At 42.9% G+C, this 144,179-nt stretch overlaps 1 protein-coding gene across 4 annotated transcripts; it reads left to right on the top strand.

The window, feature by feature from the left end:
* The first annotated feature begins 30,303 nt into the window (after window positions 1-30,303).
* Window positions 30,304-141,729, top strand: POC1A (POC1 centriolar protein A). 4 transcript variants are annotated; one of them, XM_048858093.2, is made up of 12 exons: window positions 30,689-30,990; window positions 31,347-31,431; window positions 32,402-32,519; window positions 34,176-34,347; window positions 38,902-39,081; window positions 47,643-47,750; window positions 49,235-49,350; window positions 61,514-61,647; window positions 83,791-83,859; window positions 86,712-86,810; window positions 118,577-118,717; window positions 139,164-141,729. In XM_048858093.2, exons 4-12 carry the CDS (start codon window positions 34,187-34,189, stop codon window positions 139,260-139,262), a joined length of 1,107 nt encoding a protein of 368 aa, XP_048714050.1. In that variant the 5' UTR covers window positions 30,689-30,990; window positions 31,347-31,431; window positions 32,402-32,519; window positions 34,176-34,186; the 3' UTR covers window positions 139,263-141,729. The 4 variants fall into 4 exon arrangements, with proteins under 4 accessions (XP_048714046.1, XP_048714045.1, XP_048714050.1 ...); XM_048858089.2 differs by lacking the exons at window positions 30,689-30,990; window positions 32,402-32,519; window positions 139,164-141,729 and adding exons at window positions 30,304-30,482; window positions 125,662-126,238; XM_048858088.2 differs by lacking the exons at window positions 30,689-30,990; window positions 32,402-32,519 and adding an exon at window positions 30,306-30,482.
* Window positions 141,730-144,179: the final 2,450 nt, after the last annotated feature.

Below are 144,179 nucleotides of genomic sequence, written 5' to 3'. Positions count from 1 at the left end.
TGCATTAGATTTCCTTTTGTTTAATGGCTGGTAAAATGAGCTGTGCTGCATGGAATGTATATTCCTGTTTTTGTGTCTTTTTGTAACTTAAGGTTTTGCCTAGAGGGATTCTCTATGTTTTGAATCTGATTACCCTGTAAGGTATTTACCATCCTGATTTTACAGAGGTGATTCTTTTACTTTTTCTTTAATTAAAATTCTTCTTTTAAGATCCTGATTGCTTTTTCATTGTTCTTAGGATCCAAGGGTTTGGGTCTGTGTTCACCTGTACAAATTGGTGAGGATTCTTATCAAGCCTTTCTCAGGAAAGGGGGTGTAGGGCTTGGGGGGGATATTTTTTGGGGAAGATGTCTCCAAGTGAGCTCTTTCCCTGTTCTTTGTTTAAAACGGTTGGTGGTGGCAGCATACAGTTCAAGGACAAGGCAAAGTTTGTACCTTGGGGAAGTTTTTAACCTAAGCTGGTAAGAATAAGCTTAGGAGGTCTTTCATGCAGGTCCCCACATCTGTACTGGAGAGTTCAGAATGGGGAAGGAACCTTGACAGTAACCACTGGACCCAGAACCCCTCAGCTGCTGCCTTACTGAAGTCAAGGGGCCTGATTCTTATCTCATTTACCTCTGTGTAAATCTGGAGTAATTCCCGTAAAGCCAGTGGAATTACTCCATCATCAAACCAGTGTGAGTGGTGAATCAGGATCAGATGCTCCATTCCTGTAGTCTAGAACTAGGGACAGAGCAATTTTCCAAGCCTCTGTAAGGGGTTTGTTTCCCATTGTTCCCATGGCCTTAATGATTTGGTTGCTCCCCCACAAAGCATCACTTGGCCCAGCTGCCCTGGAGCACACCCCAATGAAGTAGCCCCATTGGGGATCCCCAGAGAACTGGCTGAAAAGCAGAGGAGAAGGGACATAATTTGTGAAAATGCATCAAAATCAGAAATGTTGAAATTTGAAAAATGTCAACCAGCTCTAAAATTGGTTGGAAAATGGTGCAAAAATTTCATCCAAAAAGTGTCCCCCCCCCTTTTTTTATCAAGACTTGAAATTTGAAAAGAAAAAAAAAGTACCAGTTCTCCCACTTCTACCCATCAGGCTTTGTAACTCACAGGCTAGCCTGTAAGCTCCCTCTGGTAATGGAATCAGAAGGGAACAGATTCTCTCCCCCCTCACCCCACTATTGGACCCACAGGACAGAAAAATCCCTTTTTTAGATCTGCCCAGGCAGCTTGGGGTCCTTTGAATCGTACAGACAGCTTTGTCTATGGTCCAGTGCGTCGCTCACTGATGCCCCAGTCCAGAAATGCGCATCCTAGGACCTGGCAACTGTATTGGGGTGGGAGCCAACATCATTAAGTGAATCAGGAACAAATGGGGAGATGGATTAGAAAGGAGGTGGCTTCCCTTCAAAGGCATTGTGACAGGGTCAGGCCGGATGGCTATAGGAGAGTAAGTTTTTTTTTTTTTTATTTTTATAACACACTTACAAAACAACAGCATATGCAATGTGTAACACAGCAACCAATCATGATTGTTTTTTCATTAGCTTCAGGGGACGGAAGTGTTCAAGCTTGCCTGGGCCCAGAGAGGGAGGCTTCCTTGACTCTCGTAGTCTTCCACCTTTCCCAGTTACTTGGTGGTCCAGAGCGAGGGGGCTTCATCAACTCTCAAGGTCTGCCACCCCCTCGAGTTACCTGGCGCCATGCCCGAGTGTCGCCAACAATTCCCTCCTCTGAAAGCACCCAACAAAAGGGGCAGGCTGTGGGGTGGACAACCCGGGGGGGGGGGCACGTGCACCCACATGTGAAAGGACCCCTCTAAGGTGGTGGTGTCCGCAGCAGCAATGGCTGGGGCTGGGGTCCCTTACTCTCTCCCCCAATCGAAGGGTCAAAACAAAGGGAGCCGGACGGGGACACCGAGCAGAGAGACTCGGATAGTGCCCACCACTCCTCAAAGCATCCAGGGAGTCGGTGGACGCCGCCCAGAGGAACTCCGCCCGGATACGTGAACGGACTGAGGATCGGAAAATGGCCCCAAGGTCACAGGAAACTCTGTCGGCCAACCTCCTCTCTCTGGTTTTATAGATGGCCATTTTAGCCAGGGCCAGGATGAGGTTAACTAGGAGATCCCGCAACTTTGTGAGGCCATGGATGGGGAGTGCATAAATAAAAAGATGAGGGGAAAAATGCAACCAAAAACATAATAAAAGATTTGTGAGGAGCCGGAACAGGGGCTGCAGCCTGGCGCACTCCAAATATATATGTGTGCCAGGGTTTCCCTCACACCGCAAAAAGGACAAGTATCTGGGATGGGGTTGAACCGTGCCAAGTACGTGCCCGTGCTCACATCTCCGAGAAGGAGCCGCCAACTGATGTTCCCAACGGGCCTCGGAACCAAGGTGGAATATAGGCTGGCCAACTGGGGCTGCTCACCCTCCAAAGGTGGCAGAAGGTCTCGCCACTTTGTGTCGGGGCGGGACACTAGGGTGAGGGTGTGAAGGGTGTGGAGCATGAGCGTGTATAGATGTTTCCTTGGCGCAGTTTGGAAGCATACTGGCTGCAGTTCATGCAGCCGGCTCACCATAAAGGGGTGAGGGGGTTGATTGGGTCTACGGGGCAGGGGTCCAATTAAAAGGTCTGGTGGGCTTGAGATACAGGGTAGGCGGGGTGTGCCCTCAAGCAGGACCCGATCGAGGTAAGCTCTAGCAGCGGGCGGCAAAGCGGCCTTCACCTCCTGAAGTACGCACCGGGGGGTACGAGGTCTGGAGAGCCCCATGCGCCGAGCAAGCGTCAGGGGATCCAGCCAGTCTCCCCGGTCATAGTCCAGGAGGTCTCCGACTCTCAGGACTTCTGCCAGGATGAAGCTCTGGTGCACCGAGCGAGACTCCGCCACCTGCACACAGAGCTGGGGGTTGTGTAGCAGGGGCTCCGCAAGGAGATCTGCCCCCTCGGTGGCCGCCACGGACCTGGTCGTTAAAAACCGTTTCCAAGTCCGGAGGAGGTCCTGGTAGAAGACTGGCAGCCCAGAGAGGTCTCGCGGAAGACCTCCCGGACAGAGATAAAAGAGCTGCTGGTCATATCGGAGCCCTCGGATGCGGCGCAGGATGGCGTGTGCCAGTGTGCTCCCTGCCGAACTGCCTGCACTATAAAGGAGCCTCTGTAGGGCCTGGAGGCGGAAGACGCAGACCTGAGTGTGCAGACACTTCAGGCCCTGTCCTCCTTCCTTCAGGGGGTAGATGAAGAACCCCTACAGGGGCCCAGTGCATTCCTGACCAAAAGAACCCCAGAATCGATGTCCGGAGGTTGGTCAGGAAACCCGGGGCCGGGACCAGGGTGTTGAGCCGGTACCAGAGCGTGGACAGGACTAGTTGGTTAAGCACCAGCGCTCTCCCTCGAAGGGAGAGACATCGGAGTAGTCCCGTCCATTTCTGGAGCCGCTCTATCACCCCGCCCTCTAAATTTTCCCAGTTCTCCAGCGGAGAGGGATGCTTGGCAGAAAGGTAAACGCCGAGGTAGAGCAGTGGACCCGCGCTCCACCGGATGGTCTGAAGTGCGGGTGGGAGGGTGCTCGCCTTCTGCCAGTCTCCTACCGCCAAGCTAGAGCTCTTGACCCAGTTGACTCAGGCGGAGGAGGCTGCCGAATAGATGGCCTGACAAGCCTCCACCTGCGCCAAGTCGCCCGAGTCCTGCACCACAAGAAGCACGCCATCAGTGTACACCGACAGGACCAGCCGCAGCTCCGGCTCCTGCAGCACCAACCCTATCAACCTCCTGCGGAGGAGGCAGAGGAAGGGCTCGATCACCAGAGCGTACAGCTGGCCCGAGAGGGGGCACCCCTGCCGTACTCCTCGCCCGAAGCTGACCGATTCGGTCAGGGTCCAGTTGAGCTTAACCAGACACTCTGCGGAGGCATATAGCACCCGGAGAAAACCCACAAACTGGGGTCCGAAGCCAAATGCTCGCAGAGTGTTCAGGAGGTACCCGTGGTCCACCCTATCGAATGCCTTCTCCTGATCTAGGGACAGGAGGGCGAACGACAGACTGTCTCTACGCCCGAGTTCCAAAAGGTCCCGAACTAGAAATAGGTTATCAAAGATACTGCGGTCCGGGACAGGTAGGTCTGGTCTAGGTGGATCACGTCCGCCAGCACAGACCCTAGCTGCAGAGAGATTGCTTTTGCTATGATTTTGTAGTCCGTGCTGAGGAGTGAGACGGGACGCCAATTTCGTAAATCGCGGAGGTCCCCCTTCTTCGGCAGTAAGGCGAGCACAGCTCACCTGCACGAAAGAGGGAGGACTCCGCTCTGCAGAGACTCGGCCCAGACGGTGACTAAGTCTGGGCCGAGGATGTCCCAAAACATGTGTTAGAACTCCACTGTCAGCCCGTCCATGCCTGGAGACTTATTAGTGGGCATACAATGGAGGGCTTCCGAGAACTCGGCCAGAGTGAGAGGCAACTCTAGCCGGTCTCGGTTGCTCACGCTGACCATAGGGAGCTCCTCCCAGAGCACTCTGCAAGCGCCAGGGTTGGTCGGATCCGGGGAGAAAAGACTTGCGTAGAAGGCAAGCAGCTGGATGGTGGCACCTCCCGATCAGGCTCAAGGGTTAAGGAGGTGGGGAGGGAGCTCTCAGTGACACTGGGCGCGCGCTCTGTGGTGGATTTAGCGGCCACAGCATCAGGAGGTGGATTATCTTCTGTAGGGCCCCCGCCCGGGAAGGAAGTCGATTGCTCCACACCAACTGGGGGCGCCCCTGGCGACTCATGCCCCGGCCACGTGGCGCCAGCTGTCACCTGAGCAAGCTCGGTGGTCGTCAGCGGGGTGCCATCAGCGGCTGGGTCGTTGGAGGAGTCCAGGGGCTCCTCGGAGGCGGGAGCGGAAGCAGCAGTTAAGGGGAGGGAGCATGGGGAAAAGAGGGGTGGAGTGAGATCGCCCAGATTGAGATCTGCTGGCAAAAGGTTGTCCTCCCCCTGGGCGACCGGGGTCAGATCTAAGGCCTCAATCTCCTCGAACATGGAGGAGAGAACACTTTCCACCGCCCCGGGGTTCTCCCTGCCGGCACCTGCCATGACGGTTGCCTCGGGGTTCACAGGGGCTTCGGGTAGTGTCAGGACAGAAGGGGCTTCCTCGACGGTCTCAGAGGGGAGGGTCTCCCGTGGAGGGGAGACACTACCCTCCGGTGCTGCCACGTCTTTCCGGCTGACACCGATGGATGGCACGCACTCGTGGGCAAAGCAGAAGGTTCAGCATCGGTGTCCCCCTTCCTGGTCTTCCGGGGGGCCTCCGCCTTGGGTAGATGAGGCGGAGCTCGAGTCTTCCGCTTGCCTCGCTTCCCCTGGACTAGGGCCCAGCCCTCCATGGCATCATCTGGGGGCTGATTAGCAGGGGTCGTGTCAGGGGGTAAAGGCGAGGGCTCAGGGACTTGGCAGGGGAATGGTGGGGCAGCATAAGGGAGGGAGGATTCTCCCTGGGGCAGGCTCTCTCCCATGCCTGGTGGTATCTCTGCCACACCCTCCCCCATAGGCCCCGCTAGATTGTCAGCAGCGAGGGCGGGGCTCTCCTGCTCATCTGGGCATTGTAGGGGAGGTGCCCCTTGGGCCTGAGCAGGAGTAGTGGTAGTCCGAAGGGGGGGGGGGTTTGGATACCAGGCAGCCAGGGGCATCGGCAATGACAGGGCCGATGTCCTGCCAGGTCTCGGGGATCCCAGGTGCCCCTCCTTGCCGGGCTAAGGGGCAGTCCCTCCAGACATGCCCTGACACCCAGCAGAGGTAGCACCGGGCTTCCCCCGTGGAAAAGTACACCCTGTAACAGGCCCACTGGTGGGGGACTAGGAAGGACCCTTCGAGAGCCACTCTGTCACGCACCGCCGATGGCAGTAAAAGTTGCACTTGCTGGCGGAAGGAAAAAATGTGACGGAGGGTGGGGTCCTTGCAGCCCAATGGGAGAGGGCTGATAACAGAAACGGGTTTCCCCAGGGTGGAAAGGGTGGGTAGCAGAGCAGCACTGGGGAGAAAAGGAGGGACAGAGCTCAGGACCAGGTGGACGCCCAAGTCCTCTAGCGGCTCTAGGGGGACAAACACCCCCCCCCAACGCCAGGCCCCTCTCCACCGCTTCCTGGGCAGCAGCCTCCGATGCTAAGAAGAAAACAGCCTTCCCGTACATTTTGGAGGCCACCTCAATGGCCGAGGGCCTCACCACCCTCGCCAACGCCCGCATGCAGGTCTCCATGTGAGGCGAGGTGGGCACCAGGAGGCATCGGACACCGTGCTTCCTTGTCATGGTGGGAAAGGGGCCCTGGCCGCTATTGATGGTGGCGGGGGCAGTGGACAGGAGAGATGACGAGGCAGCAGGCGGGGGGGCTGCTGCCGCCCGGGCATAAGTCCTGGGGGCTGAGGGAGGGACATCTGCAGAGCTGGTGGAGGGGGCAGCGGGGGAGGACACTGTGGTCGGTGCCGGGGCTGCAGCAGTGGGGGGTGGCCCCTACCATGAAGAGCCCGGTGGTTTTAGCGGGGCCCTTCCCCTTCTTCTTGCCCTGGCCTTTCCCGCCGGCTGGGGGGGCTTCCCTAGAGTCTGGGGAGGCGATGGGCATGGCAGCGGTGGAGGTCACCCTCCATTGTTGATGCCCCAGTGGGGGCAGTGGCAGGTGATTAACAGGAGTTGGGGTCAGGTAGAAAGGGACAAGCTGTGGGGTGGACAATTCGGGGGGGGCACATGAACCACCGTACGCTTGTCCAGAGAGTCCTGTTTGGTTGGCTGGTGCTTCTGGCCCATGTGGTGGAATCAGGGTGAGCAGCTGAGTCCAGAGGCAGATGTTGGACAGCCAGCAAAGATGGTGGAGTGTGGGGGGGTGAAGATCGCAGTGTGGGGGTTGGGAGGACACAGGTGGATCGGGGGGCAGCTCCGTGCCACACCCCCTGTGTCCCTACAAACACAGTTAAGACACAGTCAAGGCTTCCCCCGACACGAGAGCACAGTTCGAAAGTTACTCAGTCTTAGGCCCCCTCCACGGCGATTTGTAGAGTCCCCGGGCAGTGTTCCTCCGGTGGACAGCTTGTTCTCTGTCTGTTCCGGGTTTTCTTTTTTGCATTCCAGAAATGCCGGAGCAAGTGATAAGAGTCCTCTCGACCAGAGACGGGTCCGCAGACAAACAGCAAGTGGCTGGGTCTGGGGGCTGGGTCCTTCCACTCCCCCCCTCCAGGGAAGCGGGCTGGCAGGCCCCCCCTCTCTGGGGGAGGGGTTTCAGCTGGAGCGGCAGCAGCATTCGAGGGTGGGCGCGGGGGGGCCTAACAGCCGGCCAGCACTCTAGCAATAGCAGAGAAAGGAAAAAAAAAACAGCAAAAAGAAAAGAAAGGGGGGAAAGCATCTGGCCTGGTTGGGGGGGAAGCCAAAAGGAGGGGCAAAAAGCAAGGAAAGCCCAGGCCAGAGGGCAACAGCAGGAGAGCAGGCTAAGTAGGTCCCTTTTCCCCGGGTAAGGTAACAGGGAAGGTGTTTTTTTTTTTTTTTGAAACAGAAAAGAAGTTTATTGGTAACACTTACAAGAATTACCAAAGGAAACAAAACAACTATGCAACAAAACAACGCAAACAGAAGGTATAACACAGCAGCTTTCAGGAGGGAGAAGTGTTCAGGCTAGCCTGGGCCCAGAGCGGGGGGGCTTCCTCGACACTCGGGGTCTTCCACCCCCTCAAGTTATCTAGTGCCGCGCCCAGTGTCACTGATCCTCCCTCTCCTGAGAGTGCCCGGCAAGATGGGCACGGCTGCGGGGTGGGTGGTTTAGGGGTGGGGGGGGTAGACACCCATGTATTATAGGACCCCTCCTAGATGACAGTAATGATGGTATCCACAGCGGCAACGGCTGGGGCTGGCGTCTCTCGCTCTTCCCCTCAATCAAAGGGTCAGACGGAGGGAACCGGATGGGGTCACCGAGCACAGAATCCCGGACAGAGCCCACTGCTCCTCGAAGGCGTCAAGGGAGTCGGTGGACGCCGCCCAGAGGAACTCCGCCCGGATACGTGAATGTACTGAGGATCGGAAAAAGGCCCCACAATCGCAGGACGTTTCATGGGCCAACCTCCTCTCTCTGGTTTTATAAATGGCTGTTTTAGCCAAGGCTAGGAGGAGGTTGATCAGGAGATCCCACGATTTTGTGGGGCCACGGATGGGAAGTGTATAGATAAAAAGGTGAGGGGAGAAATGAAGCCAGAAGCGCAATAGAATATTTGTGAGGAGCCGGAAAAGGGGCTGCAATCTGGCACACTCTAAATATACGTGCGCCAGGGTTTCCCTCACATTACAAAAAGGGCAAGTATCCGGGATGGGGGTAAACCATGTCAGAAATACGCCCGTGCTCACAGCTCCGTGAAGGAGCCGCCAACTGATGTCCCCGACGGGCCTCGGGACCAAGGTGCTCACCCTCCAAAGGTGGCAGGAGGTCCCGCCATTTTGTATCGGGGCGGGACACCAGGGTGTGGGCGTGAAGGGTGTGAAGCGTGAGTGTGTATAAATATTTCCATGGTGCAATTTGAAAACTGACCAGCTGCAGTTCATGCAGCCAGCTTGCAGTGAAAGGGTGAGGGGTTTTTTGGAATCTATGGGGTAGGGGCCCAATGGAAAGGTCCGGTGGGCCTGGGGTAGAGGATGGGCGGGGTGCACCCTCGCGCAAGGCTCGGTTGACATAAGCCCGAGCAGCAGGGGTCAAGGCGGCCTTCACCTCATGAAGTATGCGCCAGGGGGTACGGGGGCTGGAGAACCCCATGCGCCGAGCAAACGTCAGGGGATCCAGCCAGTGTCTCCGGTCGTATTCCAGGAGGTCTCCAACCCTCGTGACTTCTGCCAGGACCAACCTCTGGCGCACCGAGCGGGACTCCGCCACCTGCACACGGAGCTGGGGGTTATGTAGCAGGGGCTCCGTGAGGAGATCTGCTCCCACGGTGGCCGCCACAGACCTGGTCGTTAAAAACAGTTTCCAGGTCCGGGGGAGGTCCTGGTAGAAGACCGGCAGCCCAGAGAGGTCTCGCGGAAAACCTCTCGGACAAAGATAAAGAGCTGCCGGTCGTATCGGAGCCCTTGGAAGCGGCGCAGGAAGGCGTGCGCCAGTATGCTCCACGCCGAACTACTTGCACTATAAAAGAGCCTCTGCAGGGCCTGGAGGCGGAAAACGCAGACCTGAGTGTACAGACACTTCAGGCCCTGCCCTCCTTCCTTCAGGGGTAGATGAAGAACTCCAACAGGGGCCCAGTGCATTCCTGACCAGAAGAACTCTAGAATCAATCTCCGGAGGTGGGTCAGGAAACCCGGGGCTGGGGCCAGGGTGTTGAGCCGGTACCAGAGCGTGGACAGGACTAGTTGGTTAAGCACCAGCGCTCTCCCTCGGAGGGAGAGACATCGGAGTAGCCTCGTCCATTTCCGGATCCGCTCTATCACCCCGCCCTCTAAATTTTGCCAGTTCTTCAGCGGGGAACGCTGCGTGGCGGAAAGGTAAACGCCGAGATAGAGCAGTGGACCCGCACTCCACCGGATGGTCTGAAGCGCGGGTGGGAGGGAGCTTACCTGCCGCCAGTCCCCCACCGCCAAGCCAGAGCTCTTGACCCTGTTGACTCGGGCGGAGGAGGCTGCCGAGTAGATGGCCTGGCAAGCCTCCACTCGCGCCAAGTCGCCCGGGTCCTGGACCACGAGGGTACGTCATCGGTGTATGCCAACAGGACCAGCCGCAGCTCCGGCTCCCGCAGCACCAACCCTGTCATCCTCCTGCGGAGGAGACAGAGGAAAGGCTCGATCGCCAGAGCTTACAACTGGCCCGAGAGGGGGCACCCCTGCCGCACTCCACGCCCAAAGCTGACCGGTTCAGTCAGGGTCCAGTTGAGCCTAACCAAACACTCCGCGAGGCATACAGCACCCGGAGAAAACTCACAAACTGAGGTCCGAATCCAAACACCTGCAGAGTGCTCAGGAGGTACCCATGGTCTACTCTATCGAACGCCTTCTTCTGATCAAGAGACAGGAGGGCGAACGACAGACCATCTCTCCGCCCGAGTTCCAAAAGGTCTCGGACTAGAAATAGGTTGTCAGAAATGCTGCGACCCGGGACAGTATATCACGTCCGCCATCACAGACCCTAGCCGCAGCGTGATTGCTTTCGCTACGATTTTGTAATCCGTGCTAAGGAGTGAGACGGGACGCCAGTTTCGTAGATCGCGGAGGTCCTCCTTCTTCGGCAGCAAGGCAAGCACCGCTCGCCTGCATGACAGAGGGAGGACCCCGCTCTGCAAGGACTCAGCCCAGACAGTGACTAGGTCTGGGCCGAGGATGTCCCAGAACGCGCGGTAAAACTCCATGGTCAGCCCGTCCATGCCCGGAGATTTATTGGTGGGCATGCGATGGAGGGCTTCCGAGAACTCGGCCAGGGTGAGAGGCAGCTCTAGTCGGTCTCGGTCGCCCACGCTGACCGTGGGGAGTTCCTCCCAGAGCACTCCGCAAGCGCCAGGATCGGTCGGATCCGGGGAGAAAAGGCTTGTGTTGAAGTCACGGGCCCTCCCACACATCTCCTCCGGATCCGTGAGGGGGGTGCCGTCTTCCGCAAGAAGGCAGGTGACGTGTTTCTTGGCCCCCCTCGTTTTCTCCAGGGCATAGAAGAAGCGGGAGCCACGGTCCATCTACCGAAGGAGGCGGATTCGGGACCGAACGAAGGCACCTCGGGCCCGGTAGTCCTCGAGGGCCCGGAGCTCCTCCCGCTTCTCCCGGCACGCTCCGCAGAGGGACGGGTCCTCGGGGTTGGCGGCCAGGCGCCTCTCCATCTCTAAGACCTCCCGTTCCAACTGCTCTATCGCCGCATTTCTCCGTCGGCTGGTGCCCCGAGTGTAGTCACGGCAGAAGAGCTTGGCGCGCATCTTCCCGAGATCCCACCATCGCCGCACCGAGGGAAAGGCTTGCCACTGCTCTCGCCAGGCCAGCCAAAACTCCCGGAAGGACGTCACGAAGCTCTCGTCCTCCAACAGGCTGTTGTTAAAGTGCCAATAGGCCGGCCCCGGTCTCTCTGCACGGAGGGAGACCATTATGGTGACTAAATGATGGTCGGAGAATGGGGCCAGCCGAATGGCAGAGGAGTGGGCGTTTGTCCAAAGAGTCTCGTTTGGTCGGCTGTTATGTCCGGTCCGAAAGGCAGAGTTCAAAGCAAACAGCTGGATCCGAGGCAGATGGCAGGTTGCCAGCAGGGATGGACGGCGGGGGGGCCGTGACAGTTGTAATAATGTTGGGAGTGGCACCGATGGATCGGGGGGCAGCTCCATGCCACACCCCCTGTGCCACCACAAACGCATTAAGCCACAGTCAAACTCCCCCCCACGAGAGTATAATTCAAAAAATTACTCAGTCTTACGGCCCCCTCCACGATGATTTGTAGCTTCCCTGGGTGATTTCTTCTGTCTGCTATCTTCTTCTTCTCCAGCTATGTTGGCTGTGTTCCAAGGCTTTCGGCAGGCCGAGAAAAATTGCAGAAATAAGATGACAGCAAAACGGCTGGGTCTGAGGGCTTCCACTCCCCTCTCCGGATAGCGGGTCGGCAATCTTCCCCCCCTCCTCCAGGGATTTCAGCTGAGGCAAATAGCTGCGCCCGGGAGCAGGCGTGGGGGGGGGGGGGTGTGCTGGCGGCAAGTTGGCAGCTGACCAGCACTCAGCGGCAGCAAAAAAAAACGGCAGAAAGACGAAACGAAACAAAAAAGCGTCTGGCCCGGTCCGGGGGGGGACTACGGCAGGTTCAAAAAGTAAGAAAAATCCAGGCCAGGGGGCTTTAGGAAAGAATAGAAAGCAGATAGCTAAGGAGCAAGCGAGGGACGTTCCGTTTCCCAACAGGGAAGGTTCCAGAACAATCAGGAACCTTCTGGAGACAATTAAGGCAGACAGGCTGATTAGAACACCTACAGCCAATCAAGAAGCTGCTAGAATCAATTAAGGCAGGCAAATCAGGGCCCCTGGGTTTAAAAAGAAGCACACTTCAGTTTGTGGCGTGCGTGTGAGGAGCTGGGAGTAAGAGGTGCTAGGAGCTGAGAGTGAGAACGCATACAGTTGGAGGACTGAGGAGTACAATCATTATCAGACACCAGGAGGAAGGTCCTATGGTGAGGATAAAGAAGGTGTTGGGAGGAGGCCATGGGGAAGTAGCCCAGGGAGTTGTAGCTGTCGCACAGCTGTTCCAGGAGGCACTCTAGACAGCTGCAGTCCACAGGGCCCTGGGCTGGAACCTGGAGTAGAGGGCGGGCCCGGGTTCCTCCCAAACCTCCCAACTCCTGGTCAGAGACAGGAGGAGTTGACCTAGACTGTGGGTTCACGAAAATGGCCAAACTGAGGGCTGCCGTGAATCTCCAAGGTGAGCAAATCTGCCAATAAGCGCAAGATCCACCAAGGTAGAGGAGGAACTTTGTCACAGCACGTACTATGCCATGAGAAAGGACTTCAAGAGAAATTACATTGCAGTTTAACTGGGTTTGGGGGCAACAAGATATTCTTTCTGCTCTGTGTGGACTGGGAGGTTTCTGGGCACATCTGACTTGCTCATCTGCTAACATGATGCCAATTAACCATGCAAGCCATAAAATCTCTAGCACCAGAAAATGTCCCAGCACATTTGGAAAGCGCCCACAAGCAGAGGCTCATGCTGCTTAATAATTCAACCAGCACAAACAGTTGAGAAATCTCCTTGCTGGCATTACATCCAGTTAAACTAGGCTTGAATTTGGCCCCGAGGTCATTATAATGCTTAAGCTGTAATACACTTTGTGGATGTGTTGGGCAGATTCCTGTTTTCCTTGTCCTTCTTACAGGATCAGGTTCAGATCTCAATTGCGCTGGGATAAATTGATGGATTTAAACTGGTTTAACAGAGAGCAGAATCTGACCTTCAGTCTTGAAAATGTGAAGAAATTCAAAACTAATCAAGATAAAGTTAACTCTAGCTCCAGCCTCAATGGGTTAGCTACAGGGGCTTTCCTGGCAGAATTTTTTAGCCCATTCTCTACTGGTGGAGTAGCACCACTAGGGTGACCAGATGTCCTGATTTTATAGGGATAGTCACAATTTTTGGCTCTTTTTCTTATATGGGCTCCTATTACCCCCTACCCCGTCCTGATTTTTCATATTTGCTGTCAGGTCACCCTAAGCACCACACCCCTGGGTGGGTGGATAATAGCAGGGATTGATCGTGGGAATGAGATCTCTTGATCGAAAAGCATGAACTGCTGCTGCTTGAGCTCGAAGACCAGCTCTGTTAGTTAAAACTGTAGCAGTCTCATTAGCGGCCTAGTCATCACCAGAAAGGGAAAGAGCATCACATAGAGTGGGTTACACTAGCTTTCTGCTTCAGGGAGGCCTCTCTGCCTTTGCTGAGTGGGAACTAATGAGAGCCATCTGATCTGGCTGCCAAGGTGAGTCATCAGAGTAGCTCTACAGGTCCAGGCAGCCTTTGCAGTTTCTGTGCCTTAGAGTCATAGACTATCAGGGTTGGAAGGGACCTCTGGAGGTCATCTAGTCCAACCCCCTGCTCAAAGCAGGACCAATCCCCAATTTTTGCCCCCGATCTCTAAATGGCCCCCCTCAAGGATTGAACTCATAACCCTGGGTTTAGCAGGCCAATGCTCAAACCACTGAGCTATCCCACCCCCTAAGAAAATACATCTTTGCATTGGCCAGGAATCGAGCCTGGGTCAACTGCTTCGAAGGCAGCTATGCTCATCACTATACCACCAATATATGTAATTGCTCTAATCTGTGCCTTACAGAAGAGGAAGAGAGAGTGCCGTAGAGCTGAGAGATTCCCCTCACTGTGTCTGACAGCCAGGATGGCCTGTCATGATTATAAATGGTTAGAGCCTTGGCCAGAGACCTGGAGTTTCTTCTCTGTCACATACTCCCTGACTAACCTTGGGAAAGTCACTTAGCCTCTCTGTCCCTCACTTTCCCACCTGTGAAATGGGGATAATAGCACTGCCCTGCCACACAGGGCTGAGGATAAATCACAAAAGGGATTGAGGGTTCATACGTTGATAGATTGTTGTGCTGGGTTTTGAATTCTTAAACATTCCACTGTCTCTCCAAAGAGCCAACATGACCAGAGATAATGGCTGGAGTTCAGCATGCCGAGATAAAGTTGCTGCAATTGTGTGTCTTAGCCAGCTATTAACAGGCAGGTAAATGCTAAAGATAGTGGGGGAGGAATATTGCAGTGCACGTGTGAGAGCTGCTGTGATCCAAATAAGGACACATCTGAGATGCGTTAATTAGTGCTGGCATTTCTATCAGAGCTTTGCAGTGCTCTAACTGTGTGCAGCCAAGGCCCACAAAGTACAGTAAGTTTAAAACAAAAAAAAGTACATAATGTTGGTAACCAAGAAGCTGCTGAACATAGTCAGTGGAGAGTTCAGTGTGATGGTACGATGTTCATGAACTGGGGTGAACCAAGGAACCAGTCTGATTAAGTGAGCTTTCTACAAATGATAAGGATAGAGCTGGGAGGAAGGGACTGATAACCCAAGATCAGGATTCACCTCAGTGCTGTATCATGGTTAACATTTATCATCTGCCATCCATGTGCTTGGTGCTGTACAAAATCTAGAGGAAGATATTGTCTGCCTCACAGAGCTTGCAGTCTACGCACCTGAGCTTCAGTGGGATGGCTGCATGAGTAGGTGCTACTCGATAGGAGGAAGGGTTGCAGAGCTGGGCCATAAGCAAGACACTGACAAACTTCACAGACACGTAAATGGGCCAGATTCTGCCATTCTGACTCAGATTCAGAAATGGTCCTGTTGATTTCAGCTTGCATAGTACGGTACTATACAGGGTGGCCCCATGCTACGGTGTCAATACTAGTCAGCATGCTAGATAGTAATTAGAACAAGGAAGCATGCTGTTAGGTAGTCAGCGTTAGGGTATCACTGAGTAGCAATGGGACTGCTCTTGGACTCGGATAACCTTACTTGTGTGGAATAGTACCAGAGCCTGGCCTTTAGAGATCAGCAGAGTATGGAGAAGTTGATGGTGTTGGGGTAAGTGAAGTGGGAGCCATTTCCTGCCATTGAGACCCATGTTGAGTAGCACCTAGGACTACTCGCAGAGTAAGGTGCTCCTCATCGTGAGTAAGAGTGGCAGACTCAGCCCTAAATAGATCAGGTGCGTTCCTGTGAACTCCAGTGGCTTTTACCTGGCACTGATCTCTTTGTTCATTGTCGTTGTGTCAGCATACTCGTGAGTGCACTCCCATGACCTTGTGAACTCCCATGGCCTTTTCGTGCCAAGCCCTACAAGGCAGAGGAAAAAGGTCAGAAATTCCATGTAGAGTGCTTGTGTGCCCCAGCCCAGCAAGGCCAGGGTCTTGGACGGCAGACTCTATGTTTACTTAGCAGGCATGAACATTTATTCAAAGATTAAACACATTCAGAGCTAAGGGGTCGGGGGCTGGGCTGCCTTGTGGGGGAACGATGCACAGAATGAGAGGTATAATCAGCCCTGGAATAGTGTACAAGCACATACACCCTCCCCCCACCCTTTGTTAACGTTCATTGCAATCTATAAAAGAAGTGGTTCCATATTTTTAGGTCCTGTCTACAGTGGGGAAATATTTCTACTTGGTTTTAGAGTTGGTTCAGCGGAGACAGCTTTAAAACCACTTAGAGCAGATTTAAGGAGTTTAAGGTGGCCCGATTGATCCATTTTCACTTAACTCTGTGGTTCTCAACCAGGGGTATGCATACCCCTGGAGATACATAGATGACTTCCAAGGAGTACATCAACTCATCTAGATATTTGCCTAGTTTTACAACAGGCTACGTAAAAAGCACTAGCAAAGTCAGTACAAAAGAAAATTTCATTCAGACAATGATTTGTTTATACTGCTTCATATGCCATACACTGAAATGTAAGTACAATATTTATATTCCAATTGATTAATTTTATAATTATAAGGTAAAAATGAGACAATCAGCAATTTTTCAGGAGTAGTGTACTGTGACAATTTTGTATTTTTATGTCTGATTTTGTAAGCAAGTAGGTTTTAAGGGAAGTGAAACTTGGGGGTACACAAAACAAATCAGACTCCTGAAAGGGGTACAGTAGCTTGAGAGCCACTGATTTCAAGACCTCAGGTTACCTTAAGACACCTAAAACTGGGTTAGCATTATGGTTCTAATCAGTATTAAAACTGGACAATTTCCCTGGTGTTGATGGGACACTGGAGTCTCAGAGTAAAATTCTGGTCCCCACTGAAGTCAATGACAAAACTCCTGCGTCTTTCCTACTGTGGACAGCTTCTTAAAACAGGGAACCTCTTGCGGAGATCTCTCCTCCCCATCCCAATTTTACTTTTTCCTTGCAGCAGCACTGTGCATGTTTGCATGAAAAAGTGAGGGAGACGGGGTTTCCTGTATTAACTAGATTTTCCCCTAATGCCTGGTCTCTCACACAGTTTGTACCGATGTAACTATTTTGACTAGGGGGGGTCTGATTTTTTTTTAACTGATATAGTGATACTGGTACACCCCCTAACATAGACACAGTTGTATTGGTATAAAAGTAAAGGAGGACTTGTGGCACCTTAGAGACTAACCAATTTATTTGAGCATAAGCTTTCGTGAGCTACAGCTCACTTCATCGGATGCATACTGTGGACTTTCCACTCTCCTTAAAGTCCTTAAAGAGACCAGGGCTGGGCTAGAAGAAGTAGGAAACTCCAAGGCTTACATCTTTCCAGATGCTTGGTCCCTGTGACAGAGGCATTCCACTCACCGCCTGGTGCTGCTCCACACCCCACACTTGGAAAACCCTTGGTTTAGAAACATTAAAAGCACTGCTGGTGATGCTCAATGAGACAGAGAGTGGGAGGGAGCTGGTAGCTCTGCCAGGCAGCAAGTCTTTCCTGGACATTTTCAGGTTAATATTGTTATAAAGCTGAATGCTGTACCATCCCTCTCTCTGGTTTACACATTCGTCATCACAGAGCCCAGGGAATGGATTCTAGTGACCTTCAGCAGAGTTCATCCCCCTTTTCTCTAAACTCTGATGACTTTTGTGCATAGTGATTAGACAGCAATAAGGATTTCTGATATAAACACAGGTCACATTTCTTTTTTCTCCATTAACACAGGGTCAAATTCTGAGGTCCTTACTCAATATTTACTCTGGCAAACTCCCATTAAAGTCAATGGGGGTTTTGCCCAAGTAGGAGTTGGATAAAGATCTTAGGATCTGGCCCTGGACATTTTCTGAATTCTAAGAAATGAAAATGACCACAGGAAAAACAAACAAACGAATAATTCACTCTTAGCTGCTGGCAGGACAAAGTAGGCCATGTACACAAAGAGAAAAGAAGTGACAGGGATACAAGAAGCCACACCGCAGCTGCTGTACATCAGCATAGCTCCATGGACGCTAATGGCGCGACATCAGTTTACATCAGCGGGGGATTTGACCCTAGGGGGTGATATATAACCCTACTGAGCCTATGGGCCAGCTTCTCCGGTGGACTGTGGCTGCTTTGCACTATATGGTTGGTGTCATTTGGTCCTAAAGCTGGTTTAACCAGGCCTAGAAGGATCACTACCGTATAAAGGGAATACTACCTAGGTGAAGGGGCTCCTACGACACTAGGTCTCCTTGTTGCTGGTGTAGCAGGATCCTTTTTGCTACACCAATCATCAACTGCAGATTTGGCCCCTTGGAGTTGCTGATAACTTGCCTAAGCTGCTTATGTTCACAAGATAGCGTCCCAATGGTGGTGGTGTTATCGCCGAGGTGGCTGTTCCATCCCAAGACCTGGTTTGAGTTGCTTTAACATTCTAAAAGCCACTGGGCCAGATTCTGCTCTCAGCCAGTAATAACTTCCCTGAAATCATTGGGCCGGATTCTCTGGACTGCTGAGAAGCACTGGGGCCGGAAAGAAATGATGGCAGCTTTTAAGTTACTCCTCTGATCCTGGGGGACCTGTCCCCAGGACAAATCAGAGGAGCACTTGAAGTGCTGCAGCTTGTGTTTGCTGCGAATGCCTGCTGGAATCCTTGCCTGGCCAGATGTGCTCAGAGGAAGTCAGCTTTCTGGCATGGGAACAGGGCCAGTGAAATCAGACCCCTTACCTTGCTCAGGCTGAACTTTCTCCTGGGAGGAATTACCCAGAGTAGAGAGATGCAGTGGGGTGACTTGGCCTTACTGGACCTCTCAGATTGGAGAAACTGCAGCCCCTGCCTCAGCTTCCATTTTAAACTGTGCCAGCACATAATGAAAAGAGATCGCCAGCTCTGTGCTTAACAGCAGCCTGTTAAAACAAACAAAAGGAAGTATTTTTTCACACAACTCACAGTCAACCTGTGGAACTCCTTGCCAGCGGATGTTGTGAAGGCCAAGACTATAACAGTGTTCAAAAAAGAACTAGATAAGTTCATGGAGGATAGGTTCATCAATGACTATTAGACAGGATGGACAAGAATGGTGTTTCTAGCCTCTGTTTTCCAGAAGCTGGGAATGGGCGACGGGATGGATCACTTGATGATTACCTGTTCTGTTCTTTCCATCTGAAGCACCTGGAATTGGCCACTGTCGGAAGACAGGATACTGAGCTAGATGGACCTTTGATCTGACCCAGTATGGCCGTTCTTATGTTATGTTCACCCATGTCGGACAATTATATCGTTCTGCTGCGACCTTCCCTGGTCCTCAGGGCCTTACAGTGGGGTACTTTGCTCTCTGAACTGTTTGTCAGTGGTAGGTTAAACTTGGCCAGTTCTTATTTAATTATAAACTCCAGGATAAAAGTACTAAGTTGAAGAAATTAATTCTTGAGGATCACCCTCGGCTGGAAAATAGGAACACAAAATTAATTAGCAAGGCAGGACAGCCTGGTGGTTAAAGCATGGCCTGGGGCCCAGGAGATCCAGCTTCAATCCCCATCTCTGCTGGGCATTTTGTGTGTGACTTTCAGCAAGTCACTTTATCTCTCTGCACCTCAGTGCCCCATCTGTGAAATGGGGATAGCAATGCTCCATTTCTCCTACCACTTGGTCTCTGGTTTATTTAGACCATAAACTCTTCAGAGCAGGGCCTGTCCTTTACTGTGGGTCTGTACAGCACCTAGCCCAGAGCTGGCCTGACCCCATTTGCACCCGTCAGGTGCTACCACAATATAAAAGGTAAGAAATAGAAATATATAATATAGTTTTTGGGCTACTTTCAGCCTCTCTAATATTAGTGAAACCTAGCACAATTTCAAAATGTAATGCAAAAATAAGTGGCCAATCTAGTGAGTAATAAGTTAAATCCAATAGGCTGAGTGACAAGTCTAGTGATAAAATTAATACCCAATTGCTCTCTGAATCAGGCTTCTTCTTTGAAGTCAAAGTCTTGCTGTACCTTCATGTAACAACTGTCTGACCTGAATTCTGTGGAATGATTGCATGCTTAACAATACTGGTGCTGCACAAAGTGGGCTGCTGTTTTATCCGTGACTCTTTATTCATGAAATGCAGGAGTTATGGAACTAGTGCGTGTCTCTATGGTTACACAGAATAACAGAGAGGCTTTCAATGTGTATCCTTGGCAGGGGCTGGAAATGCTCGGAGAAGGTCTTTTCCATTATAAATCAGGTGGCAGATAGGAAGACCTCCATGTGACAGCTGGATTGCTTCTATATCACAGTTATATAAATAGCCTATGTTGAAAGATTCACTAGAAATTAGCTTTTAATATTTTCGACCATAGGCAGGGCAGTGAATGCAAGGCTGGAAAGTGGACTTCAAAATGGTTGGGGGCTCAGTTCTGCAACCCACAGTCAGACAAGTCACATGCATAAAGTGCTCATTTCAGGAATGGCCTCTGGGTTCTGGCCCTTGATGCTGGCACATAATTGGACTGAGAAGAGTCAAAGTGAGATTTGCTGACTGTAAATATCCGTGACTGGGAGAATCTCAAAAGGATCGGCGATCTGATCTGGAAGAGAATTAAAAGTCTGCAAGTTTCTCTGAACTAATAATACTTAGCATTTTCAGATGTGTCACTGCAATCAACCCAGTGAGGGAAAATTCAAATCCACTTGCATCTGCCATCTCATATTCCAGCTCCTTTCCATACACCCAGCACTGTAGAACTCACTCCAACTCCCATTGAAATGAATGGAAAAATTCCCATAGAGTTCAAAGGATGTTGGATCAGGACCTACAAGTGGCCCCAGTATTGAAAAAATAACCCTAAAGTCACGTTAGGTGTCTAATGGAACAAACATATCTTGTACTTACGAAAGCTCAGGAGAAGTGGGGTATAGTTCACCATAGAATCTGGTTGGTTTTACTGCTAATTAGAGTTGGTTGAAATGTGGAATTTTTATTGCATGGGAAATTCCGACACTTTGAAACTTCCTTTTACCCCAAATTGGAATGAGAAGTCGAAGATTCGAAATTTCCCATAAAACAAAATTTCAGAAAAAATGTGTTTTGGAAATATTGAAATGACCTTTACGGAAGTGCTTTGGTTCAGAAAGGTGGAAAAGCTTTGTTTCAACTTTATCATTCTATTATATTATCTATTGTGTATTCTATATTACATTGGACTTCACCATTTCCAATATAATCAAAGCACTTTGACCTTCCAAAACAAAACCTTTCGATAATTTTTCATTGAAAATGATGAAATTGATACATTCTCCTGACACATTTTGATTTAGTCCAATCAGCATTTTCTGACAGAAAACTTTCCTCTTGGAAAACTGTATGCAGTGAAGTTGTAGCCATATCAGTCCCAGAATATAAGTTAATGAGCCTTTTATTGTAGACATTATTGCTTTGCAGCAGTAATCACGTGGTTATGGTTAAAGAGGCACTTTCGTTATAAGCCTTTGCTGAAAAAGGCACCTTTCGGGTGCTGTAATTGTGCAGGCTTGTTTTATAGCCTAAAGGTGGGTTTTGGGGGGAAGCCTGATAAAATTCTGCAATTTCTGAGATATCTGAGTACGGGCAAAAGTTTTAGGTGCTTTACAGATCATCTGAAAGATGTGGTCTCTGCCTGAAAGACCTTCCAAGGGAAATATAACATGCTCGTCTGAGTAGATATGGGGCAAAGGGGCTTGGGTAGGGAGGAGGAGGATTACAACACCAAGAAAGTGGCATTCCTTTGAGAAGCACACAGATAACTTGATGGGTTTACAGGTAGTTTTAAAGCTGGTTTTGTAATGTCAGTTTATATGTAGGTTTCAGAGGAAACTTTAGATAAGCTATTACCAGCAGGACAGTGGGGTGGGAGGAGGTATTGTTTCATATTCTCTGTGTGTATATAAAGTCTGCTGCAGTTTCCACGGTAAACATCTGATGAAGTGAGCTGTAGCTCACGAAAGCTCATGCTCAAATAAATTGGTTAGTCTCTAAGGTGCCACAAGTACTCCTTTCAGTTTATATGTAGTCTAGACTCCAATTTAGATGATAGTCTGTCAAGATTTAGGGCACCTTCTCAATCTGTCTCAATCAAGCAATCCATGGCTTCGTCTCAACTTCCTTCATCTAAATGTCTCCAAGGCAGAAGTGCTTCTCTCAGCCAAGAAGAACATCCTTACACACAACTCTGCCTTCGTCTCTCTCCTCCTCATCTCTCATTTACCCATATCTCTTTGGTCTGCACATCTGCCTGTCATCTCTGGATCACTCACATCCTCTGGGCCCTGCATGGTTACACCCTCCCTCTGGAGATTACACTGAGAGCATACTGTGAGGCTTCCTCCTCTGTGCCAAAAGCCCTCTCTCTCAAGGTTCTTTTCTAACTCCCCTCCTGAGGGATGGGCCAGGAGCCACCAGCTAAAAGGTGACTAGAGACATCTAGTGGTGGGTAGTCCTTGCAAGAGGGATTAGTAATATGCCCAGTGTAAGACTAAGGTCTTGTCTACTATAGGGATGTTTGCATTGAAAACATCCCCAATGCAGATGACCCTTAAGTGAGAAGTGAAGGCTCACTGTCTGTTCTGCCACTTTACCCCGACAACCACCTACAGGCTAACGATCAAGCTGTGTACATGAGCGGGTTAGGAATTTTGAGGGCTTAGGTGAAAAATACAGATTTGCTGAACCCCACATGTTTTAACGGAGGCACATCAGGTTTGATGAACTTCTGACAAATCACAGGCAAGGTTCCGGCAGAACCTAGCCTGACAGGCAGGCTTCCCTCTGAAAGCTGCCTGCCTTACTACCAGTTCGCCTGGTGCACGGCTGGAGAGCCCAAGCTACCAGGGTCCGCAGCTCCACGGAAGCCCTGCCATGCGGACTCCCCCAGAGTTGAGGGCCCCAGGGCAGCCAGCCTCCCTGCCCCACAGCTGGCTCGATCAGCTATCCACACTCCCTCATGTGCAATGGGATCACATTACCCACCTCCTCAGAGCTAGGCTGGCTCCCCGACTCCTGACACTCCAGCTCAAAACTGTCCTTGTTTACAAAACCCTCCCTGGATTTGCTTTCATTTAGCTCAGGGAAATTCTCTCTCTCTTCCACTCACTCCTATTCCTGTTTTGTTCTGGCTTCCTCCCTGGCCCTCGCAGTCTCACCACTGATCTGAGAGCCTTCTCCTGCGCAGCCTCTGCTGTCTGGTGTCTTCTCTATCTGCCTGTTTGACTCTCCATCTATTTTCAAAGCTCCTCTGAAAAGCTCTTTTCTCCCTTGTCTCTGCTTCTAAATTTTCCTCCCTCTGCTTTCATTTTTTGCACTTTTATGGCCTTTTTTTTTTTACTATGGAAAACATGGGGGTACAGAAGGCACTGTATAAAATAAAGTTCTGCTGTACTTTTAAAGATGTGTGACTAGGTGTTGTCCCCTGGTGGCTATGTTGTAGAACTACTCCAATTAATGCAGCAACTTAGCTGTTTGGCCTCAATTTACCCCACCCCACTAAAATACAGGGCTAAATCTACAAAAGGATGTTGCCACCATAACAAACACCTCTCAACCTGACAAGATCTGAAGGTGAGACAAAGAGGGCAAAGATGATCATGAGGTTAAGGCAGTGCACTTGGACTCAGAACACCTGAGTTAAATTCCTGGCTCTGCCACAGATTTGCTGTGTGACTATGGGCCTCAGTCTCCAATAATACTTCCTTCTATAAAGGCTTATCTGTTTAAATTGCAAGTTCTTCAGAGAAGGGACCATCTGTATCTGTATCAGACTGTGTATCTATACAGCATCTACAACAATGGAGCCTTGATCTCAGTTGGGTTTCTAGGTTCTAGTGTCCAAAATGAAAGACACTTAAGACAAATTAAAATTAGGATGAGGGAGAATTTCTTTTCCCCTTCACATAAGTTTTCCTTTATCTCAATTGGTTCAGTATTTCTGATGTAAATAATAATTATGGATCATGTAAATACACCTCATATTTCGCAAAAAGAAAAGGAATACTTGTGGCACCTTAGAGACTAACCAATTTATTTGAGCATAAGCTTTCGTGAGCTACATCCGATGAAGTGAGCTGTAGCTCATGAAAGCTTGTGCTCAAATAAATTGGTTAGCCTCTAAGGTGCCACAAGTACTCCTTTTCTTTTTGCGAATACAGACTAACACAGCTGCTACTCTGAAACCTCATATTTCATATCTTTTTTTTGCCACAAGTGGAAGGTGCAGAAGGCATGAAAGAAAATGCTCCTGTTTAATACTTTTGCTTGTTCCACATTGGTAATACACTCCTCAAACATTTTACTTTCGCTGCTTCTTTAAGATGGGCTGAGCATTATTCTGTCCAATGACTTAGACATATCTGATGCTTCTTGAATGTTCTGGTTTGTTTCCTTGGAAATTATAGAAACATATACCAGTATCCAAAGTGCACTGAATTCCATGAATGAGAGGGAGAAAGAAAGGGAAAGTGAGATTGTAAATAGTTTCAAATATCGGTAATACAATCATCACTAGATGGCATCACAGGAAAAAGAATGAATGATGGATGCTCTTTGAGGTTCAGGAGTACTTGTGGCACCTTAGAGACTAACCAATTTATTTGAGCATGAGCTTTCGTGAGCTACAGCTCACTTCATCAGATATAGCTCACGAAAGCTCATGCTCAAATAAATTGGTTAGTCTCTAAGGTGCCACAAGTACTCCTTTTCTTTTTGCGAATACAGACTAACACGGCTGTTACTCTGAAACCTTTGAGGTTCAGAATCTTTTGGATGAGTCCCACCATTCCCATTCCAGTCCATCCAAAACACAGCTGCTAAAATTACCTTCCTTCCACATCAAACTGTTCTCTGTTTGAATCTTTTCTCTAGCTCCTCATCACCAACTGGATCTATTTAAACTTCTTGTTCTTTCCTCTTAGGCTCTACACAGCTCGACTAGGGTTACCAATTTTGGTTGCACATATTCCTGGAGGTTTCATCACATAACTTAAGCTTTAATTAAAGATTAATCTTTAAATCCTGGAGACTCTAGGACAAACTTGGAGGGTTGGCATCCCTAAACTCTGGCCCAGCAAGAATCTTATTGCATGCCCTCCTGCTTCATCCACTCTATCAATGACAGGAGCCTCAGATGGTCCATTCATTTCCTTCTGTCAGTCTCACTTCCATGCCTATAACGCAGACTCTCATAATGTCTGGCCACAGCAAAGGCCTGATGCTGCAAGGTCCTGAACTCCTCACAGGTGGTGCTGAGCACCCTGAACTACTAGTGGCTTCAGTGGGAGTTGAGGGCGCTGGCACCATGCTGTATATGACAGAAAGTTGGCTGGGCAAAGGAGCTGCCAAGAGGTATCAGAAAGTGTGTGGGAGAACATCCTACTAGCAAGACTAATCTCTGCTCCATGGCCCACCATCAGGGTGTAGAAGTGGAGCCAGCCTGAAGGTATGTTTTCCAGAAGATTGTGATCCAGGATGATGCAACCTACAGAAGCCACAGTAAGAGAAAGTTTGTTACTGTTTTAGACCCAGGGTAGGCACTACAGCTGGTTGGGAATTTTCTAGCAAAATGTCTGTTTGTTGGAAAAAGCTGATTGGTCAAAACCAGAACTGTTTGAGAGCGAAAAGGTCTGTTTTGTTGATTCTCCCAATTTGAAAATGTTTTGGAGAAAGTTTTTTGAAATTGTCAAAATGGAACCTTTTGACATTTTTCTGAATGAAAAGTTTAGTTTTCTGGTTTGAAATGACTTTTTCTTTCAAAATTTAATTTATTCAGACTTAAGAATTTTTTTTAAAACAAAGGTCAGAATTGAAACAAACTGTTTTGAAATGATCAGAACAAAATGTTTTCTTTGATCCATTTTTAAAAAAAATCAGATTATTGACAAGTGAAAATTATCAAGATTTTGACTTTTTGTCTTTACTCGAGATGGGGAGATTTTTTGAAATTTCAAAAGCTCTTATGGGATGGGAAAACCATTTCCTGTCCTGCTCCGGGCCCACCTTGTGCACATAAAGCCCCCTTCCTCTGCCAGACCTGCGCAACCTTATTTAGTTAGGGACCAACCTATGTCAGGCTCTTTAACAACTGATGTTATGTATTGGTTATATATATTTATTATTTCTTTTACTAGGTTTTTATCATTCTTTGTTATTTGGATATTTTACTGGGTTGTTTGAAGGTGGATTTTCTTTCAGTTTGGAGAATTTCAAAATAAAACAAAAATATCCTCAGGTGAATTTAAAGCCATCAATGCATTCAAATAGTTATATTTGTAATAGAATGTGAAACTGTATTATACTGTTTAGTTAGTTGGCGGAGCCATGTGTAATATACTTTAATCTGACAATAACTATTCCTGGCAGTGCATTAAATGCTCTTATGGTGAACCCATCTCTGATTACTCCTGGGGGGATTCGGTGCCAAAAAAATAAGTTATGTGCACAGTATTTTCAAATTCTGCAAAATTCTGCATATTTTGTCTAAATAACACAATATAATTACACCGGTTTCAATTATTTTTGGTAATTTATTTCACAATACCAAGCATGTCTGTAACAATACAGACAACAAAGAAGATTCAGGAAATGTTTTTTGACAAATAGATTCCTTACTAGGCATATTAATACAGAACTCTGAGCAATAATTCATTTAAACTACAATACAGAACTGTATTTCCCACACCCCTCAGAAGCAGTGCCAAGGCTTGGGGGAGTCAGGAGACGGATTGCTGGGAAGGAGCCTGGGTGTGAACTTGGAGGGTTGTTGGGTATAGGTGGGAAAAGTATGGAACAGGTTTTTTGGGGGGGACATGAAGGGATTGTTAGGGAGCTTCCACCATGCAGACCCTTGCTGACCTCTAGCCTCTCCCATTCAGTCAGGAACATCTGCCCTTGTCTCTGTGTGTCCCTGCACCCCCCTGTGTCTTTGCACCCCCTGTCCTAGTGTCCCTGCACCCCCACTCAAACACCCCCTCATCCCTATGTGGCCCTGCACCCCCTCCCCCTGTCCCCATGTGTCCCTGTGTCCCCACTCAGCCACCCCTGTCCCTAAGTGGCTCTGCACCCCCCTCCCCATCTGGCCTTGCACCCCCCTGTGGCACTGTGCCTCCACTCCCATTCAGCCCCTGCCCCAGTCTGTCCTCCCCCACTAGCCCTTATGAGTCCCTGTCTGTGACCCCCCCACCAGCAGCCCCATGCTGTCTGTCTCCCCATAGCCCCTGTCTCCTGACCTGGCCTGACAGGCGCTGTGAAGAATGCAGGTTTCAGAGTAACAGCCGTGTTAGTCTGTATTCGCAAAAAGAAAAGGAGTACTTGTGGCACCTTAGAGACTAACCAATTTATTTGAGCAAAGGTGCCACAAGTACTCCTTTTCTTTTTGTGAAGAATGCAGGCTCTTTCTCTTCCGGAGCTGGCCAGGAGATCCTGCTCTGTTCTATCATCACAGCACCATCTGGTGGGCAAAAGGCAGAACTGCAGCAACTTTCTGGCAGAAGCTTTTTTCTGTGCAAAAAATTAAAAATATGCACAGCTTATTAATTATGAATGCCCACAGTGGTGCAGAATTCCCCCAGGAGTATCTGATGTATCTCTCTACAAAGGAAGCCCTGTAATCAGTGCATATCTGGTATAAGAGCCTGACCTGCAACCTATCTGTTCAAAAAGTACATGACAATAATATTATAATGGAGCACCATCAGTGTAAACAGAACATGGAGGCAGACACGCTCCTTGCTTCATAGAACAGTTTTAAACTATAATAGGGAATGGACCCTGCAAAAATGCTAACGTGTAGGTGCTGACCTCAATAAAGTTACTCGCAGTCGTAAGCACTATCTCTGCTGCTTAGTAAGTGTTTGCAGAACTGGCTTCATGAACCACATACTTTGGACCCATGAAATACTGGCTGAAGCTCCGGTCTTGAAGCAATGCAGATTTTTTTCAAAGCTAATGATCTGGGGAGTTTTTTGTGCTCAGCTACGTGGCAGCATCTAGTAATGTGTAACTGTATCTCTGCCCTCAAAATGATACAGATGGCTGTCCTAATCAGGACTGGCTGATGATTTCCAAAACACAATGACAATCTGGATGGCTCATTGGACTGGCAATGAGGTATAGAGCTTTTCATCCCTAGAGAATTGGTTTTGGCTAAAATTACTAGTGATTGAGTGTTACTGGGGGAGGCTGTCTGGTGGGATGAAGTGATGATCATCTCATTCCAGTTCCTTGTGGAAAAGAGTCAATCTCACTAAAGCCATCACCACCATTGGAGCCTTCTCTAGGCAATCTCAGCAGAGACCCCCACAGGGCTTCAGGGGCTGGAATCTGAAGACTTTTCTGACACTGGGGATTGAGCTGGCCAGAAAATGGAAATACCGTCCCATAAAAAAATTCATGTTTTTGAAAAAATGTTCATCCTGAATCAGGGCAAATGTCAAAAATGACAACATTTCCAGAAAAAATCCATTTGGGTTCTCTCAGAAAAGAATTTGTTGCCTTTGCAGCTGTTTTCCTGGAGGCTTCTTGTCAATTTCACTTTCTTCCTGCTTGCAGACAGTGAAATTTGCAAGAGCCTTCTTGGCCTGCAATTGGCCTCCATCATTTTGGTTTTTTAAGATGGAAAATCAAAAATTTTCAGGAAAATTGAAAATTTCTGACAAATTGTCAGCTAGCTTTACTTGGGGATTTCATCCAGCGGTGAGTAGCCACTGGTGTAGTCACATCACTGCAAACCTCTAGCGCTGACATGCAAAACCACTCATGATTTGCATCCATGCAGTAGCCCTGAGCGAAACCCGGGTTAACTGCACCAGTGTAAATCCTAGGTTGTAGGGCTTATCTGTCCACACTAGGGGTTTGCTTTGAGAGCTACAGCCGAAAAGTGCTATATCAGACCTAGATGTTATTATTACAGCTGCATTGGTGGCTATAAGTAGGACACATTGCTCATGTAGATGGGACGTGAATTGTCCTCCTGCTACCAGAAGTGGTCCCTTCAGGTTAGAGATGAATCATACATATGTGTGATTTCTTGCAGGCTGGGGAGGCTGAAGGCTTTTGGGTCCCCACACAGGGGCTAAGAGCTTCCTGGCTGCTGCAGAGCTAGACCAGGGAAGGGGCAGCTCATAGCATGGCATGCAGGAGAGGGAAGTGGGAGGCAGTGGCAATTGCAGGCACAGTTAGAGGAGGCATCAGCTGCAATGGCCCTGGAGTGTGTGTGCAAATGTGCATGTGCCGTTAAAAGTCTGGTCGGCAGTGTTGTGGGGCTAAGGCAGGCTAGTCCCTACCTGTCCTGGCACTGCGCTCTGCCTTGGAAGCGTCCAGTAGGTCCGGCTCCTAGGCGTGGGGGCCATGGGGCTCGGCATGCTGCCCCTGCCCCGAGCACCAGCTCCACACTCCCATTGGCCAGGAAATGCAGCCAATGGGAGCTGTGGGGGCAGTGCCTGTGGGCAAGAGCAGCCTGCAGAGCTGCCTACTGTACCTCCGTCTAGAAGCCGGACCTGCTGGCCGCTTCTGGGGCACAGCGCGGAGTCAGGACAGGCAAGAAGCCTGCCTTAGCTCCTCCACTACACCGCTGACCAGGAGCCGCTGGAAGTAACCCCCTGCCTCAGCCCTGAGCCCCCCCAACCCAGAGTCCCCTTCTGCACCCCAACCCCCTCATCCCCAGCCCCACCCCAGAGCCTGCACCCCCAGATGGAGTCCTCACCCCCTGCACCCTAACCCCCTGCCCCAACTCAGAGATCCCTCCCATATCCTGAACCCATCTGCCCCACCCCCAGCCTGGATCCCCCTGCTTCACCCCAAACCCCTCATCCCCAGCCCCACCCCAGGAACCGCACCCCTAGACAGAGCGCTCACCCCCTCCTGCCCCCTAGCCCCCTGCCCCAGCCCGGAGTCCCCTCCCACATCCTAAATCCCTCATTTCTGGTCCCACCCCAGAGCCCGCACCCCCAGTTAGAGCCCTCACCCCCTCCTAGACCCCAACTCCCCCGCCCCAGCACAGGGAAAGTGAGTGTGGGTGTGGGAGAGTGAGCCACTGAGGGAGGGGAAATGTAGTGAATGGGGGGGCAGGGCCTCAGGGAAGGGGCGGGGCTAGGGTGTTTGGTTTTGTGCAATTAGGAAGTTGGCAACCCTACCAGCTCACCCCCCCACCCCGAGCTGCCTGAACCCAGATTATTCCACACAGAATCCTCTAGGGTGACCAGATGTCTGTTCTAATTTTTAGTTCTTTGTCCCATGTCCCGACCAATGCACGGTCAGGACGCCATTTGTCCTGATAGTGCAGCTTTGGCCGCTCCAACTGCTTTTTTTTATTGCTTCCCCCATGTCTCCTGATATTTTGTCTGTTTCATCTGGTCACCCTCTCACCCCACACCTGGATCCCCCCCACACTGAGCCCTTCCACATTTGGATCCTGCCTGGTTAAGCCTGCCTGCCCCACACCTGGTGCGCCTGGCACAGATGGGCAGGGCCAGGCCTTATGCTGTGTCAGGGTCGGGTGCAGCATCACCAGTGAGTCCATGTCCCCAGGGTGGGGATGCTGCAGGGTGAGGCCCCACCTTCCTGCAGCCAGTGGCCTGTGCTCCCCACTGCCATGCAGGAGCCTCTCCATTTATTTATTGGCAAATAACACTTGCAGAATTTTAAAGGATTGTGCATAGAATTTTTAAGTTGTTGGTGCAGAATTTTTTTTTTTTGGCCCAGAATGCCCTGCGGAGGAATGTGTGAATTGCATGTGTGCACAGGTGAAGTGTGTGTGTATGACTGAGTGTACCCAGGTGAACAGTAGGTGGGTGAGAGAGCAGAAGTGTGCACAGCAGAAGGAACGGAGTGTGTAAGAACAGGTGTGCGCGCACCCAGAGGCCGGGCATAGCGGGCGCGCGCGCCCATCCCCCCCGTCCCCTGGCTCCGCCCCCGCATGACGCCGAGCGAGTCCTGGGCCTCTTTTCCTGTCGGAGGCGAAGCCCGGCCCGGCCTCCCCTTTAAGGGCCTGACGCCGTTACTAGGGCGGCCGGAGAGGCGCGGAAACTGAACCGGCGCCGCGGCCAGAGCGACAGGCCCGGCAGCTCCCGCCGCACGCCATGGCCGCCGCCTGCCTGGTAGGGGCCGGGGGCAGCGCTTGGGGAGGGTTGTTGGAGCCCTCGGCAGCCGCAGAGCCAGCCTGTCCCGCTGCTCCGCCTTTGCCCCGCTCGCTTCCCCCCCCCCCCGGCGGCGGCGGCTTTGCCGGGTGATTCGGGGCGCGACACGGGGGCCCGGCCTGGGCGGGGCCTGTGAGTTTTGCTCTGTGGCCTGTGCCTGACGCAGCCCCCAGTCGGTTTGGCCGGGGCGCTGCCCCTTGCCTGTCCGAGCGAGGGACCGACCGCTTTCGGGACGGGGAGGGAGGCCTCGCCTCGCCGTCACTGGGTCCGTGGGGATGTCCCCGCTGGCGTTTGAAAAACGACGCTCTTTAGGGGTTGCTTGCTGAAATCATCCCCGCTTGTTGAAGGGGCCTTTTGCAACTAGGTTTACTGCGTTGTAGCCCAGTGGGCTAAAACAAAAACAAAAAAAATACACTTTGGTAGTTGGCCGCCAATGTCTGGTGTCTCACAAATCTCGTGAAGCGCACAGGTGACGTGAGATGGTGATGTTTTAACCACCCTGCTGCTATTTCTGGTTTACTTCTCTTCTCTCTCTCTCTCTGTGTGTCTCTCCTCCCACTCCCCCGCCCTTCGATGTGCAACTGAATAGCTGCATACTTTGTTTGTGTAATTATATGCATAATTATACAACTAGTTGCACATATACTCTTTTTTTTTATCACCCAGTGCTGGGCTACTATTTTGGAAATCTGGCCTCGAATATTTTGGGGTGGGGAAATTGCTAAACCTTGTCATAAAAATATGTAAATTTTTTTTTTTTTTTTGGTGTGTGGAAAGGTCACTATTAACATTAGCCTACGTTCTTTCAATTTTATTGTCTTTCAGGAGGATCCGTCTCTGGAGAAACACTTTAAAGGCCATCGAGATGCCATCACTAGTGTGGATTTCAGTCTCAATAAGAAGCAATTGGGTAAATTATCTTTTTATGCTTTAAGGGCCTGACGCCGCACCTGACAAGTCTCTTCTTTTTTCAGTGTAATTAAAGGAGCAGCTGAGTTACAAAATAGGCTCAGAAATAGTCACTTGTAGATCACTGAAGAGTTATTTTCAAGGCTGAAAGGCCCACATTTTTGCTTAACTTCTAGAAATGGTATTTTTAAGTGTGTGTGCGCATGCATGTTTATCCTGACAAAGTTGCAAGGAGCATTGAGTGTTACACTGTCTCTTGCATATTTGTGTGCCTCATTTTACTCTGAAACCACCTTTTGGTAAAAACTTCACTTTTACTTGGTGTGACTTAAACCAAGGCTTGTTTTCAATCCACAGTCCATTATTATGATGCATTGGGAGGAGGGATAGCTCAGTGGTTTGAGCATTGGCCTGCTAAACCCCGGGTTGTGAGTTCAGTCCTTGAGGGGGCCATTTAGGGGATCTGGGGCAGAAATTGGGGATTGGTCCTGCTTTGAGCAGGGGCTTGGACTAGATGACCTCCTGAGGTCCCTTCCAACCCTGATATGCTATGATCCAGTTGTCTTTCCTGAGAACCAAATAGAAATTGACTGATGTCAACTGGCCTACTACGTACATTGAAGCCCACTGTGCTTTTTAGTGCAGGAGAGAATTGCTATGTCTGTTGCGGAGGTGGTGAACAAAGAAATGATATGGCAAAGGTGCCCAGTAGACACACACACACAGACAGAGCAGGGCTAAGCACCTTGAAATTCAGTAGTCCAATAGGCTGTCAGAAGGCCTATTTCAGTATCCCTTATCAGGATCCTGGTAACCCACATAGTCCCTAATTTTCAGAGCAAAGGGTTATCAAAGAGCATATTCTCTTAGATTACCAATTCCTCCTACCCTGTTTCCCTTTTGTTTCTCAGTGGCTCCTTTATTCTTGTTTTGTTTCCTGTCTCCCTTCCCTTGCTCTTTCTTCTTTTTAGGTTCAGGCCAGCAGCTGCAGATCAAGAGCAGTGCTACAATCCTACATAGCAAGTGCTGTGAGTACAGCACTTCTATGAATGAAAATGCAGGCAGGAAGACTCAAAATGTTTGAGTGAGGTATATTGAGTCAGCTACTCTATATTCAAGCAGCCTGTACGCTTTCCATTCTTTATATTCGATTCTTCATATTTTTTTAAGCTGAAGAAGTGAGCTTTCATTTGATGCCATTTTACTGGGTTGTTTACCCTACCCAATGCTGTTAATGACTTGCCAATAATAAACTGCAAAATACTGCTTATATCTCAAAGTGCTTTACAGAGATGGCTAAGTGCTATTTTCCCCATTTTATAGATATGGAAATTGTGGTACTGCAGTTACGTAACTTCATCGCACATTGAATCAGTAGCATACTTAGGAATAGAATTACTATCTCTATAGAGGCTGAGCCCTGTCCTCAGTCCACATATTTTTAGCTACCTTTTTCATTTTAATCTTAATGTTTGTAGGGAAAGGTATTGCTGGCAAAAAGCCACAGGAATGGAAATGTATGAATTTGTTCCTTTAAAGGAACATGAATAATGGAACATCCTGTCTGAAATGGGTCTGTTAATCCTGAATCTTTTCCAAGAAAGGAGAGAGGCATTCTTTTTTGTATTGAAATGACTGCGAAATAAAAAGATGTTTCCAGCAAAAGCTATTTGGTATTTTGCCACAACTGAAACAAACTAAAATCTCCTTGTGATTATGATACTGTAGCATCTAAATCTAGTATCAAAAACTAATCTGTTTTTTTCTAGGCATGTTTTACGTTCACTGGAGATATGTCCCACTTGATGCCCTGACAGGGAGATAAAGATGATGCTTTTATCTGTTGGCAGGCTAAGATTTTTATACCACATAGTTGTCTGTTTTTTTGCTTTGAAAACCCCCACCAAAAAATCAACCCCTTCCCCACAAAGTTTCTATACTTTAAATGTAGGATTAATTTGAAGAGGTATTTTAATTGTCACCATTTTAGAGGTTTGCTCTCTAATATTTTTCTCTAAGTTGCCATTGAATCTGTGCAATTATACATCACAGTAAGTGTCCACTGCACTACGGACATATAAAATGTGGCAGGCTGTAGGTGAAACTGGGTAGCTCTACTTTCATCAGGGTCAGTGGCACAGAGAAGGCTGGGAACCTTCATCTGAAGCAGTGCCTCAGAAGGATATGTAGGTAACTGTGTAACCATAGAAAAACCAGTGTCCTGGGGCACAAAGCACTGTCACAAGTGTTTTTTCTTTATGTTGCTGACTTGCTGGACTTGTCTGCTTTTGTATCTGCATTTGGATAATTAACCAAGCAAAGTCGTGACTGCTGTTTGCTCTCCAACAGAAAAAAATCTTTTGATGAAGAGAGACTGAGTCTCAAATCTTAGAGCCTCTGCACATTTGTGTATTGCCTTTTATTGGAATATCTCTTACAATGTTTGTACTTTTTTTGTTTTGTTTTTATATTGTCTACTGCAATAACAGAATTACATGAACTAACTCTCAGCTTGGGTTGCCATGCCTACTTTCAATTAATAAGTGATGATTCTGAATGGTTGGTTTGAATTGCTAATGAAATATAGAATATGTAGTGATTCCCCAGGGTTAACAAAGGTCTTAATTCAATGGAGAGAACCATTGTTTGAAAGGGCTGAAATCTGTGCTGATCCCTTCAGTGTGTGTGATTGTTCCAGTGTACTCAGAGAAGATATTAAATGAGACTTTTTCCCCTTAAATTTAGCAAGTGGCTCTATGGATTCGTGCTTGATGATCTGGAGTATGAGACCGCAAATGAGAGCCTATCGCTTTGTGGGTCACAAAGATGCAGTGATGTGTGTTCAGTTTTCACCTTCTGGCCATCTGGTGGCCTCAGGCTCCAGAGACAAAACTGTCCGTTTATGGGTTCCAAATGTGTAAGTATATCCTGCTTCCTAACTTTTATATTAAGTTGTAGTGTGTGATTTCCACTAGCAGGAGTGTTCCACTGTGAGGTTTGGGAATCTATTATTTGCTAAAGGAAAAAATATTAGGTGATGCAACCGCTATCCTGCATAGGACTCTTCTATAAAGTGAATTTAATCCTGAAGAATATGCCAGCTTGTTAGCCCTAGAGGCTGAAATCCTCTGTCTACAGAACAGGTATAGCATAGACCGTATCAGTGTAAACTTCCTGACACAGCTCTACTACTGTACTTAAATAGTTACCTACTAGTGTCCATCCCAGTTCATGTTCCATGGCTCATTAGTCCTTAGCTTTGCTCTGGCAGTAACACATACAGAGCTCAGTTTTTGTGATGTAGGCATCTGTTCTAGGAGTTGGATTTCTGACTTGCTTGTTGTAGTCCACCAAACAATGGGTGACTTTTCATGACATCTGGTTTTAAATTTTAATTGTTGACCTAAAGGTTAATAACTCCCTGTCCCATTAATAGCATAACGATGGTATATGGCTAAAGCACAGGCCTGGAAGTCGGGAGACCTGAATTTTTGATGCTGTCATGGACTTGCATGGGACCTTGCCCTTTCTGTGCCTCAGTTTTCATCATTTCTAAAATTGTGATGGTGCCCTATCTAACTGGGAGATTGGAAGACTTAGTTTGATGTTTGTAATGTGCTTTGAGATCCTTGTCTGGCAGCTGCAAACCATTATTTTTGCCATTCCCAAACCATCCAGTCTCTCTGTGCTGCTGTTTTAAAATGATTGAAGTATGTTAGTTAGCCGAGAGCAGGCCCATCTACTACGCATTCAACGGAAATACACCATAAGTGGCAAAGGCCTGCGTGCAATATGGACTCGTATCACACTTCTGTCTGCAACTTTACTTTTTCTAGAAGTAACATCTGTTGGACCTCTGTATGGAGCTGAGAGTGTCTCCTTCCTCTTGCCAGACTCTTGCACTAAACTGAGGAAGTGATCTTCCCCATCTCTCTGGGCTGGAATCCTCGTGCTGGTTACCACATGAAGGGGAAGGGTGGCTTTCTGGGAAGTACTACTTTTAAAGACCATAAAGAAATATCAGAGGGGTAGCCGTGTTAGTCTGGATCTGTAAAAGCGGCAAAGGGTTGGTGGGTTTTCACCAAGCATTCTCAAAACTACAATACCCACAGGGTGGAAATAAGGAAACAGAGCCAGACGTGTACCCAGAAGCCGCCTCCTGCAAGACAAGACCAAGAAAGAAACCAACAGAACTCCTATGGCCATCACATAAAGTCCTCAGCTAAAACCTCTCCAACGCATCATCAGTGATCTACAGCCCATCCTGGACAACGATCCCTCACTTTCACAGGCCTTGGGAGGCAGGCCAGTACTTGCCCACAGACAACCCGCCAACCTGAAGCATATTCTCACCAGCAACTACACACTGCACCATAGTAACTCTAACTCAGGAACCAATCCTGCAACAAACCTCAGTACCAACTCTGCCCACATATCTACACCAGCGACACTGTCACAGGACCTAACCAGATCAGCCACACCATCACAGGTTCGTTCACCTGCACGTCCACCAATGTGATATACGCCACCATGTGCCGGCAGTGCCCTTCTGCTATGTACATTGGCCAGACTGGACAGTCCTTACGTAAAAGGATAAATGGACACAAATCAGATATTAGGAATGGCAATATTCAAAAACCTGAAGGAGAACACTTCGACCTCCCTGGACACACAATAGCAGATTTTGCTGCAGGATGGCTACCTTTAAAACACTTCAGGACCAGACTTCAAAGAGAAACTGCTGAGCTTCAGTTCATTTGCAAATTTGACACTATCAGCTCAGGATTAAACAAAGACTGTGAATGGCTAGCCAGCTACAAAAGCAGTTTCTCCTCCCTTGGTGTTCACACCTCAACTGCTAGAAGAGGGCCTCATCCTCCCTGATTGAACTAACCTCGTTATCCCTAGCCTGATTCTTGCTTGCATATTTATACCTGCCTCTGGAAATTTCTACTACTTGCATCTGATGAAGTGGGTATTCACCCCCCGAAAGCTTATGCTCCAATATGTCTGTTAGTCTATAAGGTGCCACAGGACTCTTTGTCGCTTACAAAGAAATAGTGAGTCTGGGCCCTGAGAGGGAAGCAGACTTGCGGTGGGTCTCTCTTACTGGTGTTGGGTTTGTATTCTTTAGCAATTGAAACTAAACACAGCAGCCCAGGAGGCAGGGAAGACATTCTAAAATTAATCATTTCTGTTTTTGTTGGAATGTTTTATGGCTATGAGTAATTGTATGTATTTTTGTTTATTAACACAGTAAGCCTAAATTAGCCTGTGCCCTAGTTCTTGCTACAATCTAGAAATTAGTCAGATTTAAAAAATCCAGACTCTATTTGCTAGAGAAATAAAAACAAAAAAAGATTAGACTTGCCCCTCCTTCCCTTCTCAAGACCCATTTTTAAAAACTCTTATTCATAAGCTAATAGGCTCTCTTGTAAATTCTTTACATTTTTGTTCTGTACTCAGAGAAAGTAATACATTTAGGGAAGATACACTATTATTCGTAAATAAAAGTTTAATCTGTGATTTTTAGTGCAAATCTCAATTTGTCCTTTAATATGGAGGTGTCGTACCTTCATAATGACAGCATGACTGTACAATTGATCCAATTTCACTGTAAAATGGATCAAAGCTAAGCTACCCTTGCATTGAAGCAGTATGAAAATGTGCAGATTGCAATTTCAGTTATAGTTCACTTCTGTTTAATAGAACTTTCCTGGAAGAAATATAACACACTTGTATATAAAAACGTGTATTATTTAAAGACACTAGATAAATTATACCTGATTAAAATTTAACCTCACCGTTCATCCATCTAGACAGAAAAAAGGGAGTGACAGTTTCTTCTTCTGCGTCCAGAGCCTGGCTGCCAATATATGTAATCCTGAAAATAAATTCAACAAAAAAAGCCTCCTTTATTGGAGTTCTTGGAAGTGAATGTGTAAATTGTGTGAAAAGACTGGATCTTCTGGGAGGGCTGAAGTTGAATAAATTGTGCTAAATGATATCTCAGTGCCTTGAAGATATCCGTTCAGTGATTGAAGCTGTATGTATGGTTGCTATCTCAGAAGTAAGCTAGAATGGAAAGGGAATTATTCTACCTGTGCCTGTCTTGAGGCAGCTCATGTGGTAACTTTTTTGAGTATTGTTCATTTGTGTGTGTATGTTTAGAATTACCAGTCACTGAACTTCTATAACTATACTCAAGGAAAATATCAAGATTGTCAGATGCCTCTTTAGTGTGTTAAATTCACAGCTTGATTAAATGTAGTAAAATAAATGCACTGCAATCTCTTTACTGAGGGCAGAACTTAAAAAAGCAATAAGGGTAGTCTTGAGTAACTTAACAAAACATGAAGGTCAGTAGCATTGCTGTTAGCGTTATACTGTGTGAGAAGGTCTTGACTTCATTAAAAATGAAGGTAGATAGTTCAGAAATTTTCAGTACCAAATTAACATTTGCATGTCTTGCTCTAAAAACATGGATTTTATCCATTTTGAGATTCATTCATTCCTCCCCCTTCCTCTTCAGATCTTCCTTGATCCCACTTATCCTGTCCTCTAATCCAGGGGTTTTGAAAATAAACTAGTAAAAGAATTTAAACTCAATGACAAACTTTTTCTACCCTTATAATGAGAGTTTACAATGATGATTGTGACTGTCTGGAGACCATACCTTTTTATCAAGCAAGCATTAAATATCAGCTTTAATGAGAACCCCACTACTTCTCTCATTCAGCTCTTGGCTTGAACTTTTAGATCATTCAGCTTTGTGGTATTGCTAGCCCACCCTACCCTAGGGAGTGAGTGGTTCAGGGCTGATAGTCTCCCCATCCACCTATTGAATCTTGACATTCTCAGAATTTTGTACTGCAATCTTGTATTTGTTTGCCAGAAAAATACCTTCTGCACTACTTTGAAAATGTTGGCAAGAAGAAGAACTAATGATACTTAATATTAAATTCTGTAGCTTGTTTGTGTTTTTAAATTGATCTCACTTTGTCACACTTCTCGTATTTCTGATTAAAAGTAACTATCGTGTATTTCTTAGAAGATGCTGTATAGGAAAAGTATTTGCTGTAATGTTATTTTGTGCTCAGTATTAGACATTCCATTGCTACCAAATGGAAGTGTATCTGAAGCAGAATATTTGGTGCACGCTAATTTTAAAACATGTCCTTTTTCTTACCTCTGTATAGACAACACAAATGTAAATTGTCTCAAGTTAGGATGGGCTTCAGTAACTAAAATCAAACAGAGCAGTTTCTTTTAGTGCTATATTTTGTATAGTTCCTAAACACTTGTCTGCTCAGGATAGGTCAACAATTTCCTCCTAACATAAATGTATATGGTACCTATAGAAATAGTGGTTAGAAACACTGTTTACTGTACACAAGCTTCAGGCTGTTTAGAACATACTGTTTTAGGCTCTCGTGCAACTTAAAAATAATACACTCCTTTTTCTACCTAGCAAAGGAGAATCTACTGTGTTCAAGGCTCATACGGCAACTGTAAGAAGCGTTCAGTTCTCCAGTGATGGACAATCCTTGGTTACAGCTTCTGATGACAAAACGGTCAAAGTATGGACAGTTCACAGACAGAAATTTCTCTTTTCCTTGAGCCAGCACATAAACTGGGTTCGCTGTGCCAAGTAAGTACGACCCGCTGGCAAAAAGCGGTGGTCATGTATGTCTTAAAACAAAGAGTGCATTCAACATGCGGCTTTGGTGTAACAACATTGCCTTATGCTTCAAATCAGTCCTGAGCTGAAGTAATTTTGAACAGGTATAGACATCCATATATCCTGTTGCCCAACCCCCAGGTAAATGTAACATCTCAGTTTTTTTCTTTAGCAGTTGGATTTGTGATGACTGGGAGAACTGCATGGAGAATTGCCTGCTGGGTGCAAAGGATGCAGACCTCTTGAGATACCTAGATAGACTTGTATGCAGTGGTGGGGAGGAACAAGTGGTACATGACATAGGGGAAAGATAGGAGAGAGGTCCTGGAGGCCGAATTTAGGGCAGTAGGCAAGATATATATATTTTAAAAGTCCTCCATGATAGCATTCTCTGAAATGCTTCCAGTTCTATGTGTAGTGCCAGTTTGATAGTCAAACAGCAGGGTCTCAAGGAGACTATGGTGTCGGGAGGAGGGATTTAGGTTTATTAGAAACCGGAGAACCTTTTGGGAAAGGAGGGAGCCTGTACAGGAAGGACTGGCTCCACCTAAACTAATATGGAACGAGATTGCTGGCATGTAAAATTAAAAAGCTTGTAATGGAGTTTTTAAACTAGGGCTGGGGGAAAGCCAACAGGTATGAAGGTGCACACAGTTCGGACAGACACATCCCTGAGGGGAGGATTTATTAAAGTGGATGCTATATAGTCTAATAAAGAGGAGATGATAGAATTTGATAAAGTAGGTAGGAACTGAAGAGAAAGTCAAAGACATAACTAAATATTGACAAACTTTATAAGTGCTTGTATACAAATACAAGAGGTCTAAATAGCGAGATGGTTAAACTTGAGTGCCTGGTTTTAAATGAGGATATTGATTATTGCCATTGTTCAACCGTAGGACATGGTAAAACCACTGTACAGAAAATATAGGAATGACAAAGTAGGTCTTACTGGTGTGGGAGTGGCAGTATATGTGGGGGAATAAAAGCATAGAGTCAATTATAGTAACTATCTTAAATGAATCAAAGAGTATAAAAGAATTTCTATGGATGGAAATTCTATGCTTGAATAATAATCATAAGGAATAATAATTCCTATAGCAGTAGGAATATACTGCTGACAACCTGACCAAGATGGTAAGGGTGATTGTGAAATGCTCAGGGAGATTAGAGAGGCTACAAAAAACAGAAAACCCAGTAATAATGCGGGATTTTTCATCTATCGTCATGTTGACTGGGTATGTGTTCTCAGGATGGGATGCAGAGGTAAATGTTTCTAGATACCGTTAATGATTACTTCTTGGAGCAGCTAGTCGTGGAACCCACAAAGGGAGAGGCAATTTTTGATTTAGTCCTAAATGGTGTGTAGGATCTGGTTGTAGAGGTGAACATAGCTGAACCACTCAGTAATAGTGATCATAATGTGATTAAATTTAACATACTGGGTGGGGGGAAATGCCAGTAAAACTGACCACAGTAGCATTTAACTCAGTGGTTCTCAAACTTTTGCACTAGTGACCCCTTTCACACAGCAAGCCTCTGAGTGTGACCCCCGCCCCCTTCTAAATTTAAAAACACAATTTTTTAAATATTTAACACAATTATAAATGCTGGAGAATCAAGCAGGGTTTGGCGGTGGTGACTGACAGCTCGCGACCCCCTCCCCCCATTTAAATACCTTATGACTCCCTGTTTGAGAACCCCTGATTTAACTTGAAAAAGGGAATTACAAAAAAAATGAGGAAATTAAAAGGGACAGTCACAAGAGTGAATGCATGCCAACTGCATGGAAATGTTAAAAACACCATAATATAGGCTCAAACTATGTGTACCCTCTTACTGGGTGTGGTTGTGGTGGTTTGTGGTGGGTTTTTTTATTTTTTTTATTTTTTTGAAGACCAAAAAAATGCCACCATGGCTAAACAACCGAGTGAAAGAGGTGGTTCGAGGCAAAAAGGCATTCTTTAAAAATTGGAAGTCAAATCCCACTGAGGAAAATAGAAAGGAGCATAAACTCTGGCAAGTCAAAAAATATAATTAGGCCGGCCAAAAAAGAATTTAAAGAGCAGCTAGCAAAAACACAAAAAGTAACAGCTAAATTTAAGTACATCAGAAGTAGGACAAAGCCCACTGAACAATCAGTGGAGCAACTGGATGATGGAGGTGCTAAAGGAGAATTCTAGGAAGACAAGGCCATGGTGGAGAAGCAAAATGAATTATTTGCATCAGTCTTCACTTCAGAGGATGTGAGAGAGATTGTCACACCGGAGACATTCTTTTTAGGTGTCACGTTGGAGGAACTGTGTCTGACTAAGGTGTCAGTAGAAGAGGTTTTGGAACAACTTGATAAATTAAACAGTAATAAGTCACCAGGAACACATGATATTCACCCAAGAGTGCTGAAGGAGCTCAAATATGATATTGCAGAACTGTTAACTGTGGTATGTAGCTTATCCCTTAAATTGGCCTTGGTACAGTCGACTGGAGGATAGCTAATGTAACACCCATGTTTTAAAAAGGCTCCAGAAGCAATCCTGGCAATTACAGGCTGGTAAACCTAACTTCAGTAGCAGGAAAATTGTTTGAAATTATAGGAAAGAACAGAATCATCAGACACATAGATGAATACAAATTAGTGGGGAAGAGTCGACATGGCTTTTGTAAAGGGAAATCATGCCTCAACAGTCTATTAGAATTCTTTGAGGGAATCAACAACCATGTGGACAAGGATGATCCAGGGGCTATAGTGTACTTGGACTTTCAGAAACCCTTTGACAAGGTCTCTCACCAAAGGCTCTTAAGCAAAGTAAGCAATCATGGGATAAGAGGGAAGGTCCTCTCATGGATCAGTAACTGGTTAAAAGATAGGAAAGAGAGGGTAGGAATAAACAGCCTCTTTTCAGAATGGAGAGAGGTAAATGGCCAGGTCCCCCAAGAATCTGTACTGGGACCAGTGCTGTTCAACACATTCATAAATGATCTGGAGAAAAAGGGGTTAACAGTGAGGTGGCAATGTTTGCAGACTATACAAAATTACTCAAGATAACTAAGTCTAAAGCAGACTGTGAAGAGTTACAGAAGGATCTTAAAAAACTGTGTGATTGGGCAATAAAATAGCAGATAAAATTCACTGTTGATCAATTCAAAGTAATGCACACTGGATAACACAATCTGAACTATACATACAAAATGATGGGTGTGATGGGTTCTGTCATAGAGACCCCCTTAGGACTGTCACCTTCTATGCTGAAACTACCTCTGAGCCCGTTTTCTCTGATGGCTTGGGACTCTAGAACCCTGTCTTGTTGAGCCAGACATGCTAGCCTGCTGCACCACGGACCCAGGGTCTGAACTATGCCCCCAAAGCTGCAGGCTTACCTGAAAACGGCTCAGCAAGTACTCCTGTCTCCAGCACCCAGACATCCAGCTCCCAATAGGATCCAAACCCCAAATAAATCCGTTTTACCCTGTATAAAGCTTATAGAGGGTAAACTCATAAATTGTCCGCCCTCTATAACACTGATAGAGAGAGATGCACAGCTGTTTGCTCCCCCAGGTATTAATCATTTACTCTGAGTTTGTTGTTAAACAAAAGTGATGATTGAGTATAAAAAGTAGGATTCAAGTGGTTTCAAGTAATAACAGGCAGAACAAAGTAAGTTACTGAGCACAATGAACCAAAACACGCAAGTCTAAGCCTAATGCAGTTAAGAAACTGAATACAAGTAAATCTCACCTTCTGATGTTCCAGTAAACTGTTTTCATAGACTAGACTCTTTAGTCTGGGGCTAATCCTTTCCCCTGGTACTGTTCTTGTTAGTTCCAGTTCAGGTGGTAACTAGGGGTTTTCTCGTGACTGGCAGCCCCCTTTGTTCTGTTCCACCCCCTTTTATATCTTTGGCACAAGGTGGGAATCTTTTGTATCCCTGGGTTCCCACCCCTCCTTCTAAATGGAAAAGCACCAGGTTTCAGATGGATTCCAGTACCAGGTGACATGGTCACATGTCACTGTAAGACCTCCTTCTTCATTACCTAGTAGCTGGGAGACACTTATACAGGAAGGGTTGCAGGTAAACAAACCCATTCACAGTTCATTGATTCTGAAGCACCCTTAATGGCTTCCACTTAACATGTTTATATCAGTAATACAAGTTTATATCTTAGGTCTTGGCTATACTTGCAAGTTAGAGCACATTAAATCAGCCCCGGGCACCCTAACTCCTGAGGTGTTCACACTGGCAAGGCACTTAGAGCGCCTGGACTCTGCGGCTGGAGTGCTTCTGGTAATCCACCTCCACAAGAAGCATAGACCTTGCTGAAACGCTCGGGTGTCCGTGTGGATGATGTGTTGCAATACTGCGCTGTGATTGGCCTCCCAAAACATCCCATAATCCCCTGAAGTCAAGTGGCCACTCTTGGCATTGTTTTGGACTCGGCTGCAGGCATGGGGATATCCCCTTTCAAAGCTCCACTTCTGACAGCTGCCATGCTTATCCGCTCTGGAACAAAGCAAACCATTACTGTGGAATGTGGTGTGCGTGTGTGTGTGAGGGCGGGGGGGGGGGGGTTGAGACCAGGGTTTCCCCCTGCTGCCGTCTGAACTTACAAGACAACATGCTGACATGCTCTCTGCCCCCCAAAACACACACACTCTCCCCTCACATACACATAACATACTCTCTGTCACACTCAACCCTCCCCCACCCCCATTTGAAAAGCAAACTGTAGCCACTTGCATGCTGGGAGAGCAACCACAATGCACTGCTCTCTCTGGCTTTGCAAGAGGAGCTAATGTGGCCACGCCGCTGTGCTTATTGCTGACAGTGTAAACGCATGGCAGCGCTTTCCCTGCTGCTGTCTCTGAGGGCTGGTTTGACTCCCAGCGCTTTACATGTGCAAATGTAGCCATGGCCTTATTCTCCTAACTCCAGACATAGAAATAATACATGGAAACAAATAGGATGAAACAGTAGATCATAAGGTTTGTAATGATCCTTACAAGAGACCTTTTGCAAAAAACATATTCCAGTTACATTATGTTCACACTCATAAGCATATTTCCATAAATATATGGAGTGTAACGTCACAACGGATAAGAACATAAGAATGGCCGTACTGAGTCAGACCAAAGGTCCATCCAGCTCAGTATCCTGTCTACCAACAGTGGCCAATGCCAGGTGCCCCAGAGGGAATGAACCCCATGATCTGGAGGATGGTGTGGATTGCACTCTCAGCAAATTTGCGGATGATACTAAACTGGGAGGAGTGGTAGATACGCTGGAGGGGAGGGATAGGATACAGAAGGACCTAGACAAATTGGAGGATTGGGCCAAAAGAAATCTGATGAGGTTCAATAAGGATAAGTGCAGGGTCCTGCACTTAGGACGGAAGAACCCAATGCACAGCTACAGACTAGGGACCGAATGGCTAGGCAGCAGTTCTGCGGAAAAGGACCTAGGGGTGACAGTGGACGAGAAGCTGGATATGAGTCAGCAGTGTGCCCTTGTTGCCAAGAAGGCCAATGGCATTTTGGGATGTATAAGTAGGGGCATAGCGAGCAGATCGAGGGACGTGATCGTTCCCCTCTATTCGACATTGGTGAGGCCTCATCTGGAGTACTGTGTCCGGTTTTGGGCCCCACACTTCAAGAAGGATGTGGATAAATTGGAGAGAGTCCAGCGAAGGGCAACAAAAATGATTAGGGGTCTGGAACACATGAGTTATGAGGAGAGGCTGAGGGAGCTGGGATTGTTTAGCCTGCAGAAGAGAAGAATGAGGGGGGATTTGATAGCTGCTTTCAACTACCTGAAAGGGGGTTCCAAAGAGGATGGCTCTAGACTGTTCTCAATGGTAGCAGATGACAGAACGAGGAGTAATGGTCTCAAGTTGCAGTGGGGGAGGTTTAGATTGGATATTAGGAAAAACTTTTTCACTAAGAGGGTGGTGAAACACTGGAATGCGTTACCTAGGGAGGTGGTAGAATCTCCTTCCTTAGAGGTTTTTAAGGTCAGGCTTGACAAAGCCCTGGCTGGGATGATTTAACGGGGAATTGGTCCTGCTTCGAGCAGGGGGTTGGACTAGATGACCTTCTGGGGTCCCTTCCAACCCTGATATTCTATGATTCTAAGTAATGATCAAGTGATATCTCTCCTGCCATCCTTCTCTACCCTCTGACAAACAGAGGCTAGGGACACCATTCCTTACTGGCTAATAGCCATTAATGGACTTAATGGATTCTACACAGGGTGTTGTCACTCAAGAAATATCTTGGAGTCATTGTGGATAGTTCTCTGAAAACATCTCAATGTGCAGTGACAGTCAAAAAGGCTAACAATATCAGAGACCATTAAGAAAGGAATAGATAACAAGACAGAAAATATCATAATGTTCCTATATAAATCCATGCTACTCCCACACCTAGTGTGCAGTTCTGCTTTTCCCATCTCAAAAAAAATATATTAGAATTGGAAACGGTACAGAAAAGGGCAACAAAAATGATTATGGGTATGGAATAGTTTTCGTATGAGGAGAGATTAAAAAGAGTGGGACTTTTCAGCTTGGAAAAGAGATGACCTCAGAGAGGATATGATAAAGGTCTATAAAATTGTGACTGGTGTAGAGAAAGTGATTAAGGAAGTGTTATTTACTCCTTCACATTATGGAAGAACCAGGGGTCAATGAAATGTTTAGGCAGCAAGTTGAAAACAAACAAAAGGAAGTACTTCTTCATACAGTTGTAAGGTCAACCTGTGGAATTTGTCAGAGGAAGTTGTGAAGGCCAAAAGTATAACTGGATTCAAAAAAGAATTCGGTCTCCATCCAGGGATCGCTCAAGAAATTGCCCTGTTCTGTTCATTCCCTCTGAAGCATCTGGCACTGGTTGCTGTTGGAAGACAGGCTGTTGGGCTAGATGGACCATTGGTCTGACCCAGTATGGCCATTCTTATGGTCTTTTCTGTCCATAAGAGAAGCCAGCTGTTTAGTTATTTCAACCCTGTTTCACTTCTTCTTACCCTGTCTAGTATGGCGATTCCTTTCGACAGCAGAAAGCAGTATTAAAACGCTTATCTAAATATATCTGATCACCTTTTAGGCTGATCAGGCCTCTGATTAGAAATTATCATCTGCACTCCTGTCCCTGCCTCGTTAGGAGAAATCTTTTTTTTTTTTAAAGGGAAAGTGTACTTTAAGAATGAAGATGGTCTTGGAGAAGAACTATATATAAAACTTTGGCATTTTCATGTGCTAAACTTGCTGTTATTTTAGGTATTCAATATGGAAGCTTGTAATGGGCTGATAAACAATTATCACTTGTGGTCTTAGTCAGAAAAGCACATATGACTACAAATAATAGCAAAAGTACTGTAGAAAATGAAAGAATCAGCTTAAATGGGAAAGAATGTTGCTTTTAAAAAGCAGCTGTCATTTAGTTCTAACTGATTTTGATGCAGTATATATTAAATGAAGAACCCCTAAAATGTCCATAAAGTAAGGCTGCTGTTTCATCTGGGAGTTATAGTGACATTAATCTCTAATATTGCTGTCGTACTCTGGTGTTGGGGTGTGTGTGAGAATATACATGATGCGATATCGAAATAGTGTTATCCCCATTATGTTATACACATGACTGTAATTCTTTCATTGCAACCTAAAGCCTTAATCCTGTAAATATTTATGCATGTGAGGTGTGTTGATCTCAGTGGTGTGACTTGCATGCGTGAAGTTGTTGGAGAGGGCAGCTTAAGGTTGCACTAGTCTGGCACTGTCAAACAGCGTTTCTAATGCTACAGTTACTGTTGCCTATTTTGAACTTCTACTAATAGTCTTAACCAGAAATATAAGAATTTTGAGGACAAATAAATTACCTTTCCTACTGGTAGTGAATCTAGAAATTGTCTGAAGCAGGGCCTAGAAATGAAGCATTTGAAACAGGTTTAAATGAAAACAAGTGGGATAGATGATCTGAAATCAGTTTAACCATTTTTTCTGAATAGTCTCTTAATCTATCTTCATGTTGTTCAATCATTTCAGTCCTTTTAGGTTGCTTTTCTCATAGAAATTAGCTTTGCAGATTTAGCTCTGCATTCTGCTACCCTTGCTCCTCAAGTAGTCATACTGACATCAGTGGGACTACTCAAAGAGTATATACTTGTCTACATGAACATTTAATTTGCTGCAAGCTGGGGTGTAAACTATCACATGCTAAGTATCTGTGGACCCTGCTGCTACACACTAACCATTCCCTAGTGCACTTTGATCTACCCTGCTTTGAAATGCGAGTAGATCAAAGTGCACTAGAGAACAGCAGGATCCACAATACAAGGCAGCAGGGTACACAATGACATTTAGTGCATGGCAGGCTAGTGCGGTGTAGATTTACATCCCAGCATGCTGTGAACTAAATATTGGTGTAGAGAAACCCTAAGATGCATCCTGCCATGAGTAAGGTATCCAGATCTAGCCCATACTGTCTGTCCCCTCCAGCTCCTTATTAGTTCTGAACTTTGTTATAACTCCTATCTTTGTTTTAGATTTTCTCCTGATGGAAGACTAATAGCTTCTGCCAGCGATGATAAAACTATCAAACTATGGGATAAAACCAGCAGAGAATGTATACATTCTTTTTGTGAGCACGGTGGGTGAGTACCAGTAGAATGCGCAGGGGCAAGACACACAAGGCTGTTTTACCTGAGCCTTCCACACTGCTTTTACTGTTTGGAAGAGATTAAATCGTAACTGACTGACTGCACAGTCACATAGATCCTAGCTACACGGAAATGACCTTTAGTCACCAACAATTCCTTCCAGATATCCTATAGCTGGGCTTGAAAGTAACATGGATGTCAGTGTAAATGGAGCTAAATATATTTTAACGTCCATCTAGTGGCCTAGGTGTGAGAACAGTTCTAGAAATCATTTTAGCCACATTTATGCTGGGGACAAAACCGCATTAAATGAAACTTTTCATGTCTCTTCTCTTCAACACACAATGTTGATCTCTAGTTCTAGGGAACTTAAGGAGGTTTAGATCTCACTTCCCTTCACTAGGTTTGCCAAAACTTTATTGTGCTCTAAATTAATGAAGTTCAAGAATTAAAAGGTGTTTGTAATAATGCTTTGCACTTGTGCTGTACCTTTCATTCTAGCTCTCTAAACCATTCATAAAATTAGTCAAACCTCCTACATGTCTGTGAGGTAGGGAAGTGTTATACCTATTTTACAGCTAAAACTGAACCACCGCAAAATTAAGGGACTTCTCCAAGGTTACAGAACAAGTCAATGATAGAACTGAGACTAGAACCCGTGATTTCTAGTTTTCCATTCCATAGCATCATTTGACACACACCTCCTCAATAGACCAGTAACTGCATACTGCCTTTTTTGTTTTCCCTGTCATACAATTCTCTTGTTTCAAGATAACGTCTGAATTTGTCATTAAGGTTGTATTTAATGTCATGACCTTTGATTCTGATCTCATTAATGTCATGGTACAATATTATTATTTTTCATAAGCCTTTTTAGTACACACGGTTCCTCCACGCAACAGATTTGAGAATTTGATGAAAAGCACTATATAAGCGCCTGGTGGTATTCTTAATATGGTGCAATGTAAGGATGCTAATAGGGCAGTCAGTTTTCTTGTATCTGATGTCTTGCTTGTATCAATAGAGCAAGAGTTACAAAGCACCTTACAAAGGATCTATTTTATACTTCCTTTAAAATAACAATGTGTTCAGAGGATATCGCTGCATGTTGTATCTCATAAGCACCAATTAAAGAACTCCTATGATCTTAGTAAAAAATAATTACTTCTATTAAATATTAACTTTTGAAAATTAATGTTAAGACATTTAAATCTACAAAATTCCAGAAGATTTGCTTCTGGAACTCATGTAATTGTCCTCAAATTCTTTTTAATACAAATATATAAAATATAGTGCTATATCATATCCTGCCTTAGGGGTGTGAGAGAAGCACAAGATAAATGTTAGTTGACTTGAGCTGTGTTTAGCATCTTTAAGTCAGAGTTCCTCCTGTCCCCATATTATTACACTAACCTACTGTAGTACTCCTTCTTGGAAGGGATCCCTTCAAGTTTAAACTGTTGGGTTTTTCTTTATAGGTTTGTGAATCATGTGGATTTTCATCCCAGTGGTACGTGCATTGCTGCAGCTGGTACAGATAACACAGTGAAGGTGTGGGATGTTAGGATGAACAGACTCCTCCAGCATTATCAAGGTAAGTTACAGACCTAGGAGAGTTTTTTGTTGTTTGTTTTTTTCCACTGTGGTATTTAACCTAATAACTGGATCCCCAGGAGGGTAGGCCAAGGGGGAAAAAAATTGCTTGCAATGCATTCTTGCTCACTTTACAAGTTGAAAATAAATCTTGCCAGATCTAAATTAAACTGTTGGCACCTCTAGGCTTTATATAGCCTGTGCTATGTCCCTACCCAACAATGTTTTCAGCTTTGTGTATCTGTTTACTTAAGTCAGACTGGGAGAACTAATCATTTTTTAGCCTCCCTATATTATTAATAAATAGTGAGTGTACATATGGCTGATAGGTGTGGAAAGCGGTAGCAATGCCAAAAGAGCAGAGCTGTCCTATCACTTCTCCTCAGTAGCCAGCTCCTCCTTCACATCTACCTCCAAAAGCATATGCTTAAACTCTTGTTACAGATAAGTGTTTTGAGAGGAACACATTCAATAGTAAATCGGGACGTGTGCGAAGAGGCCACTGAGGCTATCAAAGTCCTTTGGTACCATAAGGAAGCAAGTGAACAGCAGCACTGTAAAAAAAAGGGAACTTACCTTCCCTCCTTTCTCTCTGAGGGTTTCTGAAATTCAAAGCTACATGATCTCCTGGTACTCTAAGTGTGATGAGATAGTCCCTAGGGTTAGCCTTCAGAGATTGCTGCACTCATTTGTCAAATGACCATGTCCCTGCTTAACCACATTTTAGTAAATAATCCTTCTTAGAGGCAGTGTTTTAATGAACCAGTCTGCAAACTTCAGAACTGTAAACATGCATATATAGAGCTGTTTTTACTGTTTATAGATTTTTAAGGTCTGTGATCATCTAGTGTGACTCCCTGTATAACACAGGCCATAGGACACAGGACTTCCCTGAATTAATTCCAGTTTGCACTAGAGCATATTTTGACATTCTTCTCTGGTGTTGTCTGGACTGGTGATCTGCTAGGTCACTCAAATCCTTGACTCTGGGAGCCAGCCTTACACTGCTCTGCTGTGAGAACCCCCACTCCTGGGCTGTTCACGCACAGCCTCTGGCATGTAAGCTGCTCCTTGGATTGTGCAACCAAATGATACTAGCCAATACCTCCGGGCCCAAACACAACCCTAGGAACCGCCGTCTTGCAGTGTCTAGTTATGCCTGCTAGACGCTGAAAGCTTATATGAGTTTGTCAATTTAACAAAGAAATTGATATGTACCAGGCTTGTTATCCCAAGGGGAATCTCTGACACGCTTCAAACCAAATGCACTGCTTCAGGTAGAATAAACAGATGTATTAACTATAAAGATAGATTTTAAGTGATTATAAGTCAAAGCATAACAAGTCAGATTTGGTCAAATGAAATAAAAGCAAAACGCGTTCTAAGCTGATCTTAACGCATTCTAAGCTGATCTTATAAGTGTCCTTACAAACTTAGATGCTTCTTACCACAGGCTGGCTGGTTGCTCTTCAGCCAGGCTCTCCCCTTTGATCAGCGCTTCAGTCTGTTGGTGTGGTGCCTGTAGATGTAGGTGGGAGAGAGAGAGAGTGCATGGCAAATGTCTCTCCCTTTTATCATGTCCTTTCTTCCCTCTTGGCTTTGCGCCCCCACCCCTCTTTCAGAGTCAGGTGAGCATTACCTCATTGCATTTCCAAACTGACCAAAGGAAGGGAGCTGACTCACTCCAGAGTCTGACACATTCTTTTGTTGTTGCCTAGGCCAGTGTCCTTTGTTCCTGTGAGGCTGGGCTGGGTTTGTCCCATACATGCCCTGATGAGGTGTGAACTGCCTCTCTGTTCTTGGAGGGTTTTTGCCTGGGCTTGCTTTAAGCCATGACGATACATTTTCAGCCTCATAACTATATACATGAAATTATAACCTTACTATAACATCACTATAACAACAATGTTCAGTGTATCATGAACCCTTCCGAAGACACCCAACATGACCAACTTTGCATTGGATACCACACAATCATTTTATAAAGATGAACATGGGGGTGTAATGTGTTCCCCCGAGGTACAGAGCGTCACACATATCTCTTAGGAAAACATCCAATCTTGATTTTTAAAATGTCTAGTGATGGAGAATCCACCACAACTTTTGGTAAGTTGTGCCTATGATTAATTACCCTCACTGTTAAAATATTGCACCTTATTTCTAATCTGAATTTGTCTAGCTTCAACTTCCAGCCATTTGATCACGTTATACCTTTGCTTGTTAGATTGAAGAGCCCTCTATTATTAAATTTCTGTTCCCCATGTTGATACTTATTAACTGTGATAAAGTCCCCTCTAACTTTTTCTTTAAGCTAAGCAGATAGATCTCCTTGAGTCTTTCACTATAAAGCATATTTTCCAATCCTTAATTGTTCTTGGGCTCTTCTGTGAGCCCTTTTCAATGTATCAACATTTATGTTGATAAACCTATGTTAAGAAAAACAAAGACCTTCCAGAAGAGGCTCAGTGCAGAATGCTTGTGGATGGTGGATGCATGTCACCATATTATTGGTTACACTATAGTTGTAACCAAGAATTTCAATACAAACCAAATATTAGTGTCTGAGGTAAAGGGGGTATATTCTTTCTGATGGCCAAAACTCCACTAGCAAAGTTGTCTGTGTATTGAGAGAAGTGCTTACTCCAAACTGTGTGTATTAGTGAAACTTAGAAATGGGTATAAAACCTCTGCTGTTAAAACAGGCAGAACTTTTTAAATCCTTAAACTAGGGTAAAGGGCAATCTGAAACTGCTTATCAGCTTTTATGCAGTGGCAGGATAAACAGCATGTGTTTCCAGCCACACCATTATTTGGCTCTACAGTGATCTCTTCCTGCTTATGATTTAGAGAGATTAAATTGTCTGGGTCTAGTGTGGCTTAGTTGCTATTTGACTGCCAGGTTTATTTTTGTCTCTGGATTTTTAACTGTATCTTTTTCCTGCGTGGCATTTTATTGTTACACTTTTGTTATTGAAATCTTGTAAAACCAGCTATTGCATAAATCCTAATTAGGCACCAAACTTTCAGTTTGAAATAATAAATTAAAATTAATAACTTGCAATGGTTATGAGCACAGTGAATTCATGCCAGTTGCTTTGCAGATACAAATGGGTATCTCTCTCTTTCCTGCATGAGGATTTATATACCTAACTCATTTGATTTAGATAGAAGTTATGGATATCGCACATGTGAAAATGAAATTATATTTTTAGAAGAACAGATAACCATGAAATCACTCAATTCCACTAGAGGGCATCTTTTCCTTCAATATATAATCATGTTAAAAAACTGACACGTTTCTGTATGATTTTAAGGGAATCCATTGTAAGAGTCAAATTGGATTGATTAAAGAATTGTAATTGATCTTTTGTTGTTGTCGTTGCCATGACTTTGTTCCAACTGCAACATTTGTAAATGATAGTCAAAGGTTTTACAATTTGCTTTCTGCTTTTGTATAGTGTCAATAAACTAACTTATAAATAATCTGGACATACTTAATGAGCAGACAAATGAACTGTTTATCCACTACACTGATAGGAGTACTCCTGTACAGCAGATCAACTAAAAAGAGTCTGTATAGCCATGTTATTGGTGTGAAATTCACTAATATGTTAAGACCTGTTGTCATGGGCAAATCTGATACCATATTGCAAAATAAGGAAAACTAGCATCCCAGTGATATGACTTAACCTTCAACTACTCATTATCTAGGAGGAGTAAATAGTGGACTCTTCAGAATGACTGTCTGAATTTACTCAGACATAAAATTTTATTAGTGTCAAGCCATTTTGTGTATTAGGCATGATGCACTACTCTTACAGGTAGCAGGATAAAGTTATAGTGACATCTCTTACCAGTCTAGTTACAGCAAGTGCATAAATAATTAGAGGTAGCCTAATGAAAGACATTTTCCATGTCCGCCATCTGAAGTGTTTTTGGGGGTTCTGGCTAGTAACAGAATAATTTAGGGGACTAGATTATTCTATACGAGCCACTTGGAGGCAGGGACTGACTTTTTGTTCTGTGTTTATTTGCATCTAGCACAATGGAGTCTGGTCCGTGGCTGGGGCTCCTAGGTGGTACCGCAATACAAATTAATAATAAATGTTGATAGTAATTTATTCCATTTATACTTATTACATTTGGAATAAATTACTATATCATATATTGTACATTTAGGTCACAAAAACAAGTGCAATGCAGATTTCATGGAGTTGAGTACCCTGGGCAATCATCCTGATCACATTGTGCATTGCCAAAATATTTGTTTTCCATGTTTGTTTTTTGTTAAAATTTTTGGTATGGGGGTGGAGAAGGGGAGGCATCATTTGCAGCAAGGGAGAACAGAGGTTGTATTACTAACAGTAGCTTAGAATCCTTTGGATTTCCTTCAGTTTTACCCATTAGTTCTCTTTTTTTTTTAACCTACAGCCCAGAGTCATTGATCTGTGAGTAAGCCATCAGATCAGAGGTGATCCCAGATTACAGTATTTTAGGAGTCAACTCTGCTGGCTCTGCAGTGCCCAAAGTTTGTCAGTTCACATTGTGCTTACATTAGTCTACTGGAACAGCCCTACACATTTTTTTTTTTTTTGTAACATGATGAATATTTTTTTTTATTAGAACTGTTGATAAAGAACAAAAAAAGATGAAAAATACAGAACAATAGATGTACAATGGAAACCACCTTTATTGAGGTTGTGTTATGGCCATCTTAATTTATATTCTAGTCAATGGCAGCGAAAATAGCATTAACTAATCTCTGGTACTCAATGGGCTGACCATTGTCACAGTTCATGATTTACATTTTGGTCACAATACTTAAGTTCACCCTATAGACTGCAGTGACTCAATTTTAGTGGATAAATCTGCAAAAAGAGATGTGCGTATGACCTTAGTACTAGGCTAATCATAACTGGCTGTTAATATTGGCCATATGCAGTGTAGTTGTAACCATGTTGGTCCCAGGATATTGGAGAGACACTGTTTCTCTCTAATATTGGTCATACACACTTTTAAGCCTTGAATGGCAAATGGACAAGTCAGTGGCAGCGGCTTCCTCTTTCCCCTGTTGCCTCTACCATTCATTGGTATTGTTGGTTGCAGCATGAAATAGAGTTGGATCACAGTACTTGCTGTCAAACTCAGTGTGAGTGGGTTGGAGGAGGAGGAGGAGGTGGTGGTATGAAGTATCTCTTGAGGGGAATGGGAAGCAGTTGAGCTAATGATGATCGCCTCCTAACGGCCCATGATGCCAACCTCTACTACTCGTTAACTTCTCAGACATCTGGTGTGCTTTCTCCCATGCTGCCTCATATGCTTGGGAGGTGTTCCCCATTAATATCTGCAAAGCTACTTCATCATCCACCTTTAAATCTCCTTTGCTGTGAAGCCTACAAAAAAATTGACAGTGATTATGCTGCTAGTTTGCTGTGACCACTGCCTATCATGCTGACCAGTATTGCATCATTCTTTGTACTCCTCACTCTGTCTATATCTATCTGTTGTCTCACTTTCTACTTGGTCCCTCCTCAAGAGGCTTACAATCCGTCTTTTTGTTCTGTATTTGTAAATGCCTAGAACAGTGGTGTCCCTGGTCTATGAGTTGGTCCCTAGTCACTAAGGTAGTACAGATAATAAATAGCAATAATTAATGGCAGAGGAGGACAGATGGAACTTTCTCTGAGCTTATGGCTGCCAAGAAGTACTTGGGCACAAAAGCTGTGGCTGCTTACAAAGCTTGGCCTTGACCTGTCTGGGGGGTTTGTATGGCTTCCTTCCATCCTAGAAAGTTCCCGTGCTCTTTGTTGAAGTTGAAAGTAGTTCATTTCCTGTCCTGGGCTTCAGAGGATCCACTCTTGGCCACCATCGTTCTGGTCACTTCTCTGTGCAGGCTTGGCCAAAGTATTCTGTTCTGAAATTTATTCCTTTGATAAAATACATGTATGTCCATTAACTGAATGGGTATATGGAGTGGGGGATAATAGATCTGAGTGTGGAGGTGTGGTGTTTAGATGTTGCTTGTAATTATAAGAATGGGGAGCACTGGTTGTTGGGAGTCGGAAAGGACAGGAAATAGGAAGGAGGGGGGAGGAGTTGAAGGGGCTGAGGGAGAGCTACTGAGGGTGCAATAGCAGCTTGGAAAAGAGGTTTCCATTTTAAAAAATAAAGTCCTGTTGAAGTTTGTTAGTACCTTGCCTGGCCACTACAACATTTTGGTGACAAGGATGGATCTTCTGCCTCTGAACCCACCTGCACCCTTTCTACAAAGCCCAGGTGAGCATCCAGTTGCTTTTACTGCCTTGATCCATATGTTTGAGACTTATCTGCCTGCAATCAGTGCTATAGAGATTTCTGAAGTAAGAAAGCGTGCTCTGCTAATCCACTGCCTTGGAGCAGAAGGGCAGCGTATATTTTACACTTTTCCCCTTGCAGACAATAAATATGAGACTGCACTCACTGCATTAAAGAACTTTTTTGTACCAAAAGTGAATGTAGCGAATTGCTACAGATTTCGCCAGCGTGAGCAGAAACCAAGGGAGACTATAATGCAGTATATTGCTTCCCTGGGGAGTCTGATTGTAACTTGTGACTTTGGGAATATGGCAGATGAGATGATTAGAGACCAGCTCACTGAGAAAACAACCATGCTGCTTGTAAAAGAACGTTAACTTCTAGAACTACAACTTACACTAGAAAAAGCAATAACGATTGCTACCCAGATTGAGTCAGCTACAGCTGAAGCCAAAATAATGAGCATGGTTACAGGAGGCACAGTCCAGGCTGTGACTCCTTTGCAGAAAAGTTCAATATCGCTGCAGACAAACAATTACAAGAGGAAAACTAATGAAAAACCACCAAATCAGCAAATTCAAAATACAGTAAAAGCATGCTTTTGCTGTGGATCCCCACAACACCTTGCAAGCTACACAGGATATCCGGCAAAAGTAGCTCAGTGCAATCGTTGCAAAAAGATTGGGCATTTTGCTAACGTATGTCACAGCAGCCAGTTCAATCAACAGGTGCATGCAGCTACAATACCAGATGTTACTGTGCTGAGCATGGACAAAATCACTACTGTACATATTCCAGAACAAATAAAGTGCACGGTAAATGTTTCTGCCATACCCTCAGGCAAATCACTTTATTCAGCTAATGTTGGACACTGGCTCAGCAGTATCTATACTACCTGATTCCATCTATTTGCATTACTTTAAAGATGTGCCTTTTACTGAACCCAGGCTTCACTTGGTGTGCTATTTGAAAAACCATATTCCAGTACGTGGCTGCCTGCCAGCAATAGTTACTTTTGGTGATTGCTGTGTAACTGCAGAATTCTACATTGTCCACAAAGGTACTCCTATTCTTGGCAGAGATTTATAGGCTGCTTTAGATCTCAGGGTAGTTAATGGACGAATTGATCTTCCTCAGCAAAACACTCTTGCGGTACACACACCAGTTTCAGCTGGGACTCAACACCAGGTTGAGGAGAAACTCGGCTGTGCTTATGGGTTTCCGCATAAAGTTAATATGCGGAATAATGTGATGCCTGTATGACAGAAATTATGGCACTTACCATTTTCAGTCAGGGAAGCTGTTTCAGAGGAACTTAAAAAACTTGTTCAAGAGGACATTGTTGAAGAGATTAACTCCTCGGAATGGGTTTCACCTGTAGTAGTGACGCAGAAGAAGGGTGGAGGCATTTGCCTTTGTGTGGACTTAAGGGAGCCAGATAAAGCTATTGTGATTGGCAACTATCCTCTTCCTCTCATAGAAGAAGTATTTGCAGAACTCTGTGGAGCAAAGATGTTTTCTGCTCTTGATTTGCAGAGTGCATACCGCTAGGTTATGTTGCAAGAAGATAGCAGAGACCTCACAGCATTTATTAAACGAGGGACTATTCCGTTTTAAACGTGTTCCCTATGGTCTCGCATCAGGCCCAAGTGCCTTCCAAAAAATGTCATTGATTTTGAAGAATCAACATGGAGTTCAGTGCTATTTGGATGATATTATCGTGTTTGGAAATACTTCGGAGGAGCATGACAGTAACCTGCAGTCTGTACTAAACTGCATCAGCAAAGCAGGCCTCAAGTGCAATAGGTCCAAATGCAAATTTAGACAAACTGAATTCTCCTTTCTGGGGCATACAATTTCACAGGCTGGACTAAAACCTGATCCGGCTCATATCCTGGCAATTTCAAATGTTCCTCCTCCAACAGATTTGCAAAACTTACGTTCCTTCTTGGGTCTTACCTCCTGATATGCAAAATTCATTCCCAATTATGCTTCTGTCATTGAACCGTTACGAGAATTATTACGGGGAAGTTCAACCTTAGTGTGGACAACGGATGCACAAGCTAGTTTCGAAACGGTGAAAGACTTGATTGTACATAGTCCAGTACTTGCACTATTCAGTCCTGTCTTGCCCACAATTGTAACTACTGATACTTCTGATTATGGACTTGGGGCTGTCCTCACGCAGCTTCATGAGGACAGCACAGAGAGGACTGTTGCATTTTCTTCAAGGACACTAAGTAATGCCGAGAGGAAATATTCTACAGTCGAAAAAGAAGCACTTGCTTGTGTCTGGGCTACTGAAAAATGGAGAACTTACCTGTGGGGCCGCATGTTCAAGTTGCGCACAGACCATGGCCCTTTGACGTTGCTCACCACGAAAGAACTGGGAAGAGCAGGATATCGTATTACTAGATGGTCTGCAAGACTACTCTTTCAATTATGAACTGGAATATAAACCTGGAAACCAAAATGTGGTAGCTGATTGCCTTTCTCGCCTGCCTTTGCCTTCACCAGATGATCCACCGGAGGATGAGGGTGTAGTAGTTGCACTTATTACAAGCACTCTTACTGCAGTTACAAGAGAACAATTTCAAGCTGCTTGTTCAGCGTGTCCAATTCAACAAAAACTATGGGAATTTCTGACAGACGGCCCAGTCACCCTAAAAACCTTGACCCAGTTTTGCTGCCTTATTTTAGAGTTCGGGGTGAACTTTCTTTTCTCGATGGCTGTGTGCTATGAGGTACACACCGGCTACTTGTGCCAGAAGAATTACAGTCAAAACTCATACACCTGGCACACAATACTCATCAAGGAATTGTCAGAACCAAATGACGACTATGGGATCTGTATTGGTGGCCAGGGATGGACTCTCAAACTGACGCACTCATAAAATTCTGTGTCACTTGCCAAATCCATGATAAGACAGCAGTGACATGTACCCCTCCATTACAGCCTGTTCTTCTTCCTGAATCTGCATGGGAAAAAGTGGCAATTGACATTGTAGGACCCTTTGATACTGTTCCAATTGACTGTTGTTATGCCATCACCTTAATAGAATAGTTCAGTAAATGGTCTGAGGTAGCATTTACATCGCAAATCTCTTCTGCTACAGTAATTAAGCTCTTCTCTTCAGTTTTTAGCAGGGAAGGGAACCCCAAAGAACTGGTTTCAGATAATGGTAGTCAATGTACTTCCTTGGAGTTTGAAACTTTTCTAGGAGAGAGGAACATTTTTACACAGAAGGTCATCCCTATACTACCCTCAAGCCAATGGGGAAATGGAACGGTTGAACAGAAGTTTGAAAGAGAGTTTGCAAAACTGGAAGGGAGATTGTGGATAACCTTCACTACTGATTTCTTGCAAGCATACCGGGCTACACGACATGCCACAATGCGAAGATCACCCGCAGAGTTACTGCATGGGAAACGGATGAATACTAAACTGAACATTGCTGGATTGTTAAAGGCACGACCTGATGCCCCAACCGAGGATGATATGAGAAAAATAGTTGAACAGAACCAAGCGAAGTATAAGGCTTTCACAGACAAGCAGCGGGGTGCTAAGGAACCAAAGTTTCAGTGTGGTTCCTTTGTTAGAATACAAAAACCTGGAATTTTATGCAAAGGGGAATTCATAAATTCACAGCTCCTCTTAAAATCATGGCGAAGAAGGGACCTTACACTGATCGACTTTCTGATGGGTGATATGGGATGCTTCTTATCTTGCACCTGCTTATGCACCAAGAGGAGATTATGCCAACACCCAGTCTGCATGGGATGACTTCACCATAGTATCAAACCAACAAGACATTGCACTGGAACCGGGGCTTGAGAGATGGCCTTTCAGACCCAGACGACCACCTGTCTGGACTAGAGACTATGTTACCTAGTGTCTATAGTGTTTTTAGTGTAATAATTCTGTTAACAATATAGTGCTTGGTTTCCTATTTGTTCCTGTGGTTAGAACAACGTTTATTGTAATTGGGAGAGTTTCTCAAGAGAGGAGGGAATGTGTTGTTTAGATGTTGCTTGTAATTATTAGAATTGAGAGCACTGGCTGTTGGGAGTCTGAAAGGACAGGAAACAGGAAGGAGGGGGAGGAGTTGAAGAGGCTGAGGGAGAGCTACTGATGGTGCAACAGCAGCTTGGAAAAGAGGTTTCCACTTTAAAAAATAAAGTCCTGTTGAAGTTTGTTAGTACCTTGCTTGGCCACTACAACAGGAGGCTATATACATTTCATTAGCAGTAGAAAATTATTACTTGGTGAAATTTTATCCCATTGTGATGGGTTCCTGCACTAACATTCCTATTCTTGTGACATGAGCCAAAATAAAATATATCTATAGTAAAAACCTTGTTCCATTTTTGATCTCTGGATGAATTTCTGTCTCTAGAAATATTTGCGGGTTTTTTTCCCCCCACTGCCCATCAGTTGGGAAAATATATACATGATGGAATTAAATTCATTATTTCAATTACATGTGAAGTTAAGTGTTTACCTGAGGCAGTAATCATTTCCAGGTTACCTGGGTTGGATTAAGAATCTTTTTTTTGTACAGTTGGGCCTCTTTTTTAAAAGACACTTTAAGAATTGTTGATGATGTGAGAGCTGTTAGTAATGTTTAAGGGGAAATATCTACATTCTGTGTTACAACTCAACAAGATTATTTCAGATTTCATAATCTAATGCAAGATGTTACGTGCTTTTAAAATTCTATCTGCGGTTTGTAGTAAGACTAGGTAAGTTTAATGTGCAACTTGGATTGAAATAAAAATAAGAATGTTGTCTGGCTCTTTTTATAATAAAGCATAAATTCAAGGCGCTAGAACATTTTGAAGCTAGATAATGTAACTAAGAGATAAATTTGACTTCATGTTCAAAACATGTTTAAGTGGTGTTTACTAGTATCCTGTAACATCACATATGCATAAGCATTTGTACGTTATGTGAAGTACTATATGTTCCCACAGATAGACATGCTCAATAGCATATTTATGCTATAATACATAAATATAAGGAGATCATTTTGTTGCAGAGGTTTGAAAAAGATGCTATTCAGAAGATTAATTCAGACTTTTCCTGTAAATTTTTTTTTTAAACTCTTCCAAGTACCACTCTTAAGCTCTGCCCCCATGTAGAAAGGCTTGTATCTCTGGATATGCATGTTTTCAAAATTAAAAATCCCAAAATACTACTTTACTGTTTTAACAAACTTTCATGTCCTGGTGAGTTTTGTTGAAACTATAAAGACATCTCATGCTAGACCTTCAAATAGGGCTGCTATCAAACATATGTTTTCAAGCTGGCTGGTACTTCTCTTACAAAGTATCTTAAACTAAGACTGCAGATTTTGGAGGAAGACAAAATTTTGACACAAGTGGCAAGTCAAAACAAAATCACTTTCCGTAGTTTTTCACAAAAGTGTTACTTAACATTCTCCCTGAGATTCTGGCTTTGATGTTTTGTCTTCATTTTAAGATGGCTTAGAATCTGAGAAAAGTAGAGCCTCAGTGGAAAAATGTTCCCTTTTTGTTGGTAAGAGAAGACCTTGGTGTACAGTTCAAACTTCTGGTTTAAACCTAAAATGCATAGGGCCAAACCGGGCTCTGGAGTAACTGGCAAAACTTACCCTTCTCCAGGCCTGAAGATATGACCCTCATTGTAAAATGCTTTGAAAAGAGTTCCTGCATAATGTGAAAATTATGATCAGAAAACACATTAAACACATTATAACAGAGTTTTGGAAAGTGCCTGCACCTTTTTTTTTTTGTGGGGGGGGGGGGCAGGAGGAGGGGACAACTTACTGTGTAAATTGGTTTCAGATGTTGGATGTATGTGTGTGTATGTATTTTTTTTTCTCCTCTAGTACACAGTGCTGTGGTAAATTGTCTTTCCTTTCACCCCTCTGGAAACTACCTCATTACTGCCTCCAATGATTCAACCCTTAAAATTCTGGATTTACTAGAAGGAAGGCTGCTGTATACTCTTCATGGTCATCAGGTGAGGAGAATCTTCACTATTACTTTCGTAAAGTAATGCATAAAGCACGTGGACTCAGCAGATGGACAGAGAAATGATGCTGAGTCGAGTGTTAGGCTTCAATTCTCTTGGCCTATAACTCTTAAGGTTCCTTGATCAGATTTTTAATTAAACCTGAAATTTCATCGGGGGGGGGGGTGGAGGAAATATTGAGAAAACATGACAAGAAATGTAACTTATTAATCTAATGTACTGTTTTCATAAGCAAGGAAAAAAGGGAGACAGTATACACCTCAGATCCAAATTTGGCTTTAAAATTGTTTTTAAATTGTGAGAACTTGCTTTGTAAAACAATCTTTCCTTCAGAGTCAGCTACTGAAATAAAAAGTGCTCATACATAGGGATCAATATTGGAAAATGGCTCTATACACAGACTAGTTACTTTGTCTTATAGGGTTTCTGGGAAGGAGGAGGGGTATGTTCCTGGGCGTGATTTGGGGGTGAGAGCTTTTCTGGAGTCTTCCCATTTTGGCAGCTGCCGAAGATAAATTATCTTCATTTGATTATGTAATATTCCTGATTGGCAGAATTAACTTATTTGTATTCTAGTATTTATGCTGCTGGGTGTTTTGTTGTTGGTAGGTCTAATTATATTCAGAGTGCTTGGAGCTCTTGTGTTTTTTTAAATGTTAAATCTAAATAAATAGTCTAATTTTACTGTCCAAGCTGAGTGAGGCAGCAAAGGCATGAATAATGAAAAGTAAACAAGTTCTAAAATATTATTTTGCAAGATGATGATAGTGACGATTTAAATTTTAACCCAACAGTGTCCTTATTGGCTGAGGGCTGGGACTTCCAAAGTCAAAGGGCTTTGGGCTTTTGTAGCCCCACTTGGAAGCTCAACTCTTGTAGGCCCCATTTTGAAAACCCTAGCCTGAAGCTGTATACTGGGGTGAGTTACATGAAATACAAAAACAAGCTATCCACTAAATACAGGACATGTAAAAAAATACACACAGACACACACCCCGTTTTCTTTCATACTTAACACTTAAGGGGAGCAAGGGCATTAATAATTTACTGGAAGAATCAGAGAATATCAGGGTTGGAAGGGACCTCTGGAGGTCATCTAGTCCAACCCCCTGCTCAAAGCAGGATCAATCCCCAATTTTTGCCCCAGATCCCTAAATGGCCCCCTCAAGGATTGAGCTCACAACCCTTGGTTTAGCAGGCCAATGCTCAAACCACTAAGCTATTCCTCCCCCCGCCCATTGCATTGGCTGGGAATCGAACCCAGGTGAACCGCTTCAAAGGCAGCTGTGCTCACCACTATACCACCAAAGAGGGCCTAGGTAGTGGAGAGTGAGGACTGTGTGCCTCTTATAGTGAGTCCTAGTTTGAGAGCAGGAGAAGGGGGAAGCATAGAGAGGGGGCGTGTCTTTTTAGTATGTGATGAACTTATTTATTAGGAGTCTGAGCCTGATTTCTACACACACACTTTCTCTCTCTCTTTGTTTTTTTCTTCTTTCTGCCTCCCTCTTCCCCACCGTGTGGTTGCATAAAGGAGAGAATTTGACCTTGGCCTGGAGTAGTTCCAGATCTGAAAAAGTAGTGAATAGCTGAGTATTGCATTGTGCAATACTAGAGGAGACTTCATAAGTAGATTTGTGTGGATTGATCCTATATTTTAAAAAAATGACTAGACTGTTCTTGAATCAGCTAGTCAGATATGGGACTGACCATTTTGCATTGGATACATATGGACACAGACATACAAGTCACTCAGTTTTGAGTCTGGTTTAGGTCAATCAGACCTGCCGCTCATCATCTGCTGGATTCCGGCATTCCTTGTTACGTTGTATTAGCAACAGCTGAAAACTCTTCTGCAGTGACGGACTGCTATAATCTGCTTTGCAACACGCTAGTTCCTCCAGTTAGGGAGTAATGGAAGGAGGTGGGGATGAGAGAGAGCATTTTTTCTAAAAAAATCAAACATTCTTGTGCAATCTTAGTAGTATATTAACTTAGGGCCTGGTTCAACAGACCTGTTCTGGCCCTGGGTTGACTTCTGCAACCTTATAAAATCTGCTGTGTTGATTTAGAGGCTGATTTAATGTAACTTTTTCACCCCCCAGAAAGTGTGTATGTGATATGTATTGTGTCTTTACCACTTCCTCTCTAACCTTAACACAGCTGTCTGTACTGCCCCAGTGACAGGGAGATGCAGCAAGTGTACACCTATCCAAGCTAGTTTTGATCTAATTAGCTTAAGTAACAGTAGCCGTGAAGCCATGACAGCATGAGCTTTTCAGCTCTGCCTGGGACCCTGGGTATGTACTTGGACAGCTAGTCCATGCTGCCGTCTGCTGCTGCTGTGGCTTCTTTGCTTTTGGTACCGGAACTAGCTAGCTCAAAGCTAGCTCGGTGATGTCTGCATGTGCTGCAGTCACACCTCTGATGGCATCTCCTCAGTCCGTGCCACTGTAGTTGAAAATGAAGTGTTAAAAGACAAATATATGTATATATATTTTTTTTTTAAAAAAAATGAGCGAGATTGTAGAAATATTAGTTACTCAGATGAACAGCTTGTTCTGAAGACATTCTTGACTTGTGAGTTTGTGTGGGAGAATATACCTGGTCCAGATTTGGTGGTTCTTCTGACAGCTGATTGCTGTTCTGGGACAGTTATTCGTAAGTGAAAATTTCAAGAAGAAAGATTTGAGTTCCTTCAAACGTGCTTTGACGCAACTGTTGGAGTGCAAGGAATTTGTGTTACTGGCTGATTTAGCTCTAGTTTAAATAGGGAGACTTGCCAAGTTTATATTGCTGTCTTTAATTATAATGGAGCTGGCCTCTCATACCAGAAGGATCATCAGAGAGACTGGAGTTCGTAGCTCTGAGCTGACATCTTGCAGCTGCAAAATATCATGCTGTAGCTGCACGTTTTTAAGTGCTTCAAGTTGTGAAATACTTTCACTCACTTTCATACAAATGAGACTTGGTGTGCAGGCCCACCATTGATATTTGTTCATCATACAGGAACAGAATGTTACAGGACCTTTATAAGTCATTCTTGGGTAGTCATTAGAAAAATGTAAATATGTACACTGTATGTATACTTTATCTGAAGGTTCTAATGACTACTTCCAGACAACTTCATTAACAGAGTAGACATTGTAAGCAAATGGTTACGTAAAACATTAGTATTGTTATATTTATAAATAGGAGTCCAAAAAATGCAGAGTTAAGATTCTGCAAGCAACCTTAATTTTGGCCATATAATCCTCACCTTCTACCCACCTGATTGATAAGTGGTAAAACTATAGAAACTCTCCACTTCACTGACTAAAACTGTAAGACACTTTAAACAGGTGTATCAGCATATGGATGTGCTACTCCGCTATCTGCTGTCAAAATATAGAGAGAGGACAGCATCAAATTTGCATGCAGTTCCAGGCTTTCGGTGTGTGTGGAGAAGGGTTGAGGTAGATGCATGTGTGTCTGTGTATAGTGGTCTTATAAGTAGTGAAATTTTTAGATACCACTTGAAATATAGTAAGTGGAGGCTTTTATTTTTCTATTTTTAAACTTTTTTTTTTAAATTAATTGTTGTCAAAAAGCCAGTGAAGAAGTATCTTGTAAGTATTTATGTACTTTTTTTATTGGTATACATGCTCTTTTTAGTAACTGTGACCTGAAGTCATCTAAATGTTTTTCCCATGACAAGATAATTTAGGTGTGTAATGGCTTCTTACCTCTACATTTTTAAAGAAGTAATTGTCTTTGCCAATACCACTCATCCCCTGACAGAAGGGATTAAATATCATGCCATCATGTGTTCACCCATCAGTAGGGTGAATTTCTGCCACTACATCTTCCTTATCCACTACTCAACTGGTTGTCAGTGGATAAATGGGTGGAAAATGACTTTGCTGCTGAGGCACTGTAGTATGCAGTTACCTCTGTGGAAAGGAAAATGGCATTGGCTCAAGGACTGGTGGGTCATGGTGTCTTTTAGTAGCATCACTGAAGGAGTTACAGAATTGAAGATTAGGTCTAGGATTCCCCCATCTGCTCCTTTTATGGTAGGAAGGGTGTGCATAGATGCTCTCAGTCAGGAGCAGGAACTCTACCAGGCAGCTCTGGTGGCTGACATGTTTTCCTTCCTGGATGTGGAGGAGAATGGTGCAGGAGGCCCATGAATAACTGAATGACTTTGAGGGTAAGGTTAACTTGGTGAACTGCCACCCGTGATCAGCATTCCTTTTCTATTTATCTTTAACAAAAAGAGCTAGAAGCTGTCTTGTTAACGAAAGCTTAAACACAGGAATTCATAATCTCTGTCAGGTTATGAAAAGTTTTGGAAGTTTTACAGTGAGTGACTTTCTCCAAAATTGACTTCCCAACTATTCTAAAAATATCTGCACAATAGTTCTCATTGCAGGTAACAAAACAGAACTTCAGATTTCCAGACCAAGCCATTTTTGAGCTGACATAGTAAGAGAAAAATATCAGGGGATAGCTGTGTTAGTCTGTATCCACAAAAACAACAAGGAGTTCGGTGGCACCTTAAAGACTAACAGATATATTTGAGCATAAGCTTTCGTGGGTAAAAACCTTGCTTCTTCAGATGCATGGAGTGAAAGTTACAGATGCAGACATAAATATACTGACACATGGAGAGAAGGGAGTTACCTCACAAGTGGAAAGCCAGTGTTGACAGGGCCAATTCGATCAGGGTGGATGTAGTCCACTCCCAACAATAGATGAGGAGGTGTCAATTCCAGGAGAGACAAAGCTGCTTCTGTAATGAGCCAGCCACTCCCGGTCCCTATTCAAGCCCAAATTAATGGTGTTAAATTTGCAAATGAGTTTTAGTTCTGCTGTTTCTCTCTGAAGTCTGTTTCTGAAGTTTTTTTGTTCAAGTACAGCTACTTTCAAATCTGTTACAGAATGTCCAGGAAGATTAAAGTGTTCTCCCACTGGCTTTTGTGTGTTACCATTCCTGATGTCCGATTTGTGTCCATTTATTCTTTTACATAGGGGCTGTCCGGTTTGGCCAATGTACATGGCAGAGGGGCATTGCTGGCACATGATGGCATATATAACATTAGTAGACATGCAGGTGAATGAGCCTTTGGCTGATGTGGTTGGGTCCTCTGATGGTGTCGCTAGAGTAGATATGGGGACACAGTAGGCAACGAGGTTTGCTACAGGGATTGGTTCCTGGGTTAGTGTTTCTGTGGTGTGGTGTGTGGTTGCTGGTGAGTATTTGCTTCAGGTTGCGGGGTTGTCTGTAAGCGAGGACTGGCCTGTCTCCCAAGGTCTGTGAGAGTGAGGATCATTTTCCAGGATAGGTTGTAGATCGTTGATAGTGTGCTGGAGAGGTTTTAGCTGGGGGCTGTATGTGATGGCCAGTGGTGTTCTGTTATTTTCCTTGTAGGGCCTGTCCTGTAGTAGGTGATTTCTGGGTACCCGTCTCGCTCTGTCAGTCTGTTTCCTTACTTCCCCAGGTAGGTATTGTAGTTTTAAGAATGCTTGATAAAGATCTTGTAAGTGTTTGTCTCTGTCTGATGGATTGGAGCAAATTCAGTTGTATCTTAGGGCTTGGCTGTAGACAATGGATCGTGTGATGTGTCCTGGATGGAAACTGGAGGCATGTAGGTAAGTATAGCGGTCAGTAGGTTTCCGGTATAGGGTGGTGTTTATGTGACCATCACTTATTTGCACTGTAGTGTCTAGGAAGTGGATCTCTTGTGTGGACTGGTCCAGGAGGGAGGAAATAAAAGCACAAATCCTATTAACAGATGATAGAACCTAAGTTAAATTTTGGGTCTCTGATTCATGAGAGTCCCAGGTTACGGTGGTGTCTTTTTATAAACTGAATGTTTTAAGACTTAGCAGCAGCAGCATTTGTAACGTTCAGACTCTCTGTGAGCAAAATCACTATAAAAGGGTGTGGTGGTGCTAAATGGCAACTTACAGTACCTAACGGGTATGTTTACTGTGTAACTGACCGCTACCACAAATAGTACTATTTTACCTTTTAATAGTAAAATACTTAGTGAAGATAATATGTTTAAAACAATTGCCGCCTCTAACTATGCCTTTTTTTTTAAAGCTTGTATATTACTCCTGTTGTGGAAAACATTACTGTTTGCTGAACTGCTTTCTGTCAAAGAAATGACATAATGTATTCCACCATACATTCAGTAATTAAAAAATAAATGGTATCTATGGCAGAGATTTACCTTGGTTTCCTCTGCAGTGTCACAAATTGAACCATATTATGCAAGTGTTTATATAGAAGTATTCATAGTCATGTATAACAAATAATACATAGGAATATTTTCAAAATACAGATGGGTAATTGAGAATGGCCATACTGGGTCAGATGAAAGGTCCATCTAACCCAGTATCCTGTCTTCCGACAGTGGCCAGTGCCAGGTACCCCAGAGGGAATGCAGAACAGGTAATCATCAAGAAATCCATTCCCTGACTCCTTTTAGTAATAGGAGGTGGTGAGTGCAGAACTTGTAAGGCTGACTTTTTTTCCTTAATGGCTACGGGCCTGATCGTACATGCTTTGCTCCTCATGAAGTCTCTAGGACAATGGATCCCAAAGTGGGTCGGGACTCCTTTTGAATGGAGTTGCCAGGACTGGTGCCCGGGCCCAGGGCTGAAGCCCGAGCCTCACTGCCCTGGGCTGAAGCCAAAGTCCGAGGGCTTTCACTCTGGGTGGCGGGGCTCAGGTTGCAGGCCCCCTGCTTGGGGCTGAAGCCCTTGAGCTTCAGTTTTGGCCCCCCTGCCAAATTACTTCACAACCTTTAGGAGTTGTGAAGTAATTTTTGTTGTCATAAGGGAGTCATGAAATGAAGTTTGAGAACCCCTGCTCTAGGAGTTCTGCATGTGCAAGGAATGCAAGAGGGAGGGGAGTCTGGATGAAATGATTGAGGGGAGACATAACTCTACAAATACATAAAGGGGTGGTGCAAAGAGGACAGGAAGCTGCAACCAAAAAGGAGTGAGCTTGCAAGACCTCAGGGTTAAGTAGGTTAAGTATTAAGAAAAACTCTAACTCCAATATCCACTAAACAATAGAGTCTTCTCCTACCTGGGGCTCTGGAATCTCCATTAATGAAGACTTTCAAGGTTCAGTAAGACATTATTCTATTCTGAAAGGCTTACAATAGTCTTCTTCCCACTCCCTGGGGCAATGTGTCCTAGCTGCCTCATAGTGGGACCTGCTGCACCGCTCCTACCCTGATTCAACTCACTTTCTTGCCAAGAGGGCCATGTGCTTCACTTGGTGTCCATTAAGCAGACCCCTATCTCTCACTGTTGCTGAGTGCTATGTCTTTGACCATCATCTGGTCTTTCAGCATTGCCCATAAACTCCCACTTTCATGCCCAGTCACGTGGCCTTTCTATGACACCCACCCCGTTAGCATTAGGATGGATTCATTTTAAATCAAGGCAATTTTTTAAATCAGAAATATAAATCACCAGGTGGAAAGCCTTGATTTAAAAAAAATTGATTTTAATCAACATTTCCATTTGTACTTCCTTTATTTTTTAAAAGAAAAGTGCATTCTTATTGGTTAATATAGTAGAACCTCAGAGTTATGAGCACCAGAGTTACAAACTGACTAGTCAACTGCAGACCTCATTTGGAACTGGAAGTATGCAATGAGGCAGCAGCAGAGACTGGGAAAAAAAAAGGAAATACAGTGCAGACTACAGTACTGTGTTAAACGTAAGCTGCTAAAAAAAGAGAAAATTTAATTGTTTTTGACAAAGTAAGGAAACGGTTTCTGTTCTTGTTTCATTTAAATTAAGATGATTAAAAGCAGCATTTTCCTTCTGCATAGTAAAGTTTCAAAGCTTTATTAAGTCACTGTTCAGTTGTAAACTTTTGAAAGGACAGCCCTAACATTTTGTTCATAGTTACGAACATTTCAGAGTTACAAACAACCTCCATTCCTGAGGTGTTCGTAATTCTGAGGTTCTACAGTATAACAATTAAAACATGTTGATTTACAACTAATTAGAGCCTTTACACTAGATTGGTACACCTTTTTGCAACATAGGATGGTATGCTATAACTCTATACATTTTTAAGCAATTATATAGCTTAATATTTTCAGATTCTTATTCTACATTGTTAGAATGTTAGAAAATGAATGATATATTGCTTATTTACGAAATAACTTTTTGCTTATGTTTTGTGTCAAGCTGCATTAGGATAGTAACCAGAATTTAAACAAATACACAAAACAGCATATAAAAATTTTTTTATTAAAGAAAACAACCTTAAATGTTTTGGATACATAAACTTCTTTTATCAAAACATGTTTCACATTTATAACTAAATTATAATTTTAAGCATTAACATATTTTGTATTAAATTCAGAATTAGCATTAAATAAGTTTATTTTAAAAAGACAAACTTATAATTTAAATAAATGTTTTTTATCCACTCTGATAAGCATTAATGACTTCTTGTCTGCTCTAAGCCTTCTGCCTGCCGGCCTGCCTCTCTTCCCTTTTTTCTATTGATATGGCGGTTGATTCTATCCATGCTTCACTCTCTTCCACCCTTGATTCTTTTTGCCCCCCTCTCCCGTCACAAGGTCTTCCTGCAAAACCCCAGCCCTTGCTCATACCCAATATCCTTCCTCCACTCTTCCTGTCATGCTAAAGAGAATCTGTGGTGGAAATCCAGGGACCATGCTGATTTCTCCACTATAAATTTGTTCTCTACTTCAAGCCTGCCAATGCCCTAGTTAACCAAATAGATTGAATCTCACATATGCAATGCCAGCTGCCTTTTAGCCACCTGTGACTCACTCCTTAAACCCTTCCCTCTTCCTGCTTCCACTTCTTTCTGAACAGGATCTCACTGACTTCTTCCAAGAGAAAATGGGCAAATGTGATGTGACCTTCCCTTTTCCCTCGGCTTGTCTTGTCTTCCTCTCCTACAGGTTTCTTCCCCCTTCTTCCCTGTAACTAATGTAGAAGTTTCTCATCTGCTCTCCTTGTCTAACCCCTACATTTGGCCCAGTTATCTGATCCCATTTCCTGATCTCCCATGTGCCCACTCTCACCTTCCCTTACTTGTCTCCTTAAGCTCCCGCTCTTGTGACTTTTCTCCTCAATACAAGTCTCTCCTATCTTAAAACAAACCCCAAACCCATCCGTGACCTTAATTGCCTCTCCAACTACCACCCCATCTGCCTTCTTCATCTCTAAGCTCAGAGCATGCAGTTTAAAATAGTTATCTAGAGTTCCTTTCCCTCAGTTCCATCCTAGAACCACTCTAATTCAGCTTGCACTCCTTGTACCTCACTGAAACAGCTGTCACTAAAGTTTCTTATGATCGCTTCCTAGCCAAACTCAGAACCAGCATTTCATTCTCATAATCCTTGACCTGTCTGCACTGTCAACTATGCTCTTCTTGAAATCTTTGGCTCCCTTGGTTTCCATAACTCTGTTCTCTCCTCATTTTCCTCCTACCTCTTATTGTTTTTTGGCATGTCCCCCCTCACCTCTTCCCCAACTTTCCTTGGAGTTCCACAGGGTTCTGTTTGGTCACCTTCTCTTCTCCCTCTATAATCTCTAGGTGATCTCATCTGCAAATGCAAGTTCAGCTACCCTGGCTATGCTGGCAATTCACAGATCTGCCTCTCTACTCTGGACCTGTCACCTGTTGAAACTAAAATCTCAGGATCTCTCTGTCTGTCTGACATCTGCGTGTGGGTGTCTAGCAGCTCAAGTTCAACATGGCTAAAACAGAGCTCTTAATTCCCCACCACCGCCTGCTTTCCTGTTCCTTTGTTGATCACTGTGGACAACACCACCATCTTGCCTGTCATGCAGGCCTGCAGCCTGCGTGTCATCTTTGACCCAGACCTCTGGATATGAGTCAGCAGTGTGCCCTTGTTGCCAAGAAGGCCAATGGCATTTTGGGATGTATAAGTAGGGGCATAGCGAGCAGATCGAGGGACGTGATCGTTCCCCTCTATTCGACATTGGTGAGGCCTCATCTGGAGTACTGTGTCCAGTTTTGGGCCCCACACTTCAAGAAGGATGTGGATAAATTGGAGAGAGTCCAGCGAAGGGCAACAAAAATGATTAGGGGTCTGGAACCACATGAGTTATGAGGAGAGGCTGAGGGAGCTGGGATTGTTTAGCCTGTTTAGATGACAGAACGAGGAGTAATGGTCTCAAGTTGCAGTGGGGGAGGTTTAGATTGGATATTCGAAAAAACTTTTTCACTAAGAGGGTGGCGAAACACTGGAATGCGTTACCTAGGGAGGTGGTAGAATCTCCTTCCTTAGAGATTTTTAAGGTCAGGCTTGACAAAGCCCTGGCTGGGATGATTTAACTGGGAATTGGTCCTGCTTCGAGCAGGGGGTTGGACTAGATGACCTTCTGGGGTCCCTTCCAACCCTTATATTCTATGATTCTATGATTCTCTCCAGGTCCTCACATCCAGGCTATGTCTAAGTCTTGCAGAATCTTTCTGCATCACATCTCTAAGATACGGCCTTTCTTATCCATCTGTGCCGCTGAAACTCTCGTCAAGGCTCTCCTTGTCCTGTGACTTGATTACTGCAACATTGTTCTCTCTGGTCTTGACAAATGCAGTCTTGGCCCTCCCATATTCATTCAGAATACTGCTACTGCTGCTGCAAAGATCACTTTCCTAACCCATCACTTTGGCTGTCACCCTCTTCTTTGTATTCTTTCACAGGTTTCCACCTTCTCTATTGCGCCAGACATAATCAGCTTGTTTTTTTCTTTCAATACCCTTCTGTCAAGGTTCCTTCCCCACTCTGAACTCTAGGGTACAGATGTGGGGACCTGCATGAAAAACCCTCAAGCTTATTCTTAGCAGTTTAGGTTAAAAACCTTCCTCAAGGTACAAACTTTGCTTTGTCCTTGAGCCCTGTGCTGCCACCACCAAGCATGTTAAACAAAGAACAGGGAAAGAGCCCACTTGGAGACGTCTCCCCCCAAAAAAATATCCACCCAAGCCCTACCCACTTTTCCTGGGGAAGGCTTGATAAAAATCCTCACCAGTTTGCATAGGTGAACACAGACCCAAATCCTTGGATCTTAAGAACAATGAAAAAGCAATCAGGATCTTAAAAGAAGAATTTTAATTAAAGAAAAAGTAAAAGAATCAGCTCTGTAAAATCAGGATGGTAAATACCTTACAGGGTAAACAGATTCAAAACATAGAGAATCCCTCGAGGCAAAACCTTGAGTTACAAAAAGACACAAAAACAGGAATATACATTCCATTCAGCACAGCTTATTTACCAGCCATTTAAACAAAACAGAAATTTCAGAATGCTGCTCCTGCTGCCGCAAAGATCACTTTCCTAGCCCATCACTTTGGCTGTCACCCTCTTCTTTGTATTCTTTCACAGGTTTCCACCTTCTCTATCGCGCCAGACATAATCAGCTTGTTTTTTTCTTTCAATACCCTTCACAGCCTGTTTCCACACTACCTCTCTTCTCTGTCGACATGTTGACTTCTATCTCTGATCAGCCCACGATGCTGCCTCCGTTTCCCACTTGTTAAATTTTCAAATGAGCATCTTTGTCCTTTCTCCCAATCTGCCCTTCACTCTTGGAAGGACCTCACTGTAAACATCTGCAAAACTAACTCCTTATCCACTTTTAAAACCCTCCTTAGTCTCCTTTGAACATGATACCTACAAAAACCTTGGTAATGGTTAGCCTGCTAATATAGGCAGACCACAGCTTATGATACTAACCAATATTGTCTCGTACTCTCCTAAGAGTCTCTGTGCATCCGTCATTTCTTGTCTTATATATAGACTGTAAGCTGTCTGGAGCAGGGGACGGTCTTTTGTTCTGTGTTTGTACAACACCTAGCACAGAGTGGTCCTGGTTGATGATTAGAGCTTCTTGGTGCTACAATAATACTACTAGTAATAATAACAAAAGGCATTCCTGCCAAAGTACAGAAGGATGGACAAAGTTATCTGCTAGAGATCTGTTGCAGTCCCAAAGATTTGAGTAATGGTGCAAACTAGGAAGTTTAAAGACCTGCCTGAGACTTGGACAGTGTGATGTTACTTGAACAGAGGTGGCTTGCTCTCACTTTTTCATCCTCACAGGTATACTTCAAACACTTTTTTTTTTAAGTTTCAATTTGTAGTACTAAAACAATTGAGAGAGTGTAAAAAACTTATAAAAGATTCTACTAATCCCAAAATATACACGTTGTCTGACTGCTTCTTAATCTCAGATGCCATTCTTCTTTACAGGGAGAATATTTAGGCAAAGCCTAGGCAACAGTGTTTCTTTTGTTTGTTGTTTCATGTCAACAAATTAAGCGTGTTGTATCTATTGACCTGTCTGTTCCCCTTGTTCTTTCCATTTGTACACACGTGTATTCTTTTATATCCGGTTCTATTTTTAGTCCATGTACATCCTATTGAATCTCCATTTTCCTCTGGCATATGGTAGGTGCTGTTCTTCTGGTTACATTGTGTGTTTGAAGTGATTTTGTAGCATGCTAAATTACCTGAATATACTCAAATATTTAGTGACCGATAAAATCATTTAAAGAACAATAGTTCTACAGCTTAGACTTCTGGGTTGGTCTTGATTGTGAATAGCTTGTCTGATGTAAATTTCTGTCTGTCTTTTTCCCACCTGTTACAGTCAGGCTGTTCACAATGGAACTTGCATTAGAAAGGTGTTAACTTCAGATGCAGTACGTAATACTTGGAGGATTATAATCTTACAAAATGTTGATCTTTCTTTGTAAGACTTACTTGTTTATTTTAAAAATGTCATATCCTTCAACAGTATTGCACCAGTATTTAGATTTTTTCCAAGCAGATTGTATGTTTCACACTTGCATCATTTCTGGTTGGTTTGTTCTATTTAGAATCTCTCTTCTTGAGAGCGCGTGGTAGTAATTGAGAGCTTAGCAGTTCTTAATATGGAGAAGGCAGGGGGAAAACTACACACTGGCCACGCATGTATGAATATTCTCTTTTTTGGGGGAGAGACAGCTGCAGGGATAGTTGGACTACTACAGGGGTTCTCAAACTTCATTGCACCATGACCCCCTTCTGACCCAAGGAGGGGAGACCGAAACCTGAGTCCACCCAAGCCCTTCCGTTCCAGGCGGGGGGCCAAAGTCCCATGGCTTCAGTGTGGGCAGGGTGGGGCTTGTAACCTGAGCCCTGCTGCCCAAGGCTGAAGCCCTTGGGCTTTGGGCAGGGGGGCGTGGGCTTTGGCTCTGGGCCCCAGCAAGTCTAACACTAGCCATGGTGACCCCATTAAAAAGGGATTGCAACTCACTTTGGGGTCCCGACGCATGGGAGTACTAGTACTATGTGTTAATAGTCCGTATTGCCAACACTGGTTGGCCTCTAATTGTGCTAAGTCCTGTACAAACATATAGAAATTGGAACCACCAAGTCAAATCCTGGCAAGACCTCTCCATTAAGAGGTGATTTATACTACAAGAAAGTTGTTTTAAGAACTCATTTCAAATCCTTCCATGGGGTCATTGGATTTGTCCTCTGAAGGAATTAGCAGGAGTTAGCAGGAGGTTTAGGCCCCTTAAAACCAGGGATGGACAGATGTCCTGGGATCTCAGGACATTCATAGCCTCCACTTGTGCAGGTATAATCTTGTGCCTGTGTATTTGCATGGACAAAGAAATGTGGGTGCAAGTAGCAGCAGTTGTCTGTCTGACAACAAACAGATGAGCTTAGTGGTTTACCACAGCAATTTATCTGGCCTATATTTATTTGTAAGGTTCAATGTATGTTGTTTTCTAAGCACATCAGAGGAAGAAGGGGAACTGGGTAAAGGGACATGGCTTGATTTTTGGCAAAATAAGTTCAGTGCTATTAAAGTAGCACATCCCCTTAACTTGATTAAGGATAATGAAAAGCTGCTTGTCTGCCTGTCTGGGTGTAGTGTGACCTGAAGTAACATAGCAAGATTACTCAAACTCTACTTCAGTCAAAGTATACATTTTGTGTTCTCTATGTAAGTTTTTACTTGTTAAATTAACTTTCCCAAAAGCCTTAGTCATCTGCAGTCTCTGGAAACCTGATTCACACTTAGACAGAAGCTCAGCCATATACACTTATTGAAGCATGCTGCAAAGTAATTGTTTAGTGTCTGTCATAATATTTCATTCCCGGTATTCTCCACTATTTATTCCTAATAGAACAGTTTGTCTATTGCGTCTGTACTTAGATAAGTATTTCCTAACTCTGCTTTATTGCATATAAGTGTCTGCCTAATCCTTTTGAGACTGTGTACTTCTTAAATGTTTGTGAAAATACTTTAAACCAGATGTTTAAACCTGCGTGAATAGTATTGCACTTCTATTCAACCACTACTTCAGTGGAAGACTAGTTAAGACTATTTAAAGTCTAAAAGAATTGACTCCTGGTATGTTATCCGTATCTCTCCACAATACAGAAGCATTGAGGCATGCCTGCCTGGTAGACATTTTGCTTACTCCTTGTTTTGATGCCACTATCATTCCATAAGGGTATGAGAGCATTCCAAATGCAGAGCTGGACTTGGCTATGTGATGGATAATCTCCTCAATTGTGGCATTCTGTGATAGCATACTCCCTGGGTAGCAAAAATTCTCCACAGACCTGTGTAGCCAATGATTTTAGTTTATTATTCATTTATTGTGTGATGTTATATTTAATCAGCATTTGTCATATATAATCATTGTATGTTAGAGTTAATTTGTAGGATTATAAAAATATAAGATTGATCAGTATTTAGAAGAATCATGTATTAGACATAAGTAAGACAAGCTGAAATGCAAGAACTGGTAGGCCGAGGCCTGCAAGATTTAGCTTGGCTATTTTAGGCCTTGGAGACCAGAAATGATGACATAAGACAATGACTGAAAAATAACCCGATGCCTGAAGATTAGGGGGGGTGGGGCAGGAAAGGTACCAAGTGGTGGTAGTGTGCAAAATTACCCAGAAGATTAAGATTAGATCATAAAAATACTGTAAAGGTGCATCTGTCTCCGAAATGTGTCTTAACCACAGGATACAGATTGTGCGTCAGTGCCAATGAGACTAAAGGGAATTTACACAGCCTATAGAAAATTGGGGTCTCTTAAGTTTCCAGGGAACACCAAGCAATAAGAAAAAAGAGGGTTGACCCTTTTATGGGCATGTACAGAATGTAGGTTTAGACAGAATCATCCTATAATAAGGAGATGCCCATAACGGGAAAATTGAGCTCCCTAAGGGAGACTCCAGCAGGAACCATCCCTCCTCTGTTGATCAAACTATGAGCGACCTATCAGACCCAAACACTGTTGTTAAGGATGTGAGCATAACTATATTTGTAACTTGTGTATAGGTTTGTATAGTATTTCTATATATTTGGGTAATAACTTTAATTGTAACTTTTTAATAAAAGTTATAAGACAGTCTGTACCTTGTACTTGTGAACTACCCTTGGTCTATGTGTTCCTAGAGACTCTAAATCTAAAGCAAGTAGCAGAAGTAACTTTCACTCTGTTTTTTTTTTTAAAAAAAAAAATGAGGAGTCCTTGTGGCACCTTAGAGACTAACAGATTTATTTGGGCATAAGCTTTCGTGAGCTACAGCTCACTTCATCGGATGTATGAAGTAAAAGATACAGGAGCAGGTATAAATACATGAAAGGATGTGGGTTGCTTTACCAAGTGTTAGGTCAGTCTAACGAGATAAATCAATTAACAGCAGGATACCAAGGGAGTAGAAATCTCTTTTGAAGTAGTAAGAGAGTGGCCCATTACGGACAGTTGACAAGAAGGTGTGAGTAACAGTAGGGAGAAATCAGTATTGGAGAAATTAAGTTTAGGTTTTGCAATGACCCAACCACTCCCATCTTTATTCAGGCCTAATCTGATGGTATCTAGTTTGCAAATTAATTCCAGTTCTGCAGCTTCACGTTGGAGTCTGTTTTTGAAGTTTTTTTGTTGTTGAAGAATTGCCACTTTGAGATCTGTTATTGAGTGACCAGAGAGATTGAAATGTTCTCCTACTGGTTTTTGAATGTTATGATTCCTGCTGTCAGATTTGTGTCGATTTATTCTTTTGTGTAGAGACTGTCCGGTTTGGCCAATGTACATGGCAGAGGGGCATTGCTGGCACATGATGGCATATATCACATCGGTAGATGTGCAGGTGAACGAGCCCCGGATGGTGTGGCGGATGTGGTTTGGTCCTATGATCGTGTCCCTTGAATAGATATGTGGACAGAGTTGGCACTGGGGTTTGCTACAGGGATTGGTTCCTGGGTTAGTGTTTCTGTGGTGTGGTGTGTAGTTGCTGGTGAGTATTTGTTTCAGGTTGGTGGGCTGTCTGTAAGTGAGGACTGGCCTGTCTCCCAAGATCTGAGAGTGATGGGTTGTCCTTCAGGATTGGTTGTAGATCCTTGATGATCATAGAATCATAGAATATCAGGGTTGGAAGGGACCTCAGGAGGTCATCTAGTCCAACTACCTGCTCAGAGCAGGACCAATCCCCAATTTTTGCCCCAGATCCCTAAATGGCCCCCTCAAGGATTGAACTCACAACCCTGGGTTTGGCAGGCCAGTGCTCAAACCACTGAGCTATCTCTCCCCCCTGGATGCGCTGGAGAGGTTTTAGTTAGGGGCTGTAGGTGACGGCTAGTGGCATTTTGTTACTTTCTTTGTTGGGCCTGTCTTGTAGTAGGTGACTTCTCGGTACCCTTCTGGCTCTGTTAATCTGTTTCTTCACTTCACCAGGTGGGTATTGCAGTTTTAAGAATGCTTGATAGAGATCCTGTAGGTATTTGTCTCTGTCTGAGGGATTGTTGCAAATGCGGCTGTATATTAGAGCTTGGCTGTAGAGAATGGATCATGTGATGTGTCCTGGATGGAAGCTGGAGGCATGTAGGTAAGTATAGCGGTCAGTAGGTTTCCAGTATAGGGTGGTGTTTATGTGACCATTGCTTATTAGCACTGTAGTGTCGAGGAAGTGGATCTCTTGTGTGGACTGGCCGAGGCTGAGGTTGATGGTAGGGTGGAAATCATTGAAATCTTGGTGGAATTCCTCAAGGGCCTCCTTCCTATGGGTCCAGATGATGAAGATGTTATCAATGTAGCGCAAGTAGAGTAGGGGCATAATGGGATGAGAGCTGAGGAAGCGTTGTTCTAAGTCAGCCATAAAAAAGTTGGCATATTGAGGGGCCATGCGGGTACCCATAGCAGTCCCACTGATACTTGAAGGTATAAATTGTCCCCAAATCTGAAGTAGTTGTGGATGAGGACAAAGTCACAAAGTTCAGCCACCAGGTTTGCCGTGATGGTATTGGGGATGCTATTCCTGATGTCTTGCAGTCCATCTTTGTGTGGAACGTTAGTGTAGAGGGCTTCTACATCCATAGTGGCTAGGATGGTGTTTTCTGGAAGATCATCAAGGGATTGTAGTTTCCTCAGGAAGTCAGTGGTGTCTCGGAGATAGCTGGGAGTGCTGGTATCATAGGGCCTGAGGAGAGAGTCCTGAACGTCATGAAATGCATCCATGAGCATAGCCAAACAAAGGATAGAAAAGAGTGGAAGCCAGTACGCAACCTTGTTTGGAGTTGTTGGTGTCAGGAAAGGGATTTGATGGTGACTGGCACATCAGGTGCGAGCTCATTCCAAGGCCCCGGGTCTCACTGAACACTTACAAATGCAGAGCTGGAAACCAGTCTTGCTTACCTGTGTGTTAGTGTAATCAAAATAGATAATAGACCTTAAGTTGAAAAGAGTGTGTTTAGTGTTTAGACTTTTATATGATGCTTGTAGGACACTGCATGTATTGATCTCTTATAACCTCTGTAGCCCATGGTATAAAGTTACATTGAGTGTTTGCATTGTAAACCTCTGTAATTGGGTACAAACTCGCCAAACAAAAAGCATTAATTAAGGTAAAGTGCTTGTCCTGCATACCAGATGTCCCATTGAAGGCAACTGAGGTATTGTATAGCATCAAAGGACAGAAGCCCTGTTGACTGACTGCACTGCTAACTCCATCCAGGAAGGAGAGACCTATGCATGAACTCATCTCATCAGTTTTAGCTCTGGAGTGGAGGGGATAAAAATCGCTGACAAGGAGAAACTGAATCTCTTCTATGCTGTCTGGACTATGAGGAGGAAAGATTCCTAAACATAAGCAAAGAGACCCCCGTACAGCTTGGTATGGTTTAGCCCTGAAAGATATTTTGAATTGAGATGACTACAACAGTCACCTTTTGAATTACAGACTGAAACTCATTTGCGTATATATGCTTGCTTGCTTTAACATGTAAATAACTCTCATTTCTTTTTCCTAGTTAATAAACCTTTAGTTAGCTTAGTACAGGATTGGCTATAAGCATTGTCTTTGGTGTGAGATCTAAGGTACAAATTGACCTGGGGTAAGTGACTGGTTCCTTGAGACTGGGAGTAGCCTGAATATTGTGATCTTTGGTGTAAGTGATCATTTATCACATAGTCTAGCTTTCCTGGGTGGCAAGATAGACTGGAGTGTCCAAGGGGACTGTCTGTGACTCCATTATAAGACTATTATAGTACTTTGGGATTTCACATTTGTTACCAGATAGGTGAAATCTAATTCTAGAACATACAACCAAGTTGGGGTATCTGTCCTGCTTTTTGACAGTCTGCCCTGAGCATGGCGCACTTGATTGTGAGCCACTCCAGGCAATGTGACACATATCTTACCATTTTCCACTATTCTGGCTCTCATCTCATCATGGAAGGACTAAATGACAGAAAGGAACATTAGAGGGCATCCAGAGATGAGCAAAAGACACCAGCGTCCTTCATGATTTACAGAGTCAAAAACTTTAGTGAAGTTGACGACCACCATAAAAAGATCACATCTTTGCTCCAAATGGATGGACAGTTTTTTTTTTTTAAGTTTACTTCTCAGTCATGCTTCCAACATTTCCAGGAAAGCAGTTAATCCTCTTCTACAATGCCCATTACAAGCAGAGCTTGCACTAGTCCCCTATTTTATGAGACAATAACAGCAGTCAAGCAGGGATGTCACAAGGAAAAGCACCTGCATCAGGTGACAGTCCAGCAGAGATCTGTAAGCAGGGTGACTACCATACTGCAAGACATCTAACATGGCTCTTCCACATTATCTGGGAGCAAGAATCAGTGCCACTGGACTTCAAGGATGCTGAAGTTGTCTGCCTCTATAAACGTAATGGTGATAAGGAAAACTGCGGTAATCATTATGCATTTCCCTACACTGTGTTGTGGGGGAAAATTCTTGCACAACTCATAATGGGTAGACTTAACACCGTCTGACTCTCAATGTGGATTTTGGTCTGGTCAGGGCACTGTAGACATGAGATTTGTACTTAAAGCAAAAATTTCCTCTTTCTTTAATGATTACACTTAGTTTCCAAGTTTGACACAGTGACTCTTTTCTTTGTAGCTCTTTTAGTATAATATTTACTGACTTCTGCAGAGGAAACTGATTTTAGAAATGCTCCCTTGTTGAAATGTTGCTGTGTTCCTCAGGCTTCTGTGGGTTCCTCTCACTAACCACTGTCCCAGACTACTTAGAAAATTGCTCTGATGACATCTGACACAAGCTGCTGTTGCACTTTTAAAATGAAACACAAGTTATTTCCTCGTTTTGGAATATTGACCAGAACTATGCAAATATTAGCTGAGGGAGCTGCTCAGATTTATCAGCTACTGCTGTTTCCTGACGCTGCCTGCCAGCCTGCCTCCCTTCTGTTTGCTCTGCTCAGCACAAAGCGCCTTGGGAGGCAGGCTGGGTAGTGGGGATGGGAGAAGTGGGCTCCAAAGGAGAGATGGAGCTCTGCATGAGTGGGACTCTGGCATGGTGGATTGACTGGGGCTTTAGGGTCACACAGGGTTTCTGCAGTGCAGTGTGGGGGAGGAGTACAGGGAGATCCCGGTGATTCAGCACAGAGACATTAGCACACCAAGATCATGCTGTAGTACTAGTAACTTGGTGCACTGGAGAATTGAGATTGCATCACTGAATACCCTTCACCTGCTGACATCTTGGCAGAGAAGCACTGGGCTATCCCCACCTCAGGCTGCATGCACAATCCTAATCATCCATCCTTTCTCCATCCCATCCACACTGGTCCCTTCTGCCTCCTCCCTCATGCCAGTTGCAGCTACACATTTATAGCAGGGAGTGAAGAAATGCAGTAACACAACATGAAGATTGGGTTACATTTAAGAGGGACAGATCAGTTGAGACATGTCCATTTTACATTAACAGGTTTACTTGTGGCACCTTAGAGACTAACCAATTTATTTGAGCATGAGCTTAGCTCACGAAAGCTCATGCTCAAATAAATTGGTTAGTCTCTAAGGTGCCACAAGTACTCCTTTTCTTTTTGCGAATACAGACTAACACGGCTGTTACTCTGAAACCTGTCATTAACAGGTTTCTCTGTCTTGTTTGGGGAAAAAAAAACTGATAAAAAGACAATTGGATGGATGTTCTGGTATGCTCTGTGTGCTTCACTGATCTGAGCAGATGAGGGCTACAATCCCATTATTACCAGTTCTCACAATATTTGATGTCTCTGAAAGCACCAGCTCCTGCAGATACATGATTGTGTGAATCTCAACTTGGTGGGCATTTTATTTAAAATGTCTAGTTCTTGTAGTTTGGGAGGAGAAGCTTGAAAATGTGACTTCTAAGGGCTTGGAAAGCAAATAGAGTCAAAATAGTTAGATATGCTTTTTCAAAGTCACTTTTAAAGTTAATCATTATTTCTTTTTCTGGGGTGGAGGTGCTGATTCATGATTTTTGAATGTTTGGGGTTGCATTACTGTCAGCCTTTTACCTTTTGAAAATGTAACCGTGTATATGTTCACAGTTCCCTGCTGTTGCTGACGATCTTCTCTTTTATCCTCTGCCTCTCTTCCCTCCTCCCCACCATTATTTGGAAACTGTAGAATAGACTGTAGCTTTCGTGAGCTACAGCTTATGCACAAATAAATTGGTTAGTCTTTAAGGTGCCACAAGTACTCCTTTTAAATTAAAAAGTAAATGAGAAACTTCTAGTAACCTCTAAAGTAGCACCTATCAATCTATATTGAGGAATAAGTGTTTGATTTTGACTGAGTTAAAATTATACTAATACTTTTGGTATTTGGTCACTAACTCCAAGTGCTACTTCTAGAAGTACCAGTTTCACAAAAAAAGAGGGGATTGACCATTTTAAAATGAAAGCAGACTGAAGGGTTTAAAAATAGTCCCTCCCTCAGATTTAATAAATGAAGGGGGAGAAGGAAATGGACTGAAGTTTAAAATTGAAGTTAGAAAAAGAAGTGAAGTCCATTACACTCAGGACAAGGAAAGATAACTTTCTTGGTCTCTTACTTGTATGCGACTAAAAACTAGGTGACTCCTCGGAGTCCAAACTTTCGTAAATCTGTATTTTAAAATCACTTAAACATTATTTTGAATGTATAGAGAGAGGTACAAAGGGTGGATTACTCCTTAAAAGAAGAGGGGTGGTGTTTTTGAAGTGGCCTAGAAGCCAGATTTTAGGGGCATTTAGGTGCCTGAAGATGCAGATAAGTGCCTAGTGGGATTTTCAGAAGCGGTCTCTTTGGGTACCTAAATACCATTTGAAAATCTGGCTCAAACTAATTTAAGTACTTTTGAAAATTTTACACATTGTCCTTAACCGCTTCTCACTAAAACACCTACTGTAGTTCTTTTTACACTTGGCTATTTGGTATTGAGGAGCTGGGTATCTTAAATTAAAAACAGGTTTCAGAGTAACAGCTGTGTTAGTATGTATTCGCAAAAAGAAAAGGAGTACTTGTGGCACCTTAGAGACTAACCAATTTATTTGAGCATAAGCTTTCGTGAGCTACAGCTTATGCACAAATAAATTGGTTAGTCTCTAAGGTGCCACAAGACTCCTTTTAAATTAAAAAGTAAATGAGAAACTTCTAGTAACCTCTAAAGTAGCACCTATCAATCTATATTGAGGAATAAGTGTTTGATTTTGACTGAGTTAAAATTATACTAATACTTTTTGTCTGAAGACTCTTGAACCTCAGCATTGTAGCTCTCATCTATAAATGTTTTTGTTTTACAGGGGCCAGCTACCTGTGTTGCCTTCTCAAGAACTGGGGACTTTTTTGCTTCTGGAGGGTCAGATGAACAGGTGTGTGATGTATCTGCCTAATCTGACATCTCTAAACTCTGTTTTGTAGATTCTTGATGTAACTGAGTGAACAGAAAATGTGTCTAATTATGATGCAGAAAAATCAAGTGTGTTTGGAACTATGTAGTTTGGGGAGGAGGGGATAAATTAGCATGACCCTTTAAGATAATCGCATTTGAAAATTGGCTAAAATTGAGAAAGTTGTATGTCTAAGGTTAGGGAATGAAATTATAGATGGAGTATCTCCTCTGGAGCATGTGTAAGGTGAATCAAGATATAAGAGGAAATAGAAGAAAATAATCCAATAGAATATAGTTACTACATACAGGAGAAGTTTTTGAGTGCCCAGACAATCGGCACTTTACTGTAAATCACCTTTCCACTCAAGGTAAAGAGCTCTCTATACACTAAGTATCACGCCAAGAGGTAGGTCAATATTATACCCATTCCTCATGGATAAACTGAAGCAGAGGAAGGGTTATTATTCAAACAGTTTGAGAAGGCTTGCAGGGGTGAAATTCTGGCTCTGTTAAAGTTTTGCTATTGCCTTCAGTGGGATATCACTCTCATTTTCCTCTGACCGCTCGAGAGATTGAGTAGGCAGGCATTTGTGGTGGGGCGAGGTGACAGTTGTTATGCAGGTTTTCATTCTCTGATGTTCTTTGTGTTGGTCTATATTCCTTATTAATGTTCCTTTATAATAGCTTCTGATTATTTTCCTCCCTGTTGTCTATATGAGGCTTATATCAACATTTAAGCCCCATGTATCTGAATCCCTTTGAATTGGCTTGCTTTCTTCCTTACTTGCTTTCTTCAATGTTATCCTCTTAAGGAAAAAAAAATTCTACCCTCAACTCATGACATAGTTTCTGTCCCATCCCCTCTTCTCCCCCCTCCCATTTCTCCCCCGCCCCCTGAAGCACTGCTAGGAAATGGAACATGTCTTTTTGTAAAGGTTACTTTACTACTTCAATAAGGTGTTTTTTCTTTTTAGCCTTTAAACAGCATCTTTTGAGATGCTGATCCGATTATTTGCCCCCCTTTTTCTTGCATTGTTAAATAATAAGGGGTAATTTTGTTAAGGTTTTACTTGTAGTTTTGCTTTTGAAATAATTACCTAACTCTTTGTGTTTATAAAGAGATTAATAGAAATAGCAGGATGGCTGTAGTGTGGCTTTTCTGCTAATATTGATTTTTTTTCTGAAGAAGCTGGGGTGTTATTGAAAGCTGTAGTAATGATACACTTCAAAAATAGTAACCATATGAAAATATTGTTATATAATCATTAAAAAACATTCATAACTTTTGAGATGTCTGTAAGTGACTTTTTTAACACATCTCAATTTCCAATTTAAAGTAATATGAAGAAAGTGGACAGTATTAGCTATTTTTCTCTCCATTACATAACTGGATGACTTGTGTGGTAACCTGGATATGTGGTGGTTTTTTCCCTTTAATTGTAAGTTGCAAAGGTTTCTTGGATTCCTTTATTTGGTTTTGAATTTGTATATTTTTTCATATGAGGCAATCACTGTTGTATCTGGCAGCTAGTCCTTTTTTTCTCAGAGATGACATTTCTCATGTCTAGAAATATCTCTTGCTACTGGTAAGCTGGGAAACCAAATTATAATACTTGATCTTTTCTTTTTTTCCAAAGGGTCCTACTCATCTAGCTTTTCTGGTATAACTCCCAGTTTTATACCTTTTTTGAAAAATCCTCCCTTTTGGCTGTAATTTTCTGTACTTAATATCAGCCCAGAGGTGAATTTGTGAGTGTCTGTGTGTGCATGTGCAAAACTTTAATGCAAGGAGGAAGAAATAACTCTTAAACTGTGTATATTTAAAGTCTTCTGCACACTTCTGTTATGAATGTGTTTAATAAAAATTTCCTCTAAGGTTAGAATTAAAATGCTATTTATGGAAGTTAAATACATAATGTCTATAGCCTGATCCTGCAAAGTTTTATACGCATTCTTGACTTTATGCATTGAGTTATTCTGTGTGTAAAATTAAACCTGGGTATAAGTCTTTTGGGGGTTTCAGGTTATACACAAAGGTGTCTTTCTATTTTGGCTCCTGTTTCACAATTGCATGATCAGTTTCTGTAACTATGGAAGTATAATGTGAAATACAATTAATATTTCTAAAAACATGGAAATAAAACTGTGAACAGCTTTTTACACCACAAATACTTTTGTATTCAATTAGTTGCTAAAATAAACTCCATAAACGTTAAATCCTACAAATATTTAATGTCCTTTTATTTGTTGAATAGCTTAAAATATTTTAAACACGTACCAACTTAAATAGGAATCCTAGTTCCATGGGATACTCGACCCAAGGGAGGTCAGAAAAGGCCATTATCTTTTGAGAACTCAAACGATGGGCTTGTCCACACAAACAATTTTGCAGTTTGCTGGGTGTGACTCTACTTCTCACTAGCCTGCTGTGGACTGACTGAACATGTGGCTGTTACTGATGCATGTTAACACGTGTTGATCTAATCCCGTTTCAGAGAGGAGTAGATCAAAGCACATTAACATATTGTTAATGCGCATCAGTAGGGTCCATACAGACAGGCTAGTCCATGGCACACTAGTTGTGGGATAGATTCACGCCCCAGCTTGCAGCAAATTAAATGTTTATGTAGACAAGCCCTATGCAACTTGTCTGTTGAATAACATCTTCCTGATGTTGCCAAAGCCTATTATATTGCTCTTTGCTGGCAAAGCTTTCCTCTCAGAACTCTGGGTGTGCTGACACTTTTCCAGACTGCCAGGAAAATTAATGTATATGTGTAAATTGAGGTTTTAGAAAGGATTATTTTTAGTCAGCTGGTTTTTATTCTGCAGGTGATGGTATGGAAAACTAACGTTGATGCTGCTGATTATGGAGATGTATTGAAAACTCAGAAGTATGCCACTAATGTAACAGGAACTCTTCACAATCTGGTACGTCAGACCATCTTACATTTAACATTGATGATTATTGTTGACGTTTTGACTTCCCTAGTTTACCTACCTATACAATATATTTGAGAGGAGACACTAGTTTTTCTTTGAAGCTTTGTGGGGAGAGCTATCTTCTCTCTTCCCTACCAGCTGATCTCCCTGTTTCAAGTCATTACCAGGTGAAGCTAAATTCTAATCAAGTGCCCTAACAATAACTCTTCAGAGGACACTCTTGAAATCTGTGTGAGCACCGCTCACTGATATTCTTTCTAACACTTTTTTAGCTTTTGCGTAGATTGTGAGCCAGCTATTTCCCTTTTCAATGAGAAAACTCAGAGGATATTTAATGAGCATTACCTACACCTTACAAAGTGTCTGGCTGTATTTCAGGCTGCAGAGTCGTCATCTTCTCCAGCATTAACTTAAGTTGCATAAAGTCTGTTTTATTGATGAGACTGGTATTGTTTCTGATTACCCCATAAAAAGTGCAATTAAAGAACTGGATGAGTAATATGGCCTTAGAGAAAGGGGAATATATAAGCAATACTTCAATAGAATTGCTCTTAAAGATACAGTTACCATGTGGATAATGTTTCATTTAAAAGAAAACAAAACAGCAGCAACCGAAGTCTAGTCTTAGAAAAATATGAATAAATCGATTTGGCTTGTGGCAGAATTGTAATAAGAACAGAAGAAAGACCATGCTGGAGCAGACCAGTGGCCCTTCTAGTTCAGTAGCCTGTCTTCCCATAGTAACCGGTGCCAGATACTTTAGAGGGAGTGCAGAGAACAGGTCAATTTATCAAGTGGTCCATCCGCTATCATTCAGTCACAGCTTTTGGCAGTCAGACTTAGGGACACCACGAGCATGGGACTGGGTCCCTGACCATGTTGGCTAATATCCACTAATGGACCTATCCTCCATGAACTTATCTAAATCTTTTTTGAACCCAGTTATGTTTTTGGCCGTTGTGACGTCCCCTGGCATCGAGTTCCACAGGTTGACTGTGCATTATGTGAAGAACTAGTACTTTGTTTGTTTTAAGCCTACTGCCTATTAATTTAATTGAATGACCCCTGCTTCTTGTTTTATATGAAGCTGCAAATAACACTTTTTTCCTCACACTGCTCATAATTTTAGAGACATCTATCATATCCCCCCTTAGCTGTCACTTTACGAAATGAACTAGGTGATTTTAGACTATTAATAATCTTCCCTAATTTCAGATGGCCTACCACCCCCCAACCCTGCTGCCCTTTCACACATTAAAAGCAGTGTGTCACTGCAAAAGAAGCAGGCGTACCAGGCAGAACCTCTCCTCTCTTTACTCAGCCCTCTCTCCCCCCACCTCCTCTCCCTCCCTGAAGTTCCAATGGCCACTGGTTGTGCTGGCCGTTGTTGTGTGCATGCTTGCATCTGGAAGATCAGCTCTTCACTCCATGTTAAGAGGAGTTGCAGTCACTTTGGTTCCTTTCTTTCTCAGAGACAGTGGAGACTTCTTTGCTCGACTGGACAGAGGAGCAGGGGGAAGCAACACTTCCAAGGAAAGCAGCATAACCTATCTGTCAAAGTTGCTGCATTCCAAAAGTATTAAACCAGTGAAAATTGCATATACTGGCGTGAAGCATAACTAGATGCAGAGTGAAGTTTTAGTGTGAGGCCTTGTGACAGGGAAACTTTTAAGAAAAATATTACACCATTGCAACATGTGGGAAGAACTGTGGGAGCACTGGCATGGTGTGGTTAACCACAGTGTCTTCTAGACTTGCTGTGACCATGGTTAGGAGACATCTTGGTTAAAAACACTCGGGTGCCTTTCCATGCTAGCACTACTGCTGGTGGAACTGCATGAGGGTTAGCAAGAGTGGAAGTTAAGAAAAACACTAGTTGACACAGTCTGAGAATGGATAGTCCATTAAAACAATTCAGGACTTCCATGCCACATCTCTGTGATCTCAGCCTTAGTAGAAATTCTCCTGTATCATGGGAATTGGTTAAAATATGTTCTAGCATTGCATGTGGATGAGAGACAGCTCTGATCCTCAGCAGAACAGTGGACCTTAGGATAAATCTTGGCCCCATTGAAAGCAGTAGCAAAACCCCCTTGACTACAGTGGTTACAGGATTGCACTCATGGTCTTCAGGATTGTCACTGTTCTTACCATGCGTATAACAATCATACTGTGAACAGGTGAATTGCAACATGGTTATAAATATAGTGAAGGCAGGACCTACGCAAGTGCTTTATCAGTGGATTTGCTACACGTAATCAAAATTATGGTCTTGTCCTTTTTCGTTTCAAAACAAAAACGCTCAACAGCCTCAGTTTTCAGTATCCTGATATACATTGGGTTACAAAGAATATTTCATTTTAAGAATCCATAGTTCTCCTATTACAGGTTGGACTGTAAGAGGATGAGATAAACACATTTTTCCTTGCGAAGAGCCCAAGCACTGATTTAAATTCCATAGGTTGTCTAGCTTTAAAATTGATGTGAAATGGTCTGTAAAGCATAGCAGGTATGGTTGTTGAAAAGAGGTTAATGATTCTGGAGGTGGTTTGATTTATTATTTTAAGTGATTGTAAATAGCTTGAACACGGAGCCCTTGTTTCCATAACATTGCACTTGCACATCAGTTTGACGACTTCTTATCCTTAAAAGCTATTTTTGGATAATACTCTCTTTAAAGGTAAAATCTGTTTGTTTTTGGTTTTTTTTAAAGCACTTTCTTATAACTCCAGTTTGTTGCAAGCATTAAAACTGAGATATGTTCAGCCTTCTTTATATATAAGGGCTGTGTTTTGTCTCAGGCAAGCTAGAGTGGTTTAAAAACAAGATATTTCTGCAGATAAATTTTGTTATGATTTTGAGAACTTATAGTTTCCTTCCTCCCCTTATCCTTGTGCTCAACCCACCTCTCAAAAAATTTACAAAATCAAACTTTAAAACTGCAGTTTTTGTTTTTCTTGTAAGTAGCTTTTGATTTCCCAATTAAGAACAATAACTTCACCCACTAAAAAGGGAAGCTGCTTAATCTTTTCCACCACTGCTGCATGACTGTACTAAAACTTTTGTTTTTTTAAAAAAGGCTGTCTGCAGAACCCTTTAACTTTGTTACTGAGTTATCCCTTCAAGGGCTATTGTCAATTATTCCTTACCAATACTGCCGATACACTTAGGCATTATACTTTAGTACTTCCTGTGTCATTTTGCCTTTCACCTAAATCAATAAATGTTTCCTAATAAGAGTTTGTGCTACAAAGTCCTGCTACTTTATTAAGCATTGTATACTGACCAAAGTAGAGGTAATGTAAACAAAAACAGAACATGTAATGCCAGATAGCTCTTCTGGCAGCCTCCTTGAGAGAGGAGAAGCAGGTTAGCACGAGTGATGGATTTAAGAAGAAATGAGTGATTGCATGTTAAGTTATACATGACTCTTCTATCTTCCGACTACTCTTTGCAACAGACTACTTGAGATCAAACTGGCCTGACATTGCATCGTGGTGGTGGACACAAAACAGAACTTGATCTAAAAATGACTTCCCTTCTGATCCTGGGAGTAGGGGAGGAATAAAATTGCTGCATCCTTTATGAGATATCAGCTAGTTGATCCAGACTTTAGGGACCTTGGCTATAAAGGAAGGATGGGCTTCACCTAAATCAAAATGTAACCTGACTGCTGGCATGTAAAATTAAAAAGGTTGTAGAGGATTTTTTAAACTAAGGGCTGGGGAAAAGCCAACGGGTGCAGACGAGCACATGGTTCAGACAGACACATCCCCGAGGGGAGAATCTATTAATGGGGATTTTCTATATTCTAGCAAAAAGGAGAGAGTAGAATTTGATAAAGTACAGGTAGGAATTGAAGATAAACAGTCTAAAAGAGAATCCCATTCAATTACATCACATGAAAGCAGACAACTAAATGTTGATGATAAATTTCGTAAGTGCCTGGTGTACAAATGCTGGAAGTCTAAATATTAAGATAGGTGAATTTGAGTGCCTGGTATTAATGAGGATATTGATAGACATCACAGAAATTTGGTAGAACAATGTTAATCAATGGGACACGGTACTATCTGGGTACAAAAAATACAGGAATGACAGAGTAAGTTGTGCTGGTGAAGAAGTGGCACTGTCTGTGAGAGAAAGTATAGAGTTAAATGTAGGAAAAATCTTAAATGAATCAAACTGTACCATAGAATCTCTATGGATAGAAATTCCATGTTTGAATAGTAAGAGCATAGTAGTAGGAATATACTACCGACCACCTGACGAGGATGATGGTGGTTTTAAAATTCTCGGGGAGCTTGGAGAGGCTATAAAAATAGAAAACTCAGTAATAATGGGAGATTTCAACTATCACCATATTGACTGGGTACCTCAGGATCGGTTGTAGATATAAAATTTCTAGACACCATTAATGACTACTTCTTGGAACAGCTAGTCCTGGAACCCACAAGGGGAGATACAATTCTTGATTTAGTCCTAAATGGCACACAGGATCTGGTCCAACAGGTACATATAGCTGAACCGCTCAGTAATAGTGACCATAATGCAGTTAATTTTAACGTCCTTCAAGGGGGGGTGGAGACCAAAGAAGCCCGCCACAGTAGTATTTACTTGAAAAAGGGGAAGTACACAAAAATGAGGAAGCTAATTAAATTGAAATTAAAAGGAACAGTCATGAGTGAAATGTCTGCAGACTACATGGAAACATTTTAAAAATACCATTATAGAGGCTCAAATTAAATCTATATCCCAAATTAAAAAATATTAAGAGGGCCAAAAAAATGCCACCAAGGCTAAACAGAGTTAAAAAGGAGATTAGAGGTAAAAATGCATCCTTTATAAATTGGAAGTCAACTCCTACTGAGAAAAATAAAGGAGCATGTTGAGCAAGTCAAATATAAAAATATAATTAGTCAACCCAAAAAAGAATTTTGAAGAGCAACTAGCAAACTACTCAAAAACTAACAGCAAAAAAATTAAGTACATCAGAAGCAGGCAGCCTGCTAAACAACAGTGGAGGCCATTGGACGATCGAGGTGCTGAAGGAGCACTCAAGGAAGACAAGGCCATTGCGGAGAAGCTAAATGCATTATTTGCATCTGCCTTCACTGCAGAGCATGTGAGGGAGATTCCCATACATGAGGAATTCGGTGACAAATCTGAGGAACTATCCCAGATTGAGGTGTCCGTAGAGGAGGTTTTGGAACAAATTGATAAATTAAACAGTAATAAGTCACCAGGACCAGATGGTATTCACCAGCAGTTCTGAAGGAAGTCAGATATGAAATTGCAGAACTACTAGCTGTGTTATGTAACCTGTCACTTGAATCAGCTTCAGTTCCAGTTGACTGGAGGATAGCTAATGTGACACCAGTTTTTAAAAAAAGGCAGGTGACTCTGGCAATTACAGGCCAGTAAGCCTAACTTCATTACCAAGCATATAGGTTGAAGCTATATTAGGGAACAGATTTATCAGGCACATAGATTAATACAGTATAATGGGGAAGAGTCAACATGGCTTTTGTGAAGGGAAATCATGCCTCATCACGTTGTTAGAATTCTTTGAGGGAATCAACAAACGTGGATCCAGTGGATATAGTGTACTTGGACTTTAGGAAAGCCTTTGACAATATCCCTCACCAAAGGCTCTTAAGCAAACTGAGCAATCATGGGATAAGAGGAAGGGTCCTTTCATGGATCAGTAACTGGTTGAAAGATAGGAAAGAAAGGCTAGGAATAAATTGTCAGTCTTCAGAATAGAGAGAAGTAATTACCTGTGTTCCCCAGGGATCTGTACTGGGGCCGATCAATGTATCCATAAATGATCTGGAAAAAGGGGTAAACCGTGAGGTGGCAAAGTTTGCTGGTGATACAAAATTATGCAAGATAGCTAAGTTCAAAGCAGACTGCAAAGAGTTACAAAGGGATCTCACAAAACTGGATGACTGGGCAACAAAATGGCATGTGAAATTCACTATTGATAAATGGAAAGTAATGCACACTGGAAAACATAATCCCAACTATACGTACAAAATGATGGGGTCTAAATTAGCTGTTATCACTGAAGAAAGAGGTATTGGAATTATTGTAGATAGTTTTCTGAAAACATCTGCTCAGTGTGCATTGGCAGTCAAGAAAGCTAACAATGTTAGGAACCATTAAAAAGGGATAGATGGTGGTGGTAGCAGCATTGCATTAATTCCCTGAGACCCAAATCGGGATCAGGGCATCTCACTAGGTGCTTTCTAAGCTCCTAGGAAGATATGGTTCCAGGCACAAGCAGCTTAGTTTTAGATCTCAATCCTGTAAATGCTTCAGCACTCAACTTTAAGCATGTGACTAGTGAGTGAAGTCCAAGGGGCTACTTACATGCCTAAAGCTAACCATGCATGTAGGCAGTTATAGGATGGGGGTCTGAAGAAAGAGTTTAGGATTGAAGGTCTGGATCCTGCAAATGACTCCAAATGGATAGATGCTTATGCCTCTGCAGAGGCCGCTTGAATCAGTGGGGCTCACTGTGGGCACAGGAGTCTGTGCGTTTGACAGGATGAGGCCTAAAGAACATATTTCCATCTTCTTGGAACATGTGATCTGAAATCTTTAATCCTATAATTTATTCTTCACAGAGAGTTGATCACACTGTCATAATTTCTTCTCAGTACAAAGGAAGCATATTGATAGGATATAATTCCCTTACATTACTGACATGATTTTACTAGCATATGTATTTCATTATATGATATATTTGTTGGTATTATTTTCCAGATTCTAGGAAGACTATGTATAGTAAATTCTTTGAAGAGCAAATGCTGAACAATTGATATCACATTGGCATTTGGAAACTGCTTAGATATTTATCTGTATTTGTGCATTAAAAAGGGTGGTGGTGAACAAAATTGTGGGTTTTAAGCTAAGTTTGTAAATATAACTTTTCATACATACGAAAATAAGGAAAATTCAGTATCTTAAATAGACTTCTTTTCTTAAACTCAAATATTGGCCTTTGTTTAGGCATGTTAGCATCTAAGTTTTGAAGTATGTGATATTACTGCAGTGCAGGAGTTACACTAGATAGGCTGAGATGGAATTTAGAATGTACAGAAAATACTTCTGCTGATTTTTACTTTCTGAAAGCCCTGCTTTTTGTCTGATGCTTGCGAAGCTTGCTCTAGGCCCTTCCGTGAAACTCTTTTTACTGTGAGGAAAGTTTTACGCACTATGGTACATGGGGAGACATGGTCTTGAGTGAGGGATTTTTAAAAGTGTGAAGATGTGAGCGTATGATGATGAACATGGCAAAAGGTAAGATTATCACTGATGGCAGAGGAAGTGTGCTATACCTCTTTAGATGTGATTTTTGCAGCCATATGAGTCAAATACTTACTTTAAAAAAAAAAACAAATATAGTGTATACGTATTCCAGAATGAGTCCTGGTGCCTTTGGTCTGTCTGCAGAATCTTGGTTTTTGAAATAAATAGGCTTTGCAGAATTCAGTTATTTTTAATAATTTCAACAGCTAATCCCGATGCTTTTTTGTAAGCATTTTTTCTGTTATCTATTTAAATTTTTCAAGTTGGGGTAAATTATCGAGGGGGGTCACACAATAATTATTTAATGACTGTAGATGTTGAGATTCAAAAAGTTAAATCTTTATGACCATAAAAACAAATATTTCAACATCACATGTCAAAATATACAAAGTAAGTGTCGTTAAACTCTTAAGATCTTAAGCAGCGTTTTCTTCCTTTCTGGATCTAAATTTGGTTATTGGTGAAATATTTTTTCTTCATTTTGTGTGTACAATGAAAAAGACATTTACCAGTAAACATCTAATCCTTCCAAGCCTAGAAATGTTATGGATGTGTTTAAATAGCACAGCTAGCAAATGTATTAAATTAGTTGCCATAACTTAGAACAACACATCTGGATATGACTGAGTGTTTCAGGTGTGCCTATTTGGAAGACTGAACTTATGTATTCAGATGTGCAAAATTAGTCTCAAAGCTTCATGCTTCCACTCTAACAAATAGTCCTCTTATCCTTCTTAAATTTTAATTTGTGTGGGTGTAGATGTGGATGGATTGGTGTGTATACCCACACACCCTCTACATGTCTTAAGGGGAACACTGCTCGGTAAAACGTTTTCCAATAGTAATCTTAATTTTCAATTTGTTTTTAACAGTTTGTGAAATTTAGAAGCTAGTGGTATAGCAAACTCACGAACAATAGTGGTATAGTTGCAAAAAGAAAAGGAGTACTTGTGGCACCTTAGAGACTAACCAATTTATTTGAGCATGAGCTTTAGTGAGCTACAGCTCACTTCATCAGTACATTCTAACCAAAGGGACAGTAGCATGTTCTCTTCCTAAACCGATGCTTTTCTGGTCTGAGCACACTTGACCTGACCTTATCTTGTTGGAAAAGCTAAGTAAGTTTGGAACTCTTCCTTCACTGGTGGATTTAATACTTCCTCCCATGGTCGCTTACTCAGTGAATGTCTTAATTCCTCAGCATCTGTCATTCTAAAATGGCCGTCCGTAAAAGGGGCTGGGACATCTTCCCATAGAAGCGTTAATGTTGATTCTTAGTGACTTCAGGAAAAATGGCTCTACCTTGTAAGTTGGATAAAATCCTTCCCAAACAACGAAGAAACTGAATAATTTTAAACAGCCCTAGTGAATAGTCATTGGCTCTACCTTTTTATCTCTGCTGCATGCTTCCATGTTATCTTTGCCATCTAAGTTCATTCACTTTCATATGCTTAACTGCGATATCTTTTATGTTGTCCCTTGTTTCTTTTTTTAATATTATTTTTGAAATGCAATACATGCCAAGGCATCAAACCATTACTTTCAAATACATTTTACTTACTAGTTACTCATTATAATGATGATGTAGAAGTAAAGCATATAGTTCATCAAGATTTGTGACTTACTTTTTGTGTGATTAATTTATTAATTTTCATAAAGAGGCAAACAGTAAAAATACAAACAGGTAAATCACTCAGTTTGTATGCCAGCAAATACTGCACATTTCACAGATTATCGAACAATATTATGCAATTATGCATCTTTTCAACTTGTCTGGTCTTGCAACTTTGACAATACAAAATTAAGAGAATATTACTCAGACATAACATGTTAAGGCGGGTAACAATAATAAACAAAATGACATGCACAAATTGGCAAAAAGGGGAAGAGAGGATAGGCCAGGAGGGGGAAGAGGTGGGGAAAAAAGTGAGAAGTCAGCTCAAATAATTCTAAGCTTCCATTCCACTTAACTCAGCATTCCTTATTCAGATATATCAAGAAATGGAGGTCCAAATTTATTTGAATTCATATCATTGCTCTTGACATTGATAAGCTATCTTTTTTTTTTTTTTTTTTTGCTGCTAACTCGGGTCGAATAGCACTGCTCTGTTCTGGGCATAAGCCTACTTCTTCATTTTTGTAAAATCATGTGCTTAGTAATCATTGGAGCTCTCAAGAACCAACATCTTTGTGGTGGAGTTAAACTCAGCATAGCAGGTATATACCGTAGGATATAATTTTCGGCTGAGGTTTGGTTGCTCAAGCCAAGCACTGTTTCCATTCTTGTGTCCACCTCTTTCCATAGCTGCCTGGCTACTGGACGGTCCCATAGCATTTACATCAGGCTTCCTTTTTCTTTATTACAGCGCCAACAAATATCAGAAGACAAGGCTCCCATCTTTTACAGTATCTGTGGCGTCCAATACATTTTGAAAAGAGTCTTTTGTGGTGTCATTTGTAGCCTGAGATCCACAGAAACATTTTTAACATTCTGTAATATGCTCTGCCACTGGGGTTCTTTTAAGGACTGTCATAACTCCCCTTCCCATGCTCTCACAAAAAACTCCAGACCAATGGAAGTCCTCTTCCTTAGTAAGGCATACGTAGTGGACATGGGCCTGTGGAGTTTATGAAGTATTTCCAAAGTTCCCAGTAGATCTAAGGCCTCTGGAAGTCCTAGGGCATCTGGACCAAATTGATGCATTATCAAGTGTTTTAGTTATTATCAAGTATTGCCATTCCACTGAGATTGGCAGGTCATCTAGTTGCTTAAGTCCATGGCTCTCAACCTTTCCAGACTACTGTACCCCTTTCAGGAGTTTGAATAGTCTTGCATGCCCCAAGTTTCACCTCCCTTAAAAACTGCTTGCTTACAAAATCAGACACAAAAATACAAAAGTGTCACAGCATGCCGTGACTAAAAAAATTGCTTACTTTCTCATGTTTTAGCATATAATAAAATAAATCAATTGGAATGTAAATATTGTATTTAAATTTCAGTGTATAGTATATAGAGCAGTATAAACAAGTCATTGTTTAAATTTTTAGTTTGTACTGACTTCGCTAGTGCTTTTTGTGTAGCCTGTTGTAAAACTAGTCAAATATCTAGATGAGTTGATGTACCCCAAGAAGACATCTGCGTACTCCTGGTTGAGAACCACTAGTTTAAGTGTTAGAAAAGATACACAGCCCTCATCCATGACTAATTGGGAAATCCATATGATGCCTGTTCAGCCAGTTCTTCTAAATTATAGTTTTTTCCCCAATTTGCAAGTTTGGGTTACCCCAGATAGATGCTCTTCCAAAATGGTTAGGATGAAATTGGTACCCCTTAGCTAGGTTGGCCCAGACCCTTCATGTAGCCTCCACAGCAGGCACCTTATTTTTCTCCACTGGACAAAAGATGAATGGAGCAGACCCTCAGAGGGAACTGGATGCATCAATACTAGGGCTGTCAAGCAATTAAAAAAATTAATTGTGATTAATTGTGCGGTTAAACAATAATAGAATACAATTTATTTAGATATTTTTGGGTGTTTTTTACGTTTTTAAATATATTGATTTCAGTTACAACACAGAATTCACTGAATGCATCCGATGAAGTGAGCTGTAACTCACGAAAGTTTAGGCTCAAATAAATTGGTTAGTCTCTAAGGTGCCACAAGTACTCCTTTTCTTTTTGCGAATACAGACTAACACGGCTGCTACACAGAATACAAAGTATAGCGTGGTCACTTTATTTTTATTACAAATATTTGTACTGTAAAAAAAAAAAAGAAATAGTATTTTTCAGTTCACCTAATACGAGTACTGTAGAACAATCTCTTTATCATGAAAGCTGAACTTACAAATGTAGATTTATGTACAAAAAACCCCTGCATTCAAAAATAAACCATTGTAAAACTTAAGAGCCTACAAGTCCACACGGTCCTACTTGTTCAGCCAATCGCTCAAACAAGTTTGTTTACATTTGCAAGAGATAATGCTGCCCACTTCTTGTTTACAATGTCATCTGAAAGTGAGAACAGGCTTTCTCATGGCACTTTTTTAGCCAGTGTCACAAGATATTTCTGTACCAGGTGCTTCAACCATCATTCCAGAGGATATGCATCCATGCTGATGATGGGTTCTGCTCGATAATGATCCAGTGCAGTGCGGACTGACACACATTCATTTTCATCATCTGAGTCAGATGCCACCAGCAGAAGGTTAATTTTTGGTTCAAGTTCTATAGTTTCCACATCAAAGTGTTGCTCTTTTAAGACTTCTAAAAGTATGCTCCACACCTTGTCCCTCTCAGATTTGGAAAACACTTCAGATTCTTAAGCCTTGGGTCGAGTGCTGTAGCTATTTTTAGAAATCTTACATTGGTACCTTCTTTGCATTTTGTCAAATCTGCAGTGAAAGTGTTCTTAAAACAAACATGTTCTGGGTCATCATCTGAGACTACTATAACATGAAATATATGGCAGAATGTGGGTAAAACAGCAGGAGACGTACAATTCTCCCCCAAGGAGTTGAGACACAAATTTAAGAAGTGCATTTTTTTTTTTTTAAACAAGCATCCTCAGCATGGAAGCATGTCCTCTGGAATGGTGGCCAAAGCATAAAGGGGCATATGAATGTATAGCACATCTGGCACGTAAATATCTTGCGACGCTGGCTACGACAGTGCCGTGGGAACACCTGTTTTCACTTTCAGGTGACATTGTTTTGTTTTTGAGTGCAGTTATGGGTAACCAAAAAAAAAAAATCTACATCTGTAAGTTGCATTTTCACAATAAAGAGATTGCACTACAGTACTTGTATGAGGTTAGTTGAAAAATACTATCTTTTATCATTTTTACAGTGCAAATATGTATAATAAGAAAATATAAAGTGAGCACTGTACACTTTGTATTCTGTGTTGTAACTGAAATAAATATATCTGAAAATGTATAAAAACATCCAAAAATATTTAATACATTTCAATTGGTATTCTATTATTTAACCATGCGATTAAAACTGTGATCAATTGCAATTAATTTTTTTAATAGCGATTAATTTTTCTGAGTTAATTGCATGAGTTAACTGCGATTAATCGACAGCCCTAATCAGTACCCATTCAGTTTCCACCCATGCGAGTATACTGGGGTTAGCATGCTTCGCCCACTTTGACATCTGACACAATAAGAGCATAATAGTAATTTTATAGGTCTGGAAGCCCATCCCTACCCAGACTAAAAGTAGCTGGAGTTTTTTAAATGGTTGTCACAGGCATTGACCTGGACCCGACAGAAAAGCTCTCATAATGTTGTTAAATTGTCTAGAATAAGATGGAAGGATATTTACAGGTAGGCTATTTAGAATACAGACGAGCCTTGGCAGAGAATATTCATTTTTATTGTATTAACCCTTCCCCACAGGCTCAGGGAGAGAGGATGCCACCTATTTGTATCACTAGTTATATGAAAGAAAATAGTTCATTAATGTTTCTTGGTACTTGTATATCCAGGTACCTGATTGCATCAGTTTGCCTATGGAAATTCCATTCAGAAAAAGCCCTCCATGATAACCAGGAGATTTCCAATAGTTTCAGTTTTTCCCAATTTAGTTAGTACTAGATACTGCTCTGAATTTTTAAATTAGTAATAGGAGAGCTGGAATAGTGGTTTCTGGTTTGAATATATACCAAAGAACATCATCTGCATAGAACATCAATTTATATTCCATGGAATCAGTTATATGCCTTGGGTATCTAGGTGAGCCCATATAGCTACTGCCAGCGGCTCAAGAGCTAAATCAAAAAGCAATGGAAGTAACAGGCACCCTTGCCTAGTATCCTGGAGGAGGCTAAGATCTATGATTTTACAGACTTCCCAAATCCAAACTACCGGTCTCATTTTACTCCCAGCTAAATCTGTGTAGTGTTGTACCATTTTCTTTTCCACATTTGCCCTGTGGTCTGTCACATTGCTCTCATTGCTGAGTGCTGCATTCATTCCATTATCCAGTCATTCTTTATGTAAGTAAATTCTTCCTGAATTACTCATATGTCATATGTTTTTTCTGTTCTGACCTCTTGGTTTTCAAATTAGTAACTATCTCTAATTTTGGCATCAGCTCATACTTCCCTTTTAGCATTTTTTTTCTTCTACTTACTGTCGCATCCCCTCTTGGCGTGAATTTTCATCTAGCTGCATGGAGCTAGAACTCCCATTAACAGATAATGCCCTGCACGATCAGATGTGAATATATACTGTACCTTGCCCTTCAGATAAACTGCTGCTGTGTTCTACAGGAAAAGCCAAAAACACTACACTGAAGTAGGAGTGGTAGTGCAATGTTTGATTACTGTAGAATTGTGCAGTGGGAGTCTTATGCCCCTCCTCTAGTTTTGCTCCACTTAGAGGATGACAGTCTACTACTGCTTTCAGTTACTCTGTTAGCTCAGTGCAGTGGATCTAAAGGTTCCAACCCTGCTGATGACCTTTGTAGGTGTCAGCATGATGCCACATGATGGAATTTCTGTTTCTTCTTCGAGAACATGTTTCCCTAGCCTTATGCTCTGGAATGGCTGAAACTTTCAAAAAATTCAGCCTGAGGCAGGCAGACACCATGGAAAATTTCAGCACAAATTATTAAAATTTGACAATGTTGGTTATAAGCAGCTGAAAACCGGGGTCTGATCATGGAAAGTGTCAGATATCTGTAACTGTAGATATCATTCCTTGTGTCACCTATAATAAATTGGGGGAGTCTTCTGTTTTGAAACTAGATTTGATCGTAGCAGCTTTATCTTTCTTTGTGGAAAACGTGCATCTTCAAAACGTGTGAATTAAAGGAACAAAGACCTCTAAAAGTTTTGTACAGCACTAGAACTGTCAATATATTAGCAGATAACTATGCAATGTATGGCAGACCTTTCTTGCAATACTTACACAAACGTCTCCAATCGGGCTAGGTCCCGGACAATTGGAAAAAGGCAAATATAGTGCCAATCTTTAAAAAAGGGAAGAAGGAGAACCCAGGGAACTACAGAATCACCTCAGTCCCTAGAAAAATCATGGAGCAGGTCTTCAAGGAAACCATTTTGAAGCAGTTGGAGAAGAGGAAGGTGATCAGGAACAATCAACATGGATTCACCACGGGCAAGTCATGCCTGACCAACCTGATTGCCTTCTACGATGAGATAACTGGCTCTGTAGATATGGGGAAAGGAGGGGATGTGGTATATCTGGACTTTAGCAAAGCTTTTGATATGGTCTCCCACAGTATACTTGACAGCAAGTTAAAAAAGTATGGATTGGATGAATGGACTGTAAGGTGGATAGAAAGCTGGCTAGATTGTCAGGCTCAACTGGTAGTGATCAATGGCTTGATGTCTTGTTGGCAGCCGGTATCAAGCGGAGTGCCCCAGGTGTTGGTCTTGGGGCTGGTTTTGTTCAACATCTTTATTAATGAGATGGATCGCTGCGAACTTGCTGAGGGTGCAGAGGGCAATGAAAATTATTAGGGGGCTGGGGCACATGACTTCCGAGGAGAGGCTGAGGGAATTGGGCTTGTTTAGTCTGCAGAAGAGAGGAGTGAGGGGGGATTTGATAGCAGCCTTCAACTACCTGAAGGGGGATTCCAGGGAGGATGGAGCTCGGCTGTTCTCAGTGGTGGCAGATGATCGAACAAGGAGCAATGGTCTCAAGTTGCAGTGGGGGGTCTAGGTTGGATATTTAGGAAACACTATTTCACTATGAGGGTGGTGAAGCACTGGAATGGGTTACCTAAGGAGGTGGTGGACTCTCCATCCATAGAGGTTTTTAAGGCTGGGCTTGACAGAGCCCTGGCTGGGATGATTTAGTTGGGATTGGTCCTGCTTTGAGCAGGGGGTTGGACTAGGTGACCTCCTGAGGTCTCTTCCAATCCAGTCTTCTATGATTCTGCTTCTATAATTTTAATGTACTGTTTTCAATTCCTACAAATCTTTTACTGGCCTATATTAAACTGTGGTATCTGACAAGCTGTGATGCCTAAAGAACCATTGCCAGGTTGAGTGAAGTCACATTATGAAAATCTCATTGTTTCACTTTTCCTGGGTTTTTATTTCCCATCCTTGCTGATTAATAAAAACTCTGTGGAGAAGCTTCTAATTAAATAAAAAGAATGTATAATGGATGTTCACACTTGGGTGCATGCTTTCTGCAAATGATGGAATTAGAGCATTGCAAGTTCAGTTCTTCAACATCCTCAGCATTGGGTAATACAGGACTAAGTCTTACTGAAGTATTTCAGTGAACAGATATAATATTAATTGATAGTGCAAACATTAATGAAATAAAACAAACTTACTACCCAGAAGCCTTACAAAAACACAAGCAATATCCTTTCAGCGTCAGGTCTTTGTTTCCATCTTTCGCTAAGAGAGAGGATGCCCATGAGACGGGTTAAGATTTGCAGTGCCATATTTTGGGCTTCTTTGCCTTCTTCAATGTGGCCTTAAGGCATTGATGTATCACAGCAGATACAACCTTTAGTTGTAAAGTGCTGGAGGCACTTGTTCCTGAACAATCTTTCTTCTTCGAGATGTGTGTCCCTGTGGGTGCTCCACTTTACGTGTTTGTGCGCCCATGTGCTCGTAGTCGGAGACTTTTGGTAGCAGTTCCCAGATGGGTCGCACATGCGTGGTCCCTGCCTCGCAGTCAGTTAACCGATGCTGTGCGACCAACCCCCACTCAGTTCCTTCTCTGCCGCCCTTGGCTAGGAGTCAGAGCAAGCAGCTAACTTTTGTAGTTAATTAGTTACAGTCAGTTACTTAGTTTCCTTGTTAGCAGCTACTTAGCTTGTTTCCCTTTTCTTTTCTCCTTGGTTTAAAAAAAACAACAACCACCTCACGGCCAGGAACTTCAGAAAAACAACATTTTGAGAGCGAAAGCCCCCCTTCCCAACGGGAATGCCTGATTTCCTGGGCTTTCAGCGCCTTGCCTCCAGGCTCACAGTGCCTGTCCCTGACAGCCAAGTTCGGTGTGTTTGCTGCCTGGCCAAAGCAGGCATGCCACAAAGTTTTGCATTGCCTCAGGCTCATGGCCAGAATGGCACAGAGTGGAGAGATCTCTTGGACCTGTGGCAGAGCAGGAGGCTCAGGACCCCTCCTCTCCCCCCTCACTTCGCCAACCGTGGCTTCGGACAGGGGTCCTTTCTCCAACCCCACATCGGAGTGCCCCGCCGGGTGTCACTCGAGGAAGCACCTGGATCCCCACCACAGGATTTAAAAAAAAACAAAAAAACAAAAAAACCCCCCACAGCTGTCCCACGGATAATAATAACACCGGCTGTGCTGTCAGCACTGGGAGCTCGGGTGGCTAGAGCTCCGGCACTGCTGCAGACAGAGACTGCAGGGGATGGCTCCGGCACAGGCACTGAGGGGAGGTCAGAGCCCAGTGCCTCCATGCAACAATCTACAGCCGCTTTGTGGGCAGGCATCCAATACCGGCACCGGCTGTGCTGTCAGCACCGGGAGCCGAAGTAGTGGAAAATCCTGGCACTGCTAGAGCCAGAGACTCTGCAAGAGCCGGCTCTGACACAGGCACTAAGGGGAAACCAAAACCCTGTGTCTCTGCACCGCGCTGTACAAACGGTGGCGTGGCGCCCAATACTCACAGAGGCGCAGCCAGCAGTGCCGCCTTCTCTTCCGCAGTCCTGACACTGACAAGGAGGCAGCCGCAAGGACCAGTCAAACCAGCACAGCAGCAGTTCCTCAGACAGAGGGTTCTGGTATTCAGCTCTGCCCCGATCCCCCTATCCACGGTACCAATACGAGAATGATACCCTCGGCACCAAGTCTTCCTGCATCCCCAACATCACTCACTGTCTCGCTCCTTATTTGAAGGAGGAAGACGAGGAAGAACAGAAGCTATTCCCCCACCGGCTCCTATCCATCAGGAGTCAGTCAACCCAGGAATCTCTCCTGGGGCATATTATGCTGTCCCCAGGTACTTACAGTGGTATGGGGACCCCCTATGCCGCTCCCATCCCAATGGGTATACTGGACTCCATGGGTCATGTGCCCCACACGAGGGGGGACTTCTTGCCACAGCCAGACCCAGCACACAGTAATTCCCCACAGATTCTGTACCTGCACCCTCAGTGGTACCAGGGAAAGTGGAGGAAGAACCCCCACTCCTGCAGGGGACATCACCTACCCACTTGCCATCATTGTCTACAGAGGACACCTTTATGCCTCCTCCCCCTAATATAGGGGATGATTTCAAACTGTTCCATGGCTTATTTGAGAGAGTGGCCCTCTCTGGACATCTCCCTTGAGGAGGTCCCTGTGATACAGCATGGGCTAGTGGACTTCTGCATACATCCACTTCATTTAAAAAAAGAAATTGCCCTTCACATGAATGAGGCACTGATGGACCTGTAACGGTCATTCTGTGGACCCCTGTGGCTGCCTCTCCAGCCGGCGGGAGGTCTGACAGGAGGTGTGTACCAACCAAGGGCACAGACTTCGCATCCAGCGCCTTATTTCTTAGTGATAGATGCAGTCCAGCGACGTGGCATGCAACAACAGCCCAGAAACACAGCTCAGGATAAAGACTGGAAAAGACTTGATCAGTTTTGGCAATAAGTTACTTACTCCTTGGCTACATCTCACCTCTTCATAGCCAACCATGTGACAATACTAACGAAATACAACTATACAGACTACACAAAAATGTCCGAATTGATTAATTTTATTGACAAGGACAAGGGATAACAATTTGCAGCACTTGATTCTGAGGACAGGGCTGCAACATCTGTGTCGACAGTGGTTGTAATGAGAAGGGCCTCATGGCTCTGTCTTTCTGGCTTCCCCGAAGAGGTGCAATCCACGGTGGAAGACTTGCCAGCCCAATTTATTCGCCAAAAAGACAGACGACTCACTCCACTCATGGACTCACGAGTGACTCTCCAATCCTTGGGAACCTATCACCCCAAACCCAAGAGGAAACAGAGGAATTAGTTTACATCCCAATGATACCGCTGACCAATGTATTCACAACAACAGCGGTGATTTGACTCACAAGGTCGCAGACACAGGCCCTGAGGGGACAACAATCTATTTCTCAAGTTGCTGCATCCCAACCATCAACCTCCGATAATTCAACAAGTTTGTCAGAAACACAACGATTCAAGATGGTCACACTACACACTATAAGCATCTGCCTGCTAAAAGCGTCAACCCAGCAAACAGTATTGCAAGCCATCAAACAGGTGGTAACCCTCTTCACGAATCTGGGCTTCCTAATAAATACCAACCAGCCTCTCTAACAACAGTGCAAGAGCTAGACTTCATTGGGGCCAACCACAACTGTATTGAGACCATAGCCTCACTACCGAGATAACGTTCTCTCACTGGCACTGGCCTCATACCTACTGCGTGAAATAGCCCACAGGTATCTGCCAGGACTTGCCCCCAACTCCTTGACCACATGGCAGCCACAACATTTGCTGTCAGACACACCAGATTAAACATCCATTGCTTACAAGGAAGGCTACGTATCCGCTTGTTCCACACAGGCACAGCATAAACAAGCACCCCATGATATCGGGCAAAATAAAGGACCCCCTTCTCTGGTGGGCAAAACCGACCAACGTGTGCACGGGGTCATGCTTCATTCAGACAATAAATGCGTCACTCCTGGGATGCGGCGCACACTTGCACCCACATTCTATATAGGGCTGCTGGTCCTCTGCAGAATCCCTTTGACACATAAACCTATTGGAGCTTCAAGCTGTCTGCAGTGCTTGCTCCCAATTCCTGCCACTCATCAAGGACAAGCCTATCTGAAGCCTTAGCTTGTATGTATTATATATACAGACAAGGGGGAGCACACTCACAATACCTCTATATGCAAGCCATAAAACCATGACATTGGTGCAACAGACACAAATCCACACCAGCACAGCAGATACCTGAGCAGACAGATTTCTCAGGACCACAAAGGGAGCTCGACAACTCAGTACTCCTACATGTATTTCAATACTGGGAGGTTCCCCACAGTAGACCTTTTTACAACTGCACAAAATACCAAACACCCTTGTTTTCATTCTGGTGCAGGTCTTGGTGTGCAGTTGTTAGGCGATGCATTGCTCCTTGAGTGGAACATTCCCCTTCTCTATACCTTTCCTTCTATTCCTCTCTTGAACCTAGTGATCCACAAGATCAGGCTGTTGGGCCACAGTAATTCTACTAGCATGGACTTGCCAAACCATGGTATCTTTACCCCGTCAGCATGACCGTGCATCCATGAATCACACTTCCACTTCTGTATCACCCGCTGACCCAGGACTCAGGCCGTGTCCTGCATCAGAACATGGCTGCTCCATGGCTCATGGACCCAGAGCTTATCTGTTCAGAGGAGGTACAAAATATACTGTTACACAGTTGAACAGTTATGAACTGTCACCCATACACCCTGAAGGGGAGACGAGTTAAGGCCTGGTGCCAACTAAAACAGATGACTTCCATCCCAGGGACATTACCCTCTATACCTATTAGAACCTATTAGAACTCAGATGGTCAGACCTATCCATGAGCTCAATAAAAGTCCATCTACCTAACATCACAACATTCCACACCAAGGTAGATTGCCATCCCATCTTTACCCATCTACTGACCCAATGTTTCCTCAGAGGACTCAATAATGCGTACCCTGAACTATGTGAGCCTACTTCACAATGGGACCTGAACCTTGTCCTTCGGATCATCACCTCTTCCCCATTTGAACCCATGATGACATAATCACTGCTACACCGTTCTATGAAAGTAGCATTTATTGTAGCAATGACATCTGTCAGACGTGTGGGAGAACTCTGGGCTTTCATGGCGGAACCCCCATACATAGTTGTCTTTGAGGATAAAGTCTCCCTCAGACCACACCACTAAACCCTGCACAGATAGAACACATTACACACTTCATAATCTTGATGTTCGGAGGGCATTGGCTTCTTACATAGACAGGACTAAACCATCCCATAAATCACCCAAACTGTTTCTATCCATCACTGAATGTTCCAAAAGGAGCTCCATCTCTAAACAAAGAATTTCCAAGTAGATCCATAATCACATAAAACTCTATCATCAGTGTGACTGCCAATCCCCCATGGGTTTTTGCTCACATCCCACTAGAGCCTTTAAAACAGCCTCCACGACTTCCCTGCACAATGTACCTATCATGGACATTTATAGAGTTGCTACTTGGGCCTCAGCCCATACCTTTAGACAGCACTATGCATTAGAGCAACAAGCAACATCTGATACCTCCTTTGGATGCTCTGTACTATCGAGGTCACAACCTCAACTCTGAAGCCCCTCCTTCCATCGGAGGGCACTGCTCTGAAGTCACCGAAAGTGGAGCACCCACAGGGACAACACTCGAAGAAGGAGAAGGTTACTCACCTTGTGCAGTAACTGAGGTTCTTCGAGATGTGTGTCCCTGTGGGTGCTCCACTACCCTCCCTCCTCCCCTCTACTTCGGAGTTTCCTTATTAGTCTCTGCCGTAGAGAAGGAACTGAGTGGGGGTTGGTTGCACGATGTCGGTAACTGCCTGCAGCAGCGCGAGGCAGGGACCATGCATGTGTGACCCAACTGGGCACTGCTATCAAAAGTCTTAGACTATGAGCGCAGGGGTGCATGAACACCTAAAGTGGAGCACCCACAGGAACACACATCTCGAAGAACCTCGGTTACTGCACAAGGTGAGTAACCTTCTCTTTCCTTCCATTTTCCATTTTCTATAAATGCTAGGTTGCTAGGTAGATCCCAACAGTTCTAGAGTCATGTACTGGAGTTACGGGAAGGAAAATATTTACCTGTAAATGTATTGCTGAATCACTTTAGCCTGGAACTTCCATACTGCCATACTGCCCAGCCCTCAGATGCCACTTTTTTTTTAGGAAGTCTGTTACTACAAGTTGTACTCTCAGAAAATGCAATTGTCATTTAATTTCAGAGTTTATTCCTACTAACAAATGTTTTTTTGTCTGTCTGGCTTTCCAGTTGTGGGACAGAGCGTAGTGAGTACAGGTGTGTCTTAAATTAGAGATTTAAAACTGCATTTTTTTCTACGCACTTTTGTTTTGCATACATGTAACCTTTTCCAAATTGGAAATGGCAACTGGGCCTTTATTACCAATTTCATTGACTGTATAATATATGCTAAGCTATGGTAAGCCAAATTGTATGAAATATGCACTCATAGCTGTAGAAATTGATATTTTACTTTTTGATCAGGAGCCTTACAGCAATAAAGCTTAGAAATTTCATTTTGTGGGAGATGACTGCTTTTATTTTACTCCTGAGGGCTGATGAATTACATATTGAATGGTTAAAAACATTTTGATATCAAACAAGATGTTCAAAGCATTCTAGAGAAATGATTCTCAAGGTTAGGATTTAATTAAACTGTTTAAAATCCACAGTTGATGGCACCTTTTTAGCAGCCCACACAGACAGGCATAGGATTGAAAGGGCATATAAACAGAGCTGTAGTCTAGCAGAGGTCATTCTAGGTTAGGGTTGAGACATGTTGGTTGTGGAAGTTTAGATTACAGCTGTAAGTTCTGTATCTGTTTTGAAGGTATAGTGACTTCAGTTGTGAAGACTGTTTATTAGTCTGGGGCCGCTCATAGCACTAAATTGAGTGGTTTGGGGAGTGGGTATGTGGGAAGAAAGAGTCCCACTGTTGTGACCACTAGTGTAACTACTGCAATAAACCTTGCAGCAGCACCAGACTTGATGTAGACAAGACACAATTAAAGGAGGGACTCAATTGCATCTTGGATGTTAGAAAGGTGTCTGAATTTACCTGAACAGAGCTAGACAAACAAGACTGTGGTCTTCGTGAAGCATTATCTCAGATGCAGAGCGAGCAAGGTATGTACATTTGATTGCAAACTGTATCAGAGCAAGCAATAAAAATGAGACATAGGCTCCCAAATCAGCTAAGCATTGCAATGCTAAGTGCAGCAATACCTAAATACTTTTTAAAAATCTGGGCTTATGTAAACAGTATTGGTACAAAGAAAAGGAGTACTTGTGGCACCTTAGAGACTAACAAGTTTATTTGAGCATAAGCTTTCGTGAGCTACCGCTGCTGTAGCTCACGAAAGCTTATACTCAAATAAATGTTAGTCTCTAAGGTGCCACAAGTACTCCTTTTCTTTTTGCGAATACAGACTAACAGCTGCTACTCTGAAACCTGTCAGTATTGGTACAGTATCTTGAAACAGCTTTCTAGTCTTCTGTGCGCTTTTAGCTTTTAATAGCCAACTAAAATAAGAGATCTTTTTACAAGCATGTGGTATTCCCCACCTTTTAAAGTACTCCTCCCTTGAGACTATTGCATTTACTCCTGCTGTGTTGACTGTATTGATGGAGAGGGATGCTAAAGCTTTATGCTGTCCTCTTACTTTGAGCTGTAACACTCTCATAGTTTTCCCTAACCTCAGATTGTTTACTCACCTTTTTCCACCTTGTCTCCTCAAAGCAAGAGATATGCTGCATCAACTTTTGCTTTTGAAGATTCATTGAGTGATTTGATTTAACCACTAGGACGATTAATAGATATTAACAGTGAAGTCTGAGACAATTGTTTTCCTTAAGAGAAAGTGTTCTGCTTAGATTTTTTTTTGGCAGAAATACGAATGAGAATGATCAGACTTTTATTTTCCTCCTGTAGAAGTGAGTAGACTTGTTCTTCAGCTAATATCTGGCACTTACTGAGTGTTCAGACTATTGGACAATAAAGCAAGTCACGACCAGGCATTATTGGAGAGGGGAAAATTACCTTTATTTTGGGGTGCCATTTCAGGCTAATTAATGTAAATTCGCCCACTTATGCTGCTGCTTTGTGGTTTATTTTAATACTTCAGGCATAATTCAGAGAGAGACAGAAGCAAGATTTGTTTTTCCCCCCGAACCATTATTTTATGTCAGCTTTAGAGAGAGATGGGTGGTATAAATGATTCAGTCCTTAGCTAATTATAAAACCATAGACTGTTTCTTTGTACTAATAGTTTAAAGTGAGTGAAATACCAAATGAAAATGTTACCGTTTTAATTTCTTATTTGACTACAAAGGAATTAATGACACCAGTAAATAAAATGAGACGCTAAATGTAAATCATAGCAGCTTCTGCTTTGCTGCATGTGTCTTTCTTTCTAGCGTTGAGCCTATGTTTTTTGACTTTTAAAAGCACGTACATCTAAGAACACTTGTACATAAGCATGTAAAATATTGGTGTGTTGATAGCTATCCATTCGTATACTTCCCTTGAATTATCTTGAGTGGTTTACAAAACAGTAGTCAGTCGGGCTTTTGGTAGAAGTCCTTCGGACTAACTCTCCTGTTCAGATTCCTCTTCTGGTCCTAGTACAGAATTCGTGTCATGGTGCCTTAAGCACAGAAACTGTTCTGAATTTGTATTTTTTTTTTAATTAATCCTTCTGAAGTCACACAGCATGTTGGCCCATCAGGGATCACTTGTGTGCATCCAAGACTCGCAGTGTTTTGAGTGTTTAGACACTAAAGCTGTTGGTGTCTTTTGTTAAAAATGCTCAGGCTGCATTGTGGTAGGGAGATATGATGGCCAAGGAGGGTTCGGGAAGGTAAAACTAAAACTACCTCCTCTTATCAGAGATCAGAAGAACTGCCTCCTGGGTTTGGGAAGTAGCAGGAGCAAGAAGAAGAGAGTCAAATCACCTGACCTGAGAGAGAGAGCATAACCCTAATCTACAAATCAAGATAATTGGCTGTTATCCTACCTAGCGAAAACTTCTGACGTGAATCCTGCCTCTAGCTTCTCTTTACTATAAATAGAGTGGATTTTTTTTCCTTTAGGAGCAACTGATAGTACTTGAAGTTCCACCTTCCCGAAGAATTATCCTTCTAAGGGAACACCAGACATCTGGCTCTGTAATTGCACACCTGGTCATAGCTTTGCTAGTTACAAAATGTTATGCATGTACGCAAAGTCATAAATCATAGGGTTAGAAGGGACTGCAAGGATCATCTGATCTAACCCTCTGCCAAGATTCAAGATTTGTTGTATCTAAACCATCCAAGAGAGATGGCTATCCAGCCTCCTTTTGAAAACCTCCAGTGAAAAAGCTTCCACAACCTCCCGATGTAGTCGTCTTAACAAATTCACACAGTTTTTGGCAGGTTCTTTGATCACTGTGGTAATTAGGTAGTTCAAATAGTTACTGGAGTGGAAAAGGACCTGGAAACTTTGTGCAATATTTCACCAAAAAATCTCTTCCTATGATTTAACTTTCCATAGTAGGACCGTGGAATTAGTTTTTCCATTGTTTGCTTTTATAATCCTGTCATTTGAGTCTCTCAACCCGCATTAGATACTGACTCCAAAACATCTCTGTTAAGAAGGTAAGTACTCACTAGTCTTTATAAGTAATACGAGGTGTAAAGTTTTTCTTTCCAAAAATCACATGGAGTCTTAAATGACCACAGGACTGAGAGCCAACTACTAGATATACTCTCCTGCCTGGAAAACACCACAGACTGCTATTTTCTTCCAGCTCTGGCATGGAAACAAGGAAAATATGGCCCAGAAAACGTGAGCATAATAACTGATGCATGGAAACCATGGATACCATGGAATTTTGGCACAAAATACAAACCAAATGGAATGCCTGGATGCCATGGAAATTGGTCACTCTGAAGACACAGTGTAGGAATTCTGTTTTGTTTTTTTGTTTTTTTTTATGCTTCTGGATGTTACCTTTAAACACTTACCTAATAACAGTTGTCTCTTAGTCACCAAAGTGACATTGGCTAAAGATAAAGCACAGCTGAGTAGAACACGGTGAGACCAAGACAGTGAAGGAGAAGAGCAAGGTAAACAGGAGGGGTAGGGGTAGGGAAAAGAGAAGCTCATGATAGGAATGCCCATCTGTAGAAAAGAGGAACTGCTGCTCTTTTTTGTCTTTATTTTTTTTAAAATGAAAATGCTGGGGAGGAAGTGGGTATTAAAGGAATGAGCGAACGTACACTCAAATGTCTTGTATGGAAATCTAAATGTTCTCCATAAACACTTCCTCTCTTTTTGTTCATGAGCTCTTTGTCTTAAATTGACTATTGAAATACATGTGGTAAGAACTCTAACTGGCCATTAGCTGTTCTCCCCATCAGCATTTTATTTTGTTCCTTATTTAGCAAAGCTAGATGGTGATGCCCTTTCACCAGAAATATCCCAAATTTGTCAGTGCCTAGTCTGATTAGTGTAGGAAGGTGCATCAGGCAGCTGGGCAATGGTGCCTTTTGAGTTTAAAATTGCTTGATTCATTGAAATTAATGTGTTTATCTTCTATGTAATCATGGAATACTAGAATGAATACTCCATGGTTTACAAAAAACAAGGGTGCTAATGTAGATGAGCCATGTATTAATGTTAGAACTCAACATTCTCTGTGCCAGGAAAAGGGGATTCCATTTGAAATATTTTTGGATAAAGTTGATGGATGCACATGTGGGCTATCTGACCTATCCTGCATTTCAGCACTGTGTAGAAGTATATCTTAAACAAAAACACGCATGGTGTTTTGGGGATAAGCTCTATGTTTTTAGAGAATCAAAAACTAGTTGTGTGCTAGCCTGAGGGGTTGCCTCTAGAGATGAGCAATAGTGGTGTATATCTGAGTGTTCCTTCAAATTAGTACCGCTTGTGTTTTCTTAGCTACAGATGCGAATATGTTGATTTGTGGAATAGTTCCAAACTTGAGGAATTTGAGCATTCCAGAAATTCAAATGCTAACACTGACTTGACAAGGAAGCATAAGAGCTGCCATATTGACAGACATGGTCCATCTTGCCCAATATCCTGTCTCCAGTGGAGGCCTGTACCAGACTTCAGGGGGAAGGTATAGAATAGGGCTATTATGGAATGATCCACCCATGACTTCCACTCCTGACTTCCTGTAGTCAGAGGTTTAGGTTCACCCTGAGCATGGGGTTGCAGCCTGACTGTCTTGGCTAATAGTCATTGATGGACCAAATTATCCTCCATAAACTTATCCAGTTCTTTTTTGGAACCCACTTATACTTTTGGCGATCACAATATCAGGTGCCAATGAGTTCCACAGGTTAGTTGTGTGAAAAAGTACTTCCTCTTGTGTGTATTAAACTTGCTGCCTGTTCATTTCATCGTGTGACCCCTGTTTTTTGTATTGTATGAGAGGGTAAATGACACTTCTCTATTAATTTTTTCCCACACCATTCATAATTTTATAGATCTTTCATATCCCCCGTTAGTCGTCTCATTTCTAAGTTGTACAGTCCTACTCTTTTTTTAGTCTCTCCCCTCATATGGAAGCTGTTCCATACCGTTGGATCATCTTTGTTGCCCTTTTCTGAATTTTTATCCAGTTCCATTATATCCTTTTTGAGATGGGGCAATCAGAACTGGACATAGTATTCAAGGTGTGACCGTACCATGGTTTTATGGATTATTATATTTGGCCTTATTTTCTATCCCTTCCCAATAGTTCCTGTTAGCCTTTTTGACCACTGCTGCACATGGAGCAGAAGTTTTCAGAGAACTATCCACAGTGACTCCAAGATCTTTCTTGAGTGGTAACAGCTAATTTAGACCCTTTCATTTTGTATGTATAGCTGGGATGATTTTTTCCAATATGCCTTACTTTTGCACTTATCAGTGTTGGATTTCATATGCTGTTTTGTTGCCTATTCAGCCAGTTTAATGAGATCCCTCTGTTACTCCTCACAGTCTGCTTTTGAATGGTTTTACACATTTAGAATCATGTTGTATTTGTTCGGATAATGGTATTTTGTATCGATGAGCAGGAAGGAACAAGAGAACCTCACGATGGGGAGTTCCTGAGAACTGGTATTGTGTAGTACTCGTGACCTTCCTGATTAGTTTATCTTGAAACTAATGAGAATTTCCACTGGATGTCACTGTTACTCTCCACAGATACAGTTAAAATAACATTTTACCTGTAGTGAAAATGATTCTGAAAGAGGAGATTTAAATATCTTCTTTGTTTGACTTGCATAATGGGGTCCCAAATAAGACAACCTACCCATGCCAATTTCTTTCCATTAGTTCCTGTTTAATTCCAACTAAGCCCTCAAACATAGTCTAATATTTTTAATATCAGACTATCCATAGTTTAAAGACTGTCAACTGTTTTCTTTCTAAATTAACATTATTTTTAAAAAATCCAGTTTTTTATAAAGTACCCTTTAAGTAGTGTCTGCTGACTTCTTAATTCCCTGTTTTGTTTTATATTGAGAGGGGTTTTAGCTCCCCCTTTTAGCTTTTGAGGGTCTGTCAAGGAAGGGAGAAACTTAATAGTCAAGGAGAAATAATGAAACTGACTAGAGGCAGGGTGTTGTCAAATGGATAAAATAGACTGCAAAAAAAACCAAAACAAAAAAAAAAGACCCCAACCCAGAAACCTTTTTGCTCCTACTTTCAGTTATATTAATCTTGGGTGTTAATTGTAACAATAGTCGGTATAAAGGTTTCAGATAGAAATGTGATTAAGCTGATTGTGCCCCTTTTTAATATTAGCTTTTCAGAAGCTAGCTGTAATTTTATATAATTGCTTATCAATTTGTATTTTCCACTGGCTTATATGTTCCAAAATTGACTCGTCCAAGACCCAGCAGTATGGTAGCTGAGTAGAATGCTCTCTAGTTAGAACAGTTTTCATAAGTTTCAATGTGAAGACTTTTGGAATGAAGGCTAATTATTTCCCCTGTCTCCATGGCCCCCCAAGTAGTTGGAGTGTGCTATTTAAGTGGGTGCTAAGAGCTGTATTGTATTTGAAAACTGCTTATCCATTCTTCTTTTAATGTTCAGTTGCTTCTTGCTATACTTCCAATGCCTGATAAGCAGATGTTGTAATAAGGTATTTATTGGCACATATGTTTACTCAGTTGTGCTGAATAAACTGTTCACTTGAACTATGACTAAAATAGATTAAACCTCCACATCAGTGTCATTGTCTTCAGTGTCCTTCCCCAGAATTCATCTGGCATGTTACCTTACAGTTTAGTAGTGAAGGAGTACAGGTGTCTTTTTGTGTAATGACACTTGATAGTGCTGAAACAGTTGTGAAGCTGGTACCTATTTCATGCTTTTGATAGCATGTATTATTTTTGCAGCATTTTTTCTTTTTCATCTGCTTGAAGAATGGGCTCTTGAACCTACTTCCAGTCCCATTGTAGTCACCAGCTTACCACATGCCCTGTACATCTATTAAATATAAGATAGCTGCTGCTTGTTTTCAAAGCACAGCAAAAGGGGGAAAAAAAGCCCTATGACAAAATGGAAAACAATGTCTATATTTGTTTTCTCCTTATTTTTCTTCAGTTGGGTACAAAATTCTAGTAGGCCACTTCTAGTATCCCAGACACAAGTTGGTGGTGGTGGTGGTTACGGAAAAGTTTGCAAGCACTTGGGCTTTTCATTAAAAACAAAAGGAGGACCAGAGAGCACCTGCAGGCTCTCCTGAGACCCCGCAATGATATTTATCACTGTAATCAGGGGGACATAGTAACAAATTAATAATGGCAGGTTATTTCCCAATAATGCAGCAGCAGCCTGTGTTGTTGTTGTACTTGCACTGAACCAAAAGGGCGGATAGTTGCTTCTGGAAGAACTGCCACTCAACCTGGCACACAGTTATGTAGCACAGGCTCTTTCCCATCTATTTGTTTTTAAAACAATAATAATGTGTCTACCTTTTTCCCCCTAAGTGGGGCACAAAAGAAATCCCAAAGGCCCAATTCAGATTCAGTATATTTTAAAATCTGTTAATTACTCTACGCAGCCTTTGCCCTGCAAAGTACTGGTTCTGTTTCTTATACAGGCAAAACTCTCATTGACTTCTGTTTTAGTATGTTTTGGGAAATAGTGTCATTTACAGGCATCTGAGCCTCATCTGCCCCTTTTTAATCAAATTCATATTTTTAGAGTCTAATAGCTCTGCCAGAATCTGAACACAATGGAAATCTGGATGAAAATGCTTTGACTTACCCCAGAAAAGGAAAAGTGATGATTTTTGTCGGGAAGGGAAGATCTCATAGAATAATGATAGTGCCAGCTAAATGTTGAGGCAGTAGGCTCTTAAACCTTTATTTTTTGACTGTCTCTAAATGCGATGTACCAAAAAAAAAAAACTTTTATAAGTATTTTTTCAGGATTATTATAAGTTGAACCATTTTTTTAAAAAAAGAAAAGCTGTCAGGTTCTTGCTTTGTTTAAAGGTAAAAGGATAACAGTTTATCAGTACAATTATTTTTCTGCTTCAGTGAGTCAGCTTCTTCTAATGGGTTCTGACATGGAAGTCTGTAAACATTTTAAGTGAGGATTTGTATAATGTTAGTGTGCTTGTAGCTCAGATACACAGGAATGGGTATGGAGTAACTATAGATCAGTCAATCAAAATATAAAATTAGTTTGGTTAATAACAGAAGAATATTCTTGGTGGGTTTTTTTTTTTTTTTTTTTGCTGATCACCTACTGGGCACATCAAATTTTTCTTTTAGGTAAACTCAGACAAATTGCAGTTCTATCAGGTTTCCTTTGGAGTTAATTAGCTTGTGCTAGAGCAAACATATATTAGTAAACTGTCACTGTTTGCAGTGCAATCCTTGGTGGTTAAACATTCTTGGAGCAGATCTAATATACAAACTGTGGAAATTCTTTGTAGGGCAGTGGTTTCCCTTCTTCCCAACAACTTCTTTGCTTAAAATAAAGCATGTGTACAAATGAGGTTCTGACTTCCTTATTTGCGATTTGCCTGGATGGGCTGCTGATCCATGGACTTCAATGGGGTTCTTCACAAACACTGAATTACACCAGTGGGGTCTTCCAGTGCAGGATCAGGGCCTTATTTTGTATAGAGGAACAGCTGGAAGGAATGTAGGGCACCAAGCAATGCAATTAATACTTAAAACAAATGTTTCACAATTATGCTATTCTAACTTCAAAAGCTAAGGGAATTAATGTGGATTTTTAGGGTGCAGGGCTGTTGATTTTAAAATATATTTTATTTATTTATATTTATTTATTTATTTATTTATTTCCGATGGGGTAAGAACTTGTCCTAGTCTTAAAATTACAGCATTGTTGTATAATGTGTTCAAGTGACTTACATCAAGTAGGGCTGAGACAGAATAAACAGCATTACTCAGAGAAACAGATTATTAATTCTGTGCTCAGGAATGAAGAAGGCAAGAAATCATTAGCCACGTTCTACCTAGAGATGTGCCTGAGCAGCATGACTTGGATCTGGATTTCCAGCAATTTGAAGTCTGAGTGCTTGGTTCTCTGGCTTGGACATTTTGCAGTCATTTACACTAGTCCCAAGCAAGTGAAAGATGTCAACATTCTTATTTGGTTATCAATGATCATGCAAGGTGATGGAGGATCAGCGTCTGGGGATGTCTGGATCTGGAGTTTAGGTTCAAATCCATGTAAATTTTTGATAGTTTATGTAAAGTAGTAAGTATTGGAACATTCAGCATCACTTATTCCAGCAGTTAGCTTTTACATTACAAAAAACATTTCAGTTTATTCAGTTGACACCAGTTCATTTGTATCCAGAAAGTAGATAAAGTTGTGGGGCTTGTCTCACATAAAAGATCACCTTTTAAGGAGGATGGGCGTAGGAGGGAGGGGGAGTTTTAGCAAAAATGTTTGAGTTAGGAGTTTATGTAGTGAAATGATCAAGCTTGCATAACAAAAACAGCTGAGATTGAAACTTCAAAGTTGACTTGTTTTGTGAGAAGAGACAGAGTTCAAGATCTAAACAAAATTAAAATGACTGAACCAAACTATGCATGTTTAACTTACATGTGTATTGGAACATTTTTGCTTAATTTTACATGCTTAACTGTAGAAGTCAAGTTTAGTGTAGCCAATAGATCTGAGAAGAGAGCTTATTGTTCCCTGTAATATTGAAAAAACCTCTCTGCTTTTTACAGTGTTGGACTAAAATTGTAGGGGATGTTCATCACCATGGTGACTTTGTATATTATTTATAATCGTGTGTGTGTGCAAAAGTATACAAATTGTCTCCCTGGTGTCTCTCTCTTCAGGTACACTTCGTATTTCTGTAGCACCTTCCATCCTAGTAGCCCACAGGTCTTCACAATCTTTAGTAATTTGAATCATGCATTACTTCCATGAGGTGTAGATATTATCTCCATATTCCAGAGGTTACTTTCCCCAAGTCACACAAATACATGGCAGCTTTCCTAATTTCTAGCTGTGCGCTGTTGCCTCAACACCATCGATCCCTTTTCATAGCATAGATTCAGTTCTCCAGGACAGATCATACTTTACTGTAACCTATCCCTGAGGCAGAAATACTTCTTCTGTTGTTTGCATTGTACTAACAAATAGTCGTCTCTCTGTTTTCCTAGCAATCAGAAATGGATTGCGGTGATCCTCCTAAGAAAAACAAAACACAAGAATCTGCCAGGAACCAGCACCAGCAAGAGGAGGAGACAAGTCTTGCAGATACCCTAGAGCATATTGTGGGACAGTTAGATGTTCTTACTCAGGTATGAAGTGCTTTATGCGCTCGTGATAATAGGTCATCTTCTGTCCTCAAGTGAAATATGGACTTTTTGAAATAGATCCTTAAAGTAAAATTGTGAATAGTCTCAAAACTCGTCTGTTTTTCAGAAGCTTATTGGTAAATCTCTGTAAAAATGGAGAATGTCAAATTTCTGGATTATCTAAAAAGTTGTCACAATATCAAAAACAACATTTTAAGTAGAAATATTGGAAGGACATAAAGAAGTTTACAGTCCACAAAACCTGTAATTTAAATATAATCCCATCTCCATCTACTAACTAGTATCATGCTTCATGGTAAAACACAAACTGCTACTGAATTCAACATCTATGGCATATGCATTGTGCAACGTTCTACTGGCTTCAGTGAGAGCAGAGTTAGGCCAGTGCTGATGGCTTTTCAAAATCCCACCTTATATTTTATCCCATTTTGTGGAGCTAATCTTAACTTTTTCAGGGAGTACTTTGAAGCTCCTTAGAGAATAATGTAGGGGTGTGTGACCGGAGTCCCATGGGGAGCCAGCTGAGGTCACTCAATTCAGGTGATCTGCAAAGGATGGGGCAGACAACCCCAAAGCTGGTGGATATTTCAATACTTAGGTTTACCAAGCCAGCACTAAACCGCTTTTGTTATACCTTACTGGTTACTTAGAAGTCCAAAACACAATTCCTTTAAAGTAACCCAGCCTCAGGCCTCCACCTAGTTACCCAAGTCAGATATGATGAAGATTAATGAAAATCTTATTTCATCACATAAAATAGTTCTACCAATCCCAAAGGATTACACACATTACCTTCCATATTAATGAATATTCCAGATCTTACCCCAATACACGCTTACAGCCAATTATTAACTAAAATTTTTTAAAAAGAAAAGAGAGAGTATGGTTAACAGATCAATATACATACAGGCATGAGTTAAATTCTTGAGGTTCAGATTTATAGCAGAGATGGTGAGCTTTGTAGTTGCAAAGAGTTTTTAGAATTTAGTCCATAGGTTATAGTCCAATGTCCAATATCATATCCAGGGAGTACCAGCTTAACTGGGATCTCATCTTGCGACTTAAACTTCCCCTGATAAAGCTTAAGCAGATCTGAGATGACAGGATCAGGACCCAAGCCGTTTTTATATAGTTCAGGCTTTCTTTGACAGCTCGGAGTCCCTTGGCGAACAATAGACTCTCATTTCCTAAGCATCGCCTTTAATTATTCACACAAATTAACGTAAGGTAATTGCATGTTTTCCCTCCATCTGCAGATGATTCGCTATATATTTCAAAGAGAGATTAATACAGCAACAGCCTGTGTTTACAGTTCATTTATGTCTCTTTGATCTCTGAATTAACAGAATACAGCATAGACAGGGACTGTTCGATTACATTGTTGACCACTACCAGTATATTTGTAAATGCACAAAAACCCAAATGTTATCTCCCCATATGTCTTTAAGGGTTGAATTTGAGTCATTCATCCTGCAGGACGCTTCACCCTTTCTGGTCATGTGTCACAGGGTAGCAGAAAATTCTAAATTAAGATCTAGATTATTCTCTTAAAATGTATGTCAACAGTAACCTTCACAACCATTAATTCTTGGTCCTTTATATAAGCACTTTATGCTTTCAAAGCACTGGAAAATTTAAATTTGCAGTGGTTACAAATAATACTCTAAAATTAAGACCAGTTTCTGTGAATTCACAATCATGTGGGGTTCCAAACACTAAAATAAATATCTTTTTGTCCTTTAAACTTTCCTTCTCCACGATTGTGAAAGCCTGCATGGATCCTGGGAGGGATGGTCTAGTAGCATACTATTTTCTGGAAATTAAGGAAATCTATGTGTTCAATTCATATTTTTAAAAAAACCTGGTCAGTAGATTTTACACATAGCATTCTTCAGTTTGGGGAGTGCATCACTATCTTGCACAAAAGAATTAACTTCAGTTCTAGATCCTCAGCCTATAAAATCAGCATAGCTTCATTGTCCCCTCCCCTGCTCAAATCCCACTCTTTCCCTAACTCCTTCCACATACTTCAAGTTCCCACATGTTCCCCAACAGCTTCTGTCCTGTTTCTCTCCACCATGCTTCTCCCTTGCACATATCTGGGTCCCACTGCAGCCCTGTCTTGTGGTATTTTTTTATTTTTGTTTTTTTAAGCATTAATTTTGTTTTAACCACTTTACCTCACTCACATCCACAACACACGACTCCTGCCTCCACTAATTCTGCACACTTCTTACCACGCTATTCTTACTTACAGTATCACTTAAATAACACTACTCTAAACATTACAATACCAGCTTCCTAAAATGATAAACTACTTTCAAACTATTTCCACTTAAAGAATCCCCGCCGTTAAAACGCAACACATCCAAATCCAACACAGCATAACAAAACATAACCAGCAACTAAAAACCAACCCCACCTCCAACAAAACACCAGTTCATCACTCCAGTTAGAAAATTGTAATTTCTTAATGGTAACCGTGTCGAATGGAAAGATTAAATATTGTATGTGGAGGTGCAGGGAGAAGGCATGTATTGCAGGGTGGTGGATGTTGATGACATAATGCGAAGAGGATCAATTCATGGTTGTGATTTGGAAAGGCTGAGTGAGAAGATTTAATGAGCATCTTCGTAGCTATCTTAAAGGTTATATTTGTGATATGGTGGTTCAAGTGCACATACCTGTTCTTTAATTAAGGTATTATTTGTCTGAGGGGGATATAAAAATAAGAGTATATATGCATTTATATAAATATAACAGGTTTGTCTCCCTTGTTTCTCATATTAAAAAGAAATCTTGCCATTTTCATAGAATGCAGAAGAATTTGAATGCATCATATCAAAATGCTAATTCTCATTCCAGCTCAGTCTTCTGCTCCTGCGGAACATGAACACGATTGAAAAGTGTGGAGGTTGGGGTGGATTGTCAAAATAGTCCTCGTTTTATCTAAATGTGTTGAATATTGCAACATGTACATCTTTAGTGGAAATAGGAAGATGAAAACCAAAACACATTTTCTTTCAAAAGAACCATAATGCTATTCAATAGAAATACCAGAAAACTATTGGAGGGGGGGAGTGCTTTTCGAACCTACTGCTGATCTGTTTCAAACCATTCTGGTTAGCATATCCAACGTTGTACACATGAATAAAATGGAAGCTACTGGTTTATACGATATTCGTGTGCTTCACCAGTAGTAGGATTGGAATGCATTCTTTATCTTTCATTATGTAATTCTGATATACAATTCTAATTTTTGAGTAATGGGCTCCATTTCTACTGTATAGGTGTTTTATCAGAGGAAAAATACTGTAGTAAACACGATATGTGGGGTTTAAAATAGATATATGTAATGCAAACATACCTTTTAAAAAGAGGTTCAGTAACTTCAGAAATTCCAAATGTTTTTTTAGACCTAGCAGAGAGAGAGGAGTGGAGGAGGAATAAATTAGAACATAGGAAGTCTGAAAAGATGGTAAAAATAGCTGCATTTAGGGAAAAGTTTTCCAAGCTGTACCTACACCAGAATAACACTAAAATAATTTAATTTTAGTGTTTTAATCTTCACTTGACACTGGCTGTATCCTTAGGTGCACCCAGTATAGTTATGTGAGAGTACATATGTGCACTTAATGATATTAAACAATTCCATAACTCTGCTAGCACTATGATGGTATTGTACCCCTTAGAGTGTGAGACTTTGGGTGAATGAGACAAGAAAACACACATCTAAGACTTCAGAGTGCTGCAGGCAGGAACAGTAGAAATAATTACTCTTATTAGCGAGAGGAGAGGCATGTGTGGAGAGGCTAGTGATCAATGGCTCGATGTCTAGTTGGCAGCCGGTATCAAGTGGAGTGCCCCAGGGGTCAGTCCTGGGGCCGGTTTTGTTCCACATCATTATTAATGATCTGGATGATGGGATTAATTGCACCCTCAGCAAGTTCGCAGATGACACTAAACTGGGGGGGAGAGGTAAATACACTGGAGGGTCGAGATAGGGTCCAGCGTGACCTAGACAAATTGGAGGATTGGGACAAAAGAAATCTGATGAGGTTCAACAAGGACAAGTGCAGAGTCCTGCACTTAGGACGGAAGAATCCCATGCACCGCTACAGGCTGGGGACCGACTGGCTAAGCAGCAGTTTTGCAGAAAAGGACATGGTGATTACAGTGGAGAAGAAGCTGGATTTGAGTCAGCAGTGTGCCCTTGTTGCCAAGAAGGCCAATGGCACATTGAGCTGTATTAGTAGGAGCATTGCCAGCAGATCGAGGAAAGTGATTATTCCCCTCTATTTGGCACTGGTGAGGCCACACCTGGAGTATTACATCTAGTTTTGGTCCCCCCACTACAGAAGGGTTGTGGACAAATTAGAGAGAGTCCAATGGAGGGCAACGAAAATGATTAGGGGGCTGGGGCACATGACTTACAAGGAGAGGCTGAAGGAACTGGGGTTTAGTCTGCAGACAAGAAGAGTGAGGGGGGATTTGATAGCAGCCTTCAACTACCTGAAAGGGGGTTCCAAAGAGGATGGAGCCACGCTGATCTCGGTGGTGGCAGATGACAGAAAAAGGAGTAATGGTCTCAAGTTGCAGTGGGGGAGGTCTATGTTGGATATTAGAAAACACTGTTTCACTAGGAGGGGTGGTGAAGCACTGGAATGGGTTACCTAAGGAGGTGGTGGACTCTCCATACATAGAGGTTTTTAAGGTCAGGCTTGACAAAGCCCTGGCTGGGATGATTTAGTTGGGATTGGTCCTGCTTTGAGCAGGGGATTGAACTAGATGACCTCCTGAGGTCTCTTCCAACCCTATGATTCTGTGATTCTAATAAGAGGCCAAAGGAGGTCAGAAAGGACTGAATTTGTGCTTCTGTGGAGTCAGGCGCTCCAAAGGATTGTGGAGTCTTATCATTGCAACTCTGGAGGACATAACTAGCCATTTTGTTAGAGTTTGGTTAAATTTACCATTCCATGAGGCCTAGGCCCTAGATCATCAGTAGCTCTCTGTATCTATGCAAGGGAGTAAAGGGGTGTAAAGTGCCTCTTCCTGTCTTGTGCAGGCTACATGGATCATGGGTTACAACACTTGGGGAAGAAGGCTCTGCAAAGCCACCACTACTTCTCTTTCACACAGGTGGCTGGGGACTGGAAGGAGCCTTGGTGACCAGGTAACATGACCTGTGCTGGATGTAGCCCTGAGGCAATACCCTCCATCCAGAGCAAGAGTAAACTGGGAAGGAGATTGTAACTCTGAGTTGCAGTCTTCTTTCTGAGCTGCTCTGGTGGCAGCTCATCTGCATGCTGCCTGTTGCCCAGTGAAGTGTCGATCTACCTCTTGACTGGTGTTGCGTGTTTGAATTCAGAATCCAGATATAAAGGCTTCTCTCTCTAAGCCCTGGTCTACACTAGGACTTTAGGTCGAATGTAGCAGCGTTAATTCGATGTAAACCTGTACCCGTCCACACGATGAAGCCCTTTATTTCGACTTAAAGGAGTCTTAAAATCGATTTCCGTACTCCACCCCGACAAGTGGATTAGCGCTTAAATCGGCCTTGCCAGGTCGAATTTGGGGTACTGTGGACACAATTCGACGGTATTGGCCTCCGGGAGTTATCCCAGAGTGCTCCATTGTGACCGCTCTGGACAGCACTCTCAACTCAGATGCACTGGCCAGGTAGACAGGAAAAGAACTGCGAACTTTTGAATCTCATTTCCTGTTTGGCCAGGGTGGCAAGCTGCAGGTGACCATGTAGAGCTCATCAGCAGAGGTGACCATGATGGAGTCCCAGAATCGCAAAAGAGCTCCAGCATGGACTGAACGGGAGGTACGGGATCTGATCGCTGTATGGGGAGAGGAATCCGTGCTATCAGAATTCCGTTCCAGTTTTCGAAATGCCAAAACCTTTGTCAAAATCTCCCAGGGCATGAAGGACAGAGGCCATAACAGGGATCCGAAGCAGTGCCGCATGAAACTTAAGGAGCTGAGGCAAGCCTACCAGAAAACCAGAGGGGCGAACGGCCGCTCCGGGTCAGAGCCCCAAACGTGCTGCTTCTATGATGAGCTGCATGCCATTTTAGGGGGTTCAGCCACCACTACCCCAGCCGTGTTGTTTGATTCCTTCAATGGAGATGGAGGCAACACGGAAATAGGTTTTGGGGACGAAGAAGATGATCATGATGATGATGAGGTTATAGATAGCTCACAGCAAGCAAGCGGAGAAACCGGTTTTCCCGACAGCCAGGAACTGTTTCTCACCCTGGACCTGGAGCCAGTACCCCCCGAACTCACCCAAGGCTGCCTCCTGGACCCGGCAGGCGGAGAAGGGACCTCCCATGAGTGTACCTTTTAAAATACTATACATGGTTTAAAAGCAAGCATGTGAAAGAATTACTTTGCCCTGGCATTCGCAGCTCTCCTGGATGTACTCCCAAAGCCTTTGCAAAAGGTTTCTGGGGAGGGCAGCCTTATTGCATCCTTCATGGTAGGACACTTTACCACTCCAGGCCAGTAACATGTACTCGGGAATCATTGTACAACAAAGCATTGCGGTGTATGTTTGCTGGCGTTCAAATAACATCCGTTCTTTATCTCTCTGTGTTATCCTCAGGAGAGTGAGATATCATTCATGGTCACCTGGTTGAAATAGGGTGCTTTTCTTCAGGGGACATTCAGAGGAGCCCGTTCCTGCTGAGCTGTTTGCCTGCGGCTGAACAGAAATGTTCCCCGCTGTTAGCCACGGGGAGGGGGGAGGGTTGAGGGGGTAGCCACGTGGTGGGGGGGAGGTAAAATGCGACCTTGTAACAAAAGCACATGTGCTATGTATGTAATGTTAACAGCAAGGTTTACCCTGAAAGACTGTAGCCACTGTTCTATAAAATGTGTCTTTTTAAATACCGCTGTCCCTTTTTTTCCTCCACCAGCTGCATGTGTTTCAGTGATCACAGGATCTTCTCCTTCCCAGAGGCTAGTGAAGATTAGAAAGAAAAAAAACGCACTCGTGATGAAATGTTCTCTGAGCTCATGCTGTCCTCCCACACTGACAGAGCACAGACGAATGCGTGGAGGCAAATAATGTCAGAGTGCAGGAAAGCACAAAATGACCGGGAGGAGAGGTGGCGGGCTGAAGAGAGGGCTGAAGCTCAAATGTGGCGGCAGCGTGATGAGAGGAGGCAGGATTCAATGCTGAGGCTGCTGGAGGACCAAACCAGTATGCTCCAGTGTATGGTTGAGCTGCAGCAAAGGCAGCTGGAGCACAGACTGCCACTACAGCCCCTGTGTAACCAACCGCCCTCCTCCCCAAGTTCCATAGCCTGCACACCCAGATGCCCAAGAACGCGGTGGGGGGGCCACCCGCCAACAGCCACTCCGCCACAGAGGATTGCCCAAAAAAAAGAAGGCTGGCATTCAATAAATTTTAAAGTTGTAAACTTTTAAAGTGCTGTGTGGCATTTTCCTTCCCTCCTCCACCACCCCTCCTGGGCTACCTTGGTAGTCGTCCCCCTATTTGTGTGATGAATGAATAAAGAATGCATGAATGTGAAGCAACAATGACTTTATTGCCTCTGCAAGCAATGATTAAAGGGAGGAGGGGAGGGTGGTTAGCTTGCAGGGAAGTAGAGTGAACCAAGGGGCGGGGGGTTTCATCAAGGAGAAACAAAGAGAACTTTCACACCGTAGCCTGGCCAGTCCTGAAACTGGTTTTCAAAGCTTCTCTGATGCGTACCCGCGCCCTCCTGTGCTCTTGTAACCGCCCTGGTGTCTCGCTGCGCGTAATCAGCAGCCAGGCGATTTGCCTCAATCTCCCACCCCGCCATAAACGTCTCCCCCTTACTCTCACAGATATTGTGGAGCACACAGCAAGCAGTAATAACAGTGGGAATATTGGTTTCGCTGAGGTCTAAGCGAGTCAGTAAACTGCGCCAGCGCGCCTTTAAACGTCCAAATGCACATTCTACCACCATTCTGCACTTGCTCAGCCTGTAGTTGAACAGCTCCCGACTACTGTCCAGGCTGCCTGTGTACGGCTTCATGAGCCATGGCATTAAGGGGTAGGCTCAGTCCCCAAGGATACATATAGGCATTTCAACATCCCCAACAGTTATTTTCTGGTCTGGGAATAAAGTCCCTTCCTGCAGCTTTTGCAACAGACCAGAGTTCTTGAAGATGCGAGCGTCATGTACCTTTCCCGGCCATCCCACGTTGATGTTGGTGAAAAGTCCCTTGTGATCCACCAGAGCTTGCAGCACTATTGAAAAGTACCCCTTGCTGTTTACGTACTCGCCGGCTTGGTGCTCTGGTGCCAAGATAGGGATATGGGTTCCGTCTATGGCCCCACCACAGTTAGGGAATCCCATTGCAGCAAAGCCATCCACTATGACCTGCACATTTCCCAGGGTCACTACCCTTGATATCGGCAGATCTTTGATTGCGTGGGCTACTTGCATCACAGCAGGCCCAACAGTAGATTTGCCCACTTCAAATTGATTCCCAACTGACGGGTAGCGGTCTGGCATTGCAAGCTTCCACAGGGCTATCGCCACTCGCTTCTGAACTGTGAGGGCTGCTCTCATCTTGGTATTCATGCGCTTCAGGGCAGGGGAAAGCAAGTCACAAAGTTCCATGAAAGTGCCCTTATGCATGCAAAAGTTTCGCAGCAACTGGGAATCGTCCCAGACCTGCAACACTATGCGGTCCCACCAGTCTGTGCTTGTTTCCTGAGCCCAGAATCGGCGTTCCACAGCATGAATCTTCCCCATTAGCACCATGATGCATACATTGGCAGGGCCCATGCTTTCAGAGAAATCTGTGTCCATGTCCTGATCACTCACGTGACTGTGCTGACGTTGCCTCCTCGCCCGGTATCGCTCTGCCAGGTTCTGGTGCTGCATATACTGCTGGATAATGCGTGTGGTGTTTAATGTGCTCCTAATTGCCAAAGTGAGCTGAGCGGCCTCCATGCTTGCCTTGGTATGGCGTCCGCACAGAGAAAAGGCATGGAACGATTGTCTGCCGTTGCTCTGACGGAGGGAGGGGCGACTACGACATGGCTTACAGGGTTGGCTTCAGGGAGCTAAAATCAACAAAGGGGGTGGCTTTACATCAAGGAGTATTTCAGGCAGGACTTCACGGAGGGTTCCAATAAGAAATGGTGCACCTAAGTTATTGTTCTTATTGGAACAAGGAGGTTAGTCTGGCCTCTGACTGATGCATGGCTAGATTTACCTTGCTGCACCTTCTCTGTGAGTGACTGCAGTGTGACCTAGAGGAATGAGTCCCCTAGATGGACAAATGAGTACAAAACAAATCTGGTCTATTTCTGGTTTTGATACACTCCATCTATCTTTTACATCTTTGGCTGGCAGCAGACGGTGCAGAAGGACTCTATGCCATCCACATCTCGTGGCTGCGCGGCAGAAGATGATGCAGTAGGACTGCTAGCAATCCGTATCGCCTGCCTGCTCACCATAAGACGGTTCAATAGGACTGACTGCAGGACTAAAGAGAATGACCTGGTCAAGTCACTCCAAATTTAGTCCCTGCGCCCATGTCTGCCCAGGCGCTCCTGGCCGACATGTCCAGGAGCACCTCGGACATGACGAGGACGGCTACCAGTCGTACTGTACCGTCTTCTGCCACAAGGCAAGGGGTTGATGCTGCTGTGTAGCAATGCAGTACCACGTCTGCCAGCACCCAGGAGACATAGGGTGACGGTTACCTGAGCGGGCTCCATGCTTGCCGTGGTATGGCGTCTGCACAGGTAACTCAGGAAAAAAGGCGCGAAACGATTGTCTGCCCTTGCTTTCACAGAAGGAGGGAGGGAACGGGGGCCTGACGATATGTACCCAGAACCACCCGCGACAATGTTTTAGCCCCATCAGGCATTGGGATCTCAACCCAGAATTCCAATGGGCAGCAGAGACTGCGGGAACTGTGGGACAGCTACCCACAGTGCAACACTCCGGAAGTCGACGCTTGCCTCGGTACTGTGGAAGCACTCCGCCGAGTTAATGCACTTAATGCACTTAGAGTATTTTCTGTGGGGACACACACACTCGAATATATAAAACCGATTTCTAAAAAACCGACTTCTATAAATTCGACCTAATTCCGTAGTATAGACATACCCTAAAATACGTAAATGCCACTGCATTTCAGGTGGTTCTTAAAAAAAAGTCTGTCTCCATAAAGTTAAAGGTACACAGAGGGTCTACTTGGAAAAAGAGCAGGAGTATGTTAGCTGTCTTACTGGTATCTTATAATGAACCATTTAATTAATATGCTTGAATAGCACCAGTAAGAAAAGTTTTACTTTCATAAGTGGAACCACACATTTAGGAACACAAGACAGGCTTCCCCTGTGATATTTCCACATACTGTATATTTGCACATTTGTCTCAGTTTTCCCAGGCATTTTAATTGTTTAGCATCGAGGGAGCATTAGTATTTTTCTAATATACTATCTTGAGAAAGTTGGAATAAAACTGTGATCATGATGTTCTTTTGTTCCCATTGAATTTACTGAGCTCTAACCTTTTAATTAACATAATGTGCGGAACACGTTGTAGTTGTGATAAACTACTTTGGTTGGAAATTATGCAAACATCACATTGATCTCCTATTCATTTTCTAATGTCTTTTTTTACTTAGCCCATCACTTAAACAATTTATAATGTTCTATCCTAAACAGTGTTTTACGGGGGGAGGGGGGAAAAGATGATTTTTCATGACTTTGCAATGCCGAGAGATCATTAGTACTAGGAAACCAGTTGAACATTGACATCTGAAAGTTGAGAACTGTGCTGCGGCCAACGGCCAGTTCTTTGTCCCATGTTGCAAATTTTTGACGTTACGTTGTCTGCTCACCAATTGTCAGTACTTTCCCTCCACTGAGAGCAGCTGTAAAGATGAAGTGGACTGCTGTCTACTTATGAGACAGTAGGACTGTTTTGATTGTACTAAGAGGCCTCCTCCTGCCAGACACCAGCTGGAAGTAGAAGTGATGACGCTGTAGAGGTGCTATGGCCTGCCCAACTGGCCATACTGAAGTAGGTTTCAGAGTAGCAGCTGTGTTAGTCTGTATTCGCGAAAAGAAAAGGAGTACTTGTGGCACCTTAGAGACTAACCAATTTATTTGAGCATAAGCTTTCGTAGGGTTGCTTCTTCAGTGAAGCACATCAACTAACTCTAGAAAGCTGTATCAGAGGGGACTAGTGGCTGCTGCATACCACTTTTAGCAATGACACAGTAGGTGAATTTGATGTAGCTAATGTCTATGATGATGCTTTATGTTATGCCTGTTAGCATCATGTTATGATGATTTACTCTTGGTTTGTGCAAATGTTTTTAACCAGTATTATATTTTTCTACTTGAGAGTAAATGTTACTCCATCTTCCTTTGTTTACTTTGTAAATGAAATGGTCTTAAGATGACATGTAAGCAAGAATTATGTATTTAAAATATTAACTAGAATCACTTTTAGTTTTGATTTACTTTACAAATATTTTATATTTTTTGTATATATAAATATCCTAAATTTGAGTGCTATCCTAGATTTGACCTGCAAAGATAAAAACTTCAGGCTTCATTTTCCTGAGCAGCAGCATGAAATTCATATCTCTGCTGTTCTCAGAAATGGGCTAAACTTAAAGATGCAGCAATCAATTCAATGGGTTTGTTTATGCTACATTAAAGACCCACAGCTGGCCTGCATCAGCGGACTTGGGCTCGAGGGGCTTAGGCTATGGGTCTGTTTAATTGTGGTGGAGATGTTCAAGCTTGGGCTGGAGCATGGGCTGTGGGACCCTGTCCAGGGTGGAGTTGGGAGGGTCCCAAGCCCGGGCTCCACTAAGCAACTACACCACAGTTAAACAGCACAGTAGCCTGAGCCTTGCGAGCCCAAGTCAGCTGATATGGGCCAATCACATGTGTTTGCAGTGTAGTCTACCCGAATGAGGAGTTGAGGAGAATGAGGAGTTGGAATGAATATTCTCATAACATTTTTATGAGGCAACAAAGATGTTTTCTTTTGGGTAACTTTTTCATTCAAAACCCATTTGCTCTAGGATATGTTTGATATTCAAATATGTGTTAGTGTGCTATCTCACACTCTTTCCTAGCTGGACTTCCAACTCAAGTATTCCTCTGTAAGACAGAAGGTCAGTGGATGAGTATCTCCGCTGCAATGGAAAACTTAATTTGGAATAATTAGCATGCAGGTTTAATGTACTTTGCCATCATCATAAACACCTGCAGTTGCCATTATCAGTAGGACAAATATATGTAACACTAGTACATAGTGGGCACCTGCTGGGGGAAATAGCTTCTGTTTTGTGTGTGAAGAAAGATGTGTCTATTCCAAATGAAAACCGAGTTCAGAGTCAGGTTATCATAAAAATTCATAAATTGCTGAGAGAACCCACCCATAGGAAATAGAGTTTCATATTCATCCAAACTAATACTCCATTAAAGCCAGGGGGGAAAATAACACAGTGAAATTTAGAAGAGTTTTTAAAGCCCTGAGATAATCCACACCAGGAACTAAGGGACAGTCTAGGTTGTGTGAGATTAAAGGATCATTTCACTTATTCTGGAAGCGATTGTAGAGGGGGGTAAATTTTTTAAATGAAATTCACTAGTATAAAAACACAGTTTGGAGGGGGGGGAAATTAGTTTAGTTCAGACTGAAAGTGGTCTTCAGAATCTGATGAAGTGAGCTGTAGCTCACGAAAGCTCATGCTCAAATAAATTGGTTAGTCTCTAAGGTGCTACAAGTACTCCTTTTCTTTTTGCGAATACAGACTAACACGGCTGTTACTCTGAAACCTGTCAGAATAAAGTATGTAGTCTAAAATAAGTAAAGCAAAATAATTGTGTTTACATTCAGAAATGTTATTCAGAACACATAATGGATAACAGAGATCAGAGGAGTGGCTTTTAGAAAATATGAAATGAATCAGTTTTGATTCCAGTGCTGTGTTCTTTATTTGAGATCTTTAGGAAACATTTCAGTCTGAAAAACCTTTGAAATACTGGAGGAGCTGTTGCTTTTTGACATCTTAGCATCTAGGTCCTCTAGATGAGGTTATTTTTCATAATTCTCAATCCTCCCTTTTGACGATACAATAGCTTTGAGCTGTCAGACTCATTTGGGATATTTCATTTCTTTGCAGGATATTGACAGTGCTCTGTATTATATTGTTGTAGCTACTGTTTGCTGGAAGCAACTCTGAAATATGCTTGTTTTGATTCCTTTATAATCTGGAAATGTGGAAGGTTTTTTCCTTCTAAAACTGCTTAAATACCACCCTTATGCTCCTCGCGTCTCACTGTAGTATCACTGCAAGATGCAGTCCAAAGATCTGCTCCTGAAAAGTGCAGAGCACCTACCTTGGGCTGCTGAGGACCTTCAGATTCTATTGTCCTTCAATGAGAAGGAGCTCTCGGTACCTCTGAGAAATGGCCTGATGCAATCCCCCACTGCAGTCAATGGGAATCTTTCCATTGACTTCAGTGGGCTTTGGATTAGGCCCGAGGTGCACAGCATCTTGCAGGACTGGGACTTTGGCTACTAGAAGCTTTTACTTTAAACCTGGGCTGTTGTCCATGTCCGCTCAAATAAGAAATCTGTTGTGCTAAATATGTTTAAAGTGGTTTGAATGCCTTTAAAATGACTAATTCTGCAGAGCTACTGTGAAAGCATCAGTGTTTAGATCACTGTGAACTGTATTTAGTTATGTATATTCAGTATATATTTGTGGCTAAACTAAAGTAGATAATTTTAGAAGTATATTGTATATATTTCTCTGTGTACTATAAAACAGCATAAACGCCTAAAAGGTCACCAAATAACACATGGGGAAGGAGACCAAAAATCAAAGTTAAGAACAGCTTCCATCCTTAAATATCCCATACAATGTCCTTAAATAAAACTCCAATGTAATATTAAGATAATCTAACCAGTAACGTGCTCTAAAAATGATTGTGTCTTAAATACAATAAAGAATAATTAAGCAAAATCTCATATTGCCACTTTGGTTAAAAATATGACATTACAGTCTACGGTCCTTCAATATGCAGTTCCCATAGAGCTTCAGGTGGGACCTGTTACCTTGCTATAATACAGCGTGCACTGTTTTGATGGCATTGAATCATGTAGTCCACGCATCTTAGTTTTTTGAAGCTCATTTTTCTTGGTGTAATTATGACAAAGCTCTCAAGGTTCTGGGGCTTTGAGTTACTTTGTATTTTTTCTTTCCTTTCTTTGATTAGTTTTTGTGTTTGGAACGTATCAGTCTTTCCCTAGGGACTCATGTGCAAGGCTTTAGCTACTCCAATATAGCATTAACAAGCCTAAATAATATCTCGAAGCAGGCCTTGCTCAGGTAGCTACTTCCAGGTGACACCTTAATCTCAACAATAAATGTATGATTCAGATAAATATATCCTGATTAACACCAGTGCAGTTTGGCCACGTTTGTCATAAGTGTTCATGAGAATTGTGAGGACCTTGTGAAGAATAATGTACCCTAAAACTTCAGCCATAATTTGGGGGGGGGGTTCACCTTGCTCTGCACCACGAAGCGCAGGTCACTTGCAGGTTTAAACTAGTGTAAATAGTGGAGTCTCTGTAAATCATGATTTGAGGACTTCAGTAACTTAGCCAGAGGTTAGGGGTCTATTACAGGAGTGAGTGGATTCGGTTCTGTGGCCTGCAATGTGCAGGAAGTCAGACTAGATGTTCATGATGGTCCTTTCTGACAGTAAAGTCTATGAGTCTGAGTCTATGTCCTGATGTTTGTCAGTATAATATTGTGGTGCTTCAGCACTGCTTTTCATATGGCACAAACTACCAGGAACATTGGCATGGATATGGAGCACAAACCCTGTTCTGTGGGACTTGGATTGTTTCTTACATTAGGTCTAGAAATCTGTGTTGGCCTTATTATATGATATCATAATTATGAGATTATGAAAACTGAAGAAAATGAAATAACGTATTGTAATGCCAAGATGTAATCATTCTAGTGTCTCCTTTGTGCTTTTTGGTTTGAAATCCTCATATCTAAAATTAAGTTATTAGGATGCCTTTAATTCCTTTTCCATTGTGTCCTGTTCTGGTAGATTCTTTTGCTATAATGAAAACATACCTTTATAAATAAATGTGTGTGATGCAGAATAAAATCTTACGAGGTAGGAATAGGGCTCTTTTGCTATTTGATACAATACATGCTAATGCTCTGCCAGACTTTTCTAAGGTAACATGTTCCAAACTAGGAGGACTTGTGGTACTTTAGAGACTAACAAATTTATCTGACGATGAAGTGAGCTGTAGCTCACGAAAGCTTAAGCTCAAATAAATTTGTTAGTCTCTAAGGTGCCACAAGTCCTCCTTTTCTTTTTGTGGATACCGACTAACACGGCTGCTTCTCTGAAATATGTTCCAAACTGTGTCCAAAGTACTAGCTTCCACTTATCATAAAACCACCAAACAAGTTTCATCCAAATTGTATTTGAAATAAGAAAGACTCTTCAAGTTAAGAGATCAAGCTGTAAACTCCTCAAATCTCAATTAAAAAAAAGACAGATTCTGTATTATAAAATCCTTAACGATGAGGGTAGTAAGGAAAATACTTAAGGAAAGTAAGGAAAGTCACCTGGCTAGACTGATCCCACTTCCCAACTGTCCAGAGGGATGTGTGTTGTTCCTCTTGTGTCTAGATCTGCTGCTGCGTTTCTTGAGGAGTCAGTAGCCGATAGAATTACTAACTTTAGAAATCACTCTCCACCCTGCTGATCGTCTGCATTACTGCTCTGTGTAGAGGAGGCCCTGGATACTAGTAACCATTTCTGGTGTTTTTCCAGTGTTTATTGGATAAACACCAGTTTCATTTGTGTGAGGAGTGTTTTATCAGTGTTTATAACAGAGCTTCTCATTTTAAGTTTTAACTGATAAAGTAAAAATTAGGGCTGTCAAGCAATTAAAAAAAATTAATCACAATTAATTGTGTGATTAATCGCACTGTTAAACAATAATAGAATACCATTTATTTAAATATTTTTGGGTGTTTTCTACATTTTCAAATATATTGATTTAAATTACAATACAGAATACAAAGTGTACAGTGCTCACTTTATATTTATTTTTGATTACAAGTATTTGCACTGTAAAAAACCCAAAAGAAAAAGTATTTTTCAGTTCACTTAATTCAAGTACTGTAGTGCAATCTCTTTATCAAGAAAGTTGAATGTACAAATGTAGAATTGTGTACAAAAAAACCTGAATCCAAAAATAAAACAATGTAAATTTAAGAACCTGCAAGTCCACTCAGTCCTACTTCTTCAGCCAATCGCTCGGACAAACAAGTCTGTTTACATTTGCAGGACATAATGCTGCCTGCTTCTTGTTTACAGGGGACATGGGTCCATGCTGATGACGAGTTCTGCCCAATAACCATCCAAAGCAGTGCAGACCGACACATGCTCATTTTCATTATCTGAGTCAGATGCCACCAGCAGAAGGTTGATTTTCTTTTTTGGTGATTCGGGTTCTGTAGATTCCACATTGTAGTATTGCTCTTTTAAGATTTCTGAAAACTTATTCCAGACCTCGTTCCTCTCAGGTTTTGGAAGGCACTTCAGATTCTTAAACCTTGGGTCAAGTGTTGTAGCTATCTTTAGAAATCTCTCATGGGTACCTTCTTTGCATTTTGTGAAATCTGCTGTGAAAGTGTCCTTAAAATGAACATATGCTGGGTCATCATCCGAGACTGCTATAACATGAAATATATGTCAGAATGCGGATAAAACAGAGCAGGGGACATACAGTTCTCCCCCAAGGAGTTCAGTCAAATATTTAATTAACACATTTTTTTATTGAACGTCATCCGCATGGAAGCATGTCCTCGGAGTGGTGGCCAAATTATGAAGGGGCATACGAATCTTTAGCATATCTGGCACGTAAATACCTTGCAATGCCGGCTGCAAAAGTGCCATGCAAATGCCTGTTCCCACTTTCAGGTGACATTGTGACCAAGAAGCGGGCAGCATTATCTCCTGTAAATGCAAACAAACTTGTTTGTCTTAGCAATTGGCTGAACAAGAAGTAGGACTGAGTAGACTTGTAGGCTCTGAAGTTTTACATTGTTTTGTTTTTGAGTGCAGTTATGTAAGAAAAAAAATCTACATTTGTAAATTGCACTTTCACAATAAAGAGATTGCACTACAGTACTTGTATGAGGTGAATTGAAAAATACTATTTCTTTTGTTTTTCATTTTTACGGTGCAAATATTTGTAATAAATATCGAGTTTGATTTCAATCACAACACAGAATACAATATATGTGAAAATGTAGAAAAACATCCACAATATTTAATAAATTTCAATTGGTATTCTATTGTTTAACAGTGTGATTAAAGCTGCGATTAATCGTGATTAATTTTTTTGAGTTAATCATGTGAGTTAACTGCGATTAATTGACAGCCCTAGTAAAATATGTGAATTTGTTTTAGTGATTAAATGTCGATTAATTTTATTTAATGCTTTCTATTTCAGCGTGGTAGCCATGTTAGTCTGTATCAGCAAAAACAATAAGGAGCCCTTGTGGCACCTTAGAGACTAACAAATTTATTTGGGCATAAGCTTTTGTGGGCTAAAACCCACTTCATGAGATGCATAGAGTGGAAAATACAGGGGGGTATATATACACAGTGCATGATAAAATGGGAGTTGCCTTACCAAGTGGGGGTCAGTGCTAACGAGACAATTCAATTAACAGTAGAATACCAAGGGAGGAAAAATCACTTTTGTAGTGGTAATGAGGGTGGCCCATTTCAAACAGTTGACAAGAAGGTGTGAGAAACAGCAGGGGGAAATTAGTATGGGGAAATTAGTTTTTGTGATGACCCATTCACTCCCAGTCTTTATTCAGGCCTAATTTGATGGTGTCCAGTTTGCAAATTAATTCCAGTTCTGCAGTTTCTCATTGGAGTCTGTTTTTGAAGTTTTTTTTGTTGAAGAATTGTCACTTTTAAGTTGGTTATTGAGTGACCAGGGAGTTTGAAGTGTTCTCCTACTGGTTTTTGAATGTTATGATTCCTGCTGTCAGATTTGTGTCCATTTATTCTTTTGCGAAGAGACTGTCCGGTTTGGCCAATGTACATGGCAGAGGGGCATTGCTGGCACATGATGGCATATATCACATCGGTAGATGTGCAGGTGAACGAGCCCCTGATGGTGTGGCTGATGTGGTTAGGTCCTGTGATGGTGTCCCTTGAATAGATATGCGGACAGAGTTGGCTCCGGGGTTTGTTGCAGGGTTTGGTTCCTGGGCTGGTGTTTTTTGTTGTGTGGTGTGTAGTTGCTGGTGAGTGTTTGTTTCAGGTTGGTGGGCTGTCTGTAAGCGAGGACTGGCCTGTCTCCCACGGTCTGTGAGAGTGAGGGATCATTCTTCAGGATAGATTGTAGGTCCTTGATGTTGCGCTGGAGAGGTTTTAGTTGGGGGCTGTAGGTGACGGCTAGTGGCGTTCTCTTACTTTTCTTGTTGGGCCTGTCTTATATAGGTGACTTCTCAGTACGCTTCTGGCTCTGTCAGTCTGTTTCTTCACTTCACCAGGTGGGTACTGTAGTTTTAAGAATGCTTGATAGAGATCCTGTAGGTGTTTTGTCTCTGTCTGAGGGACTGGAGCAAATGCGGTTGTAGCTTAGAGCTTGGCTGTGGACAATGGATTGTGTGATGTGGTCTGGATGAAAGCTGGAGGCATGTAGGTAAGTATAGCGGTCAGTAGATTTCCACTATAGGGTGGTGGTTATGTGATGAAGTGGGATTTAGCCCATGAAAGCTTATGCCCAGATAAATTTGTTAGTCTCTAAGGTGCAACAAGGGCTTCTAATTGTTAATGCTTTCTATATCTAATATTTCAACATTACCAACTGCTTCAGTGTCCTTGAAATGCACTTTTACATTGCTGACTATCTTTGATTACCTTCAAAATAATCAATAAATGACTTCCAGCAGAAAATTTTATCTCTATGTAATTTAAAATTTGCTTTCTGCATACTTTGCATGTCTGTATCTAGATTTTAGAGCTATGAGATAGAGCTAGTGGTGATCGTATTTATAAGGCATTAATCAGCTTCTGTAGAGGGCACAAATACAATGTTAAGATAAGCATGTGACGGGTTGCCCCCCTTTAAGATGCCACCTGATGTGCTGGAATACCACTGAGCCCACCTGTTCCACCCGCCTGGGCTCCCTTTACCCTGTCTTGCTGAGTTAGGCTATTAAGCCTTCTCTAGCACACACACACAGGCAGGGCCACACCCAACTGCAAAACGACATACACTGAGGTCAGCTCTGGGAAGCCTCAGCTGAGGGATTTGCCCCAGCACTCAGGTGTCCACCTCCCTTGGAGTGCAGACCCAAAGGTATATTGTCTTGCACTGTGGAGAAATCTATACAACGCAAGCTAATAAATTTTCCCCCTCCCTCAATGTGGAGGAAGGTATGAACAACTTCTTGTCCCTCGGTTAGAAATTACAGAAACTGGGTTTAATAATAAACAAAACAAATTTTATTAACTATAAAAGGCAGATTTTAAGTGGTTAAAAGGGTAGCAAACAGAACAAAGCAGATTACTAAGCAAATAAAACAAAACACGCAAACTAAGTTTGATTCACTAAAGAAACAGGTTACAAAATGTAATTTCTCACCCTAAATATTGTCACACTGTAGATTACAGAAAGTCTTGAAAGGCAGCTGCACTGGCCTGCAGCTTGAGACTTCAGGTATTTCCACTCACAGACTGGATGCCCTCCCAGCCTGGGTTCATGCCTTCTCCCCTCAGTTTAGTTCTTGTTCCCAGGTGTTTTTCAGTGTCTCTTTGGGTGGGGAGGCAGAGAGGAACCACAATGATGTCACTCCCCTGCCTTATATATAGCTAACTGACACAGCAATCAGGAAAGGAGAAAAGAATTGGAACTAAGACATGAAATCAAAGATAACAGGCCAAAAAAGGGACTAACTACTTAAAACACCTGTATGTCAGGGGTTTTAAGTGTACACCTATTACATGAGCTCTCTGGTATTTGGCCTTTTAGAAGCAGAAATTGTCTATATGTAAAGGTAGACAACACTCCACCAAAAAGGGGGAGGGAGTGAAGAGGAAATCTGGGCCCACGCTTTGAAAGTGCTCAGCATCCATAACTAGGGCCAGATTTTCAGCTGAGCTTGGCAGCTCCTATTATCCTCAATAGAAGCTGCTGAGCTTGAAGCCTCTTTGGAAATTGTGATTGTGGAGTATAGACCTGGAATAGCTTGTGGTACAGTATATTTAGCATCTGTGCTAAGCAGTAAGCGTACAGCATGTGGCTTATCTTCATATATCACTCAGCAGCACTCTTTATTTTATTATTTCCCTTTGCAGACTGTTTCCATTCTGGAGCAAAGACTGACACTGACTGAAGACAAGCTGAAGGAGTGTCTTGAGAATCAGCAGAAGCTCATGCACAGTAAAGGGAATTGATTCCACGAGGGGCTGATAAAGCCAGAGTTGTCTGGAGGCTTGGGGTTTTGTTTGTGTGTTTCTAATACTTTGGGTGAATCATTTTTAACAGATGGAATCACTTATTTTATTAAAATAAAATGTACAGCCAATGGCATCTGTAAATACACATTTTTGTTACTGTAAGAATAAAATTCTCTTATTTCACTAAACACAGCTAACAATTGGTGATCCTTTGAGTTAACTCCCCGTTGAACAGAGGCAGTGCTAGCCCAAGGGGGGCCCTAAGCAGGAATATTTTTTTGCCTTCACAATACATAATAAAATGCGAATGGGGGCCCCTATGAGCTGCTCGGGGCCCTAAGCAATTACTTAGCGCTGGTCTATACTAGAATCACTACAGCAGCACAGCTGTACCCAGGTAGCTGCGCCACGGTAACGCTGCTAAAGCAGATGCTGTATGCCGACGGGAGAGAGCTCATCGGCATCCTGTCGGCATCATTACTCCACCTCCCCGAGTGGCAGTAGCTTAGGTCACTCGGGTGTGGCTTATTCACACTCCTGAGCGACGTAAGTTATACTGAAGTAAGCGCTAATGTGTACAAGCCCGAAGTCCGCTTATGCCTTGTGCTGGCACTGTTGAGGGCACAAGTATTGTATGTGGAGTGTAGGGGAGGGGAAGATCTGAACTTCTCAGAGCTGCTGCTGAGTTAAACTAGTTAATCTGAGCATTTGGGGAATGTGAAGCAACTGGGAAGTGCTGTGCCAGATTTGCTGATCTATTGTTGAGGTGTCTGCGTGCATGCTGGGGTGTTTGCTCCCAGGCAAAGAATGCCCAAACGGTGGACGTGCACCTCTATTCTAAAACTGTAGCAAGCGTCAGGGAACGTGACTCATGCTTCTAGAAGGTTCTGCATCACCAAGTCCCAAATGGCTCCTAGAGAATTTGATGAAGAGCGAATCTGAACGTCCTTTGCACAAAGGATATTGTAGTGTGTGGGATCTACTCATCTCTTATGCAGTGTGTAGAGGGTGAAAATAGCAGGGCCTAAGGCGAGATGAGAGGCACCAGCTAGGAAGAGATACAATATGGTCCTAAGCAACATTCTCTTTAATATATCTCGATTCATTTTTTTAAGAGAGTTGTGGGGAGGAGGATAAATAGCAGAACTGTTAGCGCAGCCTTTTACTTGCTTTCTCTTTCTGAGTGTCCCAAATCAATTTTATCTTGATATTTTATAGCTGGAATGCCACTTCAGTTCATTTTGATATCTTCCCCCCATAGACTGTACGGTCAGGACTCTATGTATGTGTCCAGTATGTGACTGCACAGGAGCCTACACTTCTGGGCCCCCTGCTTTGCTAATACTCCTCCCAGCATTCACCCATGAGCTCTCCCTTCCCCCCACCCTCCCATAAGTGCTTGTTGTAGTCACTACTACCTACCCACCTTGAGAAATCAGCTGCAGGAGCCCCAGCCTCACCTGGTTGCTGGACTCCTCCTAGCTGCTGCATTTCTGACCCTTTCAGTTGCACTGATTCCCAGCCTCATTCCTCTCCCACATAGCTTCCAAATCCTGCCATCTCCAGATGTGCTCTGGGCATTATGGAAGTTTGCCTGAGGCCTGGCTGGCATATCTGTTTTCACACAGGGCTATGCAAAACCAGCCCTTTTCTTGCACCTGTTTCTGCAGAAGGCTGTGTCCCCCTGAATTCTACAGAAACCTTGTAAATCCGACTGAGAGCTGTTTATTTCCATCAGGATAAAACTCTTTTCATTGTCTCTCCCAGCACCAGAAAGTTCCTTATCTCCTCCTATGCAGGTGCTTCCCACATCTCCAACTTCTTCTCGCTGGAGCTACCATAATAGATTTCACTCCTTTTGGTTTGCAAGCAGCCAGTGGCTTTGTTTTGTTTCTAAGCATCTTTGGTTGATTAATTTGAATCTCTTTCTGTGTAACCACAGACTAAGAATGCTTATTTTCTCCATTTCCAAGCTGTGAATCTGAAAAATCGTTATTTTCACTTAGATTCATCTACTGGAATCGATTCAATGATATTTTTTCCCCTAAAAACCAATTTTTTTTAATGCTCTTTCTAGAAGCTTTCAGTGGCCTTCTGTTGTGAAGTCATTACCTCATTTTCACTGATGGGGGGGAGGAAAATCTGCTTTTAAAGGAGGAGGGCTATCCCTAAACTGATCTAATTTGATTGGCAGAAATTATTACAATAAAAAGTGGTTTCATGGAATGAGAACTTGTAATTGGATCTTATCAATTGAATCCAAATGTGTTGGAATGCTCTTTAGTTAAATTAAATTTCAATTTTCTCCATTTTCTTGATTCTCTTAAGTGCTTTCCCCCTAAAACTTTATAAAATATAGCTTTGTATTGCTCTTAATAGTGTAAATATATTAATGTCTTGGAGATGTAAGCATTTTGTATAGTATTTTTTATGGAAGCTTTCAATAAAAGCAATTTGGGTATAACATTTGATGTAGACCCTTTTCCTTTTAGTTTTTAATGTGAACTAATTTCAAAGATGCTCGTGTGTGTGTGTGTGTGTGTGTGTATATATATATACACACACACACACACATATATATATATATATGCATACACAACTTCTATTATAATTGGATTAAATGGATAATAGTCATGTAGACATATCATATTCTGAGGCTGCTTCTTTCTATACAACTTTCAACCAAAAATGCTCTTGATCAACACATTTCTAATTATTCTCCTGAGCATTAGAGATTGCATTCTCAAGTTAGGAACACAAATGCCATGAATCTTCAATGAGAATTGCCCTCTTAATTCACTTAGGCGGTTTTGGAAATTCCACACTTCACATTACCAATGTAGCTCCAGGTTTCTGTGATCTCAGAAAGACTGATAAAGTATCTTAACAGAACCTAGAACAAAATACTCCCCCCACCGCCCCCCGCCAGCGATTTAAATCTCCTCTCATTTTTAAGTTTCGCATTTTCATGGCACTGGACAATCTGCAATGACCATTTTGCAAAACTGCTACTTCAGGAAGCAATTGAATAGATGAGTGGTGGGGGACGGGTTGTAATTTTATTCCAAAATGTACATCAATACAGTCTCAAAAGGGTTCAGCTTTGCTGATTTTGCTCTGGGTGACTCCTAGGAGGACAACCAGGGGTTAAGGATTTTGGTTTGGATCTCCAAGGCAAACCCTAAGCCAAGTTCTTAAAAAAGCAGTTTAATTTGTTGCCATTAGATTTGCCAGACATATGACCTCACTCAACTTTTAGCAACAGTTCTTTGTGCCGAGATTGGTCCCTAGGGGAGCTACATACGCCTGAAGGCTGCAGCAAATGGATTTTTGGCTGCTCTGGGTATGGAGCATGTTAAACATAAGCATGATCTGTGAAAACGCAAGAATCTTCAAGCACGGCCCACTTTCCTTCCTGTCTGGGAGCTGGAATTGGAGAGATACCACAGTTTAGCTCATAACCAAGTAGGTAAAAGCACAGAGCACTATGATGCTGATTGTTCTGGGTTAGAGACTGGGTTCTCAGCAGAAATTACCTCGAGCTGCAGTGTCATAACCAGACATCCATCAGCTAACTAAAAAATAAGATTAAACTTGGCACTATGGAGAACCTGTACTTGTCCTCACCAGCCTGGCAGTACAAATCACACATTTGCTTGGTCTCTTAATAATTAAAAAAATAAAATAAAGTTACATCTGCATTAGAATTAAACTTCTTTTCAAAGCATAAGCAACTTGAATTAGCCACTTTGTGGTGCTAAGAAGGCAGAGGTGCAATTTTTATCCAGGTTTTAGAAAAGGTCACCCTATGCCAAATGCATTTCCAACAGGATGATTTATTCTGTTACCTTTGTTCCACACAGCACTGATTTGAAGTGAAGATCATGGATGGCTCACATGAATCCAGGCGTTGGGAAAAAAACGGAACCCAATCAACAGCTATCTTGCGTGGAACCAGCTTGCTGCTGTCAATAACATGCTGGACTGTGAGCCATGAGGTCTGGGTTCTGTTCCCAGCTCTGAAACGAAACAGTCATCACGGAGGAAGCTCATTAGCTCTGTGACTCAGTTTCCCAGCCTCTAAAATAGGGATAATGACACGTAACTTTTGTAATGATAGATCTAAATACCATATGTTTGTTAAAGGGGGAGAGAACCAATATTCTATTCAAGTAGATTTTTAGCATACTTTGGTTCATCTTTCTCACTGCAGCAAATTAAGCCATCAGTGTGTAGTTACAAATTTCCCACCTCTCTGGCATTCGCTTTACCTTGGCTGGAATGACTGGCTCCTGTCACTTAGGATATTTCAGACTGCAATGTTTTGGAGACAGAGTTGCCCTCTGGATGTACACTAAATGATGGGGCCTTTCCCTAGCAGCACTCCAAACTACTTTATGCTCCGAACATCACTTAGGACATAAGCATCCTCCTCTCCAGTAGTGCAGTGCATGCTGGGAATCCCATGGATCCTGCATCGTCACAAAAACATCCAGGGTAAATCAGCATGGTGAGTAGTGCCCAGAATCCTATCGCTTCTGCTCCCCTTTGCCATTTCTACTCCTTGCAGGCATTTTTCACACAACCAATAAGTCACTTTCATGTTGTTAATGCAACTTCAGTCAAGAGCACAGTGGCTCTTGGTATGGTTAAACTGTTAGCAGGCCACATCAGTGTGCGTTTCTGAAAATGGCAAATAAGCAGCAGGTCTAAATTGCTTTGCAAGCCTTCAGCACAGTGGAGGAGCAGCATCTTTTGGTAATTGTACTGGTTTGCCTGCTGGAAGGGTTAATTCCATAAATTGCAGAATAGCTGCCTGGAAGAGGTTTAGCGTTGCTTCACTTCCCTTCTCCACTCCTTCGGTGAGTATTTTCTTAACAGCTGTCTGGGAGCTGTTCCATTCAGACTTCCCCC

The sequence above is a fragment of the Caretta caretta genome, chromosome 7, assembly GCF_965140235.1.
Source record: "Caretta caretta isolate rCarCar2 chromosome 7, rCarCar1.hap1, whole genome shotgun sequence".
In the NCBI taxonomy this organism is placed as follows: domain Eukaryota; kingdom Metazoa; phylum Chordata; order Testudines; family Cheloniidae; genus Caretta; species Caretta caretta.
The sequence above is the reverse complement of the archived record's forward strand: the minus strand, read 5'-3'. Positions and strand labels throughout refer to the sequence as shown.

What these genes read in the sequence shown, in the direction of transcription:
- POC1A (XM_048858088.2), top strand. An exon ending in CGTTTATGGGTTCCAAATGT is followed by an intron (nt 34,348 to 38,901) that starts GTAAGTATATCC and finishes TTTTCTACCTAG; the next exon opens with CAAAGGAGAATCTACTGTGT. An exon ending in CAGGAACTCTTCACAATCTG is followed by an intron (nt 86,811 to 118,576) that starts GTACGTCAGACC and finishes CTGTTTTCCTAG; the next exon opens with CAATCAGAAATGGATTGCGG.